Source organism: Scyliorhinus torazame, chromosome 6, assembly GCF_047496885.1.
Source record: "Scyliorhinus torazame isolate Kashiwa2021f chromosome 6, sScyTor2.1, whole genome shotgun sequence".
Classification (NCBI taxonomy): domain Eukaryota; kingdom Metazoa; phylum Chordata; class Chondrichthyes; order Carcharhiniformes; family Scyliorhinidae; genus Scyliorhinus; species Scyliorhinus torazame.
Window position 1 is genome coordinate 247,870,252 of NC_092712.1, and position 144,179 is coordinate 248,014,430.

Sequence of the window (144,179 nt, forward strand, 5' to 3'; positions counted from 1 at the left end):
TTTGCACTCGTGAATGCCACGACATGAATGTATATTTTAAATATAACCTGTCATTGTAAAGCTGAGAGAAGTCATGTAGGTTTGCAATTGGGATCCGCAGACATGTTACTTGACAAAGGGAATGCAAAGATGATGGGTGGGATTCTGTGCTTGCTGACGCCAAAATCGTATTCGGTGATCGGGCAGAGAATCCCTTTTGATGCCGAAAGCGGGGTGGTGCCTGTTTTCGGCTGCTCCGCCCCCTCCAAAATGGCACCATCGGTGAGTACGCCGCACACCGTTAGGACAGCCTCAGGACGTCGCTCAGTACAGCGGAATAAACGTCTGCGGCCGAGGGATTGTGGGAAGAGTTGTTGAAGGAAGTGTCTGGCAGCGCATGTGCAGTCGGTGCGGCGTCTGGAAGGTGAGTGGAAGTTGCTGCTCTGCTTTGTCGTTTAGATGAAGGCCTGAAGCCATTAAGAACAACTGAATCCAGCGGCTGATTTACTGGCGAATTTCCATCGCACTTATAGCTGCACAAGATTTCGCTGTTAGATATCCGGTATTTCCTTATAGGTGCATTAATTGATCCCCTGCTGTAAATGTCAGTGGCGATTGTCTTTAATGGAAAACAATATCAGGGGCGACCTGTTATCATGCGTTACCGCCAATTAAGACCAGTTTCAGCCCAAATATTGTGCATCAGGTCTAATATGATCCTGTGATAGTCTTATTTGCTTTTGTTAGAACCTAATACTGTATGCACGTGCTTGGCTTTAGCTCTGTCTACATTTATACAACGCATTTGCTTTATTTTTTATGAGCACTGAATGTGACTTGACACAGATGCAGACCTATTTTACCCATCTGGTACACCAATGTCCTTTAGGGAAGGAAATATGCCGTCCTTCCCTGGTCTGGCGTCCATGTGACTCCAGGCCCACAGCAATGTGGTTGACGTAACTGCCCTCTGAAATGACCCAGCAAGGTCAATTCAAGGGCCATTTGGGATGGGCAACAAATGCTGGCCTTTCCGGTAATCAGATTTAATAGAGAATCATAGAAGTTTACAGCATGGAAACAGGCCCTTCGGCCCAACCAGTCCATGCCGCCCGGTTTTTACCATTAAGCTAGTCCCAGTTGCCCGCACTTGGCCCATAACCCTCTATACCCATCTTACCCATGTAACTATCTAAATGCTTTTTAAAAGACACAATTGTACCCGCCTCTACTACTACCTCTGGCAGCACATTCCAGACACTCACTACCCTCTGAGTGAAGAAATTGCCCCCCTGGGCCCTTCTGAATCTCTCCCCTCTCACCTTAAACCTATGCCCTCTAGTTTTAGACTCCCCTACCTTTGGGAAAAGATGTTGACTATCTACCTTATCTATGCCCCTCATTATTTTATAGACCTCTATAAGATCACCCCTGAGCCTCCTACGCTCCAGGGAAAAAAGTCCCAGTCTATCCAGCCTCTCCTTATAACTCAAACCATCAAGTCCCGGCAACATCCTAGTAAATCTTTTCTGCACTCTTTCTAGTTTAATAATATCCTTTCTATAATAGGGTGACCAGAACTGCACACAGTATTCCAAGTGTGGCCGTACCAATGTCTTCTACAACTTCAACAAGACGTCCCAACTCCTGTATTCAATGTTCTGACCAATGAAACCAAGCATGCCGAATGCCTTCTTCACCACCCTGTCCACCTGCGACTCCACCTTCAGGGATCTATGAACCTGTACTCCTAGATCTCTTTGTTCTATAACTCTCCCCAACGCCATACCATTAACTGAGTAGGTCCTGGCCTGATTCGATCTGCCAAAATGCATCACCTCACATTTATCTAAATTAAACTCCATCTGCCATTCGTCGCCCCACTGGCCTAATTGATCAAGATCCCGTTGCAATCCTAGATAACCTTCTTCACTATCCACTGTGCCACCAATCTTGGTGTCATCTGCAAACTTACTAACCATGCCTCCTAAATTCTCATCCAAATCATTAATATAAATCACAAATAACAGTGGACCCAGCACCGATCCCTGAGGCACACCACTGGTCACAGGCCTCCAGTTTGAAAAACAACCCTCTACAACCACCCTCTGCCTTCTGTCGTCCAGCCAATTTTGAATCCAATTGGCAACCTCACCCTGGATCCCGTGAGCTTTAACCTTCTGCAACAACCTACCATGCGGTACCTTGTCAAAGACTTTGCTAAAGTCCATGTAGACAACGTCTACTGCACTGCCCTCATCTACCTTCTTGGTCACCCCCTCAAAAAAACTCAATCAAATTTGAGAGACATGATTTTCCACGCACAAAGCCATGCTGACTGCCCCGAATCAGTCCTTGCCTCTCTAAATGCTTGTAGATCCTGATTCTCAGAATACCTTCTGGTAACTTACCTACTACAGACGTTAGGCTCACCGGTCTGTCGTTCCCAGGCTTTTCCCTGCTGCCCTTCTTAAACAAGGGCACAACATTCGCCACTCTCCAATCTTCAGGCACCTCACCTGTGGCTGCCGATGATTCAAATATCTCTGTTAGGGGACCCGCAATTTCCTCCCTAGCCTCCCACAACATCCTGGGATACATTTCATCAGGTCCCGGGGATTTATCTACCTTGATGCGCTTTAAGACTTCCAGCACCTCCTCCTCTGTAATATGCACACTTCTCAAGACATCACTATTTATTTCCCTTAGTTTCCTAACATCCATGCCTTTCTCCACCGTGAATACCGATGAGAAATATTCATTCAGGATCTCACCCAACTCTTGTGGCTCTGCACATAGATGTCCTTGTTGATCCTTAAGAGGCCCTACTCTGTCCCTAGTTACTCTTTTCCCCTTTATGTATCTGTAGAATCTCTTTGGATTCTCCCTTGCATTATTTGCCAAAGCAATTTCATGTCCCCTTTTTGCCCTCCTGATTTCCCTCTTAACTCTATTTCGACAATCTCTATACTCTTCAAGGGATCCACTTGATCCCAGTTGCTTATGTACGTCATATGCCTCCTTCTTCTTTTTGACCAGAGTCTCAATATCTCGAGTCATCCAGGGTTCCCTACTTCTACCAGCCTTGCCCTTCACTCTGAAGGGAATGTGCTTACCCTGCACCCTGGTTAACACATTTTTAAAAGCCTCCCATTTACCAGCTGTCCCTTTGCCTGCCAACAGTCTCCCCTAATCTACCTCTGCAAGTTCCTGTCTGATACCATCAAAATTGGCCTTGCCCCAATTAAGAATTTTAACTTTTGGGCCAGACCTATCATTCTCCATAGCTATCTTAAAACTAATGGAGTTATGGTCACTTGTCCCAAAGTGATCCCTCACTAGCACTTCTGTCACTTGCCCTTCCTTATTTCCCAAGACGAGGTCAAGTTTTGCCCCCTCTCTAGTCGGTCCATCCACATACTGAATGAGAAATTCCTCCTGAATACACTCAACAAATTTCCCTCCATCCAAGCCCCTAATGCTATGGCTGTCCCAGTCAATGTTGGGAAAGTTAAAGTCCCCTACTACTACCACCCTATTATTCTTGCAGCGATCTGTAATCTCCTTACATATTTGCTCCTCAATTTCCCGCTGACTATTTGGGGGCCTGTAGTACAGTCCTATCTAGGTGATCTCTCCCTTCTTATTTTTCAGTTCCACCCATATAGACTCAGTGGGCGAACCCTCGGATATATCCCCTCTAAGTACTGCCGTGATGTTCTCCCTAATCAAAAACGCCACTCCCCCTCCTCTCTTACCTCCTGTTCTATCCTTTCTATAGCATCTGTACCCCGGAACATTGAGCTGCCAGTCCTGCCCCTCCCTTAGCCATGTTTCAGTCATAGCTATAATATCCTAGTCCCATGTGCCCGTCCATGCCCTGAGTTCATCTGCTTTGCCCGTCAGGCCCCTTGCATTGAAATAAATGCAGTTTAATGTAGACTTTCCTTGCTCTCTGCCCTGCTTTCTCTGGTCATGCTTTACACACTCTCCCTGCCTTTTGTTTCTGTCCCCACTGACTTCCTACATCGGTTCCCATCCCCCTGCCACATTAGTTTAAACCCCCAACTGCACTAGCAAACACACCCCCGAGAACATTGGTTCCGGTCCCACCCAGATGCAGACCGTCCGATTTGTACAGGTCCCACCTCCCCCAGAACCGGTCCCAATGTCCCAGGAATTTGAAACCCTCCCTCTTGCACCATCTCTCAAGCCACGTATTCATCCTAGCTATCCTGTCATTCCTACTCTGACTATCACGTGGCACTGGTAGCAATCCTGAGATTACTACCTTTGAGGTCCTACTTTTTAGTTTAACTCCTAACTCCCTAAATTCAGCTTGTAGGACCTCATCCCGTTTTTTTACCTATATCGTTGGTGCCTATATGCACCACGACAGCTGGCTGTTCACCCTCCCCCTCCAGAATGCCCTGCAGCTGCTCCGAGACATCCTTGACCCTTGCACCAGGGAGGCAACATACCAACCTGGATTTTCGTTTGCGTCCGCAGAAACGCCTGTCTATTCCCCTTACAATTGAATCCCCTATCACTATAGCTCTGCCACTCTTTTTCCCGCCCTTCTGTGCAGCAGAGCCAGCCACGGTGCCATGAACCTGGCTGCTGCCACCTTCCCCTGGTGAGCCATCTCCCCCAACAGTTTCCAAAACGGTAAATCTGTTTTGGAGGGAGATGACCGCAGGGGATCCCTGCACTGCCTTCCTACTCTTCCTCTGTCTGTTGGTCACCCATTCCCTATCTGCCTCAGTAATTTTAATCTGCGGTGTGACTAACTCACTGAATGTGCTATCCACAACTTCCTCAGCATCGCGGATGCTCCAAAGTGAGTCCATCCGCAGCTCCAGAGCCGTCAAGCGGTCTAACAGGAGCTGCAGTTGGACACACTTCTTGCAGATCAAGGAGTCAGGGACACCAGAAGGGTCCCTGACTTGCCACATCTCACAAGAGGAGCATGACACGGGTCTGAGCTCTCCTGCCATGACTTAAACCTGAAGTTAAATTTGAACTACACTACACAGCTAAGAGAAAGTCAAAGAGAGAGAAATCACTTACCAGTCACAAGCCAATCACTTACCTGCTGGCTGTGATGACTCCGAGACTCCCTCACAGGTCTGCTTCTCTGCACCTCCTTAAGATGAGCACCAAATTACTTAACTATTTAATTAATTTACTTAACTAATTGGATTTTAAAAAAAAAATTTTTGGGTAACTCAACCCCAAACACCCAACTCCAAAAAGCACAGCCCTCACTCACCTCTTACCCGAACTCAGCCTTACCCAAACTCAGATACACTCTGTTTGCCTCCAGCACTCTGTTTCTATAGGCACTTCAGCCACGCCCTTTGTATCCTTCCTGATTTACAGTCAGCCAATAGGCCTGCTCCCGAAACTGATCTCCCGAAACTACCAGCTGACCTGCAAGGTAAGGAAGTTGTTAAGCAGTACTTACCTCACCCACGCCGCGACCTTTTAAACTGTCCCCTCTGCCTCGCAGCTCCCGCGCTTTTTCAATCTCCCGCGCTGTTTCCAAAGTCCCGGCTCTCTCTCTCTCCCGAACTACCAGCTGACCTGCAAGGTAAGGAAGTTGTTGAGCAGTACTTACCTCACCCACGCCGCAACCTTTTAAACTGTCCCCTCTGCCTCGCAGCTCCCGCGCTTTTTCAATCTCCCGCGCTGTTTCCAAAGTCCCGGCTCTCTCTCTCTCCCGAACTACCAGCTGACCTGCAAGGTAAGGTAGTTGTTAAGCAGTGGCAGACACAGTGAAACTATTTCCTCTAAATGAAGCTTAATCTTTACATTAGAGCCTGGTCATTTGATGGTGAAATCAGAAAACGTTCGGCACACACGGTCGTGGAAATCTGCAACTCTTTCCCCAAAACATAGTTCTTGGGTCAATTGGAACTTTCAAGATCAAAGCTGGTATATTTTTTGCCTTGGGTAAGTGTATCATGAGATGAGTCAAAAGGTGGGTAAATGGGAATGAGGTGCAGATCAACCATGCATGGCAGAGCATGCTTAAGGAGCTGACTGGCCTATTCCTTTGATGTTCCTTCTTCCCATGAGAATGCAGACAGTTTCTTATTCTAGGATTGACCCTTGAATCCTACTGACCTCTTATCTTATAAAGAAGCTTTTTATATGGCATCTTTTCAAAGACTTAGGCCATAAGACAGTGTTTTTCTAACTTTATTTCCTGGGACCCACTTTTACCAACCATCGGGACCCATGCTAGGTCAGATTCGTGGCCCACCCCGGCCAACCATTGCCACCCATGCTGGCCGACCTTCGCGATACACCCTTATTGTGTATCTTTAATGCGACAGATGAGCCTGCTTGGTCCTCACAATCTCAGTTGCTTTTCATTCAATGTTACAATTCCCTTGAGAACTTCAGCTAATGATTTAAGTTCTCACTGCATCCTTTGAAAAAAATCAGGCTTGTCCTTGAACTCGTCATTCTTAGTCTGTAAATGCCTTAGAAGTTTTGAGGGTTTTAAACTTTCATTTGCCAGTACTTCCCTGCATATAACACACTTTGACATCCTGATTTGCATTGGCACAATTGAAGCTATAGCTCAAGAAATCTTCTTTATACTGCTTTGTTTCAGATTTCAGTTTCTTCTTAATGGGTTGTTCACCAGAGACCCTGCAGCTCTATGTACAGCTCACACCAACACTGCTTTGTCCTGCCATGGACTCCTTTTTTGAACTTTGAAACTTTATTTCCAATTCCTGATTTTTCCAAGTTTATGACTTTTTAACTGCTGAAAATTAAAGCATTTTCAGTTGAGCGTGCTCATCCTTACATTTACACGCAAACTTTGTTTTCAATATATTCCCATTTGTTTAAAAATTTAAACAAGTATAGAAAAAAAAGTAGAATCTTGATTTTACTTTACAAACTGACATTAGACAAGATGAAGGAACTTGTCAAACTCATACAATGTCACAATATTTCTTACTAATTCCACTGCATTGCACTATCCAAACATCCAAGTCATCTCCTTCTCCATTTCCACCAAAAGCACTTATTTTCTGGTTTCCAGAGAGTTGTGACACAAAGTGATGATAGTCTAGGTTTCTTCCAGTGTTGACATGTGTCAGTTGTATTGACTGGCTTCATTTGATCGGTATTCCTTGCTGACAAACCTGGCCTGGATTCCTCTCTCTCTGTCCAGTAGCTGTTACTGTCGTCAGATGCATCCACTCAATCACAAGAGTGCAGAAAACTTCCCGACCCGTACTTCACGTCGTGGCAGTGCAAGCGGATGTTGTGCCAGCCGTTCAGCAGCTTGACTGCGGAGCTGGAGGTCACATAGTGCTGATTGGTGGTGGGGGATGAGCTGAAGCGTGCTCAGGATGAGCACCAGAGTTGAGCTCCAAGCTGGGGCCACCACCGTTAGCATTGCGCAACCGCCTGGCCGCCCAACATCCCCTGAATCTCTTCTCCCCCCCCCCCCCCCCGTGACACGGTGACCAGCACACATCCTAGCCTTGTGCCGCCCTGCCCCCTCAAATGCCGTACCAATCGGGGACTGCCCATGGTTGCCTTTCTTAAAAGCCAGTCACGGCTGTTGGAACACGCGACCGATCGCTCTGCGGCCCTCCTGACACCAGCCCTCGACCCACCTGTGGATTGTGACCCTGAGTTTTTGTTAGAACAAAGAACAAAGAAAATTACAGCACAGGAACAGGCCCTTCGGCCCTCCCAGCCTCGCCGATCAAGATCCTTTATCTAAACCTGTCGCCTATTCCCCGCCCGTTCATATATCTGTCTAGATGCATCTTAAATGATGCTATCGTGTCCGCCTCTACCATCTCCGCTGGCAAAGCGTTCCAGGCACCCACCACTCTTTGCGTAAAAAACTTTCCCCCTCTCACCTTGAAATCGTGACCCCTTGTAATTGACACCCCCACTCTTGGAAAAAGCTTGTTGCTATCCACCCTGTCCATACCTCTCATGATTTTGTAGACCTCAATCAGGTTCCCCCTCAACCTCCGTCTTTCCAACAAAAACAATCCTAATCTACTCAACCTTTCTTCATAGCTAGCATCCTCCATACCAGGCAACATCCTGGTGAACCTCCTCTGCACCCTCTCTAAAGCATCCACATCCTTCTGGTAATGTGGCGACCAGAACTGCACGCAGTATTCCAAATGTGGCCTAACCAAAGTCCTATACAGCTGTAACATGACCTGCCGACTCTTGTATTCAATACCCCGTCCGATGAAGGCAAGCATGCTGTATGCCTTCTTGACCACTCTATTGACCTGCGTTGCCACCTTCAGGGTACAATGGACCTGAACTTCCAGATCTCTGTACATCAATTTTCCCCAGGACACTTCCATTGACCGTATAGTCCGCTCTTGAATTGGATCTTCCAAAATGCATCACCTCGCATTTGCCTGGATTGAACTCCATCTGCCATTTCTCTGCCCAACTCTCCAATCTATATATTTTGCTGTATTCTCTGACAGTCCCCCTCGCTATCTTCAACTCCACCAATCTTAGTATCATCTGCAAACTTGCTAATCAGACCACCTGTACCTTTGTCCAGTTCATTTATGTATATCACAAACAACAGTGGTCCGAGCACGGATCCCTGTGGAACACCACTACTCACCTTTCTCCATTTTGAGACAGTCCCTTCCACCACTACTCCCTGTCTCCTGTTGCCCAGCCAGTTCTTTATCCATCTAGTCTGAACCCCATGCGACTTCACTTTTTCCATCAACCTGCCATGGGAAACTTTATCAAACGCCTTACTGAAGTGCATATATATGACATCTACAGCCCTTCCCTCACCAATTAACTTTGTCACTTCCTCAAAGCATTCTATTAGGTTTATAAGACATGACCTTCCCTGCACAAAACTATGCTGCCTATCACTGATAAGTCTATTTTCTTCCAAATGTGAATAGATCCTATCCCTCAGTATCTTCTCCAACGATTGAATCCCCTATGACTATAGCCCTGCCAGTCTTTTTCACGCCCTTCTGTGCAGCAGAGCCAGCCACGGTGCCATGAGCCTGTCTACTACTGCCTACCTGGTGAGTCATCTCCCCCAACAGTATCCAAAACGGTATACCTGTTTTGGAAGGAGATGACCGCAGGGGACACCTGCACTGCCTTCCTGCTCTTTCTCTGCCTTTTGGTCACCCATTCCCTATCTCCCTCACCAATCCTAATCTGCGTTGTGACCAACTCACTGAATGTGCTATCCACGACCTTAGCATTGCGGATGCTCCAAAGTGTGAGTCCATCCACAGCTCCAGAGCCGTCATGCCGTCTAACAGGAGCTGCAGCTGGACACACTTCCCGCACATGAAGGAGTCAGGGGCACCGGCCGCGTCCCTGAATTCCCACATTGAGCACGAGGAGCATAACACGGGTCTGGGATCTCCTGCCATTTTTACACTTTACCTTAACTGATTACAAATATAATATCAAATAATGAATAAGTGAAAGGAATAAAGATTTTACTCACCAATCACAATACTTACCAACACACGACGAGTTAAATTTCTCCTGGCTATTGCTAATTAACCCGTCAATCGGGTCACTGCTTTGCTGTGATGTCACTCTTCAAATTTGTCCCCAAAGACCCTGTGGCCGCTGTTTAAGCAGCGAAGCAGCTAGTTTAAATACTCATCGCTCGACTCTAGCTCTGTCCACTCCAACAACTAAATTCCCGCCGAAAAGATTCGAATCCGCGAAGCAGCTAGTTTAAGTACTCACCGCTCGACTCTGTAGCTCCGCCCACTCCAACAGCTGAATTCCCACCGAAAAGGTGAAAATGTTCACACGAAAGCCTGAGTACAAGTAAAAAGAAAACAGTTTATTATGTCAGAATTCTGGGAGAGAAGGCCTGAGACTCCGCAGCATATTGACAGCACCTTTTCTCGAGCTGTGGCTCACACGGGTTAATATACAGATTCAAGGGGCAGATTCTTATTTACATGTAATCAATCAACTATATTCGAGTCACACTTTATTACATGCAGTCAATTAGTTTTCTTAGCATCCCAGTTATCACATATATGGTTAAAGTGGGTGTTGTCTTACCCGCCCCTAACTTCATACAGAAGTCATTCAAAACTAACACAAAGGATATGTCCTGTAGAGCTGTGGACCTTGAGCTTTATCAAGGATACATTGCATGGCTTGTTCTGTGAAGCTGTTATCAGCGGCTGCTGGGATACTCCCTATACATACCCACGGTTGGTTCTCATGAGACAGTTTACAGGGAATGTGGCTTGTTCAGCCATTTTGTGTCTTTTCTGATATTAACAGCATTGTGTATACACTATCTGTTTCTACAAATTGCCTCTTCTAAACAGGCATCTAAGCCAATGAGTACCTTTTGTCTCATCAGAACTATTCAAAGTAATATAGGAGCACAAATGTAGTTACAGGGCCACCTATAATTTATATCATAGTCCAGTATCAGAAAATGCCCTCCAACAATAATCCTCAACTCCGCTTTCCTGCCTTATCCCCATACCCCTGGATACCCTTACTGATTAAAAACCTGTCTATCTCAGTCATGAACATACTTAACGACCCAGCCTATAATTGCTCTGTGGAAAAGAAATTCACAGATGTGCTGCCCTCTGAGAGAAGAAATTCTCCTCATCTATGTCTTAAATGGCGACCCCTTACTCTGAGATTATGCCCTTTGGTCCTAGACTCTCCTACAATAGGAAACATTCTTTCAGCATCTAACCTGCCATTTGCCTTCCCATGCTAGCATTTTGTAATTTATGCAAGAGGACCCCCAAATACCTCTGTGCTGCAGTTTTCTGCAGGCTTTCTCATTTAAATAATATTCAGCTCCTTTATTTTTCCTACCAAAGTGCATAACCTCAAATTTTCCAACATTATAATCCATCTGCCAAGTTTTTGCCCAGTCACCTAACCTGTCTATATCACTCTGTAGACTCTTTGTGTCATCCTCACCACTTGCCTTCTTACCTACTTTTAGAACTTGGAAATAGTGCATTCACTTCCCTCGTCCAAGTCATTAATATATATTTTAAACAAATGTGGCCCCAGCACAGATCTCTGTGGCACTCCCCTAATTACAGGTTGCAAATGCCCCTCTTATCCCAAATCTCTGTCTTCTACCATTTAACCAACCCTCTATGCTAATATACTACCCCAACACCGTGGGCTCTTATTTTATTGAGTAGCCTTTTGTGTGGTACCATATCGAATACTTTTTGGAAATCCAAGTGTATTACATCTACTGGTACATTTATCCTGCTCATCACCACCTCAAAGAATTCTAATAAATTTATCAAATATGATTTCCCCTTCAGGAAGCCATGCTGGCGATGCTTGATTATCTTATGTATTTCTAAAAGCATGCTTTATAATCTTGGACGAATACTACCAATGCATCCACTATCTCTGTAGCTACTTCCTTTAATGTCCTGGGATTGCAACCTAACTGGTAACATAGAACATAGAACGATACAGCGCAGTACAGGCCCTTCGGCCCACGATGTTGCACCGAAACAAAAGCCATCTAACCTACACTATGCCATTATCATCCATATGTTTATCCAATAAACTTTTAAATGCCCTCAATGTTGGCGAGTTCATTACTGTTGCAGGTAGGGCATTCCACGGCCTCACCACTCCATGTGTAAAGAACCTACCTCTGACCTCTGTCCTATATCTATTACCCCTCAGTTTAAAGCTATGTCCCCTCGTGCCAGACATTTCCATCCGCGGGAGAAGGCTCTCACTGTCCACCCTATCTAACCCCCTGATCATTTTGTATGCCTCTATTAAGTCTCCTCTTAACCTTCTTCTCTCCAACGAAAACAACCTCAAGTCCATCAGCCTTTTCCTCATAAGATTTTCCCTCCATACCAGGCAACATCCTGGTAAATCTCCTCTGCACCCGCTCCAAAGCCTCCACGTCCTTCCTATAATGCGGTGACCAGAACTGTCCGCAATACTGCAAATGCGGCCGTACCAGAGTTTTGTACAGCTGCAACATGACCTCCTGACTCCGGAACTCAATCCCTCCACCAATAAAGGCCAACACTCCATAGGCCTTCTTCACAACCCTATCAACCTGGGTGGCAACTTTCAGGGATCTATGTACATGGACACCTAGATCCCTCTGCTCATCCACACTTCCAAGAACTTTACCATTAGCCAAATATTCCGCATTCCTTTTATTCCTTCCAAAGTGAATCACCTCACACTTCTCGACATTAAAATCCATTTGCCACCTCTCAGCCCAGCTCTGCAGCTTATCGATGTCCCTCTGTAACCTGCTACATCCTTCCACACTGTCGACAACACCACCGACTTTAGTGTCGTCTGCAAATTTACTCACCCACCCTTCCTCTAGGTCATTGATAAAAATGACAAACAGCAACGGCCCCAGAACAGATCCTTGTGGTACTCCACTTGTAACTGAACTCCATTCTGAACATTTCCCATCAACCACCACCCTCTGTCTTCTTTCAGCTAGCCAATTTCTGATCCACATCTCTAAATCACCCTCAATCCCCAGCCTCCGTATTTTCTGCAATAGCCTACCGTGGGGAACCTTATCAAACGCTTTACTGAAATCCATATACACCAACTGCTCTACCCTCGTCTACCTGTTCAGTCACCTTCTCAAAGAACTCGATAAGGTTTGTGAGGCATGACCTACCCTTCACAAAGCCATGCTGACTATCCCTGACCATATTATTCCTATCTAGATGATTATAAATCTTGTCTCTTATAATCCCCTCCAAGACTTTACCCACTACAGACGTGAGGCTCACCCGTCTATAGTTGCCGGGGTTGTCTCTGCTCCCCTTTTTGAACAAAGGGACCACATTTGCTATCCTCCAGTCCTCTGGCACTATTCCTGTAGCCAATGATGACATAAAAATCAAAGCCGAAGGTCCAGCAATCTCTTCCCTGGCCTCCCATAGAATCCTAGGATAAATCCATCAGGCCCTGGGGATTTATCTATTTTCAGCCTGTCCAGAATTGCCAACACCTCTTCCCTACGTACCTCAATGCCATCTATTCTAATAGCCTGGGTCTCAGCATTCTCCTCCACAACATTATCTTTTTCCTGAGTGAACACTGACGAACAATATTCATTTCGTATCTCGCCTATCTCTTCAGATTCCACACACAACTTCCCTTCCCTGTCCTTGACTGGTCCTACTCTTACCCTAGTCATTCGCTTATTCCTGACATACCTATAGAAAGCTTTTGGGTTTTCCTTGATCCTACCTGCCAAATACTTCTCATGTCCCCTCCTTGCTCGTCTTAGCTCTCTTTAGATCCTTCCTCGCTACCTTGTAACTATCCATCGCCCCAACGGAAACTTCACACCTCATCTTCACATAGGCCTGACCTCTAGACTCTCATTTTCCCGTACCCTAAAACTACAATCCAGGTTCCCATGCCCCTGCTGCATTAGTTTAAACCCCTCCTTCTTCTTCCTCTTCCTCTTAACAAGAGATTCCACTTCTTTGGTAAACCACGGTTCCCTCGCTCGACGCCTTCCTCCTTGCCTGACCGGTACATACTTATCAAGAACACGCAGTAGCTGATCCTTGAACAAGCTCCACTTATCCAGTGTGCCCAACACTTGCAGCCTACTTCTCCACCTTATCCCACCCAAGTCACGTCTAATGGCATCATAATTGCCCTTCCCCCAGCTATAACTCTTGCCCTGCGGTGTATACTTATCCCTTTCCATCATTAACGTAAACGTCACCGAATTGTGGTCACTGTCCCCAAAGTGCTCTCCTACCTCCAAATCCAACACCTGGCCTGGTTCATTACCCAAAACCAAATCCAACGTGGCCTCGCCTCTAGTTGGCCTGTCAACATATTGTGTCAGGAAACCCTCCTGCACACACTGTACAAAAAACGACCCATCTAATGTACTCGAACTATATCGTTTCCAGTCAATATTTGGAAATTTAAAGTCTCCCATAATAACTACCCTGTTACTTTTGCTCTTATCCAGGATCATCCTCGCCATCCTTTCCTCTACATCCCTAGAACTATTTGGAGGCCTATAGAAAACTCCCAACAGGGTGACCTCTCCTTTCCTGTTTCTAACCTCAGCCCATACTACCTCGGAAGATGAGTCCCCATCTAGCATCCTCTCCGCCACCGTAATACTGCTCTTGACTAGCAGCGCCACACCTCCCCCTCTTTTGCCTCCTTCTCTGAGTTTACTAAAACACCTAAACCCCGGAACCTGCAACATCCATTCCTGTCCCTGCTCTATCCATGTCTCCGAAATGGCCACAACATCGAAGTCCCAGGTACCAACCCATGCTGCCAGTTCCCCTACCTTATTTCGTATACTCCTGGCATTGAAGTAGACACACTTCAAACCACCTACCTGAACACTGGTTCCCTCCTGCGACGTCAAATCTGTGCTCCTGACCTCTATACTCTCATTCTCCCGTACCCTAAAACTACAATCCAGGTTCCCATGCCCCTGCTGCATTAGTTTAAACCCCCCCAAAGAGCACTAACAAATCTCCCCCCCAGGATATTTGTGCTCCTCAGGTTCAGATGTAGACCATCCTGTCTGTAGAGGTCCCACCTTCCCCAGAAAGAGCCCCAGTTATCCAGACATCTGAATCCCTCCCGCCTGCACCATCTCTGTAGCCACGTGTTTACTTGCTCTCTCTCCCATCTCCTCATCTCATTATCACGTGGCACAGGCAACAACCCAGAGATAACAACTCTGTTTGTTCTAGTTCTGAGCTTCCATCCTAGCTCCCTGAAAGCCTGCCTGACATCCTTGGCCCCTTTCCTACCTATGTCGTTAGTGCCAATGTGGACCCTTCCCTTCTGAGCAACAGGGACAGACTCCGTGCCAGAGGCCCGTACCCCATGGCTTACCCCTGGCAAGTCTCCCCCCACAAGTATCCAAAGCGGTATACTTGTATCTCAGGGGAACGACCGCAGGGGATCCCTGCACTGACTGCTTCTTCCCAGTCCCTCTTACAGTTACCCATCTATCTCCAATCTTTGGTGTAACTAATTCCCTGAAGCTGCTATCTATGACCCCCTCTGCCTCCCGAATGATCCGAAGTTCTTCCAACTCCAGCTCCAGTTCCCTAACTCGGTCTTGGAGGAGCTGGAGATGGCAGCACTTCCTGCAGGTAAAATCAGCAGGGACACTAATGGCATCCCTCACCTCAAACATCCTGCAGGAGGAACATTGCACTCCCTTCCCTGCCATCCCTCTAACTTTCAACCAAGATCTGGCTAACAACTAAATTAAAAAAAAAAAAATAATAATAATACAATATGGTACTTACCTCACACCAATGGGTTTTATTATTAGGTTAAAGGAGGAGGGCGGGTGGGAGACACTACACGTGTAGTGTCTCGGGTTTCCTCTCCACCAGAATTTATTGGTGAGGGACTTCCCAGAAGTCGGCGGGTCGAACTCCCTGTTCCCGCCTTAGAAAATAATTTTTTTTTAAAATACACCAGCAAAGAGGAACAGAAACGGGACCAGGTAAGTGTTTACTTAAATACTCACCCACCAGCAGCCTCTGCTCCTGCTGAAACTCCAAGAGATGCTCCTGCAAGGTAAGTTATTTTAAACTTCAATACTCACCCACCAGCAGCCTCTGCACTCCGCTCCCGCTGAAACTCCAACATATCGACCTTTAGCCCCACTAATTTCACAAGTACTTTTTCCTTATTGATTGCTATTGTATTTATTCCCCAGCGCCATCCGCCCCATGAATATTTTAATATTTTTGGAATGTTATTAGTCTTCCACCATGAAAACTATTGCAAAGTATTTATTTAACTCCTCTGCCATTTCCTGGTTCCCCATTATTATTTTGTCAGTCTCATTCTCCAAGGGGCCTATGTTCACTTTGGCCTCTCTCTCTTCCTTTTTATATATTTAAAGACGCTCTTGCTGTCCATTTTTATATTACTTGTTAGTTTACCCATATAGTTTATCTTCTCTCTTTTTGGTAATCTTTTATTGTTTTTTAAAAAACTTTTCCAATCCTCTCTCTGACTTACGACTGATCTTTGTCATATATGATTTTTCTTCCTTGATTAACCATTGTTGATTTATTGCCTTCCTTGGAATCCTTCCTCACTGGATACGTCTTTGTTGTGAGTCATGAACTATTTTCAGAAATGCCTATTCTTGATCAACCGTCTCTCCTACTATGCTCCTATCCCAGGCCATTCCAGCCAGCTCCCTCCTCACTCCTTTATAGTTATACTTATTTAAATGTAGCACAGTTGTTTTTGACCCAAGTTTCTCACTCTTAAATTGAATACTAAATTCTACCATGTTATGGTCACTGCTTCCTAAGGGATCTTTTACTCTGAGATTATTTATTAAACCTGCTTCATTACACATTACCAAATCCAAAATAGTCTGATCCCTGGTTGGATGCACAACATATTGTTCCAGGAAACTGTCCCAAATACATTCTATGAATTCTCCCTGATGGCTCCCTCTGTCAATTTTATTTCCCCAATCTACGAGAAGAAGTCTTTTTTATATGCCTTTATTATCTCCTGATTTATTCTCCATCCTACTGTTAGGGGGCCACTGGTGTCTTCTTCCCCTAGTTATTTCTACATGGATTCTACATCTTCCGATCCAAGATCATTTCTTGCTATTGTACTTATTTAATCTCGTACTAACAAAATTACCCTACCACCCTTTCCCTCCTGTCTGTTCTTACAAAAACTCAAGTATCTCTGAATATTTAATTCCCAGTTTTGGTCTCCTTGTAATCATGTCTCTGTAAGGAAAATCACTTATTGTCGCAAGAAGTCTTCAAATGAAGTTACTGTGAAAAGCCCCTAGTCGCCACATTCCGGCACCTGTTCGGGGAGGCTGGTACGGGAATTGAACCCGTGCTGCTGGCCTTGGTCTGCTTTACAAGCCAGCTCTTTAGCCCACTGTGCTAAAGCAGCCCAGGTGGCTATAAAATCATGCCCATTAACCTTAATTTGTGCCGTTAATTCATTTATTTTGTGCTGAATGCTACAGGCATTTAAATAAAGAGCCTTTATTTTTGCCTTGTTACCCCCCCCCCCCCCCCCCCCCCCATGGATTGCTTTTTTAACGTTTGTATAACCTCACACTCTGGGTATCATTGCCTAAATAGCTGCTTTGTAATGCTGCCATATGCTTTTGCTTTGTTAGTCTACCTATCCCCTCTAGAGAACCGTCCCGTCCCCCCCCCTCTATTTAGTTTGAAGCCTTCTCTACTTCCCTAGTTATCTGGTTTGCAAGAAAACTGGTCCCAGCACAGTTCATATGTCAGCCATCCCAATGGTACAGCCCCCACCTTCCCTTGATCCCAGTACCCCAAGAACTGAAATCCACTTTTCCCACATCAGTCTTTGAGCCACGTATTCATCTATCTAATTTTCTGTACCCTATGCCAATTTGCATGTGGTTCAGATAATCAAGAGATTATAACCTTGGAGTTTCTATTGCTTAATTTAGTGTTTAGCTCCTCAAACTCTATGCAGATCCTCTATCTATGTTGTTGGTACTTACATGGACCACAAGAACGAGATTATCCTACTCCACGGGGGTGCCATCTGATGGTTAGGGTTAGGACTGTTGCCTCACGGCGCTGAGGAACCTGGTTTGATCCCGGCCCTGGGCTACTGCCCATGTGGTGTTTGCATATTCTCCCCGTGTCTGTGTGGGTCTAACCCCCACAACCCAAAGAGTTGCAGAGTTGCAAAAAGTGCAGAGTAGGTGGATTGGCCACTCTAAATTGCCCTTTAATTGTAAAAAAAAAATTTTAAACTTAAAGAAGGGTGTAACTTTGCAAATTCTAAACCTTTCGCATCACCCCTAATTCTAAGGAGGTTTGAAAGATTATGACCAGTGTCTGCAATTTCCACCTTGATTTCCCTCCGTATTCTTGGATAAATCTGATTCGGTCCTAGTGACTTCATCAACTTTTATGTCTAGCCATCATCACGACCGTGTAAAAGGCGTTTCTTCAAAGTGATCCATGATCTAAGAATTTGCGTGTGATATTGTGATTCAGTTAAAAAATGACCCAACTTAAACAGTATAAAGGTTAGCTTATGAAGCTACTGCTGAAAGTTACTTAAGTAAAAGTGGTAAAATTAACTAAAATACAGATATGATGAAAAGTAGATAAAGGAAAAAAGATACTTAAAATGTGATTTTAAAATCGGTCACTGTGAGATATCGTTATGGGCTCATTGCTTGAATTCCTTCTTTCCAAAGTGAACAGGAGGTTCAGTTTAGCAACTGTGATGGTTTGTGAAGTTGAAGAATTTTACTTTGTGGATGGGCTCGATAGGTAGAGCTTGGAGAGAATGAAGACTCCTTTTCTCGCTGGAGACTACAAGAACTGACACTTGAAGATTACCTTTGGTTTCTTCTCAGCAGCCCAGAGATGATTTTTCTGGAGTTACTCTGTGAAGTTCTTCACTCAAAGGGTGGTAAAGGTTTGGAACTCTCCCACAAAGAGCTGTTGAAGCTAATACAGTTATTAATTTTAAATCTGAGACAGATAGATTTTTGTTAAGCAAAGATATTGAGGGATATCAGCCAAAGGCAGGTATATGGAATCATGGTCAGCCATGGTCTCACTAAAGGGGGAAGGGGGGGACAGGCTCGAAGGGCTGAATGACCTTCTCCTGTTCCTATATTCCTAACCTTGACAGCTTATGCGAGGTTAAAGTATAGGTTCCACCCTTGTGCACAAGTTCCACCTTGTGCAGTTATGCCTATATTTGTTGTAGCTTCCAACCACTGATACTGGGACAATAAAAATGTTTATAGGTGAGAGGCATTTGCAAGCTTGCTTTTCTGTTGGTGCATAACCTGAGTCAGCTTTGGTTAATGAACTATATTTTCAAACAGCTGTCTATTGTAATTGTCAATGCATTGTAGTCTTGCTTCCAACCCAAGTTGAATGGAAAGACTGACATTTCCTGTTGTTTGACATGTGGCGCTCAAAGCCACAGTACATTCCCATAAAAACAATGTCCATTGCACGGATTTCTGAGGGGAAGGGCATCCGTGAACCCACAGCAGCATGTGCCACACACAACGGGGCAGCACGGTAGCCTTGTGGATAGAACAATTGCTTCACAGCTCCAGGATCCCAGGTTCGATTCCGGCTTGGATCACTGTCTGTGCGGAGTCTGCACATCCTCCCCAAGTGTGCGTGGGTTTCCTCCGGGTGCTCCGGTTTCCTCCCACAGTCCAAAGATGTGCAGATTAGGTGGATTGGCCATGATAAATTGACCTTAGTGTTCAAAATTGCCCTTAGTGTTGGGTGGGGTTACTGGGTTATGGGGATAGGGTGGAGGTGTTGACCTTGGGTAGGGTGCTCTTTCCAAGAGCCGGTGCAGGCTTGATGGGCCGAATGGCCTCCTTCTGCACTGTAAATTCTATGATAATCTATGAACAACTTGCATTTATATAGTGCGTGCTTTTCACGTAAAATATTCCAAAATGCTTCCCAGGAGTGTTATTGGACAAGTTTTAACACTGAACCACAAGAGATTTAGGACACGTTACCAAAAGCTTGTTCAAGAGTTTGGTTTTACCAAGAGAACAAAGAACAATTCAGCACAGGAACAGGCCCTTCAGCCCTCCAAGCCTCTACCGGTCATGATACCAACCTTTGCCAAAACCCTTAGCACTTCCTTGTGCCGTATCCCTCTATACCCATCCTATCCATGTGTTTGTCAAGATGCCTTTTGAACACCGTTAATGTATCTGCTTCCACAACCTCTCCTGGCAACGCGTTCCAGGCACTCCCCACCCTCTGAGTAAAAACCTGCCTCGCATATCTCCTCTAAACTTTGCCCCACGGACCTTAAACCTATGCCCCCTGGTGACTGAACCCTCCACCCTGGGAAAGAGTGCCTGCCCATCCACTCTATCCATGCCCCTCATAATCTTGTAGAGCTCTAACAGATCACCCCTCAATCTCCGCCTTTCTAATGAAAATAGTCTGAGTCTATTCAGCCTCTCCACATGGCTAACACCCTCCAGACCAGGCAACATCCTGGTAAACCTCCTCTGCACCCTCTCCAAAGCCTCCACATCCTTCTGGTAGTGTGGCAACGAGAATTGTGCGCAATATTCCAAGTGCGGTCGTACCAAGGTTCTATACAACTGTAGCATGACTTGCCAGTTTTTATACTCGATGCCCCGTCCAATGAAGGCAAACATTTTGTATGCTTTCTTGACTACGTTGTCCACTTGTGTTGCCACCTTCAAAGATCCGTGGACTTGAACGCCCAGATCTCTCTGACTTTCTATATTCCTCAGAGTTTTACCATTTACGGTATGTTTCCCCTCTATGTTAAACCTAACAAAAAATGAATTACCTCACATTTGTCCGGATTAAACTCCATTTGCCATTTCTCTGCCCAAGTCTCCAACCTATCTATGTCCTGCTGTATCTTCTGACAATCCTCAACACTATCTGGCACTCCACTAACCTTGGTGTCATCCACAAACTTACTAATCAGACCAGCTAATTTTCCTCCAAATCGTTTATGTATACCACAAACACCAGAGGACCAAGTACAGATCCCTGTGGAACACCACTAGTCACAACCTTCCATTCAGAAAAACACCCTTCTACTGCTACCTCTCCTTCTTCTGTGACCGAGCCAGTTCTGTATCCACCTTACCACCTCACCTCTGATTCCGTGTGACTTCACCTTTTGTACCAGTCTGCCATGAGGCACCTTGTCAAAGGCTTTACTGAAGTCCATGTAAACAACATCCACCACCCTCTCCATATCAATCATCTTTGTTACCTCAAAAAACTCGGATCAAGTTAGTGAGGCACGACCTCCCCTTCACAAAACCATGCTGTCTATCGAATGTGAGTCCATTTGTTTCCAAATGAGAATTCTCTCCAATAATTTACCTACTACCGACGTGAGGCTTACCGGCTTATAGCTTCCAGGATTATCCCTGCTACCTTTCTTCAACAACGATACCACATTAGCTATTCACCAGTCCTCTGGGATCTTGCCAATCAGATACAAAGATGTCAGTCAATGCCCCAGCAATTTCCTCCCTTGCTTCCCTCAGAATTTTGGGATAAATCCTATCTGGCCCAGGAAACCTATCTACCTCAATATCTTTTAAAAGACCCAATACCTCCTCGTTTTCGATGTTAACATGATCCAGACTGTCCACACACCCTACCCAAGAATCACCTTCCACAAAGTCCCTTTTTTTAGTGAACACTGATGCAAAGTATTCATTTAGTACCTCATCCATTTCCTCTGGCTCAGCACAAATATTCCTCCCACTGTCCTTAAGTGGTCCAATCCTTTCCCTGGTTACCCTCTTGCTTTTTACATATGAATAAAAATCTTTGGGATTCATCTTAATCCTACTTGCCAAGCGCTTTTCATGACTTCCCCTACCTCTCCTAATTTCCCGCTTTAGTACCTTCCTACTTTCTTCATACTCCTCAAGGGTTTTGACTGTTCCCACCCTACTAGACTGTACAAAAGTCTCCGTTTTCTTTTTGATGAGGTTCACAATATCCCTCGTTATCCAAGGCTCTCTAAACTTCCCATACTTATCCTTCATTCTCCCAGGAACGTGACTTTCCTGAATCCTAATCAACTGTCGCTTGAAAGACTCCCACATGTCCGATGTTGATTTTCTATCCAACAGCCACACTCAATCCAAATTCTTCAATTCCTGTCTAATGTTATCGTAATTTGCCTTTCCCCAGTTTAGCACCTTATCGCGAGGGTTACCTCATCCCTGTCCAGAAGTACCCTAAAACTTATGGAATTATGGTCACTACTTGTCAAATGTTCCCCTACTGAAACCCTAACCACCTGTTCAGGCTTATTCCCCAATACCAGATCCAGTACTGCCCCTTCCCCAGTTGGACTATCTACAAAAAGTTTCCACCCAGGTTGATAGGGTTGTGAAGAAGGCCTATGGAATGTTAGCCTTTATTGGTAGAGGGATTGAGTTCCGGAGTCAGGAGGTCATGTTGCAGCTGTACAAAACTCTGGTACGGCCGCATTTGGAGTATTGCGTACAGTTCTGGTCACCGCATTATAGGAAGGACGTGGAGGCCTTGGAGCGGGTGCAGAGGAGATTTACCAGGATGTTGCCTGGTATGGAGGGAAAATCTTATGAGGAAAGGCTGATGGACTTGAGGTTGTTTTCGTTGGAGAGAAGAAGGTTAAGAGGAGACTTAATAGAGGCATACAAAATGATCAGGGGGTTAGTGAGAGCCTTCTCCCGCGGATGGAAATGGCTGGCACGAGGGGACATAGCTTTAAACTGAGGGGTAATAGATATAGGACAGAGGTCTTTACGCAAAGAATGGTGAGGCCGTGGAATGCCCTACCTGCAACAGTACCTGTTTACGTTAATGATGGAAAGGGATAAGTATGCACCGCAGGGCAAGAGTTATAGCTGGGGGAAGGGCAATTATGATGCCATTAGACGTGACTTGGGGGGGATAAGGTGGAGAAGTAGGCTGCAAGCGTTGGGCACACTGGATAAGTGGAGCTTGTTCAAGGATCAGCTACTGCGTGTTCTTGATAAGTATGTACCGGTCAGGCAGGGAGGAAGGCATCGAGCGAGGGAACCGTGGTTTATCAAAGAAGTGGAATCTCTTGTTAAGAGGCAGAAGGAGGCCTATGTGAAGATGATGTGGAGATGCCGGCGTTGGACTGGGGTGAGCACAGTACGAAGTCTTACAACACCAGGTTAAAGTCCAACAGGTTTGTTTCGATGTCACTAGCTTTCGGAGCGCTGCTCCTTCCTCAGGTGAATGAAGAGGTCTGTTCCAGAAACACATATATAGACAAATTCAAAGATGCCAAACAATGCTAGGAATGCGAGCATTAGCAGGTGATTAAATCTTTACAGATCCAGAGATGGGGTAACCCCAGGTTAAAGAGGTGTGAATTGTCTCAAACCAGGACAGTTGGTAGGATTTTGCAGGCCAGATGGTGGGGGATGAATGTAATGCGACATAAATCCCAGGTCCCGGTTGAGGCCGCACTCCTGTGTGCGGAACTTGGCTATAAGTTTCTGCTCGCCGATTCTGCGTTGTCGCGGGTCTGCAAGACGTGCCAGATCATCGACATGGATACCACTATTACACGTGAGAACACCACCCACCAGGTACGCGGTACATACTCGTGCGACTCGGCCAACGTTGTCTACCTCATACGCTGCAGGAAAGGATGCCCCGAAGCGTGGTACATTGGCGAGACCATGCAGAAGCTGCGACAACGAATGAACGGACATCGCGCAACAATCACCAGGCAGGAATCCCTTCCAGTCCGGGAACACTTCAGCAGTCAAGGGCATTCAGCCTCTGATCTCCGGGTAAGCGTTCTCCAAGGCGGCCTTCAGGACCCGCGACAAGAAACCCCGCCGAGCAGAAACTTATAGCCAAGTTCCGCACACAGGAGTGCGGCCTCAACCGGGACCTGGGATTTATGTCGCATTACATTCATCCCCCACCATCTGGCCTGCAAAATCCTACCAACTGTCCTGGTTTGAGACAATTCACACCTCTTTAACCTGGGGTTACCCCATCTCTGGATCTGTAAAGATTTAATCACCTGCTAATGCTCGCATTCCTAGCATTGTTTGGCATCTTTGAATTTGTCTATATATGTGTTTCTGGAACAGACCTCTTCATTCACCTGAGGAAGGAGCAGCGCTCCGAAAGCTAGTGACATCGAAACAAACCTGTTGGACTTTAACCTGGTGTTGTAAGACTCCGTATGTGAAGATGAGGTGTGAAGTTTCAGTTGGGGCGATGGATAGTTACAAGGTAGCGAGGAAGGATCTAAAGAGAGAGCTAAGACGAGCAAGGAGGGGACATGAGAAGTATTTGGCAGGTAGGATCAAGGAAAACCCAAAAGCTTTCTATAGGTATGTCAGGAATAAGCGAATGACTAGGGAAAGAGTAGGACCAGTCAAGGACAGGGATGGGAAGTTGTGTGTGGAGTCTAAAGAGATAGGCGAGATACTAAATGAATATTTTTCGTCAGTTTTCACTCAGGAAAAAGATAATGTTGTGGAGGAGAATGCTGAGACCCAGGCTAATAGAATAGATGGCATTGAGGTACGTAGGGAAGAGGTGTTGGCAATTCTGGACAGGCTGAAAATAGATAAGTCCCCGGGTCCTGATGAGATTTATCCTAGGATTCTCTGGGAGGCCAGGGAAGAGATTGCTGGACCTTTGGCTTTGATTTTTATGTCATCATTGGCTACAGGAATAGTGCCAGAGGACTGGAGGATAGCAAATGTGGTCCCTTTGTTCAAAAAGGGGAGCAGAGACAACCCCGGCAACTATAGACCGGTGAGCCTCACGTCTGTAGTGGGTAAAGTCTTAAGAGACAAGATTTATAATCATCTAGATAGGAATAATATGATCAGGGATAGTCAGCATGGCTTTGTGAAGGGTAGGTCATGCCTCACAAACCTTATCGAGTTCTTTGAGAAGGTGACTGAACAGGTAGATGAGGGTAGAGCAGTTGATGTGGTGTATATGGATTTCAGCAAAGCGTTTGATAAGGTTCCCCACGGTAGGCTATTGCAGAAAATACGGAGGCTGGGGATTGAGGGTGATTTAGAGATGTGGATCAGAAATTGGCTAGCTGAAAGAAGACAGAGGGTGGTGGTTGATGGGAAATGTTCAGAATGGAGTTCAGTTACAAGTGGAGTACCACAAGGATCTGTTCTGGGGCCGTTGCTGTTTGTCATTTTTATCAATGACCTAGAGGAAGGGTGGGTGAGTAAATTTGCAGACGTTACTAAAGTCGGTGGTGTTGTCGATAGTGTGGAAGGATGTAGTAGGTTACAGAGGGATATAGATAAGCTGCAGAGCTGGGCTAGGAGGTGGCAAATGGAATTTAATGTAGAGAAGTGTGAGGTGATTCACTTTGGAAGGAATAACAGGAATGCGGAATATTTGGCTAATGGTAAAGTTCTTGGAAGTGTGGATGAGCAGAGGGATCTAGGTGTCCATGTACATAGATCCCTGAAAGTTGTCACCCAGGTTGATAGGGTTGTGAAAATGGCCTCTGGAGTGTTGGCCTTTATTGGTAGAGGGATTGAGTTCTGGAGTCAGGAGGTCATGTTGCAGCTGTACAGAACTCTGGTACGGCCGCATTTGGAGTATTGCGTACAGTTCTGGTCACCGCATTATAGGAAGGACGTGGAGGCTTTGGAGCGGGTGCAGAGGAGATTTACCAGGATGTTGCCTGGTATGGAGGGAAAATCTTATGAGGAAAGGCTGATGGACTTGAGGTTGTTTTCGTTGGAGAGAAGAAGGTTAAGAGGAGACTTAATAGAGGCATACAAAATGATCAGGGGGTTAGATAGGGTGGACAGTGAGAGCCTTCTCCCGCGGTTGGAAATGGCTGGCACGAGGGGACATAGCTTTAAACTGAGGGGTAATAGATATAGGACAGAGGTCAGAGGTAGGTTCTTTACGCAAAGAGTAGTGAGGCCGTGGAATGCCCTACCTGCTACAGTAGTGAACTCGCCAACATTGAGGGCATTTAAAAGTTTATTGGATAAACATATGGATGATAATGGCATAGTGTAGGTTAGATGGCTTTTGTTTTGGTGCAACATCGTGGGCCGAAGGGCCTGTACTGCGCTGTATCGTTCTATGTTCTAGTAGTGAACTCGCCAATATTGAGGGCATTTAAAAGTTTATTGGATAAGCATATGGATGATAATGGCATAGTGTAGGTTAGATGGCTTTTGTTTCGGTGCAACATCGTGGGCCGAAGGGCCTGTACTGCGCTGTATCGTTCTATGTTCTATATTGCATCAAGAAGGCTTCCTGGATACACGTTACTAACTCGGCCCCATCCAAACCCTAGTACTAAATGAGTCCCAGTCAAGATAGGGGATTTCCCCAATATAACAACCCTGTTACTTTTGTACCTATCCAAAATCTCTATCTATCTGCTCTTCTATCTCTCGCTGGCAGTTGGGGGGCCTGTAATAAACGCCCAACATTGTGATTGCCCCCTTCCTGTTCCTGAGCTCTACCCAGATTGCCTCATTTTATGAGCCCTCCAAGGTGTCCTCATGCAGTACGGCTATAATATTCTCCTTCACCAGTAATGCTACTCTCTCACCCTTTTTACATCCCCCTCTGTCTCTCCTGAAGCATCTATATCCTCCAATGTTCAGCCCTTCCTTTAACCATGTTTCTGCGATAGTCACAACATCATAATTCCAAGTACTAATATGTGCTCTAAGTTCATCTGCCTTACCCGCTATACTTCTGGCGTTGAGACAAATACACGTCAAACCACTGCGTTTAAACAGACCGGGTGATGTTCTTTTATTTTTGTTCTCTATTTCCCCCTTCAGATTTTACACCTTCTAAGTTAGCGCTCTGGTTCACCCCCCTGCCATACTATTTTAAGGAGTATCTTAGAGGAGAAACATAGAAAATAGGGGCAGGAGGGGGTCATTTGGCACTTCCAGCCTACCCCACCATTCACGGTAGCACAGTGGTTAGCACAGTTGGGTCACTATCTGTACGGCGTCTGCATGTTCTCCCTGTGTCTCTGTGGGTTTCCTCCGGGTGCTCCAGTTTCCTCCCACAGTCCAAGGAATTGCAGGTTAGGTGGATTGGCCATGCTAAATTGCCCTTCGTGTCCAAAAAGGTTAGGTGGGGTTGGTGGGTTTACTGGGTTAGGGTGGATACGGGGATAGGGTGGAGGCGTGGGCTTAAGTCGGGTGCTCTTTCCAAAGGCCGGAGCAGACTCGATGGGCCGAATGGCCTCCTTCTGCACTGTAAATTCTATGATCACGGCTGATCATTCAACTCAATAGCCTAATCCCACTTTCCCCCCATATCATAGAATTTACAGTGCAGAAGGAAGCCACTCGGCCCATCAAGTCCACACCTGACCCTGGAAAGAGCAACCTACCCAAACCCACGCCCCACCCTATCCCCGTAACCCCACCTAATCTTTTTGACACAAAGGGGCAATTTAACATTGCCAATGCACCTAACCCGCACATCTTTGGAGGAAACCAGAGCACCCGGAGAAAACCCACGCCGAACAATCCTCTGGAAATCCTGAGGCTGTGAAAGGCACTGAACACATGCAGGTTCTCTTGGTTTTGTGACTGAACTGTGGAAGTGATTTCATCTTCTAAATTCGAAATGTACTTTCTGTTTAAGCAATGTCTTCCTACACCTGCATCACGTGTCGTGTGGCTTTTGCTGATGCTGAGATTCAGCGATCACACTACAAAACAGACTGGCACCGGTATAACCTGAAGCGTAAAGTAGCTGACATGCCTCCAGTTACAGCTGAGAACTTTCAAGAACGCTTACTGTCTCAGAGAGCAGCTGTCGAAGAGCGGAACAAGGGAACTGCTACAGATTGCACATCTTGTGGCAAAAGATTTGCCACATTCAATGCCTACGAAAATCATTTGAAATCCAAGAAACACCAGGACACGGAAAAGAAGGCCACTGGCATTGCAAGTAAAGAGCTGGAAAGGCTCAATGCGAAAAACATGGAGAAGGGATTAAGCAAGGAGAGAATGGACAATGATGCATTGAATACAGCCATTCAGCAGGCTGTAAAGGCCCAACTGTCACCCTCAATGAGGAAAAGGACTGTTGACCCAGCGACTGGAGGCTCCCAGTCGCAAGTTAGCAGCCAACAAGTGCAACAGAAAAAGCCTGACAAGCCTCCTCGGTTACTCTGGTTAGAACAACAAGCCGTAAAATTGGACCAGCATGAGTACTCGGATGAGGAGGAAACGTTGGTGGAAGATGATGGTAACTAATGACAAAAAGCATCTTATTTCTTGTTAGATTTTAATAATTGTCTGTACAATATGCTTTGCACTGAAGTTTCAATCTTCTACTTTTTAAAGTAAAATTCTAATCCCAAAACACCGGTTGGCTCATTTAGCAATTCATCAGTGACCAACATGGTGGTTTGATAGATTAGTGAGTGCACCCAAACAACCACATAATGAATCGTCTCACGCTTGTGCAGACGCTAATTAATATTTGTACAATAAATTTGTTATCCCACTGTTAATTAGCAACTTATTGAAAATGGGTGACATTTGTCAGCTTCAGACCCTTGTATGATAATTTTGCAGTCTCAATTATGCAAAAAATATGTTTTTTAAGATATCGCCTAGCACAACATGTATTTTCTCATCCTGCCAAAGTATTCTCCATAATTAACTCCCTTCCTAGTAGTACTATTTGTATTTGTATTAGAGATCATAGAATCATAGAATTTACAGTGCAGAATGAGATGAAGAAATTGGGAAGATTGTATGGAGTAGCCAAATAGATGGTTTGGTGATGACCAACTTGTGTCCAGTAGCTGAGACCATTAACCAGCGTTCATCATGTGAGACGTTACCCTGAGTCTACTTAATTGTTTCTCTCGATCTGAGACTTTGTGATCTTGGGTCCCACTTTCATACATGCGAGGATAGTTGTGATTCAGATATCATAAGCTGCCTTATGGCCCTTTCACCATGCCAAAGGCACCAAACCTTGGATATTTGTGTATGCATTCTTACACCTAGCCTCCACGTAATGCCTTCCTGGTCCCAAGTCTTTATTTCCATACTATTATTTTATTTGCCCACAGGATGTATGCATCGCTGGTCAGGCCAGTGTTTATTACCCATTCCCAATGACAATTCCCAATGAGAAGATGGTGGTGAGCCACCTTCTTGACCTTGCACTGCAGCAAGCTCAGGTGTATCCATAATTTACTGGGAAGAGAATTCCAGCATTTTGACCCAGCAACAATGAAGGACCAATGATAAAGTTGCACGTCAGATTGTTGTGTGGTTTGGAGGGGAACCTGCAGGTGGTGCTGTTCCCATACATCGACTGCCCTTGTTCTTCTAGATGGTAGAAGTTGCAGGTTTGGAAGGTGCTGTCGAAGGAGCAGTGGTGAGTTGCAACACTGAATTTTGTGGATGGTACATACTACCACTGTGTGCCAGTAGTGGAGGGTGTGAATGTTTATGTTGGTGGATGTGGTGCTGGTCAAGTGGGCAGCCTCATCCTTGATGGTGTTGAGCTTTTTGAGTGTTGGGATTGCCTTAATTCAGGCAAGTGATGAGTATTCCATCACATTCCTGACTTGTGCCATAGATGGAAGACAGGCTTTGGAGAGTCAGGAGGTGAGTTACTCAGGAATCCGAGCCTTTAATTCGCTCTTGTAACTCAGTAGTTATATGGCTAGTCCAATTCAGTTTCTGGTTAGTCGTAAACCCCAAGATGGTAGTGGGAGATGAGGCAATGATAATGCTGTTGCGTGTTATAAGGAGATGGTAAAATTGTTCAGGGATTGGGAAGACAAGTGGCAGGTGAGTTCAATGCAGAGAAGTGTGAGGTGATTCATTCTAGCTGAAGAAGATGGAGAAGTAGTCTAAAATAAAGGGAGAAACTCTGAAGGGAGGTGCCGGATTAGAAGGACCCTAATGTAAAGTACATAACTCATTGAAGATGGTATTACTAATAGGGCCATTGAGTACACGAGCAAGGACCTCGTGTTGAACTTGTATAAGACACCAGTTAGGCCTCATCTGCAATACTACGTCCAGTTCTGAGCAGAATACTTGAGGAAGGGTGTGAAGGAATTGGAGAGAATACAGAGCAGATTCATAAGAATGGTTCCAGGGATAAAGAACTGTAGCTGAGGGTAGATCGGAGAAGTTGGGACTGATTTCCTTGGAGAAAAGAAGGCTGAGAGGAGGCTTTTAGAGATATTGAAGAATCTGAGGGTTATGATTGGGGTAAATATTGAGAAACTTCCCACTCGACAGATCATCATGAATTAGAGGGCACAGATTCAAAATAATTAGAAAAAGCAGTAAACATCAGGTAAGGAAAGCAATTTTCACCCACGGTGGTTGGAGTCTGGAATGAACTTTCAGAGATGGATATGTTCAATCAACATATTCATAGAATCCCAACAGCATAGAAGGAGGCCATTCAACCCATCGAGTCTGCGTCAACCCTGCGAAATAGCACCCTAACCAGGCCCATTCTCCAGCCCTGTCCCTGTAACCCCACGCATTGATCATGGCCGAGCTACCTAACCTGCACATCTTTGAACTGTGGGAGGAAACCCACTCCGACACGGGGAGAAAGTGCAAACTCCAAATAGACAGTTCCCAAGGCCGGAATTGAACCCAGTTCCTGGCACTGGAGCAGCAATGCTAACCATCCTGTGCGCCAATGTGCCGCACTTCAAAAGGGAATTAGATTGCTATCTGAAAAGAATGTGCCAGGTTGTGGGGATAAGGCAGGGGGGTGGGACTAGGTTGAATATTCTTTCAGTGAACCAGTGCAGACGTGATGGACCTAATGGCCTCCTCCTGCACTAACGATTCTGTCAAGTACACCTTTCCTCAGTTTGCTGATAATTGAGAGCAGACTGATCGGGTGGTAATTGGCTGGAGTAAATTTGTCCTTTTTTTCAGCAGGACATCTCCACATTGTTGTCAAAGCTGTACTAGCTTGGCTAGGGGTGTGGCTAGTTCTGGGACTACCACTGTTGGGGTATTGTTCCGGCATACAGCCTTTGCTGTATCCATGGCCTTCAACCATTTATTGATATCAGGTGGATCATCCTTTTTGCACATCTGGCAAATGGTTCAGCTTTTTCTTTTGCACTGACATGCTCGGTTCCCCCATCATTGAGGATGGGGATATTTGTGGTGCTTCCTCCTCCAGCTTGACCACCAGCATTGGGGAAGTTTGGGTCATGTTGAGATCAAAAATGAGGAGGTATTGGGGGACTTGAAAAACATTAAGTTAGCCAAGTCCCCAGGGCCTGATTTGATATACCACAGACTACTGAGGGAGGTAAGGGAGGGAATTGCTGGGGCCTTGAGAGAAATCTTTGCATCCTCACTGGCTACAGGGGAGATCACAGAGGATTGGAGAATAGCCAATGTTGTTCCTTTGTCTAAGAAGGGTAGCAAGGATAATCCAGGTAATTACAGACCGGTGGGTGGGAATCAGAGCGTTCGCTTAGAAGGTGTCATAACTGAAGGGGAAATAGAAAACAAAAATAAGAGAACAACATCACCCTCAGGCAGAGCAAAAAAGGTGACGAGTGTCAATGCAGGACTGAAGGTATTGTACCTTAATACGCGCAGTATACGGTACAAGGTAAATGAGCTTGTTGCGCACATTGAAATTGGCGGGTACAATGTTGTGCACATCACAGATGTGGCTGCAAGGGGATCAGGGCTGGGATCTAAAAATACAAGGAAATGTGTCCTCTCGAAAGGACAGACAGATGGGAAAAGGGGGCGGGGTACATTATTAGTAAGGAATGAAGTTAAATCGATAGCAAGGAGTGATATCGAATCAGAAGGCATAGAATCTCTGTGGACAGAGTTGAGGAATCAGAAAGGTAAAAAGTCCCTGATGGGAGTTATGTACAGGCCCCCTAGCAGTAGTCGGGATATGAGGCAGAAGATAAATCAGGAGAAAGAGAAAGCACGTAAAAAAGGCAATATCACAATAATCATGGGGGACTTCAATATGCAGGTGGACTAGGAAAATCAGGTTGGTAGTGGATCCCAAGAAAAATAATTTGTGGAATGTTTAAGAGATATTTTGGAGCAGCTTGTGATAGAGCCCACTAGGGAAAAGGCAGTTCTGGATTTGGTGATGAGTGATGAGGCAAACTTGATTAGTGATCTTAAGGTGAACGAACCCTAGGGAGCAGTGACCACAATATGATCGAATTTACCCACGCAGTGGAACAGCAATGGCAGGGGTTTTTGGGGGTTATTCGGGAGGTACAGCAGAAATTCATCCCAAGGAGGAGGAAACATGCTAAGGGCAGGACAAGGCATCTATGGTTGACGAGGGAAGTCGAGGACAGCATAAAAGCAAAAGGAAAAGCATACAAAGTGGCAAGGATTAGTGGGAAGCCATAGGATTGGGAAGCCTTTAAAAGCGAGCAGAGGACAACTAAAAAAAGCAATAAGGGGCGAGAAGATGAAATGTGAGTGCAAGCGAGCTAGTAATATAAAGTAAGATAGGAAGAGTTTCTTTCAATATATAAAAGGTAAGAGAGGGGCAAAATAGACCACTGGAAAACATGACTGGAGAAGTAATAATAGGAAACAAAGAAATGGCAGACGAACTGAATAGTTACTTTGCATCAGTCTTCACGGTGGAAGACACCATGCCAGAGCTCCGGGAGAATCAGGGGGCAGAGGTGAGTGCAGTGGCCATCACTTGAGGAGAAGGTTCTGGGGAAACTGAAAGGTCTTAAGGTGTATAAGTCACCTGGACCGGTGGACTACACCCCAGGGTCCTAAAAGAGAAAGCTCAGGAGATTGTGGAGGCATTGGTGGTGATCTTTCAGGAATCACTGGGGGCAGGAAGGGTCCCAGAGGACTGGAAAGTGGTTAATGTAACACCACTGTTTAAGAAGGAGAGACAAGAAGGGAAGAAGGCAGGGGAATGGGGATGAGAAAAATATCAGCCATGATTGAATGGCGGAGCAGACTTGATGGGCCGAGTGGCTTAATTCTGCTCCTATGTATTATGGTCTTATGAGCCTTATGTCAGTGGTATGGAAATTATTGGAGAGGATCTTCGAGACAGGATTTTGTCCCACTTGGAAATGAGTGGACGTATTAGCGAGAGGAACATATTAAAAACATGGTGGCACAGTGTTTAGCTCCTCACAGCTCCAGGGTCCTGGATTCAATTCCAGCCTCAGGAATGTGGAGTTTGCACATTCTCCTTGTGTCTGCGTGGGTTTCCTCCGGGTGCTCCGGTTTACTCCCACAGTCTAAAGATGTGGAGGCTAGGTGGATTGGCCATGATAAATTGCCCCTTAGTGTCCAAAACATTAGGTTGGGTTACGGGGATAGGGTGGAGGCGTGGGCTTAAGTAGAGTGCTCTTTCCAAGAGCTGGTGCAGACTCGATGGGCCGCATGGCCTCCTTCTGCACTGTAAATTCTATGATTTCATGATTCATTCACAACTTGATGTAGGAGGGCTGCAGAGCTTTGATCGAATCTGTTAGTTGTGGGATCGTTTAACTCCGTCCATTACCTGCTGCTTCTGCAGTTTAGCCTGCTTGTAGTCCTGTGTTGTAGCTTCACCAGATTGACACCTCATTTTTACTATATGCCTGTTGCTGCTACTGGCATACCCTCCTTCACTCCTGGTTGATTCCTTGGTTGATGGTACTGGTAGAGTGAGGGATATGCAAGGCCATGAGATGACAGATTGTGGTTGAGTACAATTTCCCCTTCAGTTATTACACCTTCTAAGCTGACGCTCTGGTTCCCACCCCCCTGCCATACTAGTTTAAATCCTCCTGAATGACTCCAGCAAACCTCCCAGCCAAGATATTGGTGCCCGTCCAGTTTAGATGGAACCCGTCTTCTTATACACGTTCCACCTGCCCCGGAAGAGATCCCAATGGTCCAGAAATCTGAAAACCAATTTAGCCACATGTTTAGCTTCATTATCCTCTTTCTAGCTTCACTGGCACGTGGCACAGGGACTAACCCTGAGATTGCAACCCTCAAGGTCCTGCTTTTTAGCTTACTGTCTAACTCCCTGAAATCCTTCTGCAGGACCTCGTCACTCTTCTACGTATGTCGTTAGTACCTATGTGTACTCTGACCTCTGGCTGTTCACCCTCCCCCTTCAGGATGTCCTGTGTTCGTTCAGAGACATCCTTGATCCTGGCACCAGGGACGCAGCATACCATCCTGGAGTCTCTTTCACATCCACAGAAGCACCTATCTGTGCCCCTTATTATAGAGTCCCCTAGAACTATTGCTCTCCTGCTGAGCAACAGAGCCAGTTGTGGTGCCACTGTTCTGGCTGCTGTTTTCCCCTGATAGGCTATCTCCCCCCCCCCCCCCCCCCCCCCCCCCCCAACAGTATCCGACACGGAATACCTGTTAGAGAGGGGAACAGCTACAGGGAATTCCCTCACTGACTGCCTGCCCTTTCTAGCAGTCACCCATTTGTCTGCCTGCACCTTGGGTGTGACTACGTCTCTCACTCCTATCTGTGATGCTTTCCGCCACCTGCATGCTCCGAAGTGCATACTACAACTGCTCCAACCTAGCTGCCATTGGTTACACTTCCTGCAGATGTAGTCGACCGGAACACCGGAAGCGTCATGAATCTCTCTCAGTTAGAGCACTGCACCCCGCTGAGTGACCATTTTCCCCTTACTGCCTTGTGTTTCTGTCCCCACTTTAATTCCCTCTGACGTCCTGCATCAGTTCCCATCCCCCTGCCACATTAGTTTAAACCCTCCCCAATAGCACCAGCAAACACTCCCTCGAGGACATTGGTTCCAGTCCTGCCCAGGCATAGACCATCCGGTTTTTACTGGTCCCAACCCCCCAGAACCAGTTCTAATATCCCAGGAATTTGAATCCCTCCCTCTTGCACCATCTCTCAAGCCACGTATTCATCTTATCTATCCTGACATTTCTACTCTGACTAGTACGTGGCACTGGTAGTCATCCTGAGATTTCTATTTGAAGTCATACTTTTTAGTTTAACTCCTATCTCTCTAAATTCAGCTTGTAGGATCTCATCGCGTTTTATACCTATATGGTTGGTGCCTATACGCACCCCGCCAGCTGGCTGCTCCCCCTCCAGAATGTACTGCAGCCACCCCGAGACATCCTTGACCCTTGCACCAGGGACGCAACATACCATCCTGAAGTCTCCTTTGCATCTGCAGAAACGTCTGTCAAATCCCCTTACCATTGAATCCCCTACCACTACTGCTCTGCCACACATTTTGCTGCCCTCCTGCGCAGCAGAGCCAGCCACGGTGTCCTGAACCTGGCTGCTTTCACCTTCTGGTGAGCCATCTCCCCCAACATTATCCAAAATGGTATATCTGTATTGAAGGGAGATGACCGCAGAGGACCCCTGCACTGCCTTCCTCTATCTGGTGGTCACGATTTCCTATCTCTCTCAGTAGTTTCTAACTGCGGTGTGACCAACTCCATTGAATGACTTATTCCAAGCTTCAAAGTATAAATACTTAAAGAGCAGCAGAGAATTAGTGAAAAATGACTATGGTTTGCACTTTGTGCTCTTTACACTAGGTGAATGGGAGGATATGGATTCTGTCAGTGACCTGGAGGATGATTTGAAGGACGACGAGAGTCGAGCTGACAAAGAGCTGAGTGAGGATTCTCCAGTTGGCACCATTCCAGTCACCGACTGCTTATTCTGTTCACACCACTCTCGTTCTTTATTGAAAAATATGGATCACATGACAAAATCCCATAGTTTTTTTATCCCTGACGTTGAATATTTAGTGGATCTAAGGGGACTGCTAAAGTACCTGGGTAAGTCTCTGAGAATCCAGTATAAATTTTGACTGTTCCCAATAGTAAATGAATGATAAAAGCAAATTACTGTGAATGCTGGAATCTGAAACCAAAAGCGAAAATGCTGGAAAATCTCAGCAGGTCTGGCAGCATCTGTAAGGAGAGAAAAGAGCTAACGTTTTGAGTCCAGGTAACCCTTCGTCAAAGCAAAAAGGCACAAAGTGGGAGATATTTATACTGTGGGGTGAGGGAATGAAAGATGCATTCATTCCCTCATCCCACAGTATAAATACCTCCCACTAGAGAACCTAGTGGAGTGGTGCAGCGATACCAATCTATCCCTCAATGCCAGCAAAACTAAAGTGCTGGTCATTGACTTCAGGAAGCAAAGGACTGTACACACACCCCTGTCAGCATCAACAGGGCTGAGGTGGAGATGGTTATCAGCTTCAAATTCTTAGGGGTACACATCTCCAAAAATCTGTCCTGGTCCACCCACGTCCAGGCTACCACCAAGAAAGCACAACAGCACCTATACTTCCTCAGGAAACTAAGGAAATTCGGCATGTCCACATTAACTCTTACCAACTTTTAAAGATGCACCCATTATGGGCCAGGGTTTAGATAACACCAAAGTATTTCATGGAGTTCACCTGACCCATAACTTTTAATAGATTTTGGTTTAGGGGAGCACAAGGGCCCACTTTACAGGTTGACGCAACAGCGATCTAAAGTATTTTAAAACAAAAACAATGTTTATTCTGTGAATCCAGTTAACATTTTAGAAACACACAGCAAACATCTTATCAACTACCAACACTGATACCCCCCCCAAAGATACAGCATTCTATAGGTAACCCTTAGTAACTTTCCTAACAACATCCAGCAGTCAAAGACCCTTTTTAACAAAGAAGGTTTGCATTCCTTGCAGAAACAGGTATTACTTTGAAATCATCAGGTGATCTGGAGACATTCTTTAGCATGCTGAGAGAGAGACCAAAATACACCTTGATTTGAATGCAGCTCTCCAGCTGAAAACGAAACTAAAACTCAGAGCCAAAAACAGCTTCCAGCTTAAAACGTAAGTAAAAAGCAGAGCCAGAGCCCAGCTCCACTCACACACTGGCATCAGTGCAGCCACTTGAGAAGACAAATATTTCTTAAAGTGACATTCCATGACACCTCCCCCCAAGAAAAAAATAATCATCAACTTTAAGATGGTTTCATTTTTCACCTTTTCACTTTCTTTTAAACAACATTGACAGTAATATACTTTTTTGTTTAACAAAACATGCAAACATTTATAATGTTTTTAATGTCCATTTTAGTTCTTCTTCCTGCACTGGAACCCCTCTTGATTGACAGTCTCTTTGAACAAGAAGATCTCTGCATGATCCATCCATTTCTCTATGCCTCGGCATTTCTCTTTCAGGTCACATACTGTAATTGTCCAACACAGGAGTATTGGTTAAGACAGCCTTCAGGCAGTCAAATGCCTGTTGACACTCCGCTGTCCACTGAAATTTAGCAAATCCATCAGTGGAGCGACCACATTGTACAAATTGTGCACAGTTGGCACGAATTTCCGGAAAAGTCCACTCAGGCGAAGAAATCGCATTATTTCCATTCGTGTCGAAGGTATTGGAAACACCCCAATAACTTTTGTTTTCACATCTCGTGGGACCATTCGACTCTGTCTGATTGTATGGCCGAGGAATGTGACTTGGACTTTTCCAAATTCACTTTTGGCTAGGTTTACCACGAAACCCGCCTCCTGAAGTCGATCGAATAACTCCAGCTTCAAATGTTCCTTCCATGTCTGACTAAAAATTACCAGATCGTCGATGTATACCGAACAATTGGGTAATCCTCAAACAACTTTGTTAGTTAACCGTTGAAATGTGGCTGGAGCGTTTTTCATACCAAATGGCAATGAATTGGTATATACCATCTGGAGTCACAAAAGCTGGAATCTCCTTCGCCCTTTTGTATAAAGGTACCTGCCAGTAACCTTTAAGAAAATCCAATTTGGAAGTAAAAGCTGATTGTCCCACTTTCTCAATGCAATCCTCCAAACGTGGGATGGGATAGTCCGTTCTTGTAACTGCATTAACCTTTCTACAGTCCACACACAACTGTTGGGTCCTGTCCAGTTTCGGTACCATCACTATGGGTGAGCTCCATTGGCTGCAACCCACTTCAATTATGCCAATTTTAACCATACTTTCAATTTCCTTGTTAACCTGTGCCAATTTTAAAGTCTATATGGATGTCATTTAATTGGAACAGCATTTCCCACATCTACATCATGTATAGCCATACCTTCCAACTTATCTCCGCAAACTTTCCCATGTGATATCAATAACTCTTTCAGGCCAGTTTGTTTTTCCTCTGGAAGGTAACTCAACAATTTATCCGAATTTTTAAGAACATCCTTGTTTTCCAATTTAATTTGAGGGATGTCAAATTCAAAGTCATCTGTATTTGGTTCTTCATTTTGAGTTAGAATCATTAAAACCTCCTCCTTTTGCTCTCCTTCCCTTTCAAAGTACCTTTTAAGCATATTCACATGACACACTTGGTGAGTTTTCCTTCTGTCTGTCGTTCTTACCACATAATTCACCAATTCCTTTCAATCTGATAAGGTCCACAAAACCTAGCTTTTAAAGGTTCACCTACCACTGGTAACAATACTAAAACTCTAACTCCACTGGCAAAACTACGAACTTTAGATTTCTTGTCCGTTACCCGTTTCATCACATTTTGTGCAACTTATAAATGTTGTCTAGCCAATTCACCTGCTCTATTTAATCGTTCCTTAAAAATTGACACGTAATCCAATAATGTAAGTTCCGACTGCTCACTCACCAATTTTCCTTAATCAATTTAAATGGTCCTCTTACCTCATGACCAAAAATTAGTTCAAAAGGACTGAATTTGGTTGACTCATTAGGTGCATCCCTAATTGCAAACAGCACGAATGGAATTCCTTTATCCCAATCCTCTGGATAATCTTGACAGTAAGCATTGTCTTTAATGTCTGATGCCACCTTTCTAACGCTCCCTGCAATTCTGGATGGTACGCAGTTGATTTAAATTGTTTTATTCCTAAACTGTCCATACCTTCTTTGAATAACCTCGAGGTAAAATTTGATCCTTGATCTGATTGTATTTCTGTGGGTAGTCCATATCTCGTAAAGAATTTAAGTAACTCCTCCACAATCTTTCTATCCTTAATATTGCACACTGGAATGGCCTCTGGAAACCTAGTAGACATTTCCATTATCGTCAAAAGATATTGATTCCCACTTTTCGTTTTAGGAGTGGTCCTACGCAATCAATTAAGACCCTTGTAAAAGGTTCCTCAAATGCTGGAATGGGTATTACATGTGCTCTTTTTATCACTGCTTGAGGTTTCCCTGTCACTTGACATGTGTGACATGATCAACAAAATTTAACTACATTATGTAGTTCAGGCCAATAAAAATGTTTTTGGATTTTAGTTTGAGTTTTCCTTACTCCCAAATGACCTCCCACTGGTACCTCATGTGCTACATAGAACATAGAACGATACAGCGCAGTACAGGCCCTTCGGCCCACGAAGTTGCACCGACATGGGAAGTCAAAAAACAAAAGCCATCTAACCAACACTATGCCATTATCATCTATATGCTTATCCAATAAACTTTTAAATGCCCTCAATGTTGGCGAGTTCACTACTGTTGCAGGTAGGGCATTCCACGGCCTCACTACTCTTTGCGTAAAGAACCTACCTCTGACCTCTGTCCTATATTTATTACCCCTCACTTGCAACACCTCCTTTCTATACCTACCAGCAATACCACTTGGTGAACATCTGCCCACTTTTCATCCGCCTGCATATGTAAAGATTACATTTTCTCATCAAGACATCATTTTTATGGTAATAACATTCTGGAATACACTCAGATTCCTCTTCTGTGTATGCTTTCTGGTACATCTGTTTTATTTATATATCTTTCTGTTATAACTCTGCCAATTGTCCTGAACTAAAAAATATCCACCCTCATCCTCCACCTGTTGTTCTTTTCCAACCATCTGATCAAAAATCTTTTCTAATAATTTAACTTTAACTTTATCTTCACACTTTGATTTCTCCTCTTGTCTTAACCTGTGACTTTGCGACCTTGTTACTACACAATCCGGAAAAATCCCAGGATATTCGTCCTTCAATACTTCAGTTGCCTGATTTTCCACTGGCTTATCAACCACAGTAGGCACCATTCCCACCTGCGATCCAGCTATATCATTACCCAAGATAAACTGTATTCCTGGACAAGATTCTCTGTTACTCCTACTGCCACTTCACCACTCTTCATTGGACTTTCCAATCTTACCTTGTATAATGGAACAATCTCACCATGAATTCCACATATTGCCACCTTTTCTGGCAATATTCCCCCCAAACTACATAACTCAACATCTCTTAACATCAAAGATTGATTAGCTCCCGTATCTCTTAAACTTGTGACTTCTTTACTTACTCCTCCTGGTACACCTGAGTAAACTTTACCCACACAAGTAAATTCTTTAAAAGAGATCTGGCACCTTCATATCAATCGCCTCCTGATCAGACTACAATCTTTTGCACCTCCTTCGATTCACTTGGACTTTCCTTCACCACTTTAACAAACCCCACTGACTTATCCTGTTTTATCACATCAGCCTTCCCAGCACTTTTCTTCAACACTGTGACTTTCCATGGACTAGTTCAAGACAGTGAAAACATTTGAAACTTTTCATTTCTCTTCTACCCTCCTGGATTTATTTTTAAATCCTTATTATCTCCTTATTATCTCCCATTAGATCTCCTTTACCTCTACCACTTGAGTATTTCTCTTTTCCCCAGTTTCTATCCCTCAGGCTGAAACTGATGTTGGAAACCAAACTTTGATTTATGAACTAATTCATAACCATCTGACATTTCTGCTGTTAACCTCGCAGTTTTAACATCTGCTCTTCCACATGAGTTCTCACTACATCAAGAATTGAATTTTTAAACTCCTCCAAAAGTATAATTTCTCTGAGAGCTTCATACGTTTGGTCTATTTTCAAAGCCCTTATCCACCTATCAAAAGTACTCTGATCCTTTCAAACTCCATGTATGTTTGACCAAGTTCTTCCCTTAAATGTCTAAACCTTTGTCTGTAGGCATCAGGCACTAGTTCATATGCACCTAAGATGGACTTTTTCACCTCCTCAAACGTCCCAGATACCTCCTCTGTTAGTGATGGAAACACTTCACTAGCCCTACCTACCAGCTTTGTTTGAATCAGTAATACCCACATGTCCTGTGGCCATTTCATTTGTTTAGCTACCTTCTCAAATGAAATGAAAAAGGCTTCTACCTCCTTTTCATCAACCCGTGGCAATGCTTGGACATATTTAAATTGATCCCCACCAAGCCTTCGACTATGACGCTCTTTTTCTTTATCCTCATCATTATCCTCAAACTGTATGTTTTCCTTTACATCCGCCAATTTTAACTGACTGTCATGTTTCATGGCCATTTGCTGAAGTTCAAACTCTCTCTTTTTCCCTTTTCCCCCCCCCCTGTTTTTCTTTTTCCTCTCTATTTCTTTCTCTCCATTTTCCTCTCTATCTCTTTTCCTTTTTTATCTCTATCTTTTTCTCTCTTTTTCCTCTCTATCTCTTTTTCTTTTTCCTCTCTCTCTTTTTCCCTCTGTTTTTCTTTTTCCTCTCTATCTCTTTCTTTTTCCTCTCTATCATTATGTCTCTCTTCTCCTTTTTCATCTCTATCTCTTTCTCCATCTCTTTTTCTTTTTCCTCTCTCTCTTTCTCTCTTTCTTTTTCCCTCATCTGTACCTCCCTTTCTCTTTCTTGTTGTTCCGCTAGGGCTGTTCTTTATTTTTCCCTCAGTTCGTATTCAAGCTGCTTTAATTCTTTTTCATGTTCAAGTTGTTTAATCTGTAACTGAAGTTTTGCCATTTCTAATGAGCCAGACTGTATCTCAGGCAATTTTAAATGCTCAGCTACCGCCATAAGTACCTCTTTTTGTATGCTGTCATACAAATGTTGCAATGTTTTGCCAAATCTAAAAGCCTTTTTTTGTCTCTGTTCGTAAAGTACTGCTTGCGACCTTCTCCACCCCCAAAACGTCCGAGCCTCTGAAAGAGCCATTGTCCACAACAAACTCCCTACTTAAACTGGAATACCACACCTGAAAAGCAAACACAAATATGCTCACCCCTCACTGTCTTTAAGTTTACTAAACCAACCCAATCACGAAAGAGAGACTTTTATCCCACGAGCGTCCAATTTATAATGGACCAGGGTTTAGAGAGCACCAAAGGATATCATGGAGTTCACCTGACCCACAACTTTTAATAGATTTTGGTTCTGGGGAGCACAATGGTCCACTTTACAGGTGTGATGTAACAGAGATCTAAAGTATTTTTAAACAACAACAATGTTTATTCTATGAATCCAGTTAACATTTTATAAACACACAGTAAACATCTTAGCGACTACGAACACTGATAAGCCCCCCCCCCCCCCCCCAAAGATACAGTACTCTTTAGGTAACCCTTAGTAACTTTCCTAACAACATCCATAAGTCAAAGACCCTTTTTAACAAAAACAGTAAGTTTGCATTCCTTACAGAAACAGGTATTACTTTGAAATCATCAGGTGATCAGGAGACATTCTTTAGCATGCAGAGAGAGACCAAAATACACCACTTCGGTTTGAATGCATCTCTCCAACTGAAAACAAAACTAAAACTCCGAGCCAAAAACCGCTTCCAGCTCAAAAGAAAAGTAAAAGCAGAGTCAGAGTCCAGCTCCACCCACACACTTGAGAAGACAAACATTTCTTAAAGTGACATTCCCATGACACACCATAGAATGCAACCTATCTGGCTGCATCATAGCCTGGTATGGCAATTGCTCAGCCCAAGACCGCAAGAAACTTCAGAGAGTCGTGAACACAGCCCAGTCCATCACACAATACCTCCCATCCATTCACTTCATCTACACCTCCCGCTGCCTGGGGAAAGCGGACAGCATAGTCAAAGACCCCTCCCACCCGGCTTATTCGTTCTTACAACTTCTTCCATCGGGCAGGAGATACAAAAGTCTGAGAACATGCACGGACAGACTCAAAAAGCAGCTCTTCCCCGCTGTTGGGGCAGCACAGTAGCATAGTGGTTAGCACTGTGGCTTCACCACGCCAGGGTCCTTGATTCGATTCCTCGCTGGGTCACTGTCTTGCGGAGTCTGCACTTCCTCCCCGTGTGTGCGTGGGTTTCCTCCAGGTGCTCCGGATTCCTCCCACAGTCCAAAGACGTGCAGGTTAGGTGGAATGGCCATGATAAATTGCCCTTGATGTCCAAAATGTTAGGGAGGGCTATTGGGTTAGGGGGATATGGTGGAAGTGAGGGCTTAAGTGGGTAGGTGCAGACTCGATGGGCCGAATGGCCTCCTTCTGCACTGTATGTTCTATGTTACCAGACTCCTAAACACCCTTCTTATGGACTGATCTGATTACAAGTACACCCCTCTATGCTTCACCCAGTGCCGGTGTCTATGTATTGTGGACCTTGTGTTGCCCTATTATGTATTTTCTTTTCTTTTCATGTACTTAATGATCTGTTGAGGTGCTCGCAGAAAAGTACTTTTCACTGTGCCTCGGTACACGTGACTATAAACAAATCCAAATCCACTTTCTATGCCTTTTAGCTTTAACAAAAGGTCATCTGGACTCGAAACGTTAGCTCTTTTCTCTCCTTACAGATGCTGCCAGACCTGCTGAGATTTTTCAGCATTTACTTTTTTGGTTATTAAAGTAATGATGCCTGTTCATTAATAAGCCTTAAAAGGAAAATCAGATAATGTCACAACTGAAAATTATGCCTGATATACAATGAGGAAATTGGTTACGTTAACTGAAAGGTTTTTGTCACGTTTCATTGGCACAGTGGTTAGCACTGCTGCCTTAGCACCAGGGACCTCGGTTCAATTCCTTGGGTCACTGTGTCTGTGCAATTTGCACTTTCTCCCCGTGTCAGTGTGGGTTTCCTCTGGTGCTCTGGTTTCCTCCCACAATCCAAAGATGTATAGGTTAGGCGGATGGGCCACGATAAAACATTGCCCCTTAGTGTCCAGGAATGTACAGGTTAGGTGATATTACGGGATAGGGCGGGGGAGTGAGCCTAGATGAGCTCCTCTTTCAGATGTTCGGTGCAGACTCGATGGGCCAAATGGCCTCCTTCTGCAGTGTAGAAATTCTATGATTTTTTTCTATCGAGTGACCGTGACCAGTGGCGGACCTACATTTTTGGGGCCCTGAAGCTTGAACTGTTATGGGGGACCTTCGCAACCAGCAACGAGGTCTGGGTAACCACTGTTATCTTCTTCAATGGGGAACACTTCAATTAGGTGTTGCTCACAAATAAGCTGAAGAACTTCTGCGCATTGCATTTTGTGTTCTGTGTTCTGGGATTTCCTAAGGTGCAAATATTCTTTGAACTGATAACACTCGTTTACAAATTTGTGGTCAATATCATCTTTGTAATACGATATTATAAGTTTAATACTGTCCTCATCAATTTCAGAATTGTTCACCAATTCTGAGAGGAACTTGAACCTTTTCGCAATCTGTTCATATGGGTCAATCCTCTTGCGTAACTGGATTATCAAGCAGTCATAGAGTTGATATAGAACTTCTATCCTAAATTTGTCAGCTCCTCTCAAAGAAGCAATACCACTTGATCCATCTGAAAATTTCCTTGTAACAATGTGTTTGGAAGCATCAGAATAACTTGAGGTGATATCTTCACACAAACCTTTTGCTTCTGATTCATAGTGTGCAATCCTATCGGCTGAATTTTCTGAGTTCTTTAACAAACTAAAGTAAAGATGATAGCAGAAGATAACCTTCAAATACATCAAAACCAGGGGTTTGGACTTTCTTACTGGTTTTGTTGAAACGCTCCAGCACTTCTTCCCAAACGATTGTTAGAATAGCATATTCCAGCTTTACCAACTTGTGGTATAAATTCTTTGCATCTCGTTTACATTCAGGCTTCTCTTCTGAATCTTCAAAAATATGTTTGAGAGTTTGTAAAATACCCATATATCCATTTTTAATTGCCTGGACTGCTTCATCGTGTGCATCTAGTTACATTTAAGCTCTTTAGAGAAAAATGTAGATTGCCCTGTGTGTTTAAAATTCCCCATCTTCGTGGAGATCCAGAAAAGAAAACATACAGCTCCTACAAAATGCCAAAATAATCAACAACTTCAGGTACAGTAGACACTGCCTTTTCTCCAACAAGGTTAAGTGACTTGGCTGCACATGGTACATAGTCTGCGTACCTGTTAATGTTTTTAAAGAGTGCTTGCAGCCCTTTCTCCGAGCCCTTCATGTTAGATGCATTATCGCAGGACTGACCATGGATATTTTCAAGTGAAAGCTTATGTTCACCCAGGACTTGTTGTATTTTGTTGAACAAGGTCGTGGATGAATGGTTTTCTATTGGTAAAAATGTTAAAAATCTCTCACAGGGTTTTCCATTATAGCAGTATCGAACCACAGTTACCAGCTGGTCAACATGTGTCAGGTCAGGCGTAGAGTGTTTGGTGTCTAGGTTGTTGATTTGATTCACAATTTCATCTTGCACATGTTTTCCCATGATTTCTATCAATTCTTCATACACGGATTTGGATAGGTAAGAAGCATTTACTTTTTCATTTTTACATTTCTCGAGATGTTCATGTAAAAAAAAAATGGTCGAACTCTGCAATAAGTTCAATGGCCCCCATGAAGTTTACATTAGCCACAGCAGAACAGCCAACTCACCGCGACACTCCACCTTTACAACATCTGTGCTACTGACTCTCAAATTTTGGGATTGTTGAAATATATACAACAAAAAATTAATCAATTTGAGTTGTGTGACTATTGTCGCATGCTTTGAAAGGAAAACATTTTAGGTCTACTTTCTGAGAAAGGTTTTTTTTTTTAAAACCCCTTCTCAGAAAGTAAAGCGCCATTTTTTAAGATTTATAATAAATAAGCTAAATAGGCTATGTTCAAGCTAGCCTACGCTAGGGTAGACTAAGTTAGGCAAGATTAGGCCACCAAAACTCATAGGCTAAGGTAATGTAACACAATTTTACCATTATTTGAACACTTTTCATAATAAACACCTGTAATTTAACACCTGTAATTTACTTTTTCATAAATACTTGTAATATATTAACCAAGGCTATGCGGTCGTAGCCTACCTTCCGTTCACCTCTTCATTAAAAACAATAGGCTTAGGCTAATCTAACACTATTTCACCTTTATTACTTACCTTACTTTTCTAAATATAACATTTATTTTTGAGTAGGGGTAATTAAAATCTTGTATCCTTATGAACACTATTGAAAAACATTCTTGTCTAGATCGCTATCACGAGTGCTATCGCGTTGAAAATTCACGTTAGCATTGTGATTGCCTTTTCAACAGCTCCCCTTTTTTTGTTACGACACGTCATCTACTTTTGTATTTCTGTCATAAATGTTAATAATTACACAATATTATTAATATTATTATTTTTTTAAAACCCCTTCTCATACAGTAGACCCAACATTTTTAAGGAATGTGGACTAAAGTCGCTTCTGGGGCCCCTCCAGGATTAGTGGCCCTGAAGCTTAAGCTTCATTAGTTTCATAGTAGATTTGACAGTGACATAGACTGGTAGAACACTGACTTCTGCCAGACATCGGTCAAATCTTTTCTTTGTACAATATTGCTAAAATTTGCATCTCAACTGTGTCATTGTGGAAAATTACCCTGCAGAGGTAGCATTGAGGACACTTGACAGACTTATTGAGTCTTTCTTATGCACCATCTAGCACGGTGCAATATTGATATTCAGCTGCAGAATATCAAGAATTGCAAGAATTTGAGAAAATTATCTTTCCATCTGTTACTACGGATTGTGAGTCAGTTGCTCATTAAACTGATGGTTTCATTCTTGGCGAGATTCAAAGGAGTTTCAGACGAGGTTCATTTAGAAGCAGATGGTATAATTTGCTGCTTATTCACTGAGCAAAGGAGGAATCAGAGGCCAGTCTTTTCTTGTGGGTGGCACGGTAGCACAGTGGTTAGCACTGTCGCTTCACAGCTCCAGAGTCCCAGGTTCAATTCCCGGTTTGGGTCACTGTCTGTGCAGTGTCTGCACGTTCTCCCCGTGTCTGCGTGGGTTTCCCCCGGGTGCTCCGGTTTCCTCCCACAGTCCAAAGATGTGCAGGATAGGTAGATTGGCCATGCTAAATTGCCCTTGGTGTCCAAGAAATGGTTAGGTGGGGTTACGGGGATCGGGTGGTGGTGTGGGCTGAAGTAAGGTGCTCTTTCAGTCTCGATAGGCCAAATGACCTCCTTCGCTGTGAATTCTATGAATTAGCACAGGAGCAAAATGTTGCGGATGCTGGTAATCTGAAATAAAAACAGAAAATGCTGGAAAAACGCAAGATGTGGCGGCACTTGTGGAGAGAGAAAGAGTTAATGTTTAAAGTCCAATGAGACTCAGACTGAAGAAGAGCCATATTGGACTCGGAACGTTAACTCTAATTCTCAATCCACAGCTGCTGCCAGACCTGCTGCGTTTTTTCCAGCATTTTCTGTTGTAATTTCCTTTAAAATAGATTTATTCACAACCCAGGCAACATGGGCGCAGACATCCTTTTCCTCCTTCACAGAGGTGAAAACTCTTTATATTTCAGAATAATGCCCAAATCTTTCTGAAATTAGTAGCAGCTGTTCTCACTTACAACTTCATTACAACAGGATTGCAACATTAACACTAGTTAACTGGCTGCTTGTGATGCATTTAATTTACTTCTGCAGGAGAAAAGGTTGGCGTGGGAAACGTCTGCCTGTGGTGCAATGAGAAAGGGCGCTCTTTTTACTCGACAGAAGCTGTCCAGGCTCATATGGTTGATAGCAGCCATTGTAAACTCTTCACAGATGGAGATGCTGCTATCGAGTTTGTAGACTTCTACGATTTTAGGTAAGAAATAATACTCTGGTGCTTTTTGGGGGTTGGGAAATGTTTGGCACTTATGTATAGTTATGTCTTTTGCAGGAAATATTGTTTTCAGTGGACGCTAAAACACTATTACATTTCTAAAAGGATTGACATTTCAGACCTTGTTAAGCTAGACACTCAACTGTTATCCCTCATCAACCATATTCTTCAAAGCTCTCTCAACCACACTCCCAGAACCTTAACTGACTTGTCTTTGGTCTTCCAATCACTACAATGCCTCTGTGACTGTTGATTTGTACAGCCATGCCTCCTCATCTGCTTTTGTTGCGTGTATTCTCAGCAAATTCTTCACTATCTCCTATAATTCCCCCAACTATAGCTCCATCTTTGCTCTTGTGAACAAGGAAACAAATTTGAGAGAGATTTGGCACAGTTAGCTTTGAACACAGCCTGTATTGAGCCCCACTTTCCTCTTGTCAAAGCCACCTATTACTTCTCAATAATCATTTATCCTGGAGGGCAGAGATAACTCCTGGTTTCTTTTTGCTGTTATCAACCTTTAACTTTTCTCCTTTGTTCTCATTTTATCCCTAACAAGAAGTGTGAGGATCTTGAGAATTTCTTCTTCAGAATTATTTGTTCAGCTGTTTTTGCAGTTTCCTCTACTTCTCCTTGCTCCCTTAGCCAGTCCCTCATCCAGTTAGCCCTCAACATACTGATGCAGGCACACACACACTTGCTCCCTCTCATGCACTTTAACTCATGTATACTTACCACCCTTCCCAAGTTTGTCATGCCCATAAGACTTGTTCCATAATGTGAGGCTGAGTAAATTGCACCTATGTTCTCAGGAGTTTGGAAGAATGGTTGAAACCTACAAGATTCTGAAGGGACTTGACGGTTAGCGACTAAGAGGTTGTTTCCCTTGGCTGGGGAATCTAGAACAATGGAGCACAGTCTCAGGATAAGGGACTGATTATTTGGAACTGAGATGAGGAGACATTTCTTCACTCAGAGGGTTGTGGAAATGACCAACATCCTTTTCATGTCTCCATGATAGGTGACATTGTAATCGCTAGATTTCCTTGGGCACTATCTTCATTTGGCTATCATCCCAAAGTGGGATCTTATGTCCTTATAACTACCACCCCATCTCCAACTGGCTTTTCTTTCGCAGGGCTGCAGAACATGTTGTGGACGCATGGAATGAAGAAGGAAGAGACAATTTGCTGGGAGAAACAAAAAGCCCCAACTGCCATATGTTAGAAAATAGTGGTCTCAGGAGTAAATTAAGCCTCTAAACCTTAATTCCCAAGTTCTAAAATCACTGCTATCATCTAGAAGGACAAGGGCAGCAGATATCTGGGAACACAACCACCTGGAGGTTCCCCTCAAAGGCACTCACCTGACTTGGAGGTACATTGCCATTCCTTCACTGTCGCTGGGTCAAGGTCCTGGAATTCCCTCCCTAACAGCACTGTGAATGTACCTACACATCAGGGAACACAGTGGTTCAACGAGGCAGCGCACCACCACCTTCTCAAGGGCATTTAGGGATGAGCAATGAATGATGGCTTAGCCAGGGACGCCCACATCCTGTAAATAAATGTTTATAAAAGTAGGCAGCACAAGTGGATAGCACTGTGGCTTCACAGCACCAGGGTCCAGAGAGTTATGCAGTAGTGGGGTGATGGAGCAGCGAGGGCTATATCAAGGGTCAGCAGTAGATGGAGGCTGGGGAAAGAGTGACAAAAATGTGAACAAATTGACGAAGGGAATGTTGTGGCTAAGAAGGGTGCTGATAATGGCACATTCAGAGATCAGAATGTGTTAATGGCAGAACAAAGATAAGCAACACTGCTGGAGATGGGTCAGACACGGTTGAGAGCCCTGTCAACCACAGCAGGTGGGAAACCTTGATTAATGAAGAAGGAAGACATGTCAGCAGTCCTCTTTTGGAAAGTCGCATCATCAGAACAGATGCGACAGAAACAAAGGAACTGGGAGAATGGGCTAGCTCTGGGGACATGGGTTCAAATCCTACCATAGCAGTAGGTGGAATTTAAATTGAATGAATACATCATAGAATATGAAGCTTATCTTGGAAAAGGTGGCCATGGCAACTGTCAGTGATTTCCTTTTCATTAAAAAAAACATCTGCTTCACTGATGTGACTCCAGACCCAGAGCAATATGTTGACTCTGAATTGTCAAAATGGATGCAAACAGAGTTTCAGGAATGAAGCTGCGTATGTGCGTATAGCAAGGATAATCCAGGGAACTACAGGCTGTCAGTGGTAGGGAAATTACTGGAGAGAATTCTTCGAGACAGGATCTACTCTCATTTGGAAGCAAATGGACATATTAGTGAGAGGCAGCATGGTTTTGTGAAGGGGACGTCGTGTCTCACTAACTTGATAGAGTTTTTCGAGGAGGTCACAAAGATGATTGATGCAGGTAGGGCAGTGGATGTTGTCTATATGGACTTCAGTAAGGCCTTTGACAAGGTCCCTCATGGTAGACTAGTGCAAAAGGTGAAGTCACACGGGATCAGGGGTGAGCTGGCAAGGTGGATACAGAACTGGCTAGGTCATAGAAGGCAGAGAGTAGCAATGGAAGGATGCTTTTCTAATTGGAGGGCTGTGACCAGTGGTGTTCCACAGGGATCAGTGCTGGGACCTTTGCTGTTTGTAGTATATATAAATGATTTGGAGGAAAATGTAACTGGTCTGATTAGTTAGTTTGCAGACGACACAAAGGTTGGTGGAATTGCGGATAGTGATGAGGACTGTCAGAGGATACAGTCGGATTTAGATTGTTTGGAGACTTGGGCGGAGAGATGGCAGATGGAGTTTAATCCGGACAAATGTGAGGTAATGCATTTTGGAAGGTCTCCTGCAGGTAGGGAATATACAGTGAATGGTAGGACCCTCAAGAGTATTGAAAGTCAGAGAGATCTAGGTGTACAGGTCCACAGGTCACTGAAAGGGGCAACATAGGTGGAGAAGGTAGTCAAGAAGGCATACGGCATGCTTGTCTTCATTGGCCGGGGCATTGAGTATAAGAATTGGCAAGTCATGTTGCAGCTGTATAGAACCTTAGTTAGGCCACACTTGGAGTATGGTGTTCAATTCTGGTCGCCACACTACCAGAAGGATGTGGAGGCTTTAGAGAGGGTGCAGAAGAGATTTATCAGAATGTTGCCTGGTATGGAGTGCATTAGCTATGAGGAGCGGTTGAATAAACTCGGTTTGTACTCACTGGAACGACGGAGGTTGAGGGGCGACCTGATAGAGGTCTACAAAATTATGAGGGGCTTTTCCCCAGAGTAGAGGGGTCAATTACTAGGGGGCATAGGTTTAAGGTGCGAGGGGCAAGGTTTAGAGTAGATGTACGAGGCAAGTTTTTTACACAGAGGGTAGTGGGTGCCTGGAACTCGCTACCGGAGGAGGTGGTGGAAGCAGGGACGATAGTGACATTTAAGGGCCATCTTGACAAACACATGAATAGGGCGGGAATAGAGGGATAATGACCCAGGTAGTGTAGAAGATTGTAGTTTAGTCGGGCAGCATGGTCGGCACGGGCTTGGAGGGCCGAAGGGCCTGTTCCTGTGCTGTACTTTGTTCTTTGTAACACCTGCGTACCATTCTCTCAACATCTCTCCTTCCTCTCTCTGCCACACAGGCTTCTCAAGACCCCTTTTTTTATATCTTACAAATTGAAAGCCCACCATAGCCAATTGTTAGAAAATAGCCAATTGGTCTCTCACTTGTCAAAAATGAAATAAGAATTAGCCCATTGGTTTTTAACTAATTACTAATCCATTTCCTAACAGTCGTGTTGTCTCTTTTTGTTCTGGTGGCCTGAGCCGTATTTTTCTTATTCGCACACCATTTTAAGATGGTATTAATAATCAAATGTTAATAATATGTTCAGAATTATAAAAGTTATAAACATTTGTGTTCCAAAATACATTTCTCGCGTTTCATAGAATCAAAGAATTCCTACAGTGCAGAAGGAGGCCATCCACCCCAATGTGTCTGTACCAACCTTCTGAAAGAGCACCCTACCTGGGCCCACTCCGCTGCTCTATCTTCATAACCCCACCTAACCTGTATATCTTTGGACACTAAGGTGCAATCTATCATGGCCAATCCACCTAATCTGCACATTTTTGGACTGTGGGAGGAAACCGCCTAATCTGCACATCTTTGGACTGTGGGAGGAAACCGGATGACTCCGAGGAAATCCATACGGACATAGGGAGAAAGTGTAAACTCCACACAAACTGTCACATTAGGCTAGATTTGAACCTGTGCCTCAGGTGCTGTGAGGCAGCAGTGCTAACTACTGTGCCACTGTGCTGCCCTTCTAACATATCTATTAATGAATTACTTATTCTTTAATTGTCTCATAATTAAGGCTTAACTAATCTGACTGGTTTCCAATAATGCTGGCTTCATTTTTGTTAAAATGGTTTCCATCAATTGTAGCAGAAAATGCTTAAGAACAAAATGTTAGTCACACTAAAACTAGTGATTTTGAAACTGCCAACAATCTTCTAGCTAATTGTAAAGTGATTTAATGTTAATTCAGATTGCAGCCCAGACAGTTCTGTTCAGAATGTGCCATTCAAAAGTGATGGTGGATGGAGGAGAGAACTTAATATCTGCTTTCTGTCATATGTTTGTATTTAAATATCATTTCATTTTCATTTCATTTCATTTTCATTTTTCAAATAAGCAAAATAAAAAGATTAGAAGTGGTCCCAAATCAAATACCATATTCCAGTATGAGAGACTATTGTGAAAACGTTTGCTGAATTTGATTTTTGCTTCTCTAAATGTATAGGGTTAGTTATCCTGATCACAAAGAAGGGGAAGATGTTGAAGATGATGCAGAAGTACCAACCAAGACTCTGGAGTATGATGAGGAAACAATGGCGCTTATACTTCCTTCTGGTTTGTATCTAGTCCGATTGTCTTTGTTACACAGATTGTTCTGAACAAGTTCCATCTTTGTGGACTGCTTGGACAGGTTGAGGGAGAGCACCACAATTTTAATGTTGTTTACATCGGATTGTTGTATGTAACTGTATTATCATGGTTCATAACCAAAAGCTAATGATTTAATTATGATGATTTTGGCTACACTATTGATAAACTAGGTGGAACTATCTGGTGAAATTTATGTTCTGTTGTTTGTGTTCTATTCACATATAAAAGCTCAATGCCAACCAATCACTAACTCCTGAGTTTTCAGATTATCTAATTATTCCTTTTTTACACTGCTATTTTCCTCCACTGCACCCTGCAACTTTTCTTTCAGAAAGGATGTTAACTTCGCTGACATAGCCAGCATTTGTTCTCCATCCATAATTTCTCTTGAGAAGGTGGTGGTGTCCAGTTTCTTGAACCACTGCAGTTCATGTAGTGTTACCCAATGTTCTCTTAGGAAGGGAGTTCTAGGATTCTGACCAACAACAGTGAAGGAACAGTGATATAGTTCCAAGTCAGAATGGCGGTATTCTCATGCATCTGATGCCCTCGTTCTTTAAGCCAGGGGTGCCTAGACTTTAGTGACTTGAGATCTACTTTTCGGACAGTCATCCTGACACGATCTACCCAACTACCCCCACATGGACATTCAAACATGTTGCACAATCTTTGGATTATCTTTGGATAAAAAATAGAAAAACGCACCTCTTGCATGCTATTATGCAAAGATATCCTCCCCTAAAAGGCATTCATGAAGCAGGTGGGTTTTTACATAAATCTGGTACTTTTTACCGGTTCCAGAACTTTAACCCAGTTTGAATCATTGAATTTAAATTCTTCAATGCATGATGGGATTTGAGTCTTATCCTCCAGGTCACTAACCAAGGCCTTTGGATTCCAAATCCTATGACCATAGCATATACTTCTGTTATCTAATATTCAGGTTATTCTATGGATCCAGGGTGTCTTTTATTTTGAACATGACTGTAAATAAGTGAGGACAGTTTTGTGCTGCTGATCCATGCCTACTAAGAATTGGGATGAGACTAAAGGATAAAATCTTCCAATAATGCAGTAAAGACTACTTGTATTGCACAGACTTTTGACGTTAACAGGGGTAGGTGGGAGTTACATTTCATCAGTCTGGGAAAACAATAAGTATCTAATTTAGTTTCTATCGTATCATCATATAAAGTTTATTCTTACCTTTACCACGGAGGAAACGCAGGTGCTGGGATTATTGGCTTCTAATTCTCAGTTGAGACTTCCTGGTTTGTTCAAATGAATGTCTGTTACTTAGAGGATGATTTGTTAATCAAACATTGGACATTATTTAAGATTGACCTGTGCCTATCAAAACTAGCTTAGCATCTGCGCAGTTATAGGAAAATTACTGGATATGTTTTCCCACACTTTTTCTCACAGCTTGGCGGAGAGCTTAAGAATTGATTAGACAGAGAACAATACATTCTCAGTGCTGAAGACACTGGAATACAATGGTTAATTTACTATACGAGACACTGACTTGAGTTCCCACAGTCAAAACACTTTTAATATTTAGCCTATTTGCTAGAGGCATTCAACTTGCCCTATATGACTAAAACTACGAATGAAACTATATTTGATTCTTCTAAACCTAATGAAATGTATCACAATTAAAGTAAAGCAAAAAGGAAAATAAAAGAAATAAAGGGTAAAAGGAACACATTCACAGTTGCCTTTGATGGCCCCTTTGTTTAGTAACAGCCTTCAACAGTGGAATGGGCAAGCCTTAAGAGTTACAAGCACATTGGGCCAATAGTAAGAACCGCTCATACCCTGTAGAGATATTTGTTTAAGCGAATACAGAGGCACAATTTTAGGGCTTCTTGCCATTCTCTTGCAGATACATTTGATTGTCAGAAACAAAACATACATAGCAAAAATGACTACAAAGAACATGACCAAGCCTTGCCCCACTGAGGCCACCTAGTAGCCGAACCCCGAAGGGTGCTGGATTCGGGTTGCTTGAGTTTTTCAACCTCCTTCTGGATGTGATCACTTTGGAGCTATTTGGAATCCAAGTACTGACCCAATCGGCGCACATGTCCCACCTCTCTCGGCAAGAATGTAATCAAGAGCCATTCGACTTTGCAAGGCCACAGTACGGATAGCTAGCATTTCGGCGGAAAACTTGAACAGGGTTGTGGAGGGATCATTAGCTACCTTTTCTATGATGACTGCCATTTTATCCACCTTGGCATCACCATAGAAAGGAATAAAAAGAGCGAAAAACCTGTCACGTGCAGTAATGGCACGTTTACTTCTTTGGACTGATAGTTTGTATCAGTAATTGTTCAACCTTGACGTCTTACATCACTGTCGCCATATGTTCTTTCTCCCTTGTCAATTTTGTGTGTGATGCTGAGACTGGGTCATAGGATGAGCTTTTGATCTGAAATTGACAATGAGTTTACATCCATAGATTATGTGTTAACTAAACTAAAATAAATAATTTAACATTGGTTTCTCTACCTTGAGGCTGAGATTGCCTGGGCATTTGATGCCCCACATAATAACTCCATTGCTGTGTGTCTCACACCCTCCTCTAAGTGTGGGTACTAGACTGGCTTTACCCATATCATTGTAACTCACAAGCAAACTAACTTTGACCACTTGCTATGTTATTAATTTCATTCTTTGCTTCCTATGTGGATTGAATGGTATTTCAATTTGAGAGTAACATATAATACGGTTCCAGTTTTCACTGGGTGAGATCTTACCCTTTCACCTCTTATCTCATTATTATTGTTGGTCACTTTCTTTCTCTAGCCCTCAGGTGGGGTGATCTGTGCAGGGAGAAAATTCACTTCTTTGTTTTTGTTTTCAATTCCAGTTTTCTCTTCACTTAACTTGAGTTAAATTCCAGTTTATTCCATAATCTATTGTAATTTGAATGTGATCTCTGAATAATTGGATTGATACCCCTTTCTCTCTGACACTCCCCACTTACAAATCATCTCACTCAATTATCATTCAAAATAACACAATGCATGGACTTAACAAATTCTCCAGCTCTCCAAATCGTCTGTATCCATCTTGTGGATACTCCTCACCAGGTTCATTTGCTACCAGACCCTTACTTGTTCTTATACAATAATTTACCCTGTCACTTCAATTGTGCTCATTTTGACAGGTATCAGTGTGTTTGATTCTATCCCAATTATTTTAAAGTCTATGGAAAAAGTGTCAGTGCCTTGATCACTTAGTGATGTTGTTTCACTCTGTTGGCCCAATTGACCATTTCCGGCCATGCTGTTTGTTACGTGCATGGGACCTGCTCTTCAATGCATAATGGTAAGGAGTTTCAAACCCTTGAAAGGGTCTATTGTCTATTGTGAACTGGTTTCATGCCTATTAGTTACTTTACATGTAACTCATCTGCACATGTATGCAGTGCCGCCAATGTCATACCACATATTCTTGAACCTTTTGTGATCTCAAAGTTGTTGCTTATCTCTCCACGTACAGTCTAGATGCCTTGGGTGGTGGCCAGAGTATCAAACTTTGTTCTTTTAAATAAAGGGATAGACAAAGACACGAGCATTACCAAGAGAAGGGTTATCAATTTACTAGACTTTCCCCTTCATATTAATGCCAGATTGAAATATTCCATTGAATTGCACCCAAAATTCCAATTCCCATTTCCTGTTTTGATTTCCTGTCTCAATCGTCTACCCTCATCGTCCTACCCCAACCATGAGCCGTGGAGAAATCTTGCAGTCCAATAAAATATCTTCATGTTTAAAACAAATCAAATTTCCATTTTATTCCAGGCAGTAACATTGTGATTGCTTGTTCTTTGTCTCAAATTACATCTTTTTTAACGTAACATGTTAAATTACATTGTCTTTCTACATCCCAGAATTGTCCCAAATTAAAACAACAGTGATGTTGGCTTTCACATTTTTATTAATGTCCAGTTCATTTGTGTCTTAAGTTATAGGATCTCTTCTTCAAAAGAGGCTTTGTCCTTATGTCCATGCACACCAGCTAAACTGTATTTTTTTTTTTTACATCATTGCTCTCCTTACCCATCAAACAGATTCCACTTTTAATTTCATCCCACCTTGTTCAAATATTGCCCATCCTGTTGGGGGCAGCACGGTAGCACAAGTGGATAGTACTGTGGCTTCACAGCGCCAGGGTCCCAGGTTCGATTCCCCGTTGGGTCACTGTCTGTGCTGAGTCTGCATGTTCTCCCCGTGTCTGCGTGAGTTTCCTCCGGGTGCTCCGGTTTCTTCCCACAGTCCAAAGACGTGCAGGTTAGGTGGATTGGCCATGATAAATTGCCCTCAGCGACCAAAAAGGTTAGGAGGGGTTATTGGGTTATTTGGTTACGGGAATAGGGTGGAAGTGAGGGCTTAAGTGAGTCGGTGCAGACTCGACGGGCCTAAATGGCCGCCTTCTGTACTATATAGAACATAGAACGATACAGCGCAGTACAGGCCCTTCGGCCCACGATGTTGCACCGAAACAAAAGCCATCTAACCTACACTATGCCATTATCATCCATATGTTTATCCAATAAACTTTTAAATGCCCTCAATGTTGGCGAGTTCACTACTGTTGCAGGTAGGGCATTCCACGGCCTCACTACTCTTTGCGTAAAGAACTGACTTCTGTCCTATATCTATTACCCCTCATATGTTCTATGTTCTAACTGTTCTTGGTTCTTCATTCACTCTGCCGAATCTAATCGACAAACAGGGTCACAATGGCCTCCTTTAATTGTTCTTATCCTGCCCTAGTCACTTCCTCAATTCCAATCTGCACATTACATATATATTCTTTTCCTCAATGTTCATATATCCCACTTGGCTGTTGCTCCCATCCTTAACAACTGTAATCCCCCCTCCTGGTTTGTTCAAATGAATGTCTTGTTACTTGAATGCTTTGTTAATCAAACATTGGACATTACTCATGATTGACTGGTGCCTATCAAACCTAGCTTAGCATCTGCATGTACAGTTGTAGGAAAAGTACTGCATATGTTTTCCCTCACCTGCCATGTCACACAGCTTGGCGGAGACCTTGCTAGAACTGATTAGTTGATTAGGCAGAACATTCTCAGTGCTGAATACACTGGAATGCAATGGTTAATTCATTATATGAGAAAATGATTGGACTCCCACAGTCAAGACACTTAATATTTTTGCCGCTTAGCTACATGCATTAAACTAGAACCTATATGAATAAGACTGAATAAAACTAGACTCTATCAGCTGGCAAAAAGCTGACTCTGACTTCACCAAAATTGATGAGGACTCAAAACAAATTGTTTTTTTTTGCTGGAGTAATGCATACTTTATTTCAAAAGCCTTTAAGTGAAGATATTCCTCGACTATATTGAGAAAGAATAACTAATGACACATTGCATGTCCATCAAATATATTAATGACAGACTGCGTAAAGCCATGTGACTACAACATATGTATAATTCTATTCTACCTCGGATTTTGGGTTGAATTAACTCAAACTTAATTGTACCTCTTGCCAGGTTTTGCAGAAAGCACGCATGCGCTGACTATGCTCATTGTGCAGAATGTGCACTGCCATGTCACCGAGTGCACAGAAAACACGCAGTTGACTGGAAATTGTTTTCCGATAAACCAGTCGCCTGAAGTCGACTCTGTGGGCAGCTCTGTTCCAAGTTAAGGGTTTGGAAGGTGCTGTCGAAGGAGTGCAGTGGTGGTAGATTCAATTGTGGCTTTCATAAAGAAATTGAATAATTATCTGAAGAGGACGTATTTGAAGGGCTACACTGGAAATCTGGGGAAAGAGCCGTGTTACTCTTGCAGAGAGCTGGCAAGGACACAACAAACTGAATAAAGTCCTATGCCACTTCCCTGCCCGTACTGACAACCGTTACCGACAATTCAAGACCCACACCACAAAAACTGCTCTCGCCATGACTCCACTATGGGCTGCATCGCTCTTCAATTTTGGGCTTCTCGTGGGTGTCGTTTCGGCAACGGCCACTGCCTCCTTGATGAAGCTGTTTAGCAAAAGATCTGCCAGCCTTGGATTGGCTGACAGCTCTTGGTGGGTGAATTTCCAATCCAGGGTTGTTGTTGCCCGAGAGGCACTTAATACAGGTGAGCCTTCCTAGATGAGGCAATGACAAGTCTCCTGCTGGCTCTCCAGCTGGCAGGTGAGACCCCGACCTCTCCATAAAATACGCCCCCCCCCCCCCGGTGTTGGTTTTGCTAACTGACATGGTGTATTCAATAAATAGAGACGTAATCTAAGCTGTTGGTATGTTTACCTGAATGTGCCCTGAACCGCTCTGCTGCAAGAACCTGCAACATGTTAATATGTACATTTACTGCCAATTAAAGTTATATGCAAACTCTAGACCAAGCATATACATCCAGAGACTAACGTTTTGACCTAGGTATCAGTGCAGCTCAGTTGCTAGCACTTTTTCCTCTGTTCAAATTCCACCATCATCTTGACCATAAAATCTAGGAAGGCACATTATTTATTAATATTGAGGCAATGTTTCTTATTTATCTTTTGGGCGAAGCACAAGTGTTCAGGCCATCTTGAGACTGTGGTGCTTTAAGTTGCTGTTTCTTTGTATAACATTGTCTTTGTGACTCAAATGCAGCAGTATTTACCAATGTTCCGTGCCATTAATCACAGCTCCCCATGCTTTACCATTGTTCCTTGTAAGAAGTCTTACAACACCAGGTTAAAGTCCAACAGGTTTGTCCAACAATAGCTTTCGGAGTGTAGCTCCTTCATCGCCTGGTGTTGTAAGATTTCTTACTGTGCCCACCCCAGTCCAACGCCAGCACTTCCGCACCTTGTTCCTTGCCATAAATCACAGGTATTTATGATGTTTCCATCTATTTTGCGGAGCTTAGGATAGCCACTACCTTTGAGCATATTATTGGATGTAAACATGACCTCGATAATGTAGAAAGAACAAGATTATTTACTCGGAGATGATCTCTAGACAGGTTTAGAAATTTTCACCAGTGCTCAGGATCATTTGTCTCGGACACTGTGTAAATTAGTTTTTTTAACTTAAGTGGTGCAGTAAGGAAGAACACTGGAAGTGCATGTTAATTTGGATAAAAATATTTCACTTGGATATAAACTGGTAGCTAAGAGTGCAGGTGTTGAGTGTCATGGTTCTGTCGCAGATCAAAACTGACAAGCAAAACTAAAATATTTACTTGCCACTATTTGACCATGTTTAAAATCTTTCCTTTCTCCATTCAAATTTCACAGGTGCCAGAATTGGTCATCGATCGTTGCTGAGGTACTATAAACAACATTTTGGTGTCTCTAGAGCGGTGGCTGCCCCTGGGACCCGTGTGATAGGCAGAGTGCTGCAGCAGTACAAAGCACTAGGCTGGACAAGTGAACTTGGTAAGTCATAGCAAAATATTGCAGATGTTGGAAATCTGAAATAAAACACAAATGCTAGAAATATTCAGTAGGTCAGGCCACATCTGTGGAGGGGAATACAGAGTTAACATTTCAGGTCACTGATATTTCATCAGAACTGGGAAAAGCTCAAAATGTAATCGATTTTAAACAAGTGGAGGAAAGTTTGGAAAAAACCCAGACAGGTTAGATTAAATGACAAAATAATAGATTGAAGGGGCTGGTAATGGAACAAGTAACAAAACAAAAGATATCTGCAGGAGTGAGAGCAGAATGATGAACAGCTGTTGTCCAAATGCGAAAATTAAGAGAAAAACTAAAGTAAAACCAAATTGGGGATCAGAGATTGTTGAACTGTGTTGAGTACGGAAGGGTGTAAAGTGCCACCGAGTCTTTGTTGGGTTTTGTTGTTCAGAAGAGTTTTGCTAACTGGCATTGTTCATTCAATAAATAGAGACACAAAAATCTAAGCTATATGTTTACCTGAATGTCCCCCGTGGGTGATAGAACACCTGAATTGTAAAGAATTCCAGCTGTTTTATGGAATCCATTGTTCCAGTAAAAGTAACAAGACTTAGTATGGTATTATTTGCTGTTTCAAATGTTTTAGCTATGTTCTTACTTTTTTTCTAGAGTAGGATTAGCTTTAAAGTTGTTTCTTTTTAATATGATATTGTGGCAATAACAGAGACCTGGCTCAAGGAAGAACATCTGTATCCAGATGTTAAATATTCCTGTCTACAATTATTTTGAAAGGGGGAGGTGTGACACCATTGGTTATGCAGAGCATTGCGGTGTTGGAGAAAGGGGGTGAGATTCTCCGACCCCCCGCCGGGTCGGAGAATAGCCGGGTGCTGGCGTGAATCCCGCCCCCGCCGGTTGCCGAAGTCTCCGGCACTGGAGATTCGGCGGGGGCGGGTATCGCGCCGCGCCGGTTGGCGGGCCCCCCCGCTCGATTCTCCGGCCCGGATGGGCCGAAGTCCCGCCACTAAAATGCCTGTCCCGCCGGCGTAAATTAAACCACCTACCTTACCGGCGGGACAAGGCGGCGCGGGCGGGCTCTGGGGTCCTGGAGGGGGGCGCGGGGCGATCTGGCTCCGGGGGGTGCCCCCACGGTGGCCTGGCCCGCGACCAGGGCCCACCGATCCGCGGGCGGGCCTATGCCGTGGGGACACTCTTTCCCTTCCGCCTCCGCCACGGTCTCCACCATGGCGGAGGCGGAAGAGGCTCCCACCACTGCGCATGCGCAGGAATGCCGTCAGCGGCCGCTGACGCTCCTGCGCATGCGCCGCCCGGAGATGTCATTTCCGCGCCAGCTGGCGGGGCACCAAAGGCCTTTTCCGCCAGTTGGCGGGGCGGAAATTTGTCCGCCGCCGACCTAGCCCCTCAATGTTGGGGCTCGGCCCCCAAAGATGCGGAAGCACCTTTGGGGCGGCGAGATGCCCGTCTGATTTGCGCCGTTTTGGGCGCCAGTCGGTGGACAGCGCACCGTTTCCGGAGAATTTCGCCCCAGGATGTCTCGAAGGATTCAAGGACAGAATCTATTTAGCCGGCTGAGATTAGTCAGGAAGGTCCGGCCTTCTCAACCTTGCCCCTCGCCTGAGGTGTGGTGATCCTCAGGTTAAATCCCCACCCGTCAGCTCTCCCCCTCAAGGGGGAGTCAGCTCTCCCCCTCAAGGCGGCCCGCGCCGCCTTGTCCCGCCGGTAAGGTAGGTGGTTTAATTTACGCCGGCGGGACAGAGCCTTGGTCATCCAGAACTCTGTCAACTTTACTTTTAGAGTAGTTTTAATAGGGTCTTTAATGACCAAATGTAGACTGGAACGGTGGTAGTGTAAAGGACTCAATGTTTCTAGATTATGTTTAGGAAAATTATCTACAGCAGTATGTGTCCCGTCTAACAAAAAAGGATGCACTGTTGGACCTGGTTCTTGGAATTGAGATGGGCCAAGCATATCAAGTGTCAGTGTAGGACATATTGACAGTGTATTGTAAGGTTTTAGGTGATGATAGAAAATGAAAACAAGCAATCCAGAATAAAAATAATTAACTGGGAAGGGGGCCGACTTCAATGGTGCAGACGCAACAGGCCGAATGGGCTCTTTCTGCACCGTAACGGTTCTGTGATTCTGAAATGCTGTGATAATATGTGGTTATAAAGTGGCGACTAAACCTCCTGTTGTCTCTTTCCTTGCTAGCAAAAGCAGCATCTCGGAGAAAAGAGCATGACATGAAGTATGTACAAAGAATGAAATCCAAGTGGATGTTAAAAACAGCATTGTCCAACAATGCTACGAAACAGATGCATTTCAGACCTCAAGTCCTATTTTAGATATTCAGGCTCTAGTAAGCAGACAGTATGTACATGTCAACTGGTTACACCAGAAGATAGTTGCAATACCTGTAACTGGAGATGTTTTGATGCCTTTTCTGATTGTATATTGGAATTTTCAAGTATTTTACATGTTTGGTGTACCTTTTTCAGGTTAGTGTTGAGGATTAGAAAATATTTATTGAAACATTTGTTAATTAATACTGCTAGGCTGCTTAATACAATAAAATAATTGAATTTGATTTGATATATATATAGTTTGAATTCTACACATCTATTAAATTTTGGCGATGTGTAACACTGGTATAACAATAACTATGGAGGGTAGTCAACCAAAGGAAATTGCCTTTTAAAAAATGCACCTGTTTGCACTTTGCAATGGATTAAGATGCGGTGTTATCTTTCCTCTTCACACATATCAATCATAATGTAACCTCACTAGTATGCTGTCCAAATGATCATATACAAAAGGTTAGAGTGAAAAAGCAGTAGAGGATTTATAGAGTACTGCAGAGAAATCACTCGAAAAGTTGTCAAAGCAAATTAATTTTGTTCCTTCTACAAGTCAATGGTTTCCACTAATGTACATCAAGTGCAATCTTGGTTCCTTGCTTGGAACCTGAGGATGAAATGTTCCACCTCTTCCATTTGGGACAGAGCCTTGCCTCCCTGAGTTCATCTCCACAGCAACACAGTTTAGTTTCAGAAATCAGGAGTTGGAGATTTAACATGTGAACCTCTGTTATTTTGAACTCTAGTTGGTGTTACAAAGCCTCACAGAAAGGATGCACATTCTGAGACCTGGAACCTTTTGAATATTTGTGAACTTGGAGAATTTTGAGAGGGCAAACAACCAAAATTCATTATAATTCCTGATACATTTTAAACAATTTTTTGCTGTTTGATTAAACTAATACACGGTTGAAATGAACCTGTAATGCACGTGTGTAATTTTTTGAATTTAAACAGTAAAAAAAAATGAAAGTATGAATTGGAGCAAGTCAGCTGGTGGGCACAGATGGTAATTAAATATTTTGTTCCCTTTTTATAAAAACAAAACTACTTTCTAGATTCTGAAGAGGAAAACTGTACAAATGTGTTTCTTATTGAAAACTGAAGATGTGAATCAGAATCATGAATTCTGAAATTTGTCCATCCATCAATTTGAGATAATGGGCAGGATTCTCTGGCCTCCCAGCTGCGTGTTTCTTGGCAGCGCGTCGTTTGCTAGCAGTGGCATTCTCTGCTTCAATGGGATTCGAAGTAGGGAAATCTGGGCGTGGAGATGCACTGCCGGAAGGACTAGAGAATTCCGCTGTGGCGAACGGCCGGAGAAACCCGGCTGATATCTTTCCACTCTAGGATAGAAAATAGGAGCAGGAGTAGATCATTCAACACTGCAAGCCTGCTCTTCCATTCATTATGATCATCCAACTCAATAACCTGTTCCCATTCCCCCCCCTCCAATATCCTTTGATCCCTTTAACCCCAAGAGCTATATCTAATTCCTTGAAAACATTAAATGTTTTGGCCTCAACTGCTTTCTGTGGCAGCAAATTCCACTGGCTCACCACTCTAGATGAAGACATTTCTCATCATCTCAGTCCTAAGCAACAATATTATTGTCACAAGTAGACTTACATTAACACTGCAATGAAGTTACTGTGAAAATCCCCTAGTCGCCACACAGCGACACCTGTTTGGGTACACTGAGGGAGAATTCAGAATGTCCAATTCACCTAACAGCATGTCTTTTGGGACTTATGGGAGGAAACCGGAGCACCCTGAGGAAACAATATCAATCGCAGTATTTCCTGGTTACCCTGTAGTGGGTAGCAGCTGCTTGAATGCCAGTGAAGTGCTGGTATTTGGCATATCTCCCAGTCTGCGATTGATGCCCTCCCATACTTTCCTGTCGTGGTTGAGTTAGATGAAGATCCCTCATCACTTAATCTCAAAAAGATTATTGATTATTGAGCAAGCAGAAATAATCAATATTGATGGAATTCCAGCCAACCTGCTCAAAGACTGAAAGGCCCATCTGTAGTGATATTCTTCTGCTAAACATATACGTAATACAAATGAGGTACTGGATTCCACTTGCTTGAGGATCTTTGGTTTATTTACAGATAAATCGATACTAGCAGTAGAGCAGCCTCTAGACACATCCTGTTGTCCAGAATGCTATCATACAGAGTAACCATGGCTAATGGTTACATGATGGTATCCATGGCCCTTGTTCATCTCATCCTTGCTCCTGGAGGGGATACGGTGGCATAGTGATTAGCACAGTTACTTAACAGCTCCAGGGTCCCAGGTTCGATTCCAAGCTTGGGTCACTGTCTGTGCAGAGTCTGCACGTTCTCGCCGTGTGTGCGTGGGTTTCCTCCAGGTGCTCCGGTTTCCTCCCACAGTCCAAAGATGTGTGGGTTAGGTGGATTGGCTCTGCTAAATTGCCTTTAGTGTCCAAAAATGTTAATTTGCTTTACTGGGTTAAGGGGATGGGGTGTGCTAGAGTGGGGTACTCTTTCCAAGGGCTGGTGCAGACTCGAGGGGCCGAATGGCCTCCTTCTACACTATGACACTGGACTGGTGATGCAAATACCCAGGGTAATAACGCTGGGCCACGGTAAGTGGCGGAAATTGAATTCAATGAATATCTCGAATTACATGACTAATGATGACCATGAAACTATTGACTTAAAAAACACAGCTGGTTCACTAATTTTCCTTTAGGAAAAGACTACCTGGTCTGGTCTACATGTGACTCCAGATCCACAGCAATGTGGTTAGAACATAGTACAGCGCAGTACAGGCCCTTCATCCCTCGATGTTGCGCCGACCTGTGAAACCACTCTAAAGCCCATCTACACTATTCCTTTATCGTCTATCCAATGACCATTTGAATGCCCTTAGTGATGGCGAGTCCACTACTGTTGCAGGCACGGCAAATTACTCAAAATGCTTAACTCGCTGAGAAAATCACTTTATTTCCACAATGAATGATTGACAAAAAATAGTTAATTTTGCTGCAAGCCGTTCTGAAACCAACCAGGAAATTACTCAAAATGCTGAACTAGCCGAGAAAATCACTTTTTTTTCCAATAATGAATGTTTGGAGAAAAATAGTTTATTTTGATGCAAGCCGTTCTGAAACTTACCGGCAAATTACTCAAAATGCTTACTCGCCGAGCAAATCACTTTATTTCCACAATGAATGATTGACAAAAAATAGTTAATTTTGCTGCAAGCCGTTCTGAAACCAACCAGGAAATTACGCAAAATGATTAACTAGCCGAGAAAATCACTTTCGTTCCAAAATGAATGTTTGGCCAAAAATAGTTAATTTTCATGCAAGCCGTTCTGAAACCAACCGGCAAATTACTCAAAATGCTTAACTTACCGAGAAAATCACTTTATTTCCACAATGAATGATTGACAAAAAATAGTTAATTTTGCTGGAAGCTGTTCTGAAACCAACCGGCAAATTACTCAAAATGCTTAACTAGCCGAGAAAATCAGTTTCGTTCCAAAATGAATGTTTGGCAAAAAATAGTGAATTTTCATGCAAGCCGTTCTGAACCCAACCGGCAAATTACTCAAAATGCTTAACTCGCCGAGAAAATCACTTTATTTCCACAATGAATGATTGACAAAAAATAGTTAATTTTGCTGCAAGCCGTTTTGAAACCAACCAGGAAATTACTCAAAATGCTTAACTAGCCGAGAAAATCACTTTCGTTCTAAAATGAATGTTTGGCAAAAAAATAGTGAATTTTCATGCAAGCCGTTCTGAAAACAAGCGGCAAATTACTCAAAATGCTTAACTCGCCGAGAAAATCACTTTATTTCCACAATGAATGATTGACAAAAGATAGTTAATTTTGCTGCAAGCCGTTCTGAAACTAACCAGCAAATTACTCAAAATGCTTAACTAGCCGAGAAAATCACTTTCGTTCCAAAATGAATGCTTGGCAAAAAATAGTTAATTTTCATGCAAGCCGTTCTGAAACCAACCGGCAAATTACTCAAAATGCTTAACTTACCGAGAAAATCACTTTATTTCCACAATGAATGATTGACAAAAAATAGTTAATTTTGCTGGAAGCTGTTCTGAAACCAACCGGCAAATTACTCAAAATGCTTAACTAGCCGAGAAAATCAGTTTCGTTCCAAAATGAATGTTTGGCAAAAAATAGTGAATTTTCATGCAAGCCGTTCTGAACCCAACCGGCAAATTACTCAAAATGCTTAACTCGCCGAGAAAATCACTTTATTTCCACAATGAATGATTGACAAAAAATAGTTAATTTTGCTGCAAGCCGTTTTGAAACCAACCAGGAAATTACTCAAAATGCTTAACTAGCCGAGAAAATCACTTTCGTTCTAAAATGAATGTTTGGCAAAAAATAGTGAATTTTCATGCAAGCCGTTCTGAAAACAAGCGGCAAATTACTCAAAATGCTTAACTCGCCGAGAAAATCACTTTATTTCCACAATGAATGATTGACAAAAGATAGTTAATTTTGCTGCAAGCCGTTCTGAAACTAACCAGCAAATTACTCAAAATGCTTAACTAGCCGAGAAAATCACTTTCGTTCCAAAATGAATGCTTGGCAAAAAATAGTGAATTTTCATGCAAGCCGTTCTGAAACAAACCGGCAAATTACTCAAAATGCTTACTCGCCGAGCAAATCACTTTATTTCCACAATGAATGATTGACAAAAAATAGTTAATTTTGCTGCAAGCCGTTCTGAAACCAACCGGCAAATTACTCAAAATGCTGAACTCACCGAGAAAATCACTTTATTTCCACAATGAATGATTGACAAAAAATAGTTAATTTTGCTGGAAGCCGTTCTGAAACCAACCGGCAAATTACTCAAAATGCTTCACGAGCCGAGAAAATCACTTTCGTTCCAAAACGAATGTTTGGCAAAAAATAGTGAATTTTCATGCAAGCCGTTCTGAACACAACCGGCAAATGACTCAAAACGCTTAACTCGCCGAGAAAATCACTTTCGTTCCAAAATGAATGTTTGGCAAAAAATAGAGAATTTTCATGCAAGCCGTTCTGAATCGAACCGGCAAATTACTCAAAATGCTTAACTCGCTGAGAAAATCACTTTATTTCCACAATGAATGATTGACAAAAAATAGTTAATTTTGCTGCAAGCCGTTCTGAAACCAACCGGCAAATTACTCAAAATGCTTAACAAGCCGAGAAATTCACTTTCGTTCCAAAATGAATGTTTGGCAAAAAATAGTGAATTTTGATGCAAGCCGTTCTGAAACTTACCGGCAAATTACTCAATATGCTTAACTCACCGAGAAAATCACTTTATTTCCACAATGAACGATTGACTAAAAATAGTTAATTTTGCTGCAAGCTGTTCTGAAACCAACCGGCAAATTACTCAAAATGCTTAACTAGCCGAGAAAATCTCTTTCGTTCCAAAATGAATGTTTGGCAAAAAATAGTGAATTTTCATGCAAGCCGTTCTGAAACCAACCGGCAAATTACTCAAAATGCTTAACTCAACGAGAAAATCACTTTATTTCCACAATGAATGATTGACAAAAAATAGTTAATTTTGCTGCAAGCCGTTCTGAAACCAACCAGGAAATTACTCAAAATGCTTAACTCACCGAGAAAATCACTTTATTTCCACAATGAATGATTGATAAAAAATAGTTAATTTTACTGGAAGCTGTTCTGAAACCAACCGGCAAATTACTCAAAATGCTTAACTAGCCGAGAAAATCACTTTCGTTCCAAAATGAATGTTTGGCAAAAAATAGTGAATTTTCATGCAAGCCGTTCTGAAAACAAGCGGCAAATTACTCAAAATGCTTAACTCACCGAGAAAATCACTTTATTTCCACAATGAATGATTGACAAAAAATAGTGAATTTTCATGCAAGCCGTTCTGAAACCAACCGGCAAATTACTCAAAATGCTTAACCCACCGAGAAAATCCCTTTATTTCAACAATGAGTGTTTGGGGAAAAATAGTTAATTTTGATGCAAGCCGTTCTGAAACTTACCGGCAAATTACTCAAAATGCTTACTCGCCGAGCAAATCACTTTATTTCCACAATGAATAATTGACAAAAAATAGTTAATTTTGCTGCAAGCCGTTCTGAAACCAACCAGGAAATTACTCAAAATGCTTAACTAGCCGAGAAAATCACTTTCGTTCCGAAATGAATGTTTGGCAAAAAATAGTGAATTTTCATGCAAGCCGTTCTGAAACCAACCGGCAAATTACTCAAAATGCTTAACCCACCGAGAAAATCACTTTATTTCAACAATGAGTGTTTGGCAAAAAATAGATAATTTTAATGCAAGCCGTTCTGAAAGCAACCGGCAAATTACTCAAAATGCTTCACACGCAGAGAAAATCACTTTATTTCCACAATGAATGATTGACAAAAAATAATTAATTTTCATGCATGCCGTTCTGAAACTTACCGGGAAATTATTTAAAATGCTTAATTCGCCGAGAAAATCACGTTATTTCTACAATTAATGATGAACAAAAAATAGTTAATTTTGCTGCAAGCCGTTCTGAAACAAACCGGCAAATTACTCAAAATGCTTAACTCACCGAGAAAATCACTTTATTTCAACAATGAATGTTTGGAAAAAAAATAGTTAATTTTGATGCAAGCCGTTCTGAAACTTACCGGCAAATTACTCAAAATGCTTAACTCACCGAGAAAATCAATTTATTTCCACAATGAACGATTGACAAAAAATAGTTAATTTTGCTGCAAGCCGTTCTGAAACCAACCGGCAAATTACTCAAAATGCTTAACTAGCCCAGTAAATCACTTTCGGTCCAAAATGAATGTTTGGCAAAATATAGTGAATTTTCATGCAAGCCGTTCAGAAACCAACCGGCAAATTACTCAAAATGCTTAACTCACCGAGAAAATCACTTTATTTCCACAATGAATGATTGACAAAAAATAGTTAATTTTGCTGCAATCCGTTCTGAAACCAACCGGCAAATTGCTCAAAATGCTTCACACGCCGAGAAAATCACTTTATTTCCACAATGAATGATTGACAAAAAATAATTAATTTTGCTGCAAGCTGTTCTGAAACCAACCGGCAAATTACTCAAAATGCTTAACTAGCCGAGAAAATCACTTTCGTTCCAAAATGAATGTTTGGCAAAAAATAGTGAATTTTCATGCAAGCCGTTCTGAAACCAACCGGCAAATTACTCAAAATGCTTAACCCACCGAGAAAATCACTTTATTTCAACAATGAGTGTTTGGGAAAAAATAGTTAATTTTGATGCAAGCCGTTCTGAAACTTACCGGCAAATTACTCAAAATGCTTACTCGCCGAGCAAATCACTTTATTTCCACAATGAATGATTGACAAAAAATAGTTAATTTTGCTGCAAGCCGTTCTGAAACCAACCGGCAAATTACTCAAAATGCTTAACTAGCCGAGAAAATCACTTTCGTTCCAAAATGAATGTTTGGCAAAAAATTGTGAATTTTCATGCAAGCCGTTCCGAATCCAACTGGCAAATTACTCAAAATGCTTAACTCGCCGAGAAAATCACTTTATTTGCACAATGAATGATTGACAAAAAATAGTTAATTTTGCTACAAGCCGTTCTGAAACCAACCAGGAAATTACTCAAAATGCTTAACTAGCCGAGAAAATCACTTTCGTTCCAAAATGAATGTTTGGCAAAAAATAGTGAATGTTCATGCAAGCCGTTCTGAAAACAACCGGCAAATTACTCAAAATGCTTAACTCGCAGCGAAAATCCCTTTCTTTCCACAATGAATGTTTGACAAAAAATAGTTAATTTTGATGCAAGCCGTTCTGAAACCAACCGGCAAATTACTCAAAATGCTTAACTCACCGAGAAAATCACTTTATTTCCACAATGAATGTTTGGACAAAAATAGTTAATTTTAATGCAAGCCGTTCTGAAACCAACCGGCAAATTACTCAACATGCTGAACTCGCCGAGAAAATCACTTTATTTCAACAATGAATGTTTGGCAAAAAATAGTTAATTTTAATGCAAGCCGTTCTGAAACTTACCGGCAAATTACTCGAAATGCTTAACTAGCCGAGAAAATCACTTTATTTCAACAATGAATGCTTGGCAAAAAATAGATAATTTTAATGCAAGCCGTTCTGAAAGCAACCGGCAAATTACTCAAAATGCTTCACACGCCGAGAAAATCACTTTATTTCCACAATGAATGATTGACAAAAAATAATTAATTTTCATGCAAGCCGTTCTGAATCGAACCGGCAAATTACTCAAAATGCTTAACTCGCTGAGAAAATCACTTTATTTCGACAATGAATGATTGACAAAAAATAGTTAATTTTGCTGCAAGCCGTTCTGAAACAAACCAGGAAATTACTCAAAATGCTTAACTAGCCGAGAAAATCACTTTTTTTCAATAATGAATGTTTGGAGAAAAATAGTTTATTTTGATGCAAGCCGTTCTGAAACTTACCGGCAAATTACTCAAAATGATTAACTCACCGAGAAAATCACTTTATTTCCACAATGAATGATTGACAAAAAATAGTTAATTTTGCTGGAAGCTGTTCTGAAACCAATCGGCAAATTACTCAAAATGCTTACTCGCCGAGCAAATCACTTTATTTCCACAATGAATGATTGACAAAAAATAGTTAATTTTGCTGCAAGCCGTTCTGAAACCAACCGGCAAATTACTCAAAATGCTTAACTAGCCGAGAAAATCACTTTCGTTCCAAAATGAATGTTTGGCAAAAAATAGTGAATTTTCATGCAAGCCGTTCTGAAACCAACCGGAAAATTACTCAAAATGCTTAACCCACCGAGAAAATCACTTTATTTCCACAATGAATGATTGACAAAAAATAGTTAATTTTGCTGCAAGCCGTTCTGAAACCAACCGGCAAATTACTCAAAATGCTTAACTAGCCGAGAAAATCACTTTCGTTCCAAAATGAATGTTTGGCAAAATATAGTGAATTTTCATGCAAGCCGTTCTGAATCCAACTGGCAAATTACTCAAAATGCTTAACTCGCCGAGAAAATCACTTTATTTGCACAATGAATGATTGACAAAAAATAGTTAATTTTGCAGCAAGCCGTTCTGAAACCATCCGGCAAATTACTCAAACTGATTAACTCACCGAGAAAATCACTTTATTTCCACAATGAATGATTGACAAAAAATAGTTAATTTTGCTGGAAGCTGTTCTGAAACCAACCGGCAAATTACTCAAAATGCTTAACTAGCCGAGAAAATCACTTTCGTTCCAAGATGAATGTTTGGCAAAAAATAGTGAATTTTCATGCAAGCCGTTCTGAACCCAACCGGCAAATTACTCAAAATGCTTAACTCGCCGAGAAAATAACTTTATTTCCACAACGAATGATTGACAAAAAATAGTTAATTTTGCTGCAAGGCGTTCTGAAACCAACCAGGAAATTACTCAAAATGCTTAACTAGCGGAGAAAATCACTTTCGTTCCAAAATGAATGTTTGGCAAAAAATAGTGAATTTTCATGCAAGCCGTTCTGAAACCAACCGGCAAATTACTCAAAATGCTTAACCCACCGAGAAAATCACTTTATTTCAACAATGAGTGTTTGGGAAAAAATAGTTAATTTTGATGCAAGCCGTTCTGAAACTTACCGGCAAATTACTCAAAATGCTTACTCGCCGAGCAAATCACTTTATTTCCACAATGAATGATTGACAAAAAATAGTTAATTTTGCTGCAAGCCGTTCTGAAACCAACCGGCAAATTACTCAAAATGCTTAACTAGCCGAGAAAATCACTTTCGTTCCAAAATGAATGTTTGGCAAAAAATAGTGAATTTTCATGCAAGCCGTTCTGAATCCAACTGGCAAATTACACAAAATGCCGAGACAATCACTTTATTTGCACAATGAATGATTGACAAAAAATAGTTAATTTTGCTACAAGCCGTTCTGAAACCAACCAGGAAATTACTCAAAATGCTTAACTAGCCGAGAAAATCACTTTCGTTCCAAAATGAATGTTCGGCAAAAAATAGTGAATGTTCATGCAAGCCGTTCTGAAAACAACCGGCAAATTACTCAAAATGCTTAACTAACCGAGAAATTCACTTTATTTGCACATTGAATGATTGACAAAAAATAGTTAATTTTGCTGCAAGCCGTTCTGAAACAAACCGGCAAATTACTCAAAATGCTTAACTCACCGAGAAAATCACTTTATTTCAACAATGAATGTTTGGAAAAAAATAGTTAATTTTGATGCAAGCCGTTCTGAAACTTACCGGCAAATTACTCAAAATGCTTAACTCACCGAGAAAATCAATTTATTTCCACAATGAACGATTGACAAAAAATAGTTAATTTTGCTGCAAGCCGTTCTGAAACCAACCGGCAAATTACTCAAAATGCTTAACTAGCCCAGTAAATCACTTTCGGTCCAAAATGAATGTTTGGCAAAATATAGTGAATTTTCATGCAAGCCGTTCAGAAACCAACCGGCAAATTACTCAAAATGCTTAACTCACCGAGAAAATCACTTTATTTCCACAATGAATGATTGACAAAAAATAGTTAATTTTGCTGCAATCCGTTCTGAAACCAACTGGCAAATTACTCAAAATGCTTCACACGCCGAGAAAATCACTTTATTTCCACAATGAATGATTGACAATTTTGCTGCAAGCTGTTCTGAAACCAACCGGCAAATTACTCAAAATGCTTAACTAGCCGAGAAAATCACTTTCGTTCCGAAATGAATGTTTGGCAAAAAATAGTGAATTTTCATGCAAGCCGTTCTGAAACCAACCGGCAAATTACTCAAAATGCTTAACCCACCGAGAAAATCACTTTATTTCAACAATGAGTGTTTGGCAAAAAATAGATAATTTTAATGCAAGCCGTTCTGAAAGCAACCGGCAAATTACTCAAAATGCTTCACACGCAGAGAAAATCACTTTATTTCCACAATGAATGATTGACAAAAAATAATTAATTTTCATGCATGCCGTTCTGAAACTTACCGGGAAATTATTTAAAATGCTTAATTCGCCGAGAAAATCACGTTATTTCTACAATTAATGATGAACAAAAAATAGTTAATTTTGCTGCAAGCCGTTCTGAAACAAACCGGCAAATTACTCAAAATGCTTAACTCACCGAGAAAATCACTTTATTTCAACAATGAATGTTTGGAAAAAAAATAGTTAATTTTGATGCAAGCCGTTCTGAAACTTACCGGCAAATTACTCAAAATGCTTAACTCACCGAGAAAATCAATTTATTTCCACAATGAACGATTGACAAAAAATAGTTAATTTTGCTGCAAGCCGTTCTGAAACCAACCGGCAAATTACTCAAAATGCTTAACTAGCCCAGTAAATCACTTTCGGTCCAAAATGAATGTTTGGCAAAATATAGTGAATTTTCATGCAAGCCGTTCAGAAACCAACCGGCAAATTACTCAAAATGCTTAACTCACCGAGAAAATCACTTTATTTCCACAATGAATGATTGACAAAAAATAGTTAATTTTGCTGGAAGCTGTTCTGAAACCAACCGGCAAATTACTCAAAATGCTTAACTAGCCGAGAAAATCACTTTCGTTCCAAGATGAATGTTTGGCAAAAAATAGTGAATTTTCATGCAAGCCGTTCTGAACCCAACCGGCAAATTACTCAAAATGCTTAACTCGCCGAGAAAATAACTTTATTTCCACAACGAATGATTGACAAAAAATAGTTAATTTTGCTGCAAGGCGTTCTGAAACCAACCAGGAAATTACTCAAAATGCTTAACTAGCGGAGAAAATCACTTTCGTTCCAAAATGAATGTTTGGCAAAAAATAGTGAATTTTCATGCAAGCCGTTCTGAAACCAACCGGCAAATTACTCAAAATGCTTAACCCACCGAGAAAATCACTTTATTTCAACAATGAGTGTTTGGGAAAAAATAGTTAATTTTGATGCAAGCCGTTCTGAAACTTACCGGCAAATTACTCAAAATGCTTACTCGCCGAGCAAATCACTTTATTTCCACAATGAATGATTGACAAAAAATAGTTAATTTTGCTGCAAGCCGTTCTGAAACCAACCGGCAAATTACTCAAAATGCTTAACTAGCCGAGAAAATCACTTTCGTTCCAAAATGAATGTTTGGCAAAAAATAGTGAATTTTCATGCAAGCCGTTCTGAATCCAACTGGCAAATTACACAAAATGCCGAGAAAATCACTTTATTTGCACAATGAATGATTGACAAAAAATAGTTAATTTTGCTACAAGCCGTTCTGAAACCAACCAGGAAATTACTCAAAATGCTTAACTAGCCGAGAAAATCACTTTCGTTCCAAAATGAATGTTCGGCAAAAAATAGTGAATGTTCATGCAAGCCGTTCTGAAAACAACCGGCAAATTACTCAAAATGCTTAACTAACCGAGAAATTCACTTTATTTGCACATTGAATGATTGACAAAAAATAGTTAATTTTGCTGCAAGCCGTTCTGAAACAAACCGGCAAATTACTCAAAATGCTTAACTCACCGAGAAAATCACTTTATTTCAACAATGAATGTTTGGAAAAAAATAGTTAATTTTGATGCAAGCCGTTCTGAAACTTACCGGCAAATTACTCAAAATGCTTAACTCACCGAGAAAATCAATTTATTTCCACAATGAACGATTGACAAAAAATAGTTAATTTTGCTGCAAGCCGTTCTGAAACCAACCGGCAAATTACTCAAAATGCTTAACTAGCCCAGTAAATCACTTTCGGTCCAAAATGAATGTTTGGCAAAATATAGTGAATTTTCATGCAAGCCGTTCAGAAACCAACCGGCAAATTACTCAAAATGCTTAACTCACCGAGAAAATCACTTTATTTCCACAATGAATGATTGACAAAAAATAGTTAATTTTGCTGCAATCCGTTCTGAAACCAACTGGCAAATTACTCAAAATGCTTCACACGCCGAGAAAATCACTTTATTTCCACAATGAATGATTGACAATTTTGCTGCAAGCTGTTCTGAAACCAACCGGCAAATTACTCAAAATGCTTAACTAGCCGAGAAAATCACTTTCGTTCCGAAATGAATGTTTGGCAAAAAATAGTGAATTTTCATGCAAGCCGTTCTGAAACCAACCGGCAAATTACTCAAAATGCTTAACCCACCGAGAAAATCACTTTATTTCAACAATGAGTGTTTGGCAAAAAATAGATAATTTTAATGCAAGCCGTTCTGAAAGCAACCGGCAAATTACTCAAAATGCTTCACACGCAGAGAAAATCACTTTATTTCCACAATGAATGATTGACAAAAAATAATTAATTTTCATGCATGCCGTTCTGAAACTTACCGGGAAATTATTTAAAATGCTTAATTCGCCGAGAAAATCACGTTATTTCTACAATTAATGATGAACAAAAAATAGTTAATTTTGCTGCAAGCCGTTCTGAAACAAACCGGCAAATTACTCAAAATGCTTAACTCACCGAGAAAATCACTTTATTTCAACAATGAATGTTTGGAAAAAAAATAGTTAATTTTGATGCAAGCCGTTCTGAAACTTACCGGCAAATTACTCAAAATGCTTAACTCACCGAGAAAATCAATTTATTTCCACAATGAACGATTGACAAAAAATAGTTAATTTTGCTGCAAGCCGTTCTGAAACCAACCGGCAAATTACTCAAAATGCTTAACTAGCCCAGTAAATCACTTTCGGTCCAAAATGAATGTTTGGCAAAATATAGTGAATTTTCATGCAAGCCGTTCAGAAACCAACCGGCAAATTACTCAAAATGCTTAACTCACCGAGAAAATCACTTTATTTCCACAATGAATGATTGACAAAAAATAGTTAATTTTGCTGCAATCCGTTCTGAAACCAACCGGCAAATTGCTCAAAATGCTTCACACGCCGAGAAAATCACTTTATTTCCACAATGAATGATTGACAAAAAATAATTAATTTTGCTGCAAGCTGTTCTGAAACCAACCGGCAAATTACTCAAAATGCTTAACTAGCCGAGAAAATCACTTTCGTTCCAAAATGAATGTTTGGCAAAAAATAGTGAATTTTCATGCAAGCCGTTCTGAAACCAACCGGCAAATTACTCAAAATGCTTAACCCACCGAGAAAATCACTTTATTTCAACAATGAGTGTTTGGGAAAAAATAGTTAATTTTGATGCAAGCCGTTCTGAAACTTACCGGCAAATTACTCAAAATGCTTACTCGCCGAGCAAATCACTTTATTTCCACAATGAATGATTGACAAAAAATAGTTAATTTTGCTGCAAGCCGTTCTGAAACCAACCGGCAAATTACTCAAAATGCTTAACTAGCCGAGAAAATCACTTTCGTTCCAAAATGAATGTTTGGCAAAAAATTGTGAATTTTCATGCAAGCCGTTCCGAATCCAACTGGCAAATTACTCAAAATGCTTAACTCGCCGAGAAAATCACTTTATTTGCACAATGAATGATTGACAAAAAATAGTTAATTTTGCTACAAGCCGTTCTGAAACCAACCAGGAAATTACTCAAAATGCTTAACTAGCCGAGAAAATCACTTTCGTTCCAAAATGAATGTTTGGCAAAAAATAGTGAATGTTCATGCAAGCCGTTCTGAAAACAACCGGCAAATTACTCAAAATGCTTAACTCGCAGCGAAAATCCCTTTCTTTCCACAATGAATGTTTGACAAAAAATAGTTAATTTTGATGCAAGCCGTTCTGAAACCAACCGGCAAATTACTCAAAATGCTTAACTCACCGAGAAAATCACTTTATTTCCACAATGAATGTTTGGACAAAAATAGTTAATTTTAATGCAAGCCGTTCTGAAACCAACCGGCAAATTACTCAACATGCTGAACTCGCCGAGAAAATCACTTTATTTCAACAATGAATGTTTGGCAAAAAATAGTTAATTTTAATGCAAGCCGTTCTGAAACTTACCGGCAAATTACTCGAAATGCTTAACTAGCCGAGAAAATCACTTTATTTCAACAATGAATGCTTGGCAAAAAATAGATAATTTTAATGCAAGCCGTTCTGAAAGCAACCGGCAAATTACTCAAAATGCTTCACACGCCGAGAAAATCACTTTATTTCCACAATGAATGATTGACAAAAAATAATTAATTTTCATGCAAGCCGTTCTGAATCGAACCGGCAAATTACTCAAAATGCTTAACTCGCTGAGAAAATCACTTTATTTCGACAATGAATGATTGACAAAAAATAGTTAATTTTGCTGCAAGCCGTTCTGAAACAAACCAGGAAATTACTCAAAATGCTTAACTAGCCGAGAAAATCACTTTTTTTCAATAATGAATGTTTGGAGAAAAATAGTTTATTTTGATGCAAGCCGTTCTGAAACTTACCGGCAAATTACTCAAAATGATTAACTCACCGAGAAAATCACTTTATTTCCACAATGAATGATTGACAAAAAATAGTTAATTTTGCTGGAAGCTGTTCTGAAACCAATCGGCAAATTACTCAAAATGCTTACTCGCCGAGCAAATCACTTTATTTCCACAATGAATGATTGACAAAAAATAGTTAATTTTGCTGCAAGCCGTTCTGAAACCAACCGGCAAATTACTCAAAATGCTTAACTAGCCGAGAAAATCACTTTCGTTCCAAAATGAATGTTTGGCAAAAAATAGTGAATTTTCATGCAAGCCGTTCTGAAACCAACCGGAAAATTACTCAAAATGCTTAACCCACCGAGAAAATCACTTTATTTCCACAATGAATGATTGACAAAAAATAGTTAATTTTGCTGCAAGCCGTTCTGAAACCAACCGGCAAATTACTCAAAATGCTTAACTAGCCGAGAAAATCACTTTCGTTCCAAAATGAATGTTTGGCAAAATATAGTGAATTTTCATGCAAGCCGTTCTGAATCCAACTGGCAAATTACTCAAAATGCTTAACTCGCCGAGAAAATCACTTTATTTGCACAATGAATGATTGACAAAAAATAGTTAATTTTGCAGCAAGCCGTTCTGAAACCATCCGGCAAATTACTCAAACTGATTAACTCACCGAGAAAATCACTTTATTTCCACAATGAATGATTGACAAAAAATAGTTAATTTTGCTGGAAGCTGTTCTGAAACCAACCGGCAAATTACTCAAAATGCTTAACTAGCCGAGAAAATCACTTTCGTTCCAAGATGAATGTTTGGCAAAAAATAGTGAATTTTCATGCAAGCCGTTCTGAACCCAACCGGCAAATTACTCAAAATGCTTAACTCGCCGAGAAAATAACTTTATTTCCACAACGAATGATTGACAAAAAATAGTTAATTTTGCTGCAAGGCGTTCTGAAACCAACCAGGAAATTACTCAAAATGCTTAACTAGCGGAGAAAATCACTTTCGTTCCAAAATGAATGTTTGGCAAAAAATAGTGAATTTTCATGCAAGCCGTTCTGAAACCAACCGGCAAATTACTCAAAATGCTTAACCCACCGAGAAAATCACTTTATTTCAACAATGAGTGTTTGGGAAAAAATAGTTAATTTTGATGCAAGCCGTTCTGAAACTTACCGGCAAATTACTCAAAATGCTTACTCGCCGAGCAAATCACTTTATTTCCACAATGAATGATTGACAAAAAATAGTTAATTTTGCTGCAAGCCGTTCTGAAACCAACCGGCAAATTACTCAAAATGCTTAACTAGCCGAGAAAATCACTTTCGTTCCAAAATGAATGTTTGGCAAAAAATAGTGAATTTTCATGCAAGCCGTTCTGAATCCAACTGGCAAATTACACAAAATGCCGAGAAAATCACTTTATTTGCACAATGAATGATTGACAAAAAATAGTTAATTTTGCTACAAGCCGTTCTGAAACCAACCAGGAAATTACTCAAAATGCTTAACTAGCCGAGAAAATCACTTTCGTTCCAAAATGAATGTTCGGCAAAAAATAGTGAATGTTCATGCAAGCCGTTCTGAAAACAACCGGCAAATTACTCAAAATGCTTAACTAACCGAGAAATTCACTTTATTTGCACATTGAATGATTGACAAAAAATAGTTAATTTTGCTGCAAGCCGTTCTGAAACAAACCGGCAAATTACTCAAAATGCTTAACTCACCGAGAAAATCACTTTATTTCAACAATGAATGTTTGGAAAAAAATAGTTAATTTTGATGCAAGCCGTTCTGAAACTTACCGGCAAATTACTCAAAATGCTTAACTCACCGAGAAAATCAATTTATTTCCACAATGAACGATTGACAAAAAATAGTTAATTTTGCTGCAAGCCGTTCTGAAACCAACCGGCAAATTACTCAAAATGCTTAACTAGCCCAGTAAATCACTTTCGGTCCAAAATGAATGTTTGGCAAAATATAGTGAATTTTCATGCAAGCCGTTCAGAAACCAACCGGCAAATTACTCAAAATGCTTAACTCACCGAGAAAATCACTTTATTTCCACAATGAATGATTGACAAAAAATAGTTAATTTTGCTGCAATCCGTTCTGAAACCAACTGGCAAATTACTCAAAATGCTTCACACGCCGAGAAAATCACTTTATTTCCACAATGAATGATTGACAATTTTGCTGCAAGCTGTTCTGAAACCAACCGGCAAATTACTCAAAATGCTTAACTAGCCGAGAAAATCACTTTCTTTCCAAAATGAATGTTTGGCAAAAAATAGTGAATGTTCATGCAAGCCGTTCTGAAAACAACCGGCAAATTACTCAAAATGCTTAACTCGCAGCGAAAATCCCTTTCTTTCCACAATGAATGTTTGACAAAAAATAGTTAATTTTGATGCAAGCCGTTTTGAAACCAACCGGCAAATTACTCAAAATGCTTAACTCACCGAGAAAATCACTTTATTTCCACAATGAATGTTTGGACAAAAATAGTTAATTTTAATGCAAGCCGTTCTGAAACCAACCGGCAAATTACTCAACATGCTGAACTCGCCGAGAAAATCACTTTATTTCAACAATGAATGTTTGGCAAAAAATACTTAATTTTAATGCAAGCCGTTCTGAAACTTACCGGCAAATTACTCGAAATGCTTAACTAGCCGAGAAAATCACTTTATTTCAACAATGAATGCTTGGCAAAAAATAGATAATTTTAATGCAAGCCGTTCTGAAAGCAACCGGCAAATTACTCAAAATGCTTCACACGCCGAGAAAATCACTTTATTTCCACAATGAATGATTGACAAAAAATAATTAATTTTCATGCAAGCCGTTCTGAATCGAACCGGCAAATTACTCAAAATGCTTAACTCGCTGAGAAAATCACTTTATTTCGACAATGAATGATTGACAAAAAATAGTTAATTTTGCTGCAAGCCGTTCTGAAACAAACCAGGAAATTACTCAAAATGCTTAACTAGCCGAGAAAATCACTTTTTTTTCAATAATGAATGTTTGGAGAAAAATAGTTTATTTTGATGCAAGCCGTTCTGAAACTTACCGGCAAATTACTCAAAATGCTTACTCGCCGAGCAAATCACTTTATTTCCACAATGAATGATTGACAAAAAATAGTTAATTTTGCTGCAAGCCGTTCTGAAACCAACCAGGAAATTACGCAAAATGATTAACTAGCCGAGAAAATCACTTTCGTTCCAAAATGAATGTTTGGCCAAAAATAGTTAATTTTCATGCAAGCCGTTCTGAAACCAACCGGCAAATTACTCAAAATGCTTAACTTACCGAGAAAATCACTTTATTTCCACAATGAATGATTGACAAAAAATAGTTAATTTTGCTGGAAGCTGTTCTGAAACCAACCGGCAAATTACTCAAAATGCTTAACGAGCCGAGAAAATCAGTTTCGTTCCAAAATGAATGTTTGGCAAAAAATAGTGAATTTTCATGCAAGCCGTTCTGAACCCAACCGGCAAATTACTCAAAATGCTTAACTCGCCGAGAAAATCACTTTATTTCCACAATGAATGATTGACAAAAAATAGTTAATTTTGCTGCAAGCCGTTTTGAAACCAACCAGGAAATTACTCAAAATGCTTAACTAGCCGAGAAAATCACTTTCGTTCTAAAATGAATGTTTGGCAAAAAATAGTGAATTTTCATGCAAGCCGTTCTGAAAACAAGCGGCAAATTACTCAAAATGCTTAACTCGCCGAGAAAATCACTTTATTTCCACAATGAATGATTGACAAAAGATAGTTAATTTTGCTGCAAGCCGTTCTGAAACTAACCAGCAAATTACTCAAAATGCTTAACTAGCCGAGAAAATCACTTTCGTTCCAAAATGAATGCTTGGCAAAAAATAGTGAATTTTCATGCAAGCCGTTCTGAAACAAACCGGCAAATTACTCAAAATGCTTACTCGCCGAGCAAATCACTTTATTTCCACAATGAATGATTGACAAAAAATAGTTAATTTTGCTGCAAGCCGTTCTGAAACCAACCGGCAAATTACTCAAAATGCTGAACTCACCGAGAAAATCACTTTATTTCCACAATGAATGATTGACAAAAAATAGTTAATTTTGCTGGAAGCCGTTCTGAAACCAACCGGCAAATTACTCAAAATGCTTCACGAGCCGAGAAAATCACTTTCGTTCCAAAACGAATGTTTGGCAAAAAATAGTGAATTTTCATGCAAGCCGTTCTGAACACAACCGGCAAATGACTCAAAACGCTTAACTCGCCGAGAAAATCACTTTCGTTCCAAAATGAATGTTTGGCAAAAAATAGAGAATTTTCATGCAAGCCGTTCTGAATCGAACCGGCAAATTACTCAAAATGCTTAACTCGCTGAGAAAATCACTTTATTTCCACAATGAATGATTGACAAAAAATAGTTAATTTTGCTGCAAGCCGTTCTGAAACCAACCGGCAAATTACTCAAAATGCTTAACAAGCCGAGAAATTCACTTTCGTTCCAAAATGAATGTTTGGCAAAAAATAGTGAATTTTGATGCAAGCCGTTCTGAAACTTACCGGCAAATTACTCAATATGCTTAACTCACCGAGAAAATCACTTTATTTCCACAATGAACGATTGACTAAAAATAGTTAATTTTGCTGCAAGCTGTTCTGAAACCAACCGGCAAATTACTCAAAATGCTTAACTAGCCGAGAAAATCTCTTTCGTTCCAAAATGAATGTTTGGCAAAAAATAGTGAATTTTCATGCAAGCCGTTCTGAAACCAACCGGCAAATTACTCAAAATGCTTAACTCAACGAGAAAATCACTTTATTTCCACAATGAATGATTGACAAAAAATAGTTAATTTTGCTGCAAGCCGTTCTGAAACCAACCAGGAAATTACTCAAAATGCTTAACTCACCGAGAAAATCACTTTATTTCCACAATGAATGATTGATAAAAAATAGTTAATTTTACTGGAAGCTGTTCTGAAACCAACCGGCAAATTACTCAAAATGCTTAACTAGCCGAGAAAATCACTTTCGTTCCAAAATGAATGTTTGGCAAAAAATAGTGAATTTTCATGCAAGCCGTTCTGAAAACAAGCGGCAAATTACTCAAAATGCTTAACTCACCGAGAAAATCACTTTATTTCCACAATGAATGATTGACAAAAAATAGTGAATTTTCATGCAAGCCGTTCTGAAACCAACCGGCAAATTACTCAAAATGCTTAACCCACCGAGAAAATCCCTTTATTTCAACAATGAGTGTTTGGGGAAAAATAGTTAATTTTGATGCAAGCCGTTCTGAAACTTACCGGCAAATTACTCAAAATGCTTACTCGCCGAGCAAATCACTTTATTTCTACAATGAATAATTGACAAAAAATAGTTAATTTTGCTGCAAGCCGTTCTGAAACCAACCAGGAAATTACTCAAAATGCTTAACTAGCCGAGAAAATCAATTTATTTCCACAATGAACGATTGACAAAAAATAGTTAATTTTGCTGCAAGCCGTTCTGAAACCAACCGGCAAATTACTCAAAATGCTTAACTAGCCCAGTAAATCACTTTCGGTCCAAAATGAATGTTTGGCAAAATATAGTGAATTTTCATGCAAGCCGTTCAGAAACCAACCGGCAAATTACTCAAAATGCTTAACTCACCGAGAAAATCACTTTATTTCCACAATGAATGATTGACAAAAAATAGTTAATTTTGCTGCAATCCGTTCTGAAACCAACCGGCAAATTACTCAAAATGCTTCACACGCCGAGAAAATCACTTTATTTCCACAATGAATGATTGACAAAAAATAATTAATTTTGCTGCAAGCTGTTCTGAAACCAACCGGCAAATTACTCAAAATGCTTAACTAGCCGAGAAAATCACTTTCGTTCCAAAATGAATGTTTGGCAAAAAATAGTGAATTTTCATGCAAGCCGTTCTGAAACCAACCGGCAAATTACTCAAAATGCTTAACCCACCGAGAAAATCACTTTATTTCAACAATGAGTGTTTGGGAAAAAATAGTTAATTTTGATGCAAGCCGTTCTGAAACTTACCGGCAAATTACTCAAAATGCTTACTCGCCGAGCAAATCACTTTATTTCCACAATGAATGATTGACAAAAAATAGTTAATTTTGCTGCAAGCCGTTCTGAAACCAACCGGCAAATTACTCAAAATGCTTAACTAGCCGAGAAAATCACTTTCGTTCCAAAATGAATGTTTGGCAAAAAATTGTGAATTTTCATGCAAGCCGTTCTGAATCCAACTGGCAAATTACTCAAAATGCTTAACTCGCCGAGAAAATCACTTTATTTGCACAATGAATGATTGACAAAAAATAGTTAATTTTGCTACAAGCCGTTCTGAAACCAACCAGGAAATTACTCAAAATGCTTAACTAGCCGAGAAAATCACTTTCGTTCCAAAATGAATGTTTGGCAAAAAATAGTGAATGTTCATGCAAGCCGTTCTGAAAACAACCGGCAAATTACTCAAAATGCTTAACTCGCAGCGAAAATCCCTTTCTTTCCACAATGAATGTTTGACAAAAAATAGTTAATTTTGATGCAAGCCGTTCTGAAACCAACCGGCAAATTACTCAAAATGCTTAACTCACCGAGAAAATCACTTTATTTCCACAATGAATGTTTGGACAAAAATAGTTAATTTTAATGCAAGCCGTTCTGAAACCAACCGGCAAATTACTCAACATGCTGAACTCGCCGAGAAAATCACTTTATTTCAACAATGAATGTTTGGCAAAAAATAGTTAATTTTAATGCAAGCCGTTCTGAAACTTACCGGCAAATTACTCGAAATGCTTAACTAGCCGAGAAAATCACTTTATTTCAACAATGAATGCTTGGCAAAAAATAGATAATTTTAATGCAAGCCGTTCTGAAAGCAACCGGCAAATTACTCAAAATGCTTCACACGCCGAGAAAATCACTTTATTTCCACAATGAATGATTGACAAAAAATAATTAATTTTCATGCAAGCCGTTCTGAATCGAACCGGCAAATTACTCAAAATGCTTAACTCGCTGAGAAAATCACTTTATTTCGACAATGAATGATTGACAAAAAATAGTTAATTTTGCTGCAAGCCGTTCTGAAACAAACCAGGAAATTACTCAAAATGCTTAACTAGCCGAGAAAATCACTTTTTTTTCAATAATGAATGTTTGGAGAAAAATAGTTTATTTTGATGCAAGCCGTTCTGAAACTTACCGGCAAATTACTCAAAATGATTAACTCACCGAGAAAATCACTTTATTTCCACAATGAATGATTGACAAAAAATAGTTAATTTTGCTGGAAGCTGTTCTGAAACCAATCGGCAAATTACTCAAAATGCTTACTCGCCGAGCAAATCACTTTATTTCCACAATGAATGATTGACAAAAAATAGTTAATTTTGCTGCAAGCCGTTCTGAAACCAACCGGCAAATTACTCAAAATGCTTAACTAGCCGAGAAAATCACTTTCGTTCCAAAATGAATGTTTGGCAAAAAATAGTGAATTTTCATGCAAGCCGTTCTGAAACCAACCGGAAAATTACTCAAAATGCTTAACCCACCGAGAAAATCACTTTATTTCCACAATGAATGATTGACAAAAAATAGTTAATTTTGCTGCAAGCCGTTCTGAAACCAACCGGCAAATTACTCAAAATGCTTAACTAGCCGAGAAAATCACTTTCGTTCCAAAATGAATGTTTGGCAAAATATAGTGAATTTTCATGCAAGCCGTTCTGAATCCAACTGGCAAATTACTCAAAATGCTTAACTCGCCGAGAAAATCACTTTATTTGCACAATGAATGATTGACAAAAAATAGTTAATTTTGCAGCAAGCCGTTCTGAAACCATCCGGCAAATTACTCAAACTGATTAACTCACCGAGAAAATCACTTTATTTCCACAATGAATGATTGACAAAAAATAGTTAATTTTGCTGGAAGCTGTTCTGAAACCAACCGGCAAATTACTCAAAATGCTTAACTAGCCGAGAAAATCACTTTCGTTCCAAGATGAATGTTTGGCAAAAAATAGTGAATTTTCATGCAAGCCGTTCTGAACCCAACCGGCAAATTACTCAAAATGCTTAACTCGCCGAGAAAATAACTTTATTTCCACAACGAATGATTGACAAAAAATAGTTAATTTTGCTGCAAGGCGTTCTGAAACCAACCAGGAAATTACTCAAAATGCTTAACTAGCGGAGAAAATCACTTTCGTTCCAAAATGAATGTTTGGCAAAAAATAGTGAATTTTCATGCAAGCCGTTCTGAAACCAACCGGCAAATTACTCAAAATGCTTAACCCACCGAGAAAATCACTTTATTTCAACAATGAGTGTTTGGGAAAAAATAGTTAATTTTGATGCAAGCCGTTCTGAAACTTACCGGCAAATTACTCAAAATGCTTACTCGCCGAGCAAATCACTTTATTTCCACAATGAATGATTGACAAAAAATAGTGAATTTTCATGCAAGCCGTTCTGAATCCAACTGGCAAATTACACAAAATGCCGAGAAAATCACTTTATTTGCACAATGAATGATTGACAAAAAATAGTTAATTTTGCTACAAGCCGTTCTGAAACCAACCAGGAAATTACTCAAAATGCTTAACTAGCCGAGAAAATCACTTTCGTTCCAAAATGAATGTTCGGCAAAAAATAGTGAATGTTCATGCAAGCCGTTCTGAAAACAACCGGCAAATTACTCAAAATGCTTAACTAACCGAGAAATTCACTTTATTTGCACATTGAATGATTGACAAAAAATAGTTAATTTTGCTGCAAGCCGTTCTGAAACAAACCGGCAAATTACTCAAAATGCTTAACTCACCGAGAAAATCACTTTATTTCAACAATGAATGTTTGGAAAAAAATAGTTAATTTTGATGCAAGCCGTTCTGAAACTTACCGGCAAATTACTCAAAATGCTTAACTCACCGAGAAAATCAATTTATTTCCACAATGAACGATTGACAAAAAATAGTTAATTTTGCTGCAAGCCGTTCTGAAACCAACCGGCAAATTACTCAAAATGCTTAACTAGCCCAGTAAATCACTTTCGGTCCAAAATGAATGTTTGGCAAAATATAGTGAATTTTCATGCAAGCCGTTCAGAAACCAACCGGCAAATTACTCAAAATGCTTAACTCACCGAGAAAATCACTTTATTTCCACAATGAATGATTGACAAAAAATAGTTAATTTTGCTGCAATCCGTTCTGAAACCAACTGGCAAATTACTCAAAATGCTTCACACGCCGAGAAAATCACTTTATTTCCACAATGAATGATTGACAATTTTGCTGCAAGCTGTTCTGAAACCAACCGGCAAATTACTCAAAATGCTTAACTAGCCGAGAAAATCACTTTCTTTCCAAAATGAATGTTTGGCAAAAAATAGTGAATGTTCATGCAAGCCGTTCTGAAAACAACCGGCAAATTACTCAAAATGCTTAACTCGCAGCGAAAATCCCTTTCTTTCCACAATGAATGTTTGACAAAAAATAGTTAATTTTGATGCAAGCCGTTTTGAAACCAACCGGCAAATTACTCAAAATGCTTAACTCACCGAGAAAATCACTTTATTTCCACAATGAATGTTTGGACAAAAATAGTTAATTTTAATGCAAGCCGTTCTGAAACCAACCGGCAAATTACTCAACATGCTGAACTCGCCGAGAAAATCACTTTATTTCAACAATGAATGTTTGGCAAAAAATACTTAATTTTAATGCAAGCCGTTCTGAAACTTACCGGCAAATTACTCGAAATGCTTAACTCGCCGAGAAAATCACTTTATTTCAACAATGAATGCTTGGCAAAAAATAGATAATTTTAATGCAAGCCGTTCTGAAAGCAACCGGCAAATTACTCAAAATGCTTCACACGCCGAGAAAATCACTTTATTTCCACAATGAATGATTGACAAAAAATAATTAATTTTCATGCAAGCCGTTCTGAATCGAACCGGCAAATTACTCAAAATGCTTAACTCGCTGAGAAAATCACTTTATTTCGACAATGAATGATTGACAAAAAATAGTTAATTTTGCTGCAAGCCGTTCTGAAACAAACCAGGAAATTACTCAAAATGCTTAACTAGCCGAGAAAATCACTTTTTTTTCAATAATGAATGTTTGGAGAAAAATAGTTTATTTTGATGCAAGCCGTTCTGAAACTTACCGGCAAATTACTCAAAATGCTTACTCGCCGAGCAAATCACTTTATTTCCACAATGAATGATTGACAAAAAATAGTTAATTTTGCTGCAAGCCGTTCTGAAACCAACCAGGAAATTACGCAAAATGATTAACTAGCCGAGAAAATCACTTTCGTTCCAAAATGAATGTTTGGCCAAAAATAGTTAATTTTCATGCAAGCCGTTCTGAAACCAACCGGCAAATTACTCAAAATGCTTAACTTACCGAGAAAATCACTTTATTTCCACAATGAATGATTGACAAAAAATAGTTAATTTTGCTGGAAGCTGTTCTGAAACCAACCGGCAAATTACTCAAAATGCTTAACTAGCCGAGAAAATCAGTTTCGTTCCAAAATGAATGTTTGGCAAAAAATAGTGAATTTTCATGCAAGCCGTTCTGAACCCAACCGGCAAATTACTCAAAATGCTTAACTCGCCGAGAAAATCACTTTATTTCCACAATGAATGATTGACAAAAAATAGTTAATTTTGCTGCAAGCCGTTTTGAAACCAACTGGCAAATTACTCAAAATGCTTCACACGCCGAGAAAATCACTATTTTTCCACAATGAATGATTGACAATTTTGCTGCAAGCTGTTCTGAAACCAACCGGCAAATTACTCAAAATGCTTAACTAGCCGAGAAAATCACTTTCTTTCCAAAATGAATGTTTGGCAAAAAATAGTGAATGTTCATGCAAGCCGTTCTGAAAACAACCGGCAAATTACTCAAAATGCTTAACTCGCAGCGAAAATCCCTTTCTTTCCACAATGAATGTTTGACAAAAAATAGTTAATTTTGATGCAAGCCGTTTTGAAACCAACCGGCAAATTACTCAAAATGCTTAACTCACCGAGAAAATCACTTTATTTCCACAATGAATGTTTGGACAAAAATAGTTAATTTTAATGCAAGCCGTTCTGAAACCAACCGGCAAATTACTCAACATGCTGAACTCGCCGAGAAAATCACTTTATTTCAACAATGAATGTTTGGCAAAAAATACTTAATTTTAATGCAAGCCGTTCTGAAACTTACCGGCAAATTACTCGAAATGCTTAACTAGCCGAGAAAATCACTTTATTTCAACAATGAATGCTTGGCAAAAAATAGATAATTTTAATGCAAGCCGTTCTGAAAGCAACCGGCAAATTACTCAAAATGCTTCACACGCCGAGAAAATCACTTTATTTCCACAATGAATGATTGACAAAAAATAATTAATTTTCATGCAAGCCGTTCTGAATCGAACCGGCAAATTACTCAAAATGCTTAACTCGCTGAGAAAATCACTTTATTTCGACAATGAATGATTGACAAAAAATAGTTAATTTTGCTGCAAGCCGTTCTGAAACAAACCAGGAAATTACTCAAAATGCTTAACTAGCCGAGAAAATCACTTTTTTTTCAATAATGAATGTTTGGAGAAAAATAGTTTATTTTGATGCAAGCCGTTCTGAAACTTACCGGCAAATTACTCAAAATGCTTACTCGCCGAGCAAATCACTTTATTTCCACAATGAATGATTGACAAAAAATAGTTAATTTTGCTGCAAGCCGTTCTGAAACCAACCAGGAAATTACGCAAAATGATTAACTAGCCGAGAAAATCACTTTCGTTCCAAAATGAATGTTTGGCCAAAAATAGTTAATTTTCATGCAAGCCGTTCTGAAACCAACCGGCAAATTACTCAAAATGCTTAACTTACCGAGAAAATCACTTTATTTCCACAATGAATGATTGACAAAAAATAGTTAATTTTGCTGGAAGCTGTTCTGAAACCAACCGGCAAATTACTCAAAATGCTTAACTAGCCGAGAAAATCAGTTTCGTTCCAAAATGAATGTTTGGCAAAAAATAGTGAATTTTCATGCAAGCCGTTCTGAACCCAACCGGCAAATTACTCAAAATGCTTAACTCGCCGAGAAAATCACTTTATTTCCACAATGAATGATTGACAAAAAATAGTTAATTTTGCTGCAAGCCGTTTTGAAACCAACCAGGAAATTACTCAAAATGCTTAACTAGCCGAGAAAATCACTTTCGTTCTAAAATGAATGTTTGGCAAAAAATAGTGAATTTTCATGCAAGCCGTTCTGAAAACAAGCGGCAAATTACTCAAAATGCTTAACTCGCCGAGAAAATCACTTTATTTCCACAATGAATGATTGACAAAAGATAGTTAATTTTGCTGCAAGCCGTTCTGAAACTAACCAGCAAATTACTCAAAATGCTTAACTAGCCGAGAAAATCACTTTCGTTCCAAAATGAATGCTTGGCAAAAAATAGTGAATTTTCATGCAAGCCGTTCTGAAACAAACCGGCAAATTACTCAAAATGCTTACTCGCCGAGCAAATCACTTTATTTCCACAATGAATGATTGACAAAAAATAGTTAATTTTGCTGCAAGCCGTTCTGAAACCAACCGGCAAATTACTCAAAATGCTGAACTCACCGAGAAAATCACTTTATTTCCACAATGAATGATTGACAAAAAATAGTTAATTTTGCTGGAAGCCGTTCTGAAACCAACCGGCAAATTACTCAAAATGCTTCACGAGCCGAGAAAATCACTTTCGTTCCAAAACGAATGTTTGGCAAAAAATAGTGAATTTTCATGCAAGCCGTTCTGAACACAACCGGCAAATGACTCAAAACGCTTAACTCGCCGAGAAAATCACTTTCGTTCCAAAATGAATGTTTGGCAAAAAATAGAGAATTTTCATGCAAGCCGTTCTGAATCGAACCGGCAAATTACTCAAAATGCTTAACTCGCTGAGAAAATCACTTTATTTCCACAATGAATGATTGACAAAAAATAGTTAATTTTGCTGCAAGCCGTTCTGAAACCAACCGGCAAATTACTCAAAATGCTTAACAAGCCGAGAAATTCACTTTCGTTCCAAAATGAATGTTTGGCAAAAAATAGTGAATTTTGATGCAAGCCGTTCTGAAACTTACCGGCAAATTACTCAATATGCTTAACTCACCGAGAAAATCACTTTATTTCCACAATGAACGATTGACTAAAAATAGTTAATTTTGCTGCAAGCTGTTCTGAAACCAACCGGCAAATTACTCAAAATGCTTAACTAGCCGAGAAAATCTCTTTCGTTCCAAAATGAATGTTTGGCAAAAAATAGTGAATTTTCATGCAAGCCGTTCTGAAACCAACCGGCAAATTACTCAAAATGCTTAACTCAACGAGAAAATCACTTTATTTCCACAATGAATGATTGACAAAAAATAGTTAATTTTGCTGCAAGCCGTTCTGAAACCAACCAGGAAATTACTCAAAATGCTTAACTCACCGAGAAAATCACTTTATTTCCACAATGAATGATTGATAAAAAATAGTTAATTTTACTGGAAGCTGTTCTGAAACCAACCGGCAAATTACTCAAAATGCTTAACTAGCCGAGAAAATCACTTTCGTTCCAAAATGAATGTTTGGCAAAAAATAGTGAATTTTCATGCAAGCCGTTCTGAAAACAAGCGGCAAATTACTCAAAATGCTTAACTCACCGAGAAAATCACTTTATTTCCACAATGAATGATTGACAAAAAATAGTGAATTTTCATGCAAGCCGTTCTGAAACCAACCGGCAAATTACTCAAAATGCTTAACCCACCGAGAAAATCCCTTTATTTCAACAATGAGTGTTTGGGGAAAAATAGTTAATTTTGATGCAAGCCGTTCTGAAACTTACCGGCAAATTACTCAAAATGCTTACTCGCCGAGCAAATCACTTTATTTCTACAATGAATAATTGACAAAAAATAGTTAATTTTGCTGCAAGCCGTTCTGAAACCAACCAGGAAATTACTCAAAATGCTTAACTAGCCGAGAAAATCAATTTATTTCCACAATGAACGATTGACAAAAAATAGTTAATTTTGCTGCAAGCCGTTCTGAAACCAACCGGCAAATTACTCAAAATGCTTAACTAGCCCAGTAAATCACTTTCGGTCCAAAATGAATGTTTGGCAAAATATAGTGAATTTTCATGCAAGCCGTTCAGAAACCAACCGGCAAATTACTCAAAATGCTTAACTCACCGAGAAAATCACTTTATTTCCACAATGAATGATTGACAAAAAATAGTTAATTTTGCTGCAATCCGTTCTGAAACCAACCGGCAAATTACTCAAAATGCTTCACACGCCGAGAAAATCACTTTATTTCCACAATGAATGATTGACAAAAAATAATTAATTTTGCTGCAAGCTGTTCTGAAACCAACCGGCAAATTACTCAAAATGCTTAACTAGCCGAGAAAATCACTTTCGTTCCAAAATGAATGTTTGGCAAAAAATAGTGAATTTTCATGCAAGCCGTTCTGAAACCAACCGGCAAATTACTCAAAATGCTTAACCCACCGAGAAAATCACTTTATTTCAACAATGAGTGTTTGGGAAAAAATAGTTAATTTTGATGCAAGCCGTTCTGAAACTTACCGGCAAATTACTCAAAATGCTTACTCGCCGAGCAAATCACTTTATTTCCACAATGAATGATTGACAAAAAATAGTTAATTTTGCTGCAAGCCGTTCTGAAACCAACCGGCAAATTACTCAAAATGCTTAACTAGCCGAGAAAATCACTTTCGTTCCAAAATGAATGTTTGGCAAAAAATTGTGAATTTTCATGCAAGCCGTTCTGAATCCAACTGGCAAATTACTCAAAATGCTTAACTCGCCGAGAAAATCACTTTATTTGCACAATGAATGATTGACAAAAAATAGTTAATTTTGCTACAAGCCGTTCTGAAACCAACCAGGAAATTACTCAAAATGCTTAACTAGCCGAGAAAATCACTTTCGTTCCAAAATGAATGTTTGGCAAAAAATAGTGAATGTTCATGCAAGCCGTTCTGAAAACAACCGGCAAATTACTCAAAATGCTTAACTCGCAGCGAAAATCCCTTTCTTTCCACAATGAATGTTTGACAAAAAATAGTTAATTTTGATGCAAGCCGTTCTGAAACCAACCGGCAAATTACTCAAAATGCTTAACTCACCGAGAAAATCACTTTATTTCCACAATGAATGTTTGGACAAAAATAGTTAATTTTAATGCAAGCCGTTCTGAAACCAACCGGCAAATTACTCAACATGCTGAACTCGCCGAGAAAATCACTTTATTTCAACAATGAATGTTTGGCAAAAAATAGTTAATTTTAATGCAAGCCGTTCTGAAACTTACCGGCAAATTACTCGAAATGCTTAACTAGCCGAGAAAATCACTTTATTTCAACAATGAATGCTTGGCAAAAAATAGATAATTTTAATGCAAGCCGTTCTGAAAGCAACCGGCAAATTACTCAAAATGCTTCACACGCCGAGAAAATCACTTTATTTCCACAATGAATGATTGACAAAAAATAATTAATTTTCATGCAAGCCGTTCTGAATCGAACCGGCAAATTACTCAAAATGCTTAACTCGCTGAGAAAATCACTTTATTTCGACAATGAATGATTGACAAAAAATAGTTAATTTTGCTGCAAGCCGTTCTGAAACAAACCAGGAAATTACTCAAAATGCTTAACTAGCCGAGAAAATCACTTTTTTTTCAATAATGAATGTTTGGAGAAAAATAGTTTATTTTGATGCAAGCCGTTCTGAAACTTACCGGCAAATTACTCAAAATGATTAACTCACCGAGAAAATCACTTTATTTCCACAATGAATGATTGACAAAAAATAGTTAATTTTGCTGGAAGCTGTTCTGAAACCAATCGGCAAATTACTCAAAATGCTTACTCGCCGAGCAAATCACTTTATTTCCACAATGAATGATTGACAAAAAATAGTTAATTTTGCTGCAAGCCGTTCTGAAACCAACCGGCAAATTACTCAAAATGCTTAACTAGCCGAGAAAATCACTTTCGTTCCAAAATGAATGTTTGGCAAAAAATAGTGAATTTTCATGCAAGCCGTTCTGAAACCAACCGGAAAATTACTCAAAATGCTTAACCCACCGAGAAAATCACTTTATTTCCACAATGAATGATTGACAAAAAATAGTTAATTTTGCTGCAAGCCGTTCTGAAACCAACCGGCAAATTACTCAAAATGCTTAACTAGCCGAGAAAATCACTTTCGTTCCAAAATGAATGTTTGGCAAAATATAGTGAATTTTCATGCAAGCCGTTCTGAATCCAACTGGCAAATTACTCAAAATGCTTAACTCGCCGAGAAAATCACTTTATTTGCACAATGAATGATTGACAAAAAATAGTTAATTTTGCAGCAAGCCGTTCTGAAACCATCCGGCAAATTACTCAAACTGATTAACTCACCGAGAAAATCACTTTATTTCCACAATGAATGATTGACAAAAAATAGTTAATTTTGCTGGAAGCTGTTCTGAAACCAACCGGCAAATTACTCAAAATGCTTAACTAGCCGAGAAAATCACTTTCGTTCCAAGATGAATGTTTGGCAAAAAATAGTGAATTTTCATGCAAGCCGTTCTGAACCCAACCGGCAAATTACTCAAAATGCTTAACTCGCCGAGAAAATAACTTTATTTCCACAACGAATGATTGACAAAAAATAGTTAATTTTGCTGCAAGGCGTTCTGAAACCAACCAGGAAATTACTCAAAATGCTTAACTAGCGGAGAAAATCACTTTCGTTCCAAAATGAATGTTTGGCAAAAAATAGTGAATTTTCATGCAAGCCGTTCTGAAACCAACCGGCAAATTACTCAAAATGCTTAACCCACCGAGAAAATCACTTTATTTCAACAATGAGTGTTTGGGAAAAAATAGTTAATTTTGATGCAAGCCGTTCTGAAACTTACCGGCAAATTACTCAAAATGCTTACTCGCCGAGCAAATCACTTTATTTCCACAATGAATGATTGACAAAAAATAGTTAATTTTGCTGCAAGCCGTTCTGAAACCAACCGGCAAATTACTCAAAATGCTTAACTAGCCGAGAAAATCACTTTCGTTCCAAAATGAATGTTTGGCAAAAAATAGTGAATTTTCATGCAAGCCGTTCTGAATCCAACTGGCAAATTACACAAAATGCCGAGAAAATCACTTTATTTGCACAATGAATGATTGACAAAAAATAGTTAATTTTGCTACAAGCCGTTCTGAAACCAACCAGGAAATTACTCAAAATGCTTAACTAGCCGAGAAAATCACTTTCGTTCCAAAATGAATGTTCGGCAAAAAATAGTGAATGTTCATGCAAGCCGTTCTGAAAACAACCGGCAAATTACTCAAAATGCTTAACTAACCGAGAAATTCACTTTATTTGCACATTGAATGATTGACAAAAAATAGTTAATTTTGCTGCAAGCCGTTCTGAAACAAACCGGCAAATTACTCAAAATGCTTAACTCACCGAGAAAATCACTTTATTTCAACAATGAATGTTTGGAAAAAAATAGTTAATTTTGATGCAAGCCGTTCTGAAACTTACCGGCAAATTACTCAAAATGCTTAACTCACCGAGAAAATCAATTTATTTCCACAATGAACGATTGACAAAAAATAGTTAATTTTGCTGCAAGCCGTTCTGAAACCAACCGGCAAATTACTCAAAATGCTTAACTAGCCCAGTAAATCACTTTCGGTCCAAAATGAATGTTTGGCAAAATATAGTGAATTTTCATGCAAGCCGTTCAGAAACCAACCGGCAAATTACTCAAAATGCTTAACTCACCGAGAAAATCACTTTATTTCCACAATGAATGATTGACAAAAAATAGTTAATTTTGCTGCAATCCGTTCTGAAACCAACTGGCAAATTACTCAAAATGCTTCACACGCCGAGAAAATCACTTTATTTCCACAATGAATGATTGACAATTTTGCTGCAAGCTGTTCTGAAACCAACCGGCAAATTACTCAAAATGCTTAACTAGCCGAGAAAATCACTTTCTTTCCAAAATGAATGTTTGGCAAAAAATAGTGAATGTTCATGCAAGCCGTTCTGAAAACAACCGGCAAATTACTCAAAATGCTTAACTCGCAGCGCAAATCCCTTTCTTTCCACAATGAATGTTTGACAAAAAATAGTTAATTTTGATGCAAGCCGTTTTGAAACCAACCGGCAAATTACTCAAAATGCTTAACTCACCGAGAAAATCACTTTATTTCCACAATGAATGTTTGGACAAAAATAGTTAATTTTAATGCAAGCCGTTCTGAAACCAACCGGCAAATTACTCAACATGCTGAACTCGCCGAGAAAATCACTTTATTTCAACAATGAATGTTTGGCAAAAAATACTTAATTTTAATGCAAGCCGTTCTGAAACTTACCGGCAAATTACTCGAAATGCTTAACTCGCCGAGAAAATCACTTTATTTCAACAATGAATGCTTGGCAAAAAATAGATAATTTTAATGCAAGCCGTTCTGAAAGCAACCGGCAAATTACTCAAAATGCTTCACACGCCGAGAAAATCACTTTATTTCCACAATGAATGATTGACAAAAAATAATTAATTTTCATGCAAGCCGTTCTGAATCGAACCGGCAAATTACTCAAAATGCTTAACTCGCTGAGAAAATCACTTTATTTCGACAATGAATGATTGACAAAAAATAGTTAATTTTGCTGCAAGCCGTTCTGAAACAAACCAGGAAATTACTCAAAATGCTTAACTAGCCGAGAAAATCACTTTTTTTTCAATAATGAATGTTTGGAGAAAAATAGTTTATTTTGATGCAAGCCGTTCTGAAACTTACCGGCAAATTACTCAAAATGCTTACTCGCCGAGCAAATCACTTTATTTCCACAATGAATGATTGACAAAAAATAGTTAATTTTGCTGCAAGCCGTTCTGAAACCAACCAGGAAATTACGCAAAATGATTAACTAGCCGAGAAAATCACTTTCGTTCCAAAATGAATGTTTGGCCAAAAATAGTTAATTTTCATGCAAGCCGTTCTGAAACCAACCGGCAAATTACTCAAAATGCTTAACTTACCGAGAAAATCACTTTATTTCCACAATGAATGATTGACAAAAAATAGTTAATTTTGCTGGAAGCTGTTCTGAAACCAACCGGCAAATTACTCAAAATGCTTAACTAGCCGAGAAAATCAGTTTCGTTCCAAAATGAATGTTTGGCAAAAAATAGTGAATTTTCATGCAAGCCGTTCTGAACCCAACCGGCAAATTACTCAAAATGCTTAACTCGCCGAGAAAATCACTTTATTTCCACAATGAATGATTGACAAAAAATAGTTAATTTTGCTGCAAGCCGTTTTGAAACCAACCAGGAAATTACTCAAAATGCTTAACTAGCCGAGAAAATCACTTTCGTTCTAAAATGAATGTTTGGCAAAAAATAGTGAATTTTCATGCAAGCCGTTCTGAAAACAAGCGGCAAATTACTCAAAATGCTTAACTCGCCGAGAAAATCACTTTATTTCCACAATGAATGATTGACAAAAGATAGTTAATTTTGCTGCAAGCCGTTCTGAAACTAACCAGCAAATTACTCAAAATGCTTAACTAGCCGAGAAAATCACTTTCGTTCCAAAATGAATGCTTGGCAAAAAATAGTGAATTTTCATGCAAGCCGTTCTGAAACAAACCGGCAAATTACTCAAAATGCTTACTCGCCGAGCAAATCACTTTATTTCCACAATGAATGATTGACAAAAAATAGTTAATTTTGCTGCAAGCCGTTCTGAAACCAACCGGCAAATTACTCAAAATGCTGAACTCACCGAGAAAATCACTTTATTTCCACAATGAATGATTGACAAAAAATAGTTAATTTTGCTGGAAGCCGTTCTGAAACCAACCGGCAAATTACTCAAAATGCTTCACGAGCCGAGAAAATCACTTTCGTTCCAAAACGAATGTTTGGCAAAAAATAGTGAATTTTCATGCAAGCCGTTCTGAACACAACCGGCAAATGACTCAAAACGCTTAACTCGCCGAGAAAATCACTTTCGTTCCAAAATGAATGTTTGGCAAAAAATAGAGAATTTTCATGCAAGCCGTTCTGAATCGAACCGGCAAATTACTCAAAATGCTTAACTCGCTGAGAAAATCACTTTATTTCCACAATGAATGATTGACAAAAAATAGTTAATTTTGCTGCAAGCCGTTCTGAAACCAACCGGCAAATTACTCAAAATGCTTAACAAGCCGAGAAATTCACTTTCGTTCCAAAATGAATGTTTGGCAAAAAATAGTGAATTTTGATGCAAGCCGTTCTGAAACTTACCGGCAAATTACTCAATATGCTTAACTCACCGAGAAAATCACTTTATTTCCACAATGAACGATTGACTAAAAATAGTTAATTTTGCTGCAAGCTGTTCTGAAACCAACCGGCAAATTACTCAAAATGCTTAACTAGCCGAGAAAATCTCTTTCGTTCCAAAATGAATGTTTGGCAAAAAATAGTGAATTTTCATGCAAGCCGTTCTGAAACCAACCGGCAAATTACTCAAAATGCTTAACTCAACGAGAAAATCACTTTATTTCCACAATGAATGATTGACAAAAAATAGTTAATTTTGCTGCAAGCCGTTCTGAAACCAACCAGGAAATTACTCAAAATGCTTAACTCACCGAGAAAATCACTTTATTTCCACAATGAATGATTGATAAAAAATAGTTAATTTTACTGGAAGCTGTTCTGAAACCAACCGGCAAATTACTCAAAATGCTTAACTAGCCGAGAAAATCACTTTCGTTCCAAAATGAATGTTTGGCAAAAAATAGTGAATTTTCATGCAAGCCGTTCTGAAAACAAGCGGCAAATTACTCAAAATGCTTAACTCACCGAGAAAATCACTTTATTTCCACAATGAATGATTGACAAAAAATAGTGAATTTTCATGCAAGCCGTTCTGAAACCAACCGGCAAATTACTCAAAATGCTTAACCCACCGAGAAAATCCCTTTATTTCAACAATGAGTGTTTGGGGAAAAATAGTTAATTTTGATGCAAGCCGTTCTGAAACTTACCGGCAAATTACTCAAAATGCTTACTCGCCGAGCAAATCACTTTATTTCTACAATGAATAATTGACAAAAAATAGTTAATTTTGCTGCAAGCCGTTCTGAAACCAACCAGGAAATTACTCAAAATGCTTAACTAGCCGAGAAAATCAATTTATTTCCACAATGAACGATTGACAAAAAATAGTTAATTTTGCTGCAAGCCGTTCTGAAACCAACCGGCAAATTACTCAAAATGCTTAACTAGCCCAGTAAATCACTTTCGGTCCAAAATGAATGTTTGGCAAAATATAGTGAATTTTCATGCAAGCCGTTCAGAAACCAACCGGCAAATTACTCAAAATGCTTAACTCACCGAGAAAATCACTTTATTTCCACAATGAATGATTGACAAAAATTAGTTAATTTTGCTGCAATCCGTTCTGAAACCAACCGGCAAATTACTCAAAATGCTTCACACGCCGAGAAAATCACTTTATTTCCACAATGAATGATTGACAAAAAATAATTAATTTTGCTGCAAGCTGTTCTGAAACCAACCGGCAAATTACTCAAAATGCTTAACTAGCCGAGAAAATCACTTTCGTTCCAAAATGAATGTTTGGCAAAAAATAGTGAATTTTCATGCAAGCCGTTCTGAAACCAACCGGCAAATTACTCAAAATGCTTAACCCACCGAGAAAATCACTTTATTTCAACAATGAGTGTTTGGGAAAAAATAGTTAATTTTGATGCAAGCCGTTCTGAAACTTACCGGCAAATTACTCAAAATGCTTACTCGCCGAGCAAATCACTTTATTTCCACAATGAATGATTGACAAAAAATAGTTAATTTTGCTGCAAGCCGTTCTGAAACCAACCGGCAAATTACTCAAAATGCTTAACTAGCCGAGAAAATCACTTTCGTTCCAAAATGAATGTTTGGCAAAAAATTGTGAATTTTCATGCAAGCCGTTCTGAATCCAACTGGCAAATTACTCAAAATGCTTAACTCGCCGAGAAAATCACTTTATTTGCACAATGAATGATTGACAAAAAATAGTTAATTTTGCTACAAGCCGTTCTGAAACCAACCAGGAAATTACTCAAAATGCTTAACTAGCCGAGAAAATCACTTTCGTTCCAAAATGAATGTTTGGCAAAAAATAGTGAATGTTCATGCAAGCCGTTCTGAAAACAACCGGCAAATTACTCAAAATGCTTAACTCGCAGCGAAAATCCCTTTCTTTCCACAATGAATGTTTGACAAAAAATAGTTAATTTTGATGCAAGCCGTTCTGAAACCAACCGGCAAATTACTCAAAATGCTTAACTCACCGAGAAAATCACTTTATTTCCACAATGAATGTTTGGACAAAAATAGTTAATTTTAATGCAAGCCGTTCTGAAACCAACCGGCAAATTACTCAACATGCTGAACTCGCCGAGAAAATCACTTTATTTCAACAATGAATGTTTGGCAAAAAATAGTTAATTTTAATGCAAGCCGTTCTGAAACTTACCGGCAAATTACTCGAAATGCTTAACTAGCCGAGAAAATCACTTTATTTCAACAATGAATGCTTGGCAAAAAATAGATAATTTTAATGCAAGCCGTTCTGAAAGCAACCGGCAAATTACTCAAAATGCTTCACACGCCGAGAAAATCACTTTATTTCCACAATGAATGATTGACAAAAAATAATTAATTTTCATGCAAGCCGTTCTGAATCGAACCGGCAAATTACTCAAAATGCTTAACTCGCTGAGAAAATCACTTTATTTCGACAATGAATGATTGACAAAAAATAGTTAATTTTGCTGCAAGCCGTTCTGAAACAAACCAGGAAATTACTCAAAATGCTTAACTAGCCGAGAAAATCACTTTTTTTTCAATAATGAATGTTTGGAGAAAAATAGTTTATTTTGATGCAAGCCGTTCTGAAACTTACCGGCAAATTACTCAAAATGATTAACTCACCGAGAAAATCACTTTATTTCCACAATGAATGATTGACAAAAAATAGTTAATTTTGCTGGAAGCTGTTCTGAAACCAATCGGCAAATTACTCAAAATGCTTACTCGCCGAGCAAATCACTTTATTTCCACAATGAATGATTGACAAAAAATAGTTAATTTTGCTGCAAGCCGTTCTGAAACCAACCGGCAAATTACTCAAAATGCTTAACTAGCCGAGAAAATCACTTTCGTTCCAAAATGAATGTTTGGCAAAAAATAGTGAATTTTCATGCAAGCCGTTCTGAAACCAACCGGAAAATTACTCAAAATGCTTAACCCACCGAGAAAATCACTTTATTTCCACAATGAATGATTGACAAAAAATAGTTAATTTTGCTGCAAGCCGTTCTGAAACCAACCGGCAAATTACTCAAAATGCTTAACTAGCCGAGAAAATCACTTTCGTTCCAAAATGAATGTTTGGCAAAAAATAGTGAATGTTCATGCAAGCCGTTCTGAAAACAACCGGCAAATTACTCAAAATGCTTAACTCGCAGCGAAAATCCCTTTCTTTCCACAATGAATGTTTGACAAAAAATAGTTAATTTTGATGCAAGCCGTTCTGAAACCAACCGGCAAATTACTCAAAATGCTTAACTCACCGAGAAAATCACTTTATTTCCACAATGAATGTTTGGACAAAAATAGTTAATTTTAATGCAAGCCGTTCTGAAACCAACCGGCAAATTACTCAACATGCTGAACTCGCCGAGAAAATCACTTTATTTCAACAATGAATGTTTGGCAAAAAATAGTTAATTTTAATGCAAGCCGTTCTGAAACTTACCGGCAAATTACTCGAAATGCTTAACTAGCCGAGAAAATCACTTTATTTCAACAATGAATGCTTGGCAAAAAATAGATAATTTTAATGCAAGCCGTTCTGAAAGCAACCGGCAAATTACTCAAAATGCTTCACACGCCGAGAAAATCACTTTATTTCCACAATGAATGATTGACAAAAAATAATTAATTTTCATGCAAGCCGTTCTGAATCGAACCGGCAAATTACTCAAAATGCTTAACTCGCTGAGAAAATCACTTTATTTCGACAATGAATGATTGACAAAAAATAGTTAATTTTGCTGCAAGCCGTTCTGAAACAAACCAGGAAATTACTCAAAATGCTTAACTAGCCGAGAAAATCACTTTTTTTTCAATAATGAATGTTTGGAGAAAAATAGTTTATTTTGATGCAAGCCGTTCTGAAACTTACCGGCAAATTACTCAAAATGATTAACTCACCGAGAAAATCACTTTATTTCCACAATGAATGATTGACAAAAAATAGTTAATTTTGCTGGAAGCTGTTCTGAAACCAATCGGCAAATTACTCAAAATGCTTACTCGCCGAGCAAATCACTTTATTTCCACAATGAATGATTGACAAAAAATAGTTAATTTTGTTGCAAGCCGTTCTGAAACCAACCGGCAAATTACTCAAAATGCTTAACTAGCCGAGAAAATCACTTTCGTTCCAAAATGAATGTTTGGCAAAAAATAGTGAATTTTCATGCAAGCCGTTCTGAAACCAACCGGAAAATTACTCAAAATGCTTAACCCACCGAGAAAATCACTTTATTTCCACAATGAATGATTGACAAAAAATAGTTAATTTTGCTGCAAGCCGTTCTGAAACCAACCGGCAAATTACTCAAAATGCTTAACTAGCCGAGAAAATCACTTTCGTTCCAAAATGAATGTTTGGCAAAATATAGTGAATTTTCATGCAAGCCGTTCTGAATCCAACTGGCAAATTACTCAAAATGCTTAACTCGCCGAGAAAATCACTTTATTTGCACAATGAATGATTGACAAAAAATAGTTAATTTTGCAGCAAGCCGTTCTGAAACCATCCGGCAAATTACTCAAACTGATTAACTCACCGAGAAAATCACTTTATTTCCACAATGAATGATTGACAAAAAATAGTTAATTTTGCTGGAAGCTGTTCTGAAACCAACCGGCAAATTACTCAAAATGCTTAACTAGCCGAGAAAATCACTTTCGTTCCAAGATGAATGTTTGGCAAAAAATAGTGAATTTTCATGCAAGCCGTTCTGAACCCAACCGGCAAATTACTCAAAATGCTTAACTCGCCGAGAAAATAACTTTATTTCCACAACGAATGATTGACAAAAAATAGTTAATTTTGCTGCAAGGCGTTCTGAAACCAACCAGGAAATTACTCAAAATGCTTAACTAGCGGAGAAAATCACTTTCGTTCCAAAATGAATGTTTGGCAAAAAATAGTGAATTTTCATGCAAGCCGTTCTGAAACCAACCGGCAAATTACTCAAAATGCTTAACCCACCGAGAAAATCACTTTATTTCAACAATGAGTGTTTGGGAAAAAATAGTTAATTTTGATGCAAGCCGTTCTGAAACTTACCGGCAAATTACTCAAAATGCTTACTCGCCGAGCAAATCACTTTATTTCCACAATGAATGATTGACAAAAAATAATTAATTTTGCTGCAAGCCGTTCTGAAACCAACCGGCAAATTACTCAAAATGCTTAACTAGCCGAGAAAATCACTTTCGTTCCAAAATGAATGTTTGGCAAAAAATAGTGAATTTTCATGCAAGCCGTTCTGAAACCAACCGGCAAATTACTCAAAATGCTTAACCCACCGAGAAAATCACTTTATTTCAACAATGAGTGTTTGGGAAAAAATAGTTAATTTTGATGCAAGCCGTTCTGAAACTTACCGGCAAATTACTCAAAATGCTTACTCGCCGAGCAAATCACTTTATTTCCACAATGAATGATTGACAAAAAATAGTTAATTTTGCTGCAAGCCGTTCTGAAACCAACCGGCAAATTACTCAAAATGCTTAACTAGCCGAGAAAATCACTTTCGTTCCAAAATGAATGTTTGGCAAAAAATAGTGAATTTTCATGCAAGCCGTTCTGAATCCAACTGGCAAATTACACAAAATGCCGAGAAAATCACTTTCGTTCCAAAATGAATGTTTGGCAAAAAATAGTGAATTTTCATGCAAGCCGTTCTGAAACCAACCGGAAAATTACTCAAAATGCTTAACCCACCGAGAAAATCACTTTATTTCCACAATGAATGATTGACAAAAAATAGTTAATTTTGCTGCAAGCCGTTCTGAAACCAACCGGCAAATTACTCAAAATGCTTAACTAGCCGAGAAAATCACTTTCGTTCCAAAATGAATGTTTGGCAAAAAATAGTGAATGTTCATGCAAGCCGTTCTGAAAACAACCGGCAAATTACTCAAAATGCTTAACTCGCAGCGAAAATCCCTTTCTTTCCACAATGAATGTTTGACAAAAAATAGTTAATTTTGATGCAAGCCGTTCTGAAACCAACCGGCAAATTACTCAAAATGCTTAACTCACCGAGAAAATCACTTTATTTCCACAATGAATGTTTGGACAAAAATAGTTAATTTTAATGCAAGCCGTTCTGAAACCAACCGGCAAATTACTCAACATGCTGAACTCGCCGAGAAAATCACTTTATTTCAACAATGAATGTTTGGCAAAAAATAGTTAATTTTAATGCAAGCCGTTCTGAAACTTACCGGCAAATTACTCGAAATGCTTAACTAGCCGAGAAAATCACTTTATTTCAACAATGAATGCTTGGCAAAAAATAGATAATTTTAATGCAAGCCGTTCTGAAAGCAACCGGCAAATTACTCAAAATGCTTCACACGCCGAGAAAATCACTTTATTTCCACAATGAATGATTGACAAAAAATAATTAATTTTCATGCAAGCCGTTCTGAATCGAACCGGCAAATTACTCAAAATGCTTAACTCGCTGAGAAAATCACTTTATTTCGACAATGAATGATTGACAAAAAATAGTTAATTTTGCTGCAAGCCGTTCTGAAACAAACCAGGAAATTACTCAAAATGCTTAACTAGCCGAGAAAATCACTTTTTTTTCAATAATGAATGTTTGGAGAAAAATAGTTTATTTTGATGCAAGCCGTTCTGAAACTTACCGGCAAATTACTCAAAATGATTAACTCACCGAGAAAATCACTTTATTTCCACAATGAATGATTGACAAAAAATAGTTAATTTTGCTGGAAGCTGTTCTGAAACCAATCGGCAAATTACTCAAAATGCTTACTCGCCGAGCAAATCACTTTATTTCCACAATGAATGATTGACAAAAAATAGTTAATTTTGTTGCAAGCCGTTCTGAAACCAACCGGCAAATTACTCAAAATGCTTAACTAGCCGAGAAAATCACTTTCGTTCCAAAATGAATGTTTGGCAAAAAATAGTGAATTTTCATGCAAGCCGTTCTGAAACCAACCGGAAAATTACTCAAAATGCTTAACCCACCGAGAAAATCACTTTATTTCCACAATGAATGATTGACAAAAAATAGTTAATTTTGCTGCAAGCCGTTCTGAAACCAACCGGCAAATTACTCAAAATGCTTAACTAGCCGAGAAAATCACTTTCGTTCCAAAATGAATGTTTGGCAAAATATAGTGAATTTTCATGCAAGCCGTTCTGAATCCAACTGGCAAATTACTCAAAATGCTTAACTCGCCGAGAAAATCACTTTATTTGCACAATGAATGATTGACAAAAAATAGTTAATTTTGCAGCAAGCCGTTCTGAAACCATCCGGCAAATTACTCAAACTGATTAACTCACCGAGAAAATCACTTTATTTCCACAATGAATGATTGACAAAAAATAGTTAATTTTGCTGGAAGCTGTTCTGAAACCAACCGGCAAATTACTCAAAATGCTTAACTAGCCGAGAAAATCACTTTCGTTCCAAGATGAATGTTTGGCAAAAAATAGTGAATTTTCATGCAAGCCGTTCTGAACCCAACCGGCAAATTACTCAAAATGCTTAACTCGCCGAGAAAATAACTTTATTTCCACAACGAATGATTGACAAAAAATAGTTAATTTTGCTGCAAGGCGTTCTGAAACCAACCAGGAAATTACTCAAAATGCTTAACTAGCGGAGAAAATCACTTTCGTTCCAAAATGAATGTTTGGCAAAAAATAGTGAATTTTCATGCAAGCCGTTCTGAAACCAACCGGCAAATTACTCAAAATGCTTAACCCACCGAGAAAATCACTTTATTTCAACAATGAGTGTTTGGGAAAAAATAGTTAATTTTGATGCAAGCCGTTCTGAAACTTACCGGCAAATTACTCAAAATGCTTACTCGCCGAGCAAATCACTTTATTTCCACAATGAATGATTGACAAAAAATAATTAATTTTGCTGCAAGCCGTTCTGAAACCAACCGGCAAATTACTCAAAATGCTTAACTAGCCGAGAAAATCACTTTCGTTCCAAAATGAATGTTTGGCAAAAAATAGTGAATTTTCATGCAAGCCGTTCTGAAACCAACCGGCAAATTACTCAAAATGCTTAACCCACCGAGAAAATCACTTTATTTCAACAATGAGTGTTTGGGAAAAAATAGTTAATTTTGATGCAAGCCGTTCTGAAACTTACCGGCAAATTACTCAAAATGCTTACTCGCCGAGCAAATCACTTTATTTCCACAATGAATGATTGACAAAAAATAGTTAATTTTGCTGCAAGCCGTTCTGAAACCAACCGGCAAATTACTCAAAATGCTTAACTAGCCGAGAAAATCACTTTCGTTCCAAAATGAATGTTTGGCAAAAAATAGTGAATTTTCATGCAAGCCGTTCTGAATCCAACTGGCAAATTACACAAAATGCCGAGAAAATCACTTTATTTGCACAATGAATGATTGACAAAAAATAGTTAATTTTGCTACAAGCCGTTCTGAAACCAACCAGGAAATTACTCAAAATGCTTAACTAGCCGAGAAAATCACTTTCGTTCCAAAATGAATGTTCGGCAAAAAATAGTGAATGTTCATGCAAGCCGTTCTGAAAACAACCGGCAAATTACTCAAAATGCTTAACTAACCGAGAAATTCACTTTATTTGCACATTGAATGATTGACAAAAAATAGTTAATTTTGCTGCAAGCCGTTCTGAAACAAACCGGCAAATTACTCAAAATGCTTAACTCACCGAGAAAATCACTTTATTTCAACAATGAATGTTTGGAAAAAAATAGTTAATTTTGATGCAAGCCGTTCTGAAACTTACCGGCAAATTACTCAAAATGCTTAACTCACCGAGAAAATCAATTTATTTCCACAATGAACGATTGACAAAAAATAGTTAATTTTGCTGCAAGCCGTTCTGAAACCAACCGGCAAATTACTCAAAATGCTTAACTAGCCCAGTAAATCACTTTCGGTCCAAAATGAATGTTTGGCAAAATATAGTGAATTTTCATGCAAGCCGTTCAGAAACCAACCGGCAAATTACTCAAAATGCTTAACTCACCGAGAAAATCACTTTATTTCCACAATGAATGATTGACAAAAAATAGTTAATTTTGCTGCAATCCGTTCTGAAACCAACTGGCAAATTACTCAAAATGCTTCACACGCCGAGAAAATCACTTTATTTCCACAATGAATGATTGACAATTTTGCTGCAAGCTGTTCTGAAACCAACCGGCAAATTACTCAAAATGCTTAACTAGCCGAGAAAATCACTTTCTTTCCAAAATGAATGTTTGGCAAAAAATAGTGAATGTTCATGCAAGCCGTTCTGAAAACAACCGGCAAATTACTCAAAATGCTTAACTCGCAGCGAAAATCCCTTTCTTTCCACAATGAATGTTTGACAAAAAATAGTTAATTTTGATGCAAGCCGTTTTGAAACCAACCGGCAAATTACTCAAAATGCTTAACTCACCGAGAAAATCACTTTATTTCCACAATGAATGTTTGGACAAAAATAGTTAATTTTAATGCAAGCCGTTCTGAAACCAACCGGCAAATTACTCAACATGCTGAACTCGCCGAGAAAATCACTTTATTTCAACAATGAATGTTTGGCAAAAAATACTTAATTTTAATGCAAGCCGTTCTGAAACTTACCGGCAAATTACTCGAAATGCTTAACTAGCCGAGAAAATCACTTTATTTCAACAATGAATGCTTGGCAAAAAATAGATAATTTTAATGCAAGCCATTCTGAAAGCAACCGGCAAATTACTCAAAATGCTTCACACGCCGAGAAAATCACTTTATTTCCACAATGAATGATTGACAAAAAATAATTAATTTTCATGCAAGCCGTTCTGAATCGAACCGGCAAATTACTCAAAATGCTTAACTCGCTGAGAAAATCACTTTATTTCGACAATGAATGATTGACAAAAAATAGTTAATTTTGCTGCAAGCCGTTCTGAAACAAACCAGGAAATTACTCAAAATGCTTAACTAGCCGAGAAAATCACTTTTTTTTCAATAATGAAAGTTTGGAGAAAAATAGTTTATTTTGATGCAAGCCGTTCTGAAACTTACCGGCAAATTACTCAAAATGATTAACTCACCGAGAAAATCACTTTATTTCCACAATGAATGATTGACAAAAAATAGTTAATTTTGCTGGAAGCTGTTCTGAAACCAATCGGCAAATTACTCAAAATGCTTACTCGCCGAGCAAATCACTTTATTTCCACAATGAATGATTGACAAAAAATAGTTAATTTTGCTGCAAGCCGTTCTGAAACCAACCGTCAAATTACTCAAAATGCTTAACAAGCACAGTAAATCACTTTCGGTCCAAAATGAATGTTTGGCAAAATATATGAATTTTCATGCAAGCCGTTCAGAAACCAACCGGCAAATTACTCAAAATGCTTAACTCACCGAGAAAATCACTTTATTTCCACAATGAATGATTGACAAAAAATAGTTAATTTTGCTGCAATCCGTTCTGAAACCAGCCGGCAAATTACTCAAAATGCTTCACACGCCGAGAAAATCACTTTATTTCCACAATGAATGATTGACAAAAAATAATTAATTTTGCTGCAAGCTGTTCTGAAACCAACCGGCAAATTACTCAAAAAGCTTAACTAGCCGAGAAAATCACTTTCTTTCCAAAATGAATGTTTGGCAAAAAATAGTGAATTTTCATGCAAGCCGTTCTGAAACCATCCGGCAAATTACTCAAAATGCTTAACCCACCGAGAAAATCACTTTATTTCACAATGAGTGTTTGGGAAAAAATAGTTAATTTTGCTGCAAGCCGTTCTGAAACCAACCGGCAAATTACTCAAAATGCTTAACTAGCCGAGAAAATCACTTTCGTTCCAAAATGAATGTTTGGCAAAAAATAGTGAATTTTCATGCAAGCCGTTCTGAATCCAACTGGCAAATTACTCAAAATGCTTAACTCGCCGAGAAAATCACTTTATTTGCACAATGAATGATTGACAAAAAATAGTTAATTTTGCTACAAGCCGTTCTGAAACCAACCAGGAAATTACTCAAAATGCTTAACTAGCCGAGAAAATCACTTTCGTTCCAAAATGAATGTTTGGCAAAAAATAGTGAATGTTCATGCAAGCCGTTCTGAAAACAACCGGCAAATTACTCAAAATGCTTAACTCGCAGCGAAAATCCCTTTCTTTCCACAATGAATGTTTGACAAAAAATAGTTAATTTTGATGCAAGCCGTTCTGAAACCAACCGGCAAATTACTCAAAATGCTTAACTAGCCGAGAAAATCACTTTCGTTCCAAAATGAATGTTTGGCAAAAAATAGTGAATTTTCATGCAAGCCGTTCTGAAACCAACCGGAAAATTACTCAAAATGCTTAACCCACCGAGAAAATCACTTTATTTCCACAATGAATGATTGACAAAAAATAGTTAATTTTGCTGCAAGCCGTTCTGAAACCAACCGGCAAATTACTCAAAATGCTTAACTAGCCGAGAAAATCACTTTCGTTCCAAAATGAATGTTTGGCAAAATATAGTGAATTTTCATGCAAGCCGTTCTGAATCCAACTGGCAAATTACTCAAAATGCTTAACTCGCCGTGAAAATCACTTTATTTGCACAATGAATGATTGACAAAAAATAGTTAATTTTGCAGCAAGCCGTTCTGAAACCATCCGGCAAATTACTCAAACTGATTAACTCACCGAGAAAATCACTTTATTTCCACAATGAATGATTGACAAAAAATAGTTAATTTTGCTGGAAGCTGTTCTGAAACCAACCGGCAAATTACTCAAAATGCTTAACTAGCCGAGAAAATCACTTTCGTTCCAAGATGAATGTTTGGCAAAAAATAGTGAATTTTCATGCAAGCCGTTCTGAACCCAACCGGCAAATTACTCAAAATGCTTAACTCGCCGAGAAAATAACTTTATTTCCACAACGAATGATTGACAAAAAATAGTTAATTTTGCTGCAAGGCGTTCTGAAACCAACCAGGAAATTACTCAAAATGCTTAACTAGCGGAGAAAATCACTTTCGTTCCAAAATGAATGTTTGGCAAAAAATAGTGAATTTTCATGCAAGCCGTTCTGAAACCAACCGGCAAATTACTCAAAATGCTTAACCCACCGAGAAAATCACTTTATTTCAACAATGAGTGTTTGGGAACAAATAGTTAATTTTGATGCAAGCCGTTCTGAAACTTACCGGCAAATTACTCAAAATGCTTACTCGCCGAGCAAATCACTTTATTTCCACAATGAATGATTGACAAAAAATAATTAATTTTGCTGCAAGCCGTTCTGAAACCAACCGGCAAATTACTCAAAATGCTTAACTAGCCGAGAAAATCACTTTCGTTCCAAAATGAATGTTTGGCAAAAAATAGTGAATTTTCATGCAAGCCGTTCTGAAACCAACCGGCAAATTACTCAAAATGCTTAACCCACCGAGAAAATCACTTTATTTCAACAATGAGTGTTTGGGAAAAAATAGTTAATTTTGATGCAAGCCGTTCTGAAACTTACCGGCAAATTACTCAAAATGCTTACTCGCCGAGCAAATCACTTTATTTCCACAATGAATGATTGACAAAAAATAGTTAATTTTGCTGCAAGCCGTTCTGAAACCAACCGTCAAATTACTCAAAATGCTTAACTAGCCGAGAAAATCACTTTCGTTCCAAAATGAATGTTTGGCAAAAAATAGTGAATTTTCATGCAAGCCGTTCTGAATCCAACTGGCAAATTACACAAAATGCCGAGAAAATCACTTTATTTGCACAATGAATGATTGACAAAAAATAGTTAATTTTGCTACAAGCCGTTCTGAAACCAACCAGGAAATTACTCAAAATGCTTAACTAGCCGAGAAAATCACTTTCGTTCCAAAATGAATGTTCGGCAAAAAATAGTGAATGTTCATGCAAGCCGTTCTGAAAACAACCGGCAAATTACTCAAAATGCTTAACTAACCGAGAAATTCACTTTATTTGCACATTGAATGATTGACAAAAAATAGTTAATTTTGCTGCAAGCCGTTCTGAAACAAACCGGCAAATTACTCAAAATGCTTAACTCACCGAGAAAATCACTTTATTTCAACAATGAATGTTTGGAAAAAAATAGTTAATTTTGATGCAAGCCGTTCTGAAACTTACCGGCAAATTACTCAAAATGCTTAACTCACCGAGAAAATCAATTTATTTCCACAATGAACGATTGACAAAAAATAGTTAATTTTGCTGCAAGCCGTTCTGAAACCAACCGGCAAATTACTCAAAATGCTTAACTAGCCCAGTAAATCACTTTCGGTCCAAAATGAATGTTTGGCAAAATATAGTGAATTTTCATGCAAGCCGTTCAGAAACCAACCGGCAAATTACTCAAAATGCTTAACTCACCGAGAAAATCACTTTATTTCCACAATGAATGATTGACAAAAAATAGTTAATTTTGCTGCAATCCGTTCTGAAACCAACTGGCAAATTACTCAAAATGCTTCACACGCCGAGAAAATCACTTTATTTCCACAATGAATGATTGACAATTTTGCTGCAAGCTGTTCTGAAACCAACCGGCAAATTACTCAAAATGCTTAACTAGCCGAGAAAATCACTTTCTTTCCAAAATGAATGTTTGGCAAAAAATAGTGAATGTTCATGCAAGCCGTTCTGAAAACAACCGGCAAATTACTCAAAATGCTTAACTCGCAGCGAAAATCCCTTTCTTTCCACAATGAATGTTTGACAAAAAATAGTTAATTTTGATGCAAGCCGTTTTGAAACCAACCGGCAAATTACTCAAAATGCTTAACCCACCGAGAAAATCACTTTATTTCCACAATGAATGATTGACAAAAAATAGTTAATTTTGCTGCAAGCCGTTCTGAAACCAACCGGCAAATTACTCAAAATGCTTAACTAGCCGAGAAAATCACTTTCGTTCCAAAATGAATGTTTGGCAAAATATAGTGAATTTTCATGCAAGCCGTTCTGAATCCAACTGGCAAATTACTCAAAATGCTTAACTCGCCGAGAAAATCACTTTATTTGCACAATGAATGATTGACAAAAAATAGTTAATTTTGCAGCAAGCCGTTCTGAAACCATCCGGCAAATTACTCAAACTGATTAACTCACCGAGAAAATCACTTTATTTCCACAATGAATGATTGACAAAAAATAGTTAATTTTGCTGGAAGCTGTTCTGAAACCAACCGGCAAATTACTCAAAATGCTTAACTAGCCGAGAAAATCACTTTCGTTCCAAGATGAATGTTTGGCAAAAAATAGTGAATTTTCATGCAAGCCGTTCTGAACCCAACCGGCAAATTACTCAAAATGCTTAACTCGCCGAGAAAATAACTTTATTTCCACAACGAATGATTGACAAAAAATAGTTAATTTTGCTGCAAGGCGTTCTGAAACCAACCAGGAAATTACTCAAAATGCTTAACTAGCGGAGAAAATCACTTTCGTTCCAAAATGAATGTTTGGCAAAAAATAGTGAATTTTCATGCAAGCCGTTCTGAAACCAACCGGCAAATTACTCAAAATGCTTAACCCACCGAGAAAATCACTTTATTTCAACAATGAGTGTTTGGGAAAAAATAGTTAATTTTGATGCAAGCCGTTCTGAAACTTACCGGCAAATTACTCAAAATGCTTACTCGCCGAGCAAATCACTTTATTTCCACAATGAATGATTGACAAAAAATAATTAATTTTGCTGCAAGCCGTTCTGAAACCAACCGGCAAATTACTCAAAATGCTTAACTAGCCGAGAAAATCACTTTCGTTCCAAAATGAATGTTTGGCAAAAAATAGTGAATTTTCATGCAAGCCGTTCTGAAACCAACCGGCAAATTACTCAAAATGCTTAACCCACCGAGAAAATCACTTTATTTCAACAATGAGTGTTTGGGAAAAAATAGTTAATTTTGATGCAAGCCGTTCTGAAACTTACCGGCAAATTACTCAAAATGCTTACTCGCCGAGCAAATCACTTTATTTCCACAATGAATGATTGACAAAAAATAGTTAATTTTGCTGCAAGCCGTTCTGAAACCAACCGGCAAATTACTCAAAATGCTTAACTAGCCGAGAAAATCACTTTCGTTCCAAAATGAATGTTTGGCAAAAAATAGTGAATTTTCATGCAAGCCGTTCTGAATCCAACTGGCAAATTACACAAAATGCCGAGAAAATCACTTTATTTGCACAATGAATGATTGACAAAAAATAGTTAATTTTGCTACAAGCCGTTCTGAAACCAACCAGGAAATTACTCAAAATGCTTAACTAGCCGAGAAAATCACTTTCGTTCCAAAATGAATGTTCGGCAAAAAATAGTGAATGTTCATGCAAGCCGTTCTGAAAACAACCGGCAAATTACTCAAAATGCTTAACTAACCGAGAAATTCACTTTATTTGCACATTGAATGATTGACAAAAAATAGTTAATTTTGCTGCAAGCCGTTCTGAAACAAACCGGCAAATTACTCAAAATGCTTAACTCACCGAGAAAATCACTTTATTTCAACAATGAATGTTTGGAAAAAAATAGTTAATTTTGATGCAAGCCGTTCTGAAACTTACCGGCAAATTACTCAAAATGCTTAACTCACCGAGAAAATCAATTTATTTCCACAATGAACGATTGACAAAAAATAGTTAATTTTGCTGCAAGCCGTTCTGAAACCAACCGGCAAATTACTCAAAATGCTTAACTAGCCCAGTAAATCACTTTCGGTCCAAAATGAATGTTTGGCAAAATATAGTGAATTTTCATGCAAGCCGTTCAGAAACCAACCGGCAAATTACTCAAAATGCTTAACTCACCGAGAAAATCACTTTATTTCCACAATGAATGATTGACAAAAAATAGTTAATTTTGCTGCAATCCGTTCTGAAACCAACTGGCAAATTACTCAAAATGCTTCACACGCCGAGAAAATCACTTTATTTCCACAATGAATGATTGACAATTTTGCTGCAAGCTGTTCTGAAACCAACCGGCAAATTACTCAAAATGCTTAACTAGCCGAGAAAATCACTTTCTTTCCAAAATGAATGTTTGGCAAAAAATAGTGAATGTTCATGCAAGCCGTTCTGAAAACAACCGGCAAATTACTCAAAATGCTTAACTCGCAGCGAAAATCCCTTTCTTTCCACAATGAATGTTTGACAAAAAATAGTTAATTTTGATGCAAGCCGTTTTGAAACCAACCGGCAAATTACTCAAAATGCTTAACTCACCGAGAAAATCACTTTATTTCCACAATGAATGTTTGGACAAAAATAGTTAATTTTAATGCAAGCCGTTCTGAAACCAACCGGCAAATTACTCAACATGCTGAACTCGCCGAGAAAATCACTTTATTTCAACAATGAATGTTTGGCAAAAAATACTTAATTTTAATGCAAGCCGTTCTGAAACTTACCGGCAAATTACTCGAAATGCTTAACTAGCCGAGAAAATCACTTTATTTCAACAATGAATGCTTGGCAAAAAATAGATAATTTTAATGCAAGCCATTCTGAAAGCAACCGGCAAATTACTCAAAATGCTTCACACGCCGAGAAAATCACTTTATTTCCACAATGAATGATTGACAAAAAATAATTAATTTTCATGCAAGCCGTTCTGAATCGAACCGGCAAATTACTCAAAATGCTTAACTCGCTGAGAAAATCACTTTATTTCGACAATGAATGATTGACAAAAAATAGTTAATTTTGCTGCAAGCCGTTCTGAAACAAACCAGGAAATTACTCAAAATGCTTAACTAGCCGAGAAAATCACTTTTTTTTCAATAATGAAAGTTTGGAGAAAAATAGTTTATTTTGATGCAAGCCGTTCTGAAACTTACCGGCAAATTACTCAAAATGATTAACTCACCGAGAAAATCACTTTATTTCCACAATGAATGATTGACAAAAAATAGTTAATTTTGCTGGAAGCTGTTCTGAAACCAATCGGCAAATTACTCAAAATGCTTACTCGCCGAGCAAATCACTTTATTTCCACAATGAATGATTGACAAAAAATAGTTAATTTTGCTGCAAGCCGTTCTGAAACCAACCGTCAAATTACTCAAAATGCTTAACAAGCACAGTAAATCACTTTCGGTCCAAAATGAATGTTTGGCAAAATATATGAATTTTCATGCAAGCCGTTCAGAAACCAACCGGCAAATTACTCAAAATGCTTAACTCACCGAGAAAATCACTTTATTTCCACAATGAATGATTGACAAAAAATAGTTAATTTTGCTGCAATCCGTTCTGAAACCAACCGGCAAATTACTCAAAATGCTTCACACGCCGAGAAAATCACTTTATTTCCACAATGAATGATTGACAAAAAATAATTAATTTTGCTGCAAGCTGTTCTGAAACCAACCGGCAAATTACTCAAAAAGCTTAACTAGCCGAGAAAATCACTTTCTTTCCAAAATGAATGTTTGGCAAAAAATAGTGAATTTTCATGCAAGCCGTTCTGAAACCATCCGGCAAATTACTCAAAATGCTTAACCCACCGAGAAAATCACTTTATTTCACAATGAGTGTTTGGGAAAAAATAGTTAATTTTGCTGCAAGCCGTTCTGAAACCAACCGGCAAATTACTCAAAATGCTTAACTAGCCGAGAAAATCACTTTCGTTCCAAAATGAATGTTTGGCAAAAAATAGTGAATTTTCATGCAAGCCGTTCTGAATCCAACTGGCAAATTACTCAAAATGCTTAACTCGCCGAGAAAATCACTTTATTTGCACAATGAATGATTGACAAAAAATAGTTAATTTTGCTACAAGCCGTTCTGAAACCAACCAGGAAATTACTCAAAATGCTTAACTAGCCGAGAAAATCACTTTCGTTCCAAAATGAATGTTTGGCAAAAAATAGTGAATGTTCATGCAAGCCGTTCTGAAAACAACCGGCAAATTACTCAAAATGCTTAACTCGCAGCGAAAATCCCTTTCTTTCCACAATGAATGTTTGACAAAAAATAGTTAATTTTGATGCAAGCCGTTCTGAAACCAACCGGCAAATTACTCAAAATGCTTAACTAGCCGAGAAAATCACTTTCGTTCCAAAATGAATGTTTGGCAAAAAATAGTGAATTTTCATGCAAGCCGTTCTGAAACCAACCGGAAAATTACTCAAAATGCTTAACCCACCGAGAAAATCACTTTATTTCCACAATGAATGATTGACAAAAAATAGTTAATTTTGCTGCAAGCCGTTCTGAAACCAACCGGCAAATTACTCAAAATGCTTAACTAGCCGAGAAAATCACTTTCGTTCCAAAATGAATGTTTGGCAAAATATAGTGAATTTTCATGCAAGCCGTTCTGAATCCAACTGGCAAATTACTCAAAATGCTTAACTCGCCGTGAAAATCACTTTATTTGCACAATGAATGATTGACAAAAAATAGTTAATTTTGCAGCAAGCCGTTCTGAAACCATCCGGCAAATTACTCAAACTGATTAACTCACCGAGAAAATCACTTTATTTCCACAATGAATGATTGACAAAAAATAGTTAATTTTGCTGGAAGCTGTTCTGAAACCAACCGGCAAATTACTCAAAATGCTTAACTAGCCGAGAAAATCACTTTCGTTCCAAGATGAATGTTTGGCAAAAAATAGTGAATTTTCATGCAAGCCGTTCTGAACCCAACCGGCAAATTACTCAAAATGCTTAACTCGCCGAGAAAATAACTTTATTTCCACAACGAATGATTGACAAAAAATAGTTAATTTTGCTGCAAGGCGTTCTGAAACCAACCAGGAAATTACTCAAAATGCTTAACTAGCGGAGAAAATCACTTTCGTTCCAAAATGAATGTTTGGCAAAAAATAGTGAATTTTCATGCAAGCCGTTCTGAAACCAACCGGCAAATTACTCAAAATGCTTAACCCACCGAGAAAATCACTTTATTTCAACAATGAGTGTTTGGGAACAAATAGTTAATTTTGATGCAAGCCGTTCTGAAACTTACCGGCAAATTACTCAAAGTGCTTACTCGCCGAGCAAATCACTTTATTTCCACAATGAATGATTGACAAAAAATAATTAATTTTGCTGCAAGCCGTTCTGAAACCAACCGGCAAATTACTCAAAATGCTTAACTAGCCGAGAAAATCACTTTCGTTCCAAAATGAATGTTTGGCAAAAAATAGTGAATTTTCATGCAAGCCGTTCTGAAACCAACCGGCAAATTACTCAAAATGCTTAACCCACCGAGAAAATCACTTTATTTCAACAATGAGTGTTTGGGAAAAAATAGTTAATTTTGATGCAAGCCGTTCTGAAACTTACCGGCAAATTACTCAAAATGCTTACTCGCCGAGCAAATCACTTTATTTCCACAATGAATGATTGACAAAAAATAGTTAATTTTGCTGCAAGCCGTTCTGAAACCAACCGGCAAATTACTCAAAATGCTTAACTAGCCGAGAAAATCACTTTCGTTCCAAAATGAATGTTTGGCAAAAAATAGTGAATTTTCATGCAAGCCGTTCTGAATCCAACTGGCAAATTACACAAAATGCCGAGAAAATCACTTTATTTGCACAATGAATGATTGACAAAAAATAGTTAATTTTGCTACAAGCCGTTCTGAAACCAACCAGGAAATTACTCAAAATGCTTAACTAGCCGAGAAAATCACTTTCGTTCCAAAATGAATGTTCGGCAAAAAATAGTGAATGTTCATGCAAGCCGTTCTGAAAACAACCGGCAAATTACTCAAAATGCTTAACTAACCGAGAAATTCACTTTATTTGCACATTGAATGATTGACAAAAAATAGTTAATTTTGCTGCAAGCCGTTCTGAAACAAACCGGCAAATTACTCAAAATGCTTAACTCACCGAGAAAATCACTTTATTTCAACAATGAATGTTTGGAAAAAAATAGTTAATTTTGATGCAAGCCGTTCTGAAACTTACCGGCAAATTACTCAAAATGCTTAACTCACCGAGAAAATCAATTTATTTCCACAATGAACGATTGACAAAAAATAGTTAATTTTGCTGCAAGCCGTTCTGAAACCAACCGGCAAATTACTCAAAATGCTTAACTAGCCCAGTAAATCACTTTCGGTCCAAAATGAATGTTTGGCAAAATATAGTGAATTTTCATGCAAGCCGTTCAGAAACCAACCGGCAAATTACTCAAAATGCTTAACTCACCGAGAAAATCACTTTATTTCCACAATGAATGATTGACAAAAAATAGTTAATTTTGCTGCAATCCGTTCTGAAACCAACTGGCAAATTACTCAAAATGCTTCACACGCCGAGAAAATCACTTTATTTCCACAATGAATGATTGACAATTTTGCTGCAAGCTGTTCTGAAACCAACCGGCAAATTACTCAAAATGCTTAACTAGCCGAGAAAATCACTTTCTTTCCAAAATGAATGTTTGGCAAAAAATAGTGAATGTTCATGCAAGCCGTTCTGAAAACAACCGGCAAATTACTCAAAATGCTTAACTCGCAGCGAAAATCCCTTTCTTTCCACAATGAATGTTTGACAAAAAATAGTTAATTTTGATGCAAGCCGTTTTGAAACCAACCGGCAAATTACTCAAAATGCTTAACTCGCAGCGAAAATCCCTTTCTTTCCACAATGAATGTTTGACAAAAAATAGTTAATTTTGATGCAAGCCGTTCTGAAACCAACCGGCAAATTACTCAAAATGCTTAACTCACCGAGAAAATCACTTTATTTCCACAATGAATGTTTGGACAAAAATAGTTAATTTTAATGCAAGCCGTTCTGAAACCAACCGGCAAATTACTCAACATGCTGAACTCGCCGAGAAAATCACTTTATTTCAACAATGAATGTTTGGCAAAAAATAGTTAATTTTAATGCAAGCCGTTCTGAAACTTACCGGCAAATTACTCAAAATGATTAACTCACCGAGAAAATCACTTTATTTCCACAATGAATGATTGACAAAAAATAGTTAATTTTGCTGGAAGCTGTTCTGAAACCAATCGGCAAATTACTCAAAATGCTTACTCGCCGAGCAAATCACTTTATTTCCACAATGAATGATTGACAAAAAATAGTTAATTTTGCTGCAAGCCGTTCTGAAACCAACCGGCAAATTACTCAAAATGCTTAACTAGCCGAGAAAATCACTTTCGTTCCAAAATGAATGTTTGGCAAAAAATAGTGAATTTTCATGCAAGCCGTTCTGAAACCAACCGGAAAATTACTCAAAATGCTTAACCCACCGAGAAAATCACTTTATTTCCACAATGAATGATTGACAAAAAATAGTTAATTTTGCTGCAAGCCGTTCTGAAACCAACCGGCAAATTACTCAAAATGCTTAACTAGCCGAGAAAATCACTTACGTTCCAAAATGAATGTTTGGCAAAATATAGTGAATTTTCATGCAAGCCGTTCTGAATCCAACTGGCAAATTACTCAAAATGCTTAACTCGCCGAGAAAATCACTTTATTTGCACAATGAATGATTGACAAAAAATAGTTAATTTTGCAGCAAGCCGTTCTGAAACCATCCGGCAAATTACTCAAACTGATTAACTCACCGCGAAAATCACTTTATTTCCACAATGAATGATTGACAAAAAATAGTTAATTTTGCTGGAAGCTGTTCTGAAACCAACCGGCAAATTACTCAAAATGCTTAACTAGCCGAGAAAATCACTTTCGTTCCAAGATGAATGTTTGGCAAAAAATAGTGAATTTTCATGCAAGCCGTTCTGAACCCAACCGGCAAATTACTCAAAATGCTTAACTCGCCGAGAAAATAACTTTATTTCCACAACGAATGATTGACAAAAAATAGTTAATTTTGCTGCAAGGCGTTCTGAAACCAACCAGGAAATTACTCAAAATGCTTAACTAGCGGAGAAAATCACTTTCGTTCCAAAATGAATGTTTGGCAAAAAATAGTGAATTTTCATGCAAGCCGTTCTGAAACCAACCGGCAAACTACTCAAAATGCTTAACCCACCGAGAATATTACTTTATTTCAACAATGAGTGTTTGGGAAAAAATAGTTAATTTTGATGCAAGCCGTTCTGAAACTTACCGGCAAATTACTCAAAATGCTTACTCGCCGAGCAAATCACTTTATTTCCACAATGAATGATTGACAAAAAATAATTAATTTTGCTGCAAGCCGTTCTGAAACCAACCGGCAAATTACTCAAAATGCTTAACTAGCCGAGAAAATCACTTTCGTTCCAAAATGAATGTTTGGCAAAAAATAGTGAATTTTCATGCAAGCCGTTCTGAAACCAACCGGCAAATTACTCAAAATGCTTAACCCACCGAGAAAATCACTTTATTTCAACAATGAGTGTTTGGGAAAAAATAGTTAATTTTGATGCAAGCCGTTCTGAAACTTACCGGCAAATTACTCAAAATGCTTACTCGCCGAGCAAATCACTTTATTTCCACAATGAATGATTGACAAAAAATAGTTAATTTTGCTGCAAGCCGTTCTGAAACCAACCGGCAAATTACTCAAAATGCTTAACTAGCCGAGAAAATCACTTTCGTTCCAAAATGAATGTTTGGCAAAAAATAGTGAATTTTCATGCAAGCCGTTCTGAATCCAACTGGCAAATTACACAAAATGCCGAGAAAATCACTTTATTTGCACAATGAATGATTGACAAAAAATAGTTAATTTTGCTACAAGCCGTTCTGAAACCAACCAGGAAATTACTCAAAATGCTTAACTAGCCGAGAAAATCACTTTCGTTCCAAAATGAATGTTCGGCAAAAAATAGTGAATGTTCATGCAAGCCGTTCTGAAAACAACCGGCAAATTACTCAAAATGCTTAACTAACCGAGAAATTCACTTTATTTGCACATTGAATGATTGACAAAAAATAGTTAATTTTGCTGCAAGCCGTTCTGAAACAAACCGGCAAATTACTCAAAATGCTTAACTCACCGAGAAAATCACTTTATTTCAACAATGAATGTTTGGAAAAAAATAGTTAATTTTGATGCAAGCCGTTCTGAAACTTACCGGCAAATTACTCAAAATGCTTAACTCACCGAGAAAATCAATTTATTTCCACAATGAACGATTGACAAAAAATAGTTAATTTTGCTGCAAGCCGTTCTGAAACCAACCGGCAAATTACTCAAAATGCTTAACTAGCCCAGTAAATCACTTTCGGTCCAAAATGAATGTTTGGCAAAATATAGTGAATTTTCATGCAAGCCGTTCAGAAACCAACCGGCAAATTACTCAAAATGCTTAACTCACCGAGAAAATCACTTTATTTCCACAATGAATGATTGACAAAAAATAGTTAATTTTGCTGCAATCCGTTCTGAAACCAACTGGCAAATTACTCAAAATGCTTCACACGCCGAGAAAATCACTTTATTTCCACAATGAATGATTGACAATTTTGCTGCAAGCTGTTCTGAAACCAACCGGCAAATTACTCAAAATGCTTAACTAGCCGAGAAAATCACTTTCTTTCCAAAATGAATGTTTGGCAAAAAATAGTGAATGTTCATGCAAGCCGTTCTGAAAACAACCGGCAAATTACTCAAAATGCTTAACTCGCAGCGAAAATCCCTTTCTTTCCACAATGAATGTTTGACAAAAAATAGTTAATTTTGATGCAAGCCGTTTTGAAACCAACCGGCAAATTACTCAAAATGCTTAACTCACCGAGAAAATCACTTTATTTCCACAATGAATGTTTGGACAAAAATAGTTAATTTTAATGCAAGCCGTTCTGAAACCAACCGGCAAATTACTCAACATGCTGAACTCGCCGAGAAAATCACTTTATTTCAACAATGAATGTTTGGCAAAAAATACTTAATTTTAATGCAAGCCGTTCTGAAACTTACCGGCAAATTACTCGAAATGCTTAACTAGCCGAGAAAATCACTTTATTTCAACAATGAATGCTTGGCAAAAAATAGATAATTTTAATGCAAGCCATTCTGAAAGCAACCGGCAAATTACTCAAAATGCTTCACACGCCGAGAAAATCACTTTATTTCCACAATGAATGATTGACAAAAAATAATTAATTTTCATGCAAGCCGTTCTGAATCGAACCGGCAAATTACTCAAAATGCTTAACTCGCTGAGAAAATCACTTTATTTCGACAATGAATGATTGACAAAAAATAGTTAATTTTGCTGCAAGCCGTTCTGAAACAAACCAGGAAATTACTCAAAATGCTTAACTAGCCGAGAAAATCACTTTTTTTTCAATAATGAATGTTTGGAGAAAAATAGTTTATTTTGATGCAAGCCGTTCTGAAACTTACCGGCAAATTACTCAAAATGATTAACTCACCGAGAAAATCACTTTATTTCCACAATGAATGATTGACAAAAAATAGTTAATTTTGCTGGAAGCTGTTCTGAAACCAATCGGCAAATTACTCAAAATGCTTACTCGCCGAGCAAATCACTTTATTTCCACAATGAATGATTGACAAAAAATAGTTAATTTTGCTGCAAGCCGTTCTGAAACCAACCGTCAAATTACTCAAAATGCTTAACAAGCACAGTAAATCACTTTCGGTCCAAAATGAATGTTTGGCAAAATATATGAATTTTCATGCAAGCCGTTCAGAAACCAACCGGCAAATTACTCAAAATGCTTAACTCACCGAGAAAATCACTTTATTTCCACAATGAATGATTGACAAAAAATAGTTAATTTTGCTGCAATCCGTTCTGAAACCAACCGGCAAATTACTCAAAATGCTTCACACGCCGAGAAAATCACTTTATTTCCACAATGAATGATTGACAAAAAATAATTAATTTTGCTGCAAGCTGTTCTGAAACCAACCGGCAAATTACTCAAAAAGCTTAACTAGCCGAGAAAATCACTTTCTTTCCAAAATGAATGTTTGGCAAAAAATAGTGAATTTTCATGCAAGCCGTTCTGAAACCATCCGGCAAATTACTCAAAATGCTTAACTCACCGAGAAAATCACTTTCTTTCCAAAATGAATGTTTGGCAAAAAATAGTGAATTTTCATGCAAGCCGTTCTGAAACCATCCGGCAAATTACTCAAAATGCTTAACCCACCGAGAAAATCACTTTATTTCACAATGAGTGTTTGGGAAAAAATAGTTAATTTTGCTGCAAGCCGTTCTGAAACCAACCGGCAAATTACTCAAAATGCTTAACTAGCCGAGAAAATCACTTTCGTTCCAAAATGAATGTTTGGCAAAAAATAGTGAATTTTCATGCAAGCCGTTCTGAATCCAACTGGCAAATTACTCAAAATGCTTAACTCGCCGAGAAAATCACTTTATTTGCACAATGAATGATTGACAAAAAATAGTTAATTTTGCTACAAGCCGTTCTGAAACCAACCAGGAAATTACTCAAAATGCTTAACTAGCCGAGAAAATCACTTTCGTTCCAAAATGAATGTTTGGCAAAAAATAGTGAATGTTCATGCAAGCCGTTCTGAAAACAACCGCCAAATTACTCAAAATGCTTAACTCGCAGCGAAAATCCCTTTCTTTCCACAATGAATGTTTGACAAAAAATAGTTAATTTTGATGCAAGCCGTTCTGAAACCAACCGGCAAATTACTCAAAATGCTTAACTCACCGAGAAAATCACTTTATTTCCGCAATGAATGTTTGGACAAAAATAGTTAATTTTAATGCAAGCCGTTCTGAAACCAACCGGCAAATTACTCAAAATGCTTAACTAGCCGAGAAAATCACTTTCGTTCCAAAATGAATGTTTGGCAAAATATAGTCAATTTTCATGCAAGCCGTTCTGAATCCAACTGGCAAATTACTCAAAATGCTTAACTCGCCGAGAAAATCACTTTATTTGCACAATGAATGATTGACAAAAAATAGTTAATTTTGCAGCAAGCCGTTCTGAAACCATCCGGCAAATTACTCAAACTGATTAACTCACCGAGAAAATCACTTTATTTCCACAATGAATGATTGACAAAAAATAGTTAATTTTGCTGGAAGCTGTTCTGAAACCAACCGGCAAATTACTCAAAATGCTTAACTAGCCGAGAAAATCACTTTCGTTCCAGGATGAATGTTTGGCAAAAAATAGTGAATTTTCATGCAAGCCGTTCTGAACCCAACCGGCAAATTACTCAAAATGCTTAACTCGCCGAGAAAATAACTTTATTTCCACAACGAATGATTGACAAAAAATAGTTAATTTTGCTGCAAGGCGTTCTGAAACCAACCAGGAAATTACTCAAAATGCTTAACTAGCGGAGAAAATCACTTTCGTTCCAAAATGAATGTTTGGCAAAAAATAGTGAATTTTCATGCAAGCCGTTCTGAAACCAACCGGCAAATTACTCAAAATGCTTAACCCACCGAGAAAATCACTTTATTTCAACAATGAGTGTTTGGGAAAAAATAGTTAATTTTGATGCAAGCCGTTCTGAAACTTACCGGCAAATTACTCAAAATGCTTTCTCGCCGAGCAAATCACTTTTTTTCCACAATGAATGATTGACAAAAAATAATTAATTTTGCTGCAAGCCGTTCTGAAACCAACCGGCAAATTACTCAAAATGCTTAACTAGCCGAGAAAATCACTTTCGTTCCAAAATGAATGTTTGGCAAAAAATAGTGAATTTTCATGCAAGCCGTTCTGAAACCAACCGGCAAATTACTCAAAATGCTTAACCCACCGAGAAAATCACTTTATTTCAACAATGAGTGTTTGGGAAAAAATAGTTAATTTTGATGCAAGCCGTTCTGAAACTTACCGGCAAATTACTCAAAATGCTTACTCGCCGAGCAAATCACTTTATTTCCACAATGAATGATTGACAAAAAATAGTTAATTTTGCTGCAAGCCGTTCTGAAACCAACCGGCAAATTACTCAAAATGCTTAACTAGCCGAGAAAATCACTTTCGTTCCAAAATGAATGTTTGGCAAAAAATAGTGAATTTTCATGCAAGCCGTTCTGAATCCAACTGGCAAATTACACAAAATGCCGAGAAAATCACTTTATTTGCACAATGAATGATTGACAAAAAATAGTTAATTTTGCTACAAGCCGTTCTGAAACCAACCAGGAAATTACTCAAAATGCTTAACTAGCCGAGAAAATCACTTTCGTTCCAAAATGAATGTTCGGCAAAAAATAGTGAATGTTCATGCAAGCCGTTCTGAAAACAACCGGCAAATTACTCAAAATGCTTAACTAACCGAGAAATTCACTTTATTTGCACATTGAATGATTGACAAAAAATAGTTAATTTTGCTGCAAGCCGTTCTGAAACAAACCGGCAAATTACTCAAAATGCTTAACTCACCGAGAAAATCACTTTATTTCAACAATGAATGTTTGGAAAAAAATAGTTAATTTTGATGCAAGCCGTTCTGAAACTTACCGGCAAATTACTCAAAATGCTTAACTCACCGAGAAAATCAATTTATTTCCACAATGAACGATTGACAAAAAATAGTTAATTTTGCTGCAAGCCGTTCTGAAACCAACCGGCAAATTACTCAAAATGCTTAACTAGCCCAGTAAATCACTTTCGGTCCAAAATGAATGTTTGGCAAAATATAGTGAATTTTCATGCAAGCCGTTCAGAAACCAACCGGCAAATTACTCAAAATGCTTAACTCACCGAGAAAATCACTTTATTTCCACAATGAATGATTGACAAAAAATAGTTAATTTTGCTGCAATCCGTTCTGAAACCAACTGGCAAATTACTCAAAATGCTTCACACGCCGAGAAAATCACTTTATTTCCACAATGAATGATTGACAATTTTGCTGCAAGCTGTTCTGAAACCAACCGGCAAATTACTCAAAATGCTTAACTAGCCGAGAAAATCACTTTCTTTCCAAAATGAATGTTTGGCAAAAAATAGTGAATGTTCATGCAAGCCGTTCTGAAAACAACCGGCAAATTACTCAAAATGCTTAACTCGCAGCGAAAATCCCTTTCTTTCCACAATGAATGTTTGACAAAAAATAGTTAATTTTGATGCAAGCCGTTTTGAAACCAACCGGCAAATTACTCAAAATGCTTAACTCACCGAGAAAATCACTTTATTTCCACAATGAATGTTTGGACAAAAATAGTTAATTTTAATGCAAGCCGTTCTGAAACCAACCGGCAAATTACTCAACATGCTGAACTCGCCGAGAAAATCACTTTATTTCAACAATGAATGTTTGGCAAAAAATACTTAATTTTAATGCAAGCCGTTCTGAAACTTACCGGCAAATTACTCGAAATGCTTAACTAGCCGAGAAAATCACTTTATTTCAACAATGAATGCTTGGCAAAAAATAGATAATTTTAATGCAAGCCATTCTGAAAGCAACCGGCAAATTACTCAAAATGCTTCACACGCCGAGAAAATCACTTTATTTCCACAATGAATGATTGACAAAAAATAATTAATTTTCATGCAAGCCGTTCTGAATCGAACCGGCAAATTACTCAAAATGCTTAACTCGCTGAGAAAATCACTTTATTTCGACAATGAATGATTGACAAAAAATAGTTAATTTTGCTGCAAGCCGTTCTGAAACAAACCAGGAAATTACTCAAAATGCTTAACTAGCCGAGAAAATCACTTTTTTTTCAATAATGAATGTTTGGAGAAAAATAGTTTATTTTGATGCAAGCCGTTCTGAAACTTACCGGCAAATTACTCAAAATGATTAACTCACCGAGAAAATCACTTTATTTCCACAATGAATGATTGACAAAAAATAGTTAATTTTGCTGGAAGCTGTTCTGAAACCATCCGGCAAATTACTCAAAATGCTTAACCCACCGAGAAAATCACTTTATTTCACAATGAGTGTTTGGGAAAAAATAGTTAATTTTGCTGCAAGCCGTTCTGAAACCAACCGGCAAATTACTCAAAATGCTTAACTAGCCGAGAAAATCACTTTCGTTCCAAAATGAATGTTTGGCAAAAAATAGTGAATTTTCATGCAAGCCGTTCTGAATCCAACTGGCAAATTACTCAAAATGCTTAACTCGCCGAGAAAATCACTTTATTTGCACAATGAATGATTGACAAAAAATAGTTAATTTTGCTACAAGCCGTTCTGAAACCAACCAGGAAATTACTCAAAATGCTTAACTAGCCGAGAAAATCACTTTCGTTCCAAAATGAATGTTTGGCAAAAAATAGTGAATGTTCATGCAAGCCGTTCTGAAAACAACCGGCAAATTACTCAAAATGCTTAACTCGCAGCGAAAATCCCTTTCTTTCCACAATGAATGTTTGACAAAAAATAGTTAATTTTGATGCAAGCCGTTCTGAAACCAACCGGCAAATTACTCAAAATGCTTAACTCACCGAGAAAATCACTTTATTTCCGCAATGAATGTTTGGACAAAAATAGTTAATTTTAATGCAAGCCGTTCTGAAACCAACAGGCAAATTACTGAACATGCTTAACTCGCCGAGAAAATCACTTTATTTCAACAATGAATGTTTGGCAAAAAATAGTTAATTTTAATGCAAGCCGTTCTGAAACTTACCGGCAAATTACTCGAAATGCTTAACTAGCCGAGAAAATCACTTTATTTCAACAATGAATGCTTGGCAAAAAATAGATAATTTTAATGCAAGCCGTTCTGAAAGCAACCGGCAAATTACTCAAAATGCTTCACACGCCGAGAAAATCACTTTATTTCCACAATGAATGATTGACAAAAAATAATTTATTTTCATGCAATCCGTTCTGAATCGAACCGGCAAATTACTCAAAATGCTTAACTCGCTGAGAAAATCACTTTATTTCGACAATGAATGATTGACAAAAAATAGTTAATTTTGCTGCAAGCCATTCTGAAACAAACCAGGAAATTACTCAAAATGCTTAACTAGCCGAGATAATCACTTTTTTTTCAATAATGAATGTTTGGAGAAAAATAGTTTATTTTGCTGGAAGCTGTTCTGAAACCAACCGGCAAATTACTCAAAATGCTTAACTAGCCGAGAAAATCACTTTCGTTCCAAAATGAATGTTTGGCAAAAAATAGTGAATTTTCATGCAAGCCGTTCTGAACCCAACCGGCAAATTACTCAAAATGCTTAACCCACCGAGAAAATCACTTTATTTCAACAATGAGTGTTTGGGAAAAAAATAGTTAATTTTGATGCAAACCGTTCTGAAACTTACCGGCAAATTACTCAAAATGCTTACTCGCCGAGCAAATCACTTTATTTCCACAATGAATGATTGACAAAAAATAGTTAATTTTTTTGCAAGCCGTTCTGAAACCAACCGGCAAATTACTCAAAATGCTTAACTAGCCGAGAAAATCACTTTCGTTCCAAAATGAATGTTTGGCAAAAAATAGTGAATTTTCATGCAAGCCGTTCTGAATCCAACCGGCAAATTACTCAAAATGCTTACTCGGCGAGAAAATCACTTTATTTCCACAATGAATGATTGACAAAAAATAGTTAATTTTGCTGCGAGCCGTTCTGAAACCAACCGGCAAATTACTCAAAATGCTTAACTAGCCGAGAAAATCACTTTCGTTCCAAAATGAATGTTTGGCAAAAAATAGTGAATTTTCATGCAAGCCGTTCTGAATCCAACTGGCAAATTACTCAAAATGCTTAACTCGCCGAGAAAATCACTTTATTTGCACAATGAATGATTGACAAAAAATAGTTAATTTTGCTGCAAGCCGTTCTGAAACCATCCGGCAAATTACTCAAAATGATTAACTCACCGAGAAAATCACTTTATTTCCACAATGAATGTTTGGACAAAAATAGTTAATTTTAATGCAAGCCGTTCTGAAACCAACCGGCAAATTACTCAACATGCTGAACTCGCCGAGAAAATCACTTTATTTCAACAATGAATGTTTGGCAAAAAATACTTAATTTTAATGCAAGCCGTTCTGAAACTTACCGGCAAATTACTCGAAATGCTTAACTAGCCGAGAAAATCACTTTATTTCAACAATGAATGCTTGGCAAAAAATAGATAATTTTAATGCAAGCCATTCTGAAAGCAACCGGCAAATTACTCAAAATGCTTCACACGCCGAGAAAATCACTTTATTTCCACAATGAATGATTGGCAAAAAATAATTAATTTTCATGCAAGCCGTTCTGAATCGAACCGGCAAATTACTCAAAATGCTTAACTCGCTGAGAAAATCACTTTATTTCGACAATGAATGATTGACAAAAAATAGTTAATTTTGCTGCAAGCCGTTCTGAAACAAACCAGGAAATTACTCAAAATGCTTAACTAGCCGAGAAAATCACTTTTTTTTCAATAATGAATGTTTGGAGAAAAATAGTTTATTTTGATGCAAGCCGTTCTGAAACTTACCGGCAAATTACTCAAAATGATTAACTCACCGAGAAAATCACTTTATTTCCACAATGAATGATTGACAAAAAATAGTTAATTTTGCTGGAAGCTGTTCTGAAACCAATCGGCAAATTACTCAAAATGCTTACTCGCCGAGCAAATCACTTTATTTCCACAATGAATGATTGACAAAAAATAGTTAATTTTGCTGCAAGCCGTTCTGAAACCAACCGTCAAATTACTCAAAATGCTTAACAAGCACAGTAAATCACTTTCGGTCCAAAATGAATGTTTGGCAAAATATATGAATTTTCATGCAAGCCGTTCAGAAACCAACCGGCAAATTACTCAAAATGCTTAACTCACCGAGAAAATCACTTTATTTCCACAATGAATGATTGACAAAAAATAGTTAATTTTGCTGCAATCCGTTCTGAAACCAACCGGCAAATTACTCAAAATGCTTCACACGCCGAGAAAATCACTTTATTTCCACAATGAATGATTGACAAAAAATAATTAATTTTGCTGCAAGCTGTTCTGAAACCAACCGGCAAATTACTCAAAAAGCTTAACTAGCCGAGAAAATCACTTTCTTTCCAAAATGAATGTTTGGCAAAAAATAGTGAATTTTCATGCAAGCCGTTCTGAAACCATCCGGCAAATTACTCAAAATGCTTAACCCACCGAGAAAATCACTTTATTTCACAATGAGTGTTTGGGAAAAAATAGTTAATTTTGCTGCAAGCCGTTCTGAAACCAACCGGCAAATTACTCAAAATGCTTAACTAGCCGAGAAAATCACTTTCGTTCCAAAATGAATGTTTGGCAAAAAATAGTGAATTTTCATGCAAGCCGTTCTGAATCCAACTGGCAAATTACTCAAAATGCTTAACTCGCCGAGAAAATCACTTTATTTGCACAATGAATGATTGACAAAAAATAGTTAATTTTGCTACAAGCCGTTCTGAAACCAACCAGGAAATTACTCAAAATGCTTAACTAGCCGAGAAAATCACTTTCGTTCCAAAATGAATGTTTGGCAAAAAATAGTGAATGTTCATGCAAGCCGTTCTGAAAACAACCGGCAAATTACTCAAAATGCTTAACTCGCAGCGAAAATCCCTTTCTTTCCACAATGAATGTTTGACAAAAAATAGTTAATTTTGATGCAAGCCGTTCTGAAACCAACCGGCAAATTACTCAAAATGCTTAACTCACCGAGAAAATCACTTTATTTCCGCAATGAATGTTTGGACAAAAATAGTTAATTTTAATGCAAGCCGTTCTGAAACCAACAGGCAAATTACTGAACATGCTTAACTCGCCGAGAAAATCACTTTATTTCAACAATGAATGTTTGGCAAAAAATAGTTAATTTTAATGCAAGCCGTTCTGAAACTTACCGGCAAATTACTCGAAATGCTTAACTAGCCGAGAAAATCACTTTATTTCAACAATGAATGCTTGGCAAAAAATAGATAATTTTAATGCAAGCCGTTCTGAAAGCAACCGGCAAATTACTCAAAATGCTTCACACGCCGAGAAAATCACTTTATTTCCACAATGAATGATTGACAAAAAATAATTTATTTTCATGCAATCCGTTCTGAATCGAACCGGCAAATTACTCAAAATGCTTAACTCGCTGAGAAAATCACTTTATTTCGACAATGAATGATTGACAAAAAATAGTTAATTTTGCTGCAAGCCATTCTGAAACAAACCAGGAAATTACTCAAAATGCTTAACTAGCCGAGATAATCACTTTTTTTTCAATAATGAATGTTTGGAGAAAAATAGTTTATTTTGCTGGAAGCTGTTCTGAAACCAACCGGCAAATTACTCAAAATGCTTAACTAGCCGAGAAAATCACTTTCGTTCCAAAATGAATGTTTGGCAAAAAATAGTGAATTTTCATGCAAGCCGTTCTGAACCCAACCGGCAAATTACTCAAAATGCTTAACCCACCGAGAAAATCACTTTATTTCAACAATGAGTGTTTGGGAAAAAAATAGTTAATTTTGATGCAAACCGTTCTGAAACTTACCGGCAAATTACTCAAAATGCTTACTCGCCGAGCAAATCACTTTATTTCCACAATGAATGATTGACAAAAAATAGTTAATTTTTTTGCAAGCCGTTCTGAAACCAACCGGCAAATTACTCAAAATGCTTAACTAGCCGAGAAAATCACTTTCGTTCCAAAATGAATGTTTGGCAAAAAATAGTGAATTTTCATGCAAGCCGTTCTGAATCCAACCGGCAAATTACTCAAAATGCTTACTCGGCGAGAAAATCACTTTATTTCCACAATGAATGATTGACAAAAAATAGTTAATTTTGCTGCGAGCCGTTCTGAAACCAACCGGCAAATTACTCAAAATGCTTAACTAGCCGAGAAAATCACTTTCGTTCCAAAATGAATGTTTGGCAAAAAATAGTGAATTTTCATGCAAGCCGTTCTGAATCCAACTGGCAAATTACTCAAAATGCTTAACTCGCCGAGAAAATCACTTTATTTGCACAATGAATGATTGACAAAAAATAGTTAATTTTGCTGCAAGCCGTTCTGAAACCATCCGGCAAATTACTCAAAATGATTAACTCACCGAGAAAATCACTTTATTTCCACAATGAATGATTGACAAAAAATAGTTAATTTTGCTGGAAGCTGTTCTGAAACCAACCGGCAAATTACTCAAAATGCTTAACTAGCCGAGAAAATCACTTTCGTTCCAAGATGAATGTTTGGCAAAATATAGTGAATTTTCATGCAAGCCGTTCTGAACCCAACCGGCAAATTACTCAAAATGCTTAACTCGCCGAGAAAATAACTTTATTTCCACAATGAATGATTGACAAAAAATAGTTAATTTTGCATCAAGCCGTTCTGAAACCAACCAGGAAATTACTCAAAATGCTTAACTAGCCGAGAAAATCACTTTCGTTCCAAAATGAATGTTTGGCAAAAAATAGTGAATTTTCATGCAAGCCGTTCTGAAACCAACCGGCAAATTACTCAAAATGCTTAACTCACCGAGAAAATCACTTTATTTCCACAATGAATGATTGACAAAAAATAGTTAATTTTGCTGCAATCCGTTCTGAAACCAACCGGCAAATTACTCAAAATGCTTCACACACCGAGAAAATCACTTTATTTCCACAATGAATGATTGACAAAAAATAATTAATTTTGCTGCAAGCTGTTCTGAAACCAACCGGCAAATTACTCAAAAAGCTTAACTAGCCGAGAAAATCACTTTCTTTCCAAAATGAATGTTTGGCAAAAAATAGTGAATTTTCATGCAAGCCGTTCTGAAACCATCCGGCAAATTACTCAAAATGCTTAACCCACCGAGAAAATCACTTTATTTCACAATGAGTGTTTGGGAAAAAATAGTTAATTTTGCTGCAAGCCGTTCTGAAACCAACCGGCAAATTACTCAAAATGCTTAACTAGCCGAGAAAATCACTTTCGTTCCAAAATGAATGTTTGGCAAAAAATAGTGAATTTTCATGCAAGCCGTTCTGAATCCAACTGGCAAATTACTCAAAATGCTTAACTCGCCGAGAAAATCACTTTATTTGCACAATGAATGATTGACAAAAAATAGTTAATTTTGCTACAAGCCGTTCTGAAACCAACCAGGAAATTACTCAAAATGCTTAACTAGCCGAGAAAATCACTTTCGTTCCAAAATGAATGTTTGGCAAAAAATAGTGAATGTTCATGCAAGCCGTTCTGAAAACAACCGGCAAATTACTCAAAATGCTTAACTCGCAGCGAAAATCCCTTTCTTTCCACAATGAATGTTTGACAAAAAATAGTTAATTTTGATGCAAGCCGTTCTGAAACCAACCGGCAAATTACTCAAAATGCTTAACTCACCGAGAAAATCACTTTATTTCCGCAATGAATGTTTGGACAAAAATAGTTAATTTTAATGCAAGCCGTTCTGAAACCAACAGGCAAATTACTGAACATGCTTAACTCGCCGAGAAAATCACTTTATTTCAACAATGAATGTTTGGCAAAAAATAGTTAATTTTAATGCAAGCCGTTCTGAAACTTACCGGCAAATTACTCGAAATGCTTAACTAGCCGAGAAAATCACTTTATTTCAACAATGAATGCTTGGCAAAAAATAGATAATTTTAATGCAAGCCGTTCTGAAAGCAACCGGCAAATTACTCAAAATGCTTCACACGCCGAGAAAATCACTTTATTTCCACAATGAATGATTGACAAAAAATAATTTATTTTCATGCAATCCGTTCTGAATCGAACCGGCAAATTACTCAAAATGCTTAACTCGCTGAGAAAATCACTTTATTTCGACAATGAATGATTGACAAAAAATAGTTAATTTTGCTGCAAGCCATTCTGAAACAAACCAGGAAATTACTCAAAATGCTTAACTAGCCGAGATAATCACTTTTTTTTCAATAATGAATGTTTGGAGAAAAATAGTTTATTTTGCTGGAAGCTGTTCTGAAACCAACCGGCAAATTACTCAAAATGCTTAACTAGCCGAGAAAATCACTTTCGTTCCAAAATGAATGTTTGGCAAAAAATAGTGAATTTTCATGCAAGCCGTTCTGAACCCAACCGGCAAATTACTCAAAATGCTTAACCCACCGAGAAAATCACTTTATTTCAACAATGAGTGTTTGGGAAAAAAATAGTTAATTTTGATGCAAACCGTTCTGAAACTTACCGGCAAATTACTCAAAATGCTTACTCGCCGAGCAAATCACTTTATTTCCACAATGAATGATTGACAAAAAATAGTTAATTTTTTTGCAAGCCGTTCTGAAACCAACCGGCAAATTACTCAAAATGCTTAACTAGCCGAGAAAATCACTTTCGTTCCAAAATGAATGTTTGGCAAAAAATAGTGAATTTTCATGCAAGCCGTTCTGAATCCAACCGGCAAATTACTCAAAATGCTTACTCGGCGAGAAAATCACTTTATTTCCACAATGAATGATTGACAAAAAATAGTTAATTTTGCTGCGAGCCGTTCTGAAACCAACCGGCAAATTACTCAAAATGCTTAACTAGCCGAGAAAATCACTTTCGTTCCAAAATGAATGTTTGGCAAAAAATAGTGAATTTTCATGCAAGCCGTTCTGAATCCAACTGGCAAATTACTCAAAATGCTTAACTCGCCGAGAAAATCACTTTATTTGCACAATGAATGATTGACAAAAAATAGTTAATTTTGCTGCAAGCCGTTCTGAAACCATCCGGCAAATTACTCAAAATGATTAACTCACCGAGAAAATCACTTTATTTCCACAATGAATGTTTGGACAAAAATAGTTAATTTTAATGCAAGCCGTTCTGAAACCAACCGGCAAATTACTCAACATGCTGAACTCGCCGAGAAAATCACTTTATTTCAACAATGAATGTTTGGCAAAAAATACTTAATTTTAATGCAAGCCGTTCTGAAACTTACCGGCAAATTACTCGAAATGCTTAACTAGCCGAGAAAATCACTTTATTTCAACAATGAATGCTTGGCAAAAAATAGATAATTTTAATGCAAGCCATTCTGAAAGCAACCGGCAAATTACTCAAAATGCTTCACACGCCGAGAAAATCACTTTATTTCCACAATGAATGATTGGCAAAAAATAATTAATTTTCATGCAAGCCGTTCTGAATCGAACCGGCAAATTACTCAAAATGCTTAACTCGCTGAGAAAATCACTTTATTTCGACAATGAATGATTGACAAAAAATAGTTAATTTTGCTGCAAGCCGTTCTGAAACAAACCAGGAAATTACTCAAAATGCTTAACTAGCCGAGAAAATCACTTTTTTTTCAATAATGAATGTTTGGAGAAAAATAGTTTATTTTGATGCAAGCCGTTCTGAAACTTACCGGCAAATTACTCAAAATGATTAACTCACCGAGAAAATCACTTTATTTCCACAATGAATGATTGACAAAAAATAGTTAATTTTGCTGGAAGCTGTTCTGAAACCAATCGGCAAATTACTCAAAATGCTTACTCGCCGAGCAAATCACTTTATTTCCACAATGAATGATTGACAAAAAATAGTTAATTTTGCTGCAAGCCGTTCTGAAACCAACCGTCAAATTACTCAAAATGCTTAACAAGCACAGTAAATCACTTTCGGTCCAAAATGAATGTTTGGCAAAATATATGAATTTTCATGCAAGCCGTTCAGAAACCAACCGGCAAATTACTCAAAATGCTTAACTCACCGAGAAAATCACTTTATTTCCACAATGAATGATTGACAAAAAATAGTTAATTTTGCTGCAATCCGTTCTGAAACCAACCGGCAAATTACTCAAAATGCTTCACACGCCGAGAAAATCACTTTATTTCCACAATGAATGATTGACAAAAAATAATTAATTTTGCTGCAAGCTGTTCTGAAACCAACCGGCAAATTACTCAAAAAGCTTAACTAGCCGAGAAAATCACTTTCTTTCCAAAATGAATGTTTGGCAAAAAATAGTGAATTTTCATGCAAGCCGTTCTGAAACCATCCGGCAAATTACTCAAAATGCTTAACCCACCGAGAAAATCACTTTATTTCACAATGAGTGTTTGGGAAAAAATAGTTAATTTTGCTGCAAGCCGTTCTGAAACCAACCGGCAAATTACTCAAAATGCTTAACTAGCCGAGAAAATCACTTTCGTTCCAAAATGAATGTTTGGCAAAAAATAGTGAATTTTCATGCAAGCCGTTCTGAATCCAACTGGCAAATTACTCAAAATGCTTAACTCGCCGAGAAAATCACTTTATTTGCACAATGAATGATTGACAAAAAATAGTTAATTTTGCTACAAGCCGTTCTGAAACCAACCAGGAAATTACTCAAAATGCTTAACTAGCCGAGAAAATCACTTTCGTTCCAAAATGAATGTTTGGCAAAAAATAGTGAATGTTCATGCAAGCCGTTCTGAAAACAACCGGCAAATTACTCAAAATGCTTAACTCGCAGCGAAAATCCCTTTCTTTCCACAATGAATGTTTGACAAAAAATAGTTAATTTTGATGCAAGCCGTTCTGAAACCAACCGGCAAATTACTCAAAATGCTTAACTCACCGAGAAAATCACTTTATTTCCGCAATGAATGTTTGGACAAAAATAGTTAATTTTAATGCAAGCCGTTCTGAAACCAACAGGCAAATTACTGAACATGCTTAACTCGCCGAGAAAATCACTTTATTTCAACAATGAATGTTTGGCAAAAAATAGTTAATTTTAATGCAAGCCGTTCTGAAACTTACCGGCAAATTACTCGAAATGCTTAACTAGCCGAGAAAATCACTTTATTTCAACAATGAATGCTTGGCAAAAAATAGATAATTTTAATGCAAGCCGTTCTGAAAGCAACCGGCAAATTACTCAAAATGCTTCACACGCCGAGAAAATCACTTTATTTCCACAATGAATGATTGACAAAAAATAATTTATTTTCATGCAATCCGTTCTGAATCGAACCGGCAAATTACTCAAAATGCTTAACTCGCTGAGAAAATCACTTTATTTCGACAATGAATGATTGACAAAAAATAGTTAATTTTGCTGCAAGCCATTCTGAAACAAACCAGGAAATTACTCAAAATGCTTAACTAGCCGAGATAATCACTTTTTTTTCAATAATGAATGTTTGGAGAAAAATAGTTTATTTTGCTGGAAGCTGTTCTGAAACCAACCGGCAAATTACTCAAAATGCTTAACTAGCCGAGAAAATCACTTTCGTTCCAAAATGAATGTTTGGCAAAAAATAGTGAATTTTCATGCAAGCCGTTCTGAACCCAACCGGCAAATTACTCAAAATGCTTAACCCACCGAGAAAATCACTTTATTTCAACAATGAGTGTTTGGGAAAAAAATAGTTAATTTTGATGCAAACCGTTCTGAAACTTACCGGCAAATTACTCAAAATGCTTACTCGCCGAGCAAATCACTTTATTTCCACAATGAATGATTGACAAAAAATAGTTAATTTTTTTGCAAGCCGTTCTGAAACCAACCGGCAAATTACTCAAAATGCTTAACTAGCCGAGAAAATCACTTTCGTTCCAAAATGAATGTTTGGCAAAAAATAGTGAATTTTCATGCAAGCCGTTCTGAATCCAACCGGCAAATTACTCAAAATGCTTACTCGGCGAGAAAATCACTTTATTTCCACAATGAATGATTGACAAAAAATAGTTAATTTTGCTGCGAGCCGTTCTGAAACCAACCGGCAAATTACTCAAAATGCTTAACTAGCCGAGAAAATCACTTTCGTTCCAAAATGAATGTTTGGCAAAAAATAGTGAATTTTCATGCAAGCCGTTCTGAATCCAACTGGCAAATTACTCAAAATGCTTAACTCGCCGAGAAAATCACTTTATTTGCACAATGAATGATTGACAAAAAATAGTTAATTTTGCTGCAAGCCGTTCTGAAACCATCCGGCAAATTACTCAAAATGATTAACTCACCGAGAAAATCACTTTATTTCCACAATGAATGATTGACAAAAAATAGTTAATTTTGCTGGAAGCTGTTCTGAAACCAACCGGCAAATTACTCAAAATGCTTAACTAGCCGAGAAAATCACTTTCGTTCCAAGATGAATGTTTGGCAAAATATAGTGAATTTTCATGCAAGCCGTTCTGAACCCAACCGGCAAATTACTCAAAATGCTTAACTCGCCGAGAAAATAACTTTATTTCCACAATGAATGATTGACAAAAAATAGTTAATTTTGCATCAAGCCGTTCTGAAACCAACCAGGAAATTACTCAAAATGCTTAACTAGCCGAGAAAATCACTTTCGTTCCAAAATGAATGTTTGGCAAAAAATAGTGAATTTTCATGCAAGCCGTTCTGAAACCAACCGGCAAATTACTCAAAATGCTTAACCCACCGAGAAAATCACTTTATTTCAACAATGAGTGTTTGGGAAAAAATAGTTAATTTTGATGCAAGCCGTTCTGAAACTTACCGGCAAATTACTCAAAATGCTTACTCGCCGAGCAAATCACTTTATTTCCACAATGAATGATTGACAAAAAATAGTTAATTTTGCTGCAAGCCGTTCTGAAACCAACCGGCAAATTACTCAAAATGCTTAACTAGCCGAGAAAATCACTTTCGTTCCAAAATGAATGTTTGGCAAAAAATAGTGAATTTTCATGCAAGCCGTTCTGAATCCAACTGGCAAATTACACAAAATGCTTAACTCGCCGAGAAAATCACTTTATTTGCACAATGAATGATTGACAAAAAATAGTTAATTTTGCTACAAGCCGTTCTGAAACCAACCAGGAAATTACTCAAAATGCTTAACTAGCCGAGAAAATCACTTTCGTTCCAAAATGAATGTTCGGCAAAAAATAGTGAATGTTCATGCAAGCCGTTCTGAAAACAACCGGCAAATTACTCAAAATGCTTAACTAACCGAGAAATTCACTTTATTTGCACATTGAATGATTGACAAAAAATAGTTAATTTTGCTGCAAGCCGTTCTGAAAGCAACCGGCAAATTACTCAAAATGCTTCACACGCCGAGAAAATCACTTTCGTTCCAAAATGAATGTTTGGCAAAAAATAGTGAATTTTCATGCAAGCCGTTCTGAAACCAACCGGCAAATTACTCAAAATGCTTAACCCACCGAGAAAATCAATTTATTTCAACAATGAATGTTTGGGAAAAAATAGTTAATTTTGATGCAAGCCGTTCTGAAACTTACCGGCAAATTACTCAAAATGCTTACTCGCCGAGCAAATCACTTTATTTCCACAATGAATGATTGACACAAAATAGTTAATTTTGCTGCAAGCGGCAAATTACTCAAAATGCTTAACTTGCCGAGAAAATCAATTTCGTTCCAAAATGAATCTTTTGGCAAAAAATAGTGAATTTTCATGCAAGCCGTTCTGAATCCAACCGGCAAATTACTCAAAATGCGTCCTCGGCGAGAAAATCACTTTATTTCCACAATGAATGATTGACAAAAAATAGTTAATTTTGCTGCAAGCCGTTCTGAAACCAACCGGCAAATTACTCAAAATGCTTAACTAGCCGAGAAAATCACTTTCGTTCCAAAATGAATGTTTGGCAAAAAATAGTGAATTTTCATGCAAGCCGTTCTGAATCCAACTGGCAAATTACTCAAAATGCTTAACTCGCCGAGAAAATCACTTTATTTGCACAATGAATGATTGACAAAAAATAGTTAATTTTGCTGCAAGCCGTTCTGAAACCAACCGGCAAATTACTCAAAATGCTTAACCCACCGAGAAAATCACTTTATTTCAACAATGAGTGTTTGGGAAAAAATTGTTAATTTTGATGCAAGCCGTTCTGAAACTTACCGGCAAATTACTCAAAATGCTTACTCGCCGAGCAAATCACTTTATTTCCACAATGAATGATTGACAAAAAATAGTTAATTTTGCTGTAAGCCGTTCTGAAACCAACCGGCAAATTACTCAAAATGCTTCACGAGCCGAAAAAATCACTTTCGTTCCAAGATGTATGTTTGGCAAAAAATAGTGAATTTTCATGCAAGCCGTTCTGAAACCAACCGGCAAATTACTCAAAATGCTTAACTCACAGCGAAAATCCCTTTCTTTCCACAATGAATGTTTGACAAAAAATAGTTAATTTTGATGCAAGCCGTTCTGAAACCATCCGGCAAATTACTCAAAATGCTTAACTCACCGAGAAAATCACTTTATTTCCACAATGAATGTTTGGACAAAAATAGTTAATTTTAATGCAAGCCGTTCTGAAACCAACCGGCAAATTACTCAAAATGCTTAACTCGCCGAGAAAATCACTTTATTTCAACAATGAATGTTTGGCAAAAAATAGTTAATTTTAATGCAAGCCGTTCTGAAACTTACCGGCAAATTACTCGAAATGCTTAACTAGCCGAGAAAATCACTTTATTTCAACAATGAATGCTTGGCAAAAAATAGATCATTTTAATGCAAGCCGTTCTGAAAGCAACCGGCAAATTACTCAAAATGCTTCACACGCCGAGAAAATCACTTTATTTCCACAATGAATGATTGACAAAAAATAATTAATTTTCATGCATGCCGTTCTGAATCGAACCGGCAAATTACTCAAAATGCTTAACCCACCGAGAAAATCACTTTATTTCAACAATGAGTGTTTGGGAAAAAATAGTTAATTTTGATGCAAGCCGCTCTGAAACCAATCGACAAATTACTCAAAATGCTTAACTCGCAGCGAAAATCCCTTTCTTTCCACAATGAATGTTTGACAAAAAATAGTTAATTTTGATGCAACACGTTCTGAAACCAACCGGCAAATTACTCAAAATGCTTAACTCACCGAGAAAATCACTTTATTTCCACAATGAATGTTTGGACAAAAATAGTTAATTTTAATGCAAGCCGTTCTGAAACCAACCGGCAAATTACTCAACATGCTTAACTCGCCGAGAAAATCACTTTATTTCAACAATGAATGTTTGGCAAAAAATAGTTAATTTTAATGCAAGCCGTTCTGAAACTTACCGGCAAATTACTCGAAATGCTTAACTAGCCGAGAAAATCACTTTATTTCAACAATGAATGCTTGGCAAAAAATAGATAATTTTAATGCAAGCCGTTCTGAAAGCAACCGGCAAATTACTCAAAATGCTTCACACGCCGAGAAAATCACTTTATTTCCACAATGAATGATTGACAAAAAATAATTAATTTTCATGCAAGCCGTTCTGAATCGAACCGGCAAATTACTCAAAATGCTTAACTCGCTGAGAAAATCACTTTATTTCGACAATGAATGATTGACAAAAAATAGTTAATTTTGCTGCAAGCCGTTCTGAAACAAACCAGGAAATTACTCAAAATGCTTAACTAGCCGAGAAAATCACTCTTTTTTTCAATAATGAATGTTTGGAGAAAAATAGTTTATTTTGATGCAAGCCGTTCTGAAACTTACCGGCAAATTACTCAAAATGCTTAACTCACCGAGAAAATCACTTTATTTCCACAATGAACGATTGACAAAAAATAATTAATTTTGCTGTAAGCCGTTTTGAAACCATCCGGCAAATTACTCAAAATGATTAACTCACCGAGAAAATCACTTTATTTCCACAATGAATGATTGACAAAAAATAGTTAATTTTGCTGGAAGCTGTTCTGAAACCAACCGGCAAATTACTCAAAATGCTTAACTAGCCGAGAAAATCACTTTCGTTCCAAAATGAATGTTTGGCAAAAAATAGTGAATGTTCATGCAAGCCGTTCTGAACCCAACCGGCAAATTACTCAAAATGCTTAACTCGCCGAGAAAATAACTTTATTTCCACAATGAATGATTGACAAAAAATAGTTAATTTTGCTGCAAGCCGTTCTGAAACCAACCAGGAAATTACTCAAAATGCTTAACTAGCCGAGAAAATCACTTTCGTTCCAAAATGAATGTTTGGCAAAAAATAGTGAATTTTCATGCAAGCCGTTCTGAAACCAACCGGCAAATTACTCAAAATGCTTAACCCACCGAGAAAATCCCTTTCTTTCCACAATGAATGTTTGGACAAAAATAGTTAATTTTAATGCAAGCCGTTCTGAAACCAACCGGCAAATTACTCAAAATGCTTAACTAGCCGAGAAAATCACTTTCGTTCCAAAATGAATGTTTGGCAAAAAATAGTGAATTTTCAAGCAAGCCGTTCTGAAAACAACCGGCAAATTACTCAAAATGCTTAACTCACCGAGAAATTCACTTTATTTCCACATTGAATGATTGACAAAAAATAGTTAATTTTGCTGCAAGCCGTTCTGAAACCAACCGGCAAATTACTCAAAATGCTTAACCCACCGAGAAAATCACTTTATTTCAACAATGAGTGTTTGGGAAAAAATAGTTAATTTTGATGCAAGCCGTTCTGAAACTTACCGGCAAATTACTCAAATTGCTTACTCGCCGAGCAAATCACTTTATTTCCACAATGAATGATTGACAAAAGATAGTTAATTTTGCTGTTAGCCGTTCTGAAACCAACCGGCAAATTACTCAAAATGCTTAACTAGCCGAGAAAATCACTTTCGTTCCAAAATGTATGTTTGGCAAATAATAGAGAATTTTCATGCAACCGTTCTGAAACCAACCGGCAAATTACTCAAAATGCTTAACTCACCGAGAAAATCACTTTATTTCCACAATGAATGTTTGGACAAAAATAGTTAATTTTAATGCAAGCCGTTCTGAAACCATCCGGCAAATTACTCAAAATGCTTAACAAGCCGAGAAAATCACTTTATTTCAACAATGAATGTTTGGCAAAAAATAGTTAATTTTAATGCAAGCCGTTCTGAAACTTACCGGCAAATTACTCGAAATGCTTAACTAGCCGAGAAAATCACTTTATTTCAACAATGAATGCTTGGCAAAAAATAGATAATTTTAATGCAAGCCGTTCTGAAAGCAACCGGCAAATTACTCAAAATGCTTCACACGCCGAGAAAATCACTTTATTTCCACAATGAATGATTGACAAAAAATAGTTAATTTTGCTGCAAGCCGTTCTGAAACAAACCAGGAAATGACTCAAAATGCTTAACTCACCGAGAAAATCACTTTATTTCCACAATGAATGATTGACAAAAAATAGTTAATTTTGCTGCAAGCTGTTCTGAAACCAACCGGCAAATTACTCAAAATGCTTAACTCGCCGAGAAAATAACTTTATTTCCACATTGAATGATTGACAAAAAATAGTTAATTTTGCTGCAAGGCGTTCTGAAACCAACCAGGAAATTACTCAAAATGCTTAACTAGCCGAGAAAATCACTTTCGTTCCAAAATGAATGTTTGGTAAAAAATAGTTAATTTTGATGCAAGCCGTTCTGAAACCAATCGGCAAATTACTCAAAATGCTTAACTCGCAGCGAAAATCCCTTCCTTTCCACAATGAATGTTTGACAAAAAATAGTTAATTTTGATGCAAGCCGTTCTGAAACCAACCGGCAAATTACTCAAAATGCTTAACTCACCGAGAAAATCACTTTATTTCCACAATGAATGTTTGGCAAAAAATAGTTAATTTTAATGCAAGCCGTTCTGAAACTTACCGGCAAATTACTCGAAATGCTTAACTAGCCGAGAAAATCACTTTATTTCAACAATGAATGCTTGGCAAAAAATAGTTAATTTTGCTGCAAGCCGTTCTGAAACAAACCAGGAAATTACTCAAAATGCTTAACTAGCCGAGAAAATCACTTTCGTTCCAAAATGAATGTTTGGCAAAAAATAGTGAATTTTCATGCAAGCCGTTCTGAAACCAACCGGCAAATTACTCAAAATGCTTAACTCACCGAGAAAATCACTTTATTTCCACAATGAATGATTGACAAAAAATAGTTAATTTTGCTGCAAGCCGTTCTGAAACCATCCGGCAAATTACTCAAAATGATTAACTCACCGAGAAAATCACTTTATTTCCACAATGAATGATTGACAGAAAATAGTTAATTTTGCTGGAAGCTGTTCTGAAACCAACCGGCAAATTACTCAAAATGCTTAACTAGCCGAGAAAATCACTTTCGTTCCAAAATGAATGTTCGGCAAAAAATAGTGAATTTTCATGCAAGCCGTTCTGAACCCAACCGGCAAATTACTCAAAATGCTTAACTCGCCGAGAAAATAACTTTATTTCCAC

General features: G+C 39.0%; 1 protein-coding gene across 4 annotated transcripts; it reads left to right on the forward strand.

Annotated features, from left to right (window-relative positions):
* The first annotated feature begins 245 nt into the window (after positions 1–245).
* LOC140425368 (cytoplasmic 60S subunit biogenesis factor ZNF622-like) lies at positions 246–63,126 on the forward strand. 4 transcript variants are annotated; one of them, XM_072509561.1, is made up of 8 exons: positions 379–403; positions 5,799–5,934; positions 27,225–27,833; positions 35,162–35,407; positions 47,288–47,450; positions 52,280–52,389; positions 59,707–59,847; positions 62,062–63,126. In XM_072509561.1, the coding sequence occupies exons 3-8, from the start codon at positions 27,227–27,229 to the stop codon at positions 62,193–62,195; spliced, it is 1,401 nt and encodes a 466-aa protein (XP_072365662.1). In that variant the 5' UTR covers positions 379–403; positions 5,799–5,934; positions 27,225–27,226; the 3' UTR covers positions 62,196–63,126. The 4 variants fall into 4 exon arrangements, with proteins under 4 accessions (XP_072365663.1, XP_072365662.1, XP_072365665.1 ...); XM_072509562.1 differs by lacking the exon at positions 5,799–5,934 and having other exon boundaries at positions 246–403; XM_072509564.1 differs by lacking the exons at positions 379–403; positions 5,799–5,934 and adding an exon at positions 5,317–5,419.
* Positions 63,127–144,179: the final 81,053 nt, after the last annotated feature.

What these genes read in the sequence shown, in the direction of transcription:
- LOC140425368 (XM_072509560.1), top strand. Translation starts at nt 18,432, where the DNA reads ATGATTTTTCTGGAGTTACTCTGTGAAGTTCTTCACTCAAAGGGTGGT. An exon ending in TCACTCAAAGGGTGGTAAAG is followed by an intron (nt 18,484 to 27,224) that starts GTTTGGAACTCT and finishes TTTCTGTTTAAG; the next exon opens with CAATGTCTTCCTACACCTGC. An exon ending in AGGCTGGACAAGTGAACTTG is followed by an intron (nt 59,848 to 62,061) that starts GTAAGTCATAGC and finishes TTTCCTTGCTAG; the next exon opens with CAAAAGCAGCATCTCGGAGA.